The following is a 144,179-nucleotide window of genomic DNA, read 5'->3' as shown; positions in this document are numbered from 1 at the left end:
AATCGAACATTGCTGCTGCCGGGTAGCCGCATGGGTAGCGTGGAGGTAACACAAAATGTGGACGGAACCAGCGTCTTTTCTATATCTCAAATCGGTCGAATGGACAATGGGAAAGTTATCGTGTGTAGTGCGGTCAACAGTGTTGGCAGCGTCAGCACGCGTGTTGTGTTGAGTGTGAATCTTCAAGATGATCGGCCGCCACCCGTTATACTTCAGGGTCCTAGCAATCAAACTTTGCCAATAAAATCGGTAGCAATCCTACCGTGCAGAGCCACCGGGATTCCCAATCCGGTAATATCATGGTACAAGGACGGTATTCCTGTTCTAGCATCGGAAAAAAATAATATTTCGGACACCGGAACATTGACAATAGCGGATTTGAGCAAATCCGATAGCAGCGGGCTGTATACCTGTGTTGCCAGCAGCAAATCTGGTAAAACGACATGGAGCGCGATGCTCAAGGTTGATACACCAACCAACCCAAATATCAAATTCTATCGCGCCCCGGAAGCATCCACTTTTCCAGGTTCCCCTGGCAAGCCCCAGGTATCTGCCATGAATGAAAACTCAGTCGCGCTTTCCTGGGTAAAATGCGGCAAAGTTGGCGCTTCCAGCTTGCTTGGTTATGTGGTAGAAATGTTTGGCCGTAATCAAACAGAAGGATGGCAACAAGTTGCTAGTCGTCTTCCAGACACTTCCTATGTACAAACTGGACTTATTGCAGGAGTGACGTACTATTTTGTAGTGCGTGCGGAGAACTCGCACGGAATATCTCTACCGAGTTCACTGTCGGAGCCTATTTTGCTTGGCATGGTAAGTGTAATCGTTTGGTTTGGGCTTAACACAACGTGTGATGAAAAATGTACAATTTTAGAGTGATATCAGTGGTGCAGGGATCGACATGAGTGAAGCCCGAGCTAGTCTATTGTCCGGAGACGTGGTAGAGCTCGTCAATGCTACTGCAATTGATTCGTCAACAATAAAATTGATGTGGGAGGTAAGAATGCAACGATACCCGACTTCTTTTGGAACAAATCACTAGCGAGATAATGATTATTTTATTTGATTTTTTGCATAGATCATCAATGGCAAGTATGTAGAAGGCTTTTACATTTATTCACGAAATCTAATCAGTGATCGCACGGTTGATGATCAAACGTACAAATTGCTAACCGTGTTGAATGCCGGTGCTTCGTCTTGCTCCGTGGCGGGGCTTGAGAAATATGCAGAGTACGAATTTTTTATTGTTCCGTTCTATAAGTCAGTCGAAGGCAAACCTTCTAACTATCGGGTGGCAAGAACTTTAGAAGACGGTAAGAATACGTTTTCCTTTTGCGAGCATTCCATTTTAGCACAATATTTTTAATATTTTTCTAGCTCCTTCTGAACCGCCATATGGTATGGAAGCGCTACTGCTGAACTCATCTGCGGTGTACTTGAAATGGAAACCACCCGCTACGTCAGCCCAGAACGGTACGAACATATTCGTTGTTTCGTTTACTGACTTTAGAAGGTATACTAACTAGTATTGTGTATCAAAAGGTATCCTACGGAGCTATAACATCATCGTGCGTGGAGTTGATCTACGATCCAATTACTCTAAAGTACTTAGTAATGTTACGATCGAAGCTACCTCATCCACATTGTTGCTGGCAAACTTGACTGAAGGAGTAACATACACTGTCAGCATAGCTGCCGCTACCAGCATTGGAATGGGACCATTCAGCAATCCTGCAACACTCCGACTTGATCCCATTACTAAGCAGCTTGATCAAACATCCCACCGGTATCCTATCAATCATAACAATATGGATGACATCCTCACACAGCCCTGGTTTATCGCGGTGCTAGGAACCATCTTGGTTCTTATGATGCTCTCTTTCGGTGCAATGGTTCTTGTAAAGAGGAAGCACATGGTTATGAAACAAACAGCTGTTGCTGCCATACGAGGTACGCTTATGTTGATTTACATTATATTTTTTAACCTGGCCGTTTGTCTATAGCATAGATTTCCAAATGTTTTGATATGAGAGTTTAATTACTGAAAAACTATCAAATCAACATCTTTTTATTGTAGTAGCACGTGGTGACCATCGGACCCATGATTTGCTATGTGCTTAGGACATAACCACTGGCATTAATTTTACTTTGTGTATATGCTTGAACCAAATAATCTGTTTGTTCGATTTCAATATTTTGCTTAGATTCACGAAACGTAGATTATTATTGGAACAAATTAACCGCGATAGTCGAGGGTTATTTGCAATATTTTTCCGTTCATTATCAACACTTCGCTGCCACATTAGATGACCTTCAAGGCATTATAGACCGCGAGCTAACCGAAGTTTGCTGAGTTCTAGTATACAGTTCTACACAAAAAAAGCACATCATCTACCTGAACGATGCTGTGTTGTTTGTATCGGATGAAGATGATGAAATGAAATGCTGGTTTATCTTCTTTATATAAATACACCACAGTTAAGGCTAAAATTCCATTCATTTTTGTCTCCAACAACTTTTGCTGTAATGATGTGTTGCAGCTCACTCCACCGCAGGTGTTCTTAAGATACAACATAACGATGGTCTTTGGATGGACCCATCAGGCATGATGTGGAGTCATCAGCCGACAGGAATGGAAAGAAACAAAGACCACATACAAGATTATGCACCGGTTGGCATTCTTCCTCAAGAGCAACATCAACTCCAAGCAGCGCAACAACACAATCGAAGCCGGTAAGCATTTGGCAGCTTGATTAACTTGTGTTTCAAAATTACACCTCTGTAAAAACATCTCTATTGATTGCATATTATGAGCTGTCTTTACTTATCGTCGTTCACTTACAGTTATGTAGAGTACATGGACTATCCAAGTGATTACGCCGAGGTATCATCTTTTCATCATCTACCTCACGAGAGGGCAGTATCACAAGCGAGTGGCAGCAAAGCACCAAGTGAATACAGCTCGGGAGGGGCTCGATCGCCAGCACCTTACGCTACCACTACATTGATTGGAAACTCGAGATTTATTACTGCTCCTGGGGGAGTAACGGGAAATGAGAGTCGTCAACAGCGTATGCCAGCAGGTAAAATATATTACAACGCCGAGGCCTATTCGGCCCCTCAAGCCACACAGGCTCCATCAGAGAGTGGCAGTTTGAGCTACGGTCGAAATGTTTGCTCAGAATCATATTTCAACCCAAACGAAAAAATCAATATCACCGAGAATAAGCTGGCGTCTCACACGGTGTCCATACCGGCTTCCGGCATTGTGCCCGTAAGCGCTGGCTACCACCATCTAGTGCAAAGCCAGAATGAAAGTTGGAACGGTCACAGTAGTGCGGCCAGCAGTGCCTGTAGTGCTAGCAGCGGAAGTAGTAATACTAGCAATGGGAACGGTGCAGAACGATCTACTGGTCCTGCATCCGGTTCAACTCAATCAATACCTGTCCCTACGCAAATGGAGACGCTAAGAAGTGCATCCAACAAAACCCGTTTCAAGCTCTCTCGAACACCGATAGGGAACAGTCTGCGGTCCACATCGCAGCAAAACGCTGCTCCTAGCGAGTATGGTAATCAGCTAGCTCATCATCAGCCGCTGCAACGGAAGAAAATGTCCTCTCTCAATAATTTGGGGCAAAAAGAGCAGTTCTATATCAAAGTAGGCGAAACAGGGACTCCAGGTAGCACTAACAGTTGGAAACAGTCCACCGTTAGCGCAATGGCAATGTCCAACTTGTACCAAAATACAAATGACACTTTACCGGTGGCTAGTAACAGCGGGGATTCCAATGTAATCGTCTACCTGCCGGCTGGAAACCGCAGCGTCATTAGCTACCGTGTCGGCTCCGACTACGGGGACGATGTTTGAGGAGACTCCAGCAAGGAGATTCTCAAGTACGGAAATGTTTATTTATAATAATTTATTCTAAGCTGCAGCTATCTGCAAGACCTGAAAAAGCAAGCTGACTGACGATAAATGTAATCTCAGTGCCACCATCTCGATACGTACCGAGCCGTACTGAGGGCGAGCGCCGTTCCTAGTTCCTAGTCTGTAATATGAAGCTGCTTGAGCGTTGTACATATTAGAATAGAGTAAACGAAACGGATTCGGAGATAAGCATGAGTACCAAACAAAATGTGTTTGGGTTCGACACAATTACACATCGTGTTAAATGGCGCTAACACAAATGCATAAACAAAACCAAAACAATGTACGAGCAAGACTGATCCATAAGCTTCCAACCTGACGGAATGTGGGAACTGATGTGTAAAGGGTACAGAATTATGGGATGTTATCAGAAATCAAAACCCTTCATCGCAGCACCTGCAACTACTTCCAATAGCATAAACGGTGTAAATAAATTAAACAGTGACCACCAATAAGCATGCATTCAACCGCATCGGCTCGTGTTCCGGTAGGTTGAATCTGTTACAAATGCAATGTATGGCTTTCTTTGCACGGTAGCTAATGACTAGGGAAACAATTTTATTTATTTTGGAATCGGTTTCTACTGTGGTAGACCTTTTAAGTGAATTACCATGCAGGAAATTTGTATTGTTTCACGAAAACTCTGTTTATTATTGTAGTCTGGAATTGATTTGAAATTGACATTTACCCTGTCCAATAAATTAAGAAAATTTAGAATTTGAACAACGGATCGCAAACACTAATCATTCAATCGTTTATTCAATAGTTTTTTCACGCTTTGGAGCATGCTTTGTGGATATGCATAGTAATATTGCATATCACAAATGTATGACTAACTGTTTTGGCTGTTAACAAGTGTTATAAGTTTATGTGAATCAGAATCATATGCTACGCTACGAAAAATTTAAATCCTAAATGAATATTTTTGAGCTGCCCAAAATTTACAAATCTATCAAAAAGCAACCATTTTAATGTATTGTCAATTCAACTGTATGGAATTAGAAGCCGATTAATAGATAAAGTTAAAAAGTTGAAGGTTAACAAAGTGATCGAAACCCATTTTTCAGAATATGGCAGTTTAAAAGTGTTGTCAACCCATGTATCGTATGAAAAGTGTTTTATTGGAAATCAACTTTCATATTAGGACCTGTACATTTCGTTCATTTTATTTTCTATCACTTCTACGAACATGGCGTAAAGCAGTTTGAAAACATTATATGAAAAACGAAATAAATATGTCATTCAACAAAATACAAGCAATACTATCCTTCCGAGATTTAACACCATGGCGTCAGAATGAAATAAGCTAACAGTTGTTTCAAGTTTTTTTTTAATTGGTATGACCGACAACCAATTATTTGATTTAAAATCTTTGGTAAAAGAGTGCGTCGTACAGTCATCAACTTCGCATGCCCACATATGATTTTTTTGTATGGAAATTGAAACTCATCGAACAATATTGAAGCAATGGTGTACAGAATCATTTATCTTCTAAAAATCCCCTGAGTCGATCGAATCCTATGCAATATTCAACAGGAAAAAAATTGCAACATGGGTAGAGAAATACGATTAGACATAGCTTCAAATTTATGATTTTAAATAATTGTTGAAAATTATGAATGTACGATAGATTGTATATATGCTCCACTTATCGATGTAAATAAAATATTAAACATTTTTTTCTAACATGTTACGCGATCCAATCATATGTCGCTTCTGTATGCAGAAATAAGGCACTGAAAATAGTGTGATGGAATGAAAAACAAAAAATAAAAGATAAAATACATAAAAGATAAAAACAAAATCAAATTGTATAATATATATTGTATTGTATTTTGTTTTGATGACAGTTTTATATTTATTTGGCGTAATATTGTTCATTACTGTTTTAACATTATTAAAAAGAGAAAAAGTAATAATAAAGAAAATCCTCGTTCTTTTCTGTAAGAAACCCCCAAAATTGTATTTTCCTTTTGTACTAAAGTTATTCATATCTTGTTTTTTTTTATGTGATTGAAATAGAAATAAAATGAGTTTTATCTGACTACTGCTCCTATTCTGTATAAATAATTTCCCAACTAAGACTACAAAAATAAACAATAGCATGAATAATTTATCCGCCTGGCAGGTATGCAATTTGTGAAACATTATCGTGCCTTTAGGGGAATATGCCTTTCATAAACATGAAGTTTACTACGTTGCTACCACAAACAAAACCACAATTTTCAGCGTCAAACTATTATCTTTATAATTACACAAAACACGATTTGAATGACCATTGTAGGAATAAAGTAACGATTTCATCTTCATCAGTATCGTTGAGCTACAATGAAACTCAATGATATTGCATTGAATTACTTACTCATCTGGCGCTAAAACTGCTGAAGGGAAAAGAGTCTTGCTTCAGCAATAACTCTCGGGAATGAGCACCGTCGGATGCATCCACGCCATCACTCCACCCGTTTAATGCCACCTTTTTGAACATGCCTCCATGTGGACAGCCTAAAAAGGTCTGTACGGGTTTTGTCGTCCTTTCAGAACGAAATGTCATTCTGATGACATGATCAGTCCACTGGAGCTAAACGAGTCTACTTCGCTTCAAAACAATGAGGCTATCGTATGGTTCTTATATATATATATATTTTCAATACACTTGAGATAGTTTGAATGAGAGCATCTACTGAGGCTGTAAAATGATCAGCAACCTTGCACGTAATTCGACTTCAATACTATTGTTGGTGCTGACTTTTGATCCAAGGTAGGTGAAATTTTGGACGATTTTGAAGGTGCGCTCGTATGCTTTTGTTACATTGGAAAGTTGAAAACCAATTATAAATATTTTATGAGCATATGCCAGGATCTGGATTGATTTGTGGAAGATGGTCTCCGAGCTACTTATCAGCCGCTATAACATCTTAGCGGTCTTATCTCGACTGCTTCTACTCCTTAATCTCGAATTTACCTCTCTACTACTAGGTTAAAAAGCAAACATCCAAGTTCATCCCTCTGGCACAGATCTTTGCTGGTAGCAAAGGATCTTGAAAGTTGTCCATAAATCATCATCTGGTATATGAAAATATTCATGGTCATTTTGACTAGCCTAGTGAGCTAGGCTGGTGTTCTAAAGGAGCTTATTGCGTCGTGAAGTTTTACCTTCGCTTTGCTTTGTCGAATGCCACTTTCTATGTCTATGATAAGTCTATGAAGAGATAAAAGAACAGGCATTGGAGACATTGCTCCGCCGTTTTTTGTAAGATCCGCCAAATGATGATTATCTGATGGATAGATTATTTTGCATTTCGTAACCCATATGATAGTTTTCAACTCACTCTGTTACAAGAGAGACGTGTCTTTTTTTTTTTAAACGATCATATGGGTGATGATCAACAATGTGATACCACTGCAGCCTAAAAACATTCTTGTACGTATGTACATGATACCAAGGTTTTATTCACAAAACATCAATTTGCTATCCTATACCTCAATAATAAATCCTTGAGTCTCTTCTTCTCGTGCACTTCCACCATCAGTTACATTTCCGTCGATCAGGGTGTATTGTTATTCGTCAGTTGATGGATGGAATTTCTCGTTTCATGAATTCTAAGAGGCGGTCGCATTATCTTATAGGATCTGTTAATTAAGCTTCTAGCTGTGCGTTAAATTAATCACTAAGTAACCCTTCAAAGATCTGAGCCCTTCTTATGGGGACCTCTGGTTAGTAGTTGCATAGATTTCTTTCCTAAACAGTAGCTCACATTCCTTGACGGTACCTCACTTCAGGTAAAAATCAGCTTCACAGATATGCCGTAGTTAAAAGCAGTTTATATTTACCACTTGATCGATTTGATTCGAAATAACTTCAACTACAGACATTCGATTGACTTCTGCAAATTCTCGACGCCAAAAATTGGTAGTCCCCATATTCACATTGCTTGCAGTTGCATATAGGACATAATCTATCACACTTATCAACATTGTGGTCATGGCTCATGGCACTGTGCGTTGTCATACAGTGACAAACAAAATTTTGTCCGTAGATTGGTTCCTTATCAATTTTTGCGACTTTTGCTCGTGTATGCAAAGAGATTTCGGAAGCTAACCTGTTAAAACAAGCTTCAATTATAGAAATTCGGAAGTTACACATCGATAGCCCGATATTCCTGCCGCGAATAACTGTCCAATTTTTATCAACCGTAAGGTTATTATGATATAGATACATCGTGGATTTCATTTAACTAAATAAATAGAACATAAAAGCAAAACTAAAAATTCATAGATTCGTAGACAGTGCCAAACCTGATAAATTTGTTCGATAGAAACTAATAGCATCATAAAATGATAAATCAAAAAAGTAAGATTATGTATGATAAATTTCCCAAATCAATCGGAATTTCCCAAATCAATCAACCGGACCGTTGGTTTTGCTCTATGTAACCCATATTGTAAAATATTTAGCTTTTAATAGTATAAGATTTCAATAACTTGTACATATCATATTTACACCTCCATTTAACTGGGACAAAAGTTTAAACGATCCAGCTATCGTCACTTTGTTGGTTTCGAACAATTGAGCGAAAGCCTTGTTGTGTGTAAAATAAATTTACGAGAATTCGGGAAGTAGTACATTGAATGTATGGGTTAGTGTTCAAACGGCCGCTTGAAATTGCATGTAAAATGTAATGGATCACCGTGAAATGTCCCAAGCGATGCCAGAAATAAAAAAAATACCATCGTTACTAAGATTTGAAAATTGAAGCTATTAATTATATAGACTCTCAAATTCAAATACGCGAATTTGAAGAAGTTTTAAAAGATGTAAATTTACAATAAAAAGCTTTTTGATTTATGACAGGAAGTTCCACTACCACAGGTTGCGGAACTACCACGGTCAGCAAATAGATAGAATAGGAAAAATATTAGTTATGATACGTTTCACACAACTTCATAAATACATCAACAAGTTTTATTCCACTCTTTAAAATTTTATTTTTATTCTATTGCAATAATGAATATATCTATATGTCTATATGTCGAGTCAAGAGAACCTTAACAAGGCAGATTAAGACATTAGGCAGACCGATGATGGTTTATGCCATTGAAGTTGAAGAAGTTGTATCTTTTACAGCTATTGAAGAGCCCTAAACAAAATAAGCGCTTAAAGGTTTGAACTCTTATCGTTGAAATATCTTTTCTTTTGTCTCAAACTTACAATAATAATAATCAATTTTTTTAAACCCATTTAAACTCTTATCGGAGTATCTTGCACTCAAACTTACAACAGTAACAATTACAAATATTCGTATGCTATTTAAATTTAATTCGGTGGACAGGTCTATCTTCTGGACATGTAAATGTAATATAAAAATTAGGTTTGTGAAAATCTAAATATGGTCTGGAATTTTATCCAACAGCTGATCGTGCCGAAGAGCGAAGCAGCGAGTAGCAGAGCGCGGCTATAGTATACTATACTATAGTACGCAGTGAATAAATAAGAGTAAAGAAAGAGAGAGAATAAGAGAGAGAGAAATTCATTGCGAGGAGAAAATATCTGCTACTAAGATTAATAGTAAGGTAGCCTGTAATATAGAATATAAAGTAAATTTAAAAAATATATGTCATACAACCGATTATAAAACTTTAGCTAAATAATTTCCTATTTTCCTAAAATCTTTCTTATTCTGAAATCTGAAATCTTATTTTAATGTAATATAGCTTTGTAGTTGATATTGATATTATTATTATATTACTATAGTTATTTTTTTAATTAATTTTTTTATTTAAGTTATTTTTTTTTTCAATTCGTTTTAATATGATCAATCTTTTAAATTGTGATGTAAAAGTATTGCCGTAAAAAAACACCGTTTGAAAAGTTTTACCTATAACAATATATGAAAAATATTCCTATAGCCTACAGCTATGTTCAAAACTATTGTTTAATGGTAAACGGTATAACAACTGCATTGAACAAAATGTACTCTTCATAGTACAAATACGGCTTTCAACGATTATTGCAACAAAACAATCCTAGTACACTTATTCGTGTTATTTGGTTGAAACTGTTCTATGTAGCTATCTTACAGACGGAATTGTACCTACAACGAATGTGTCAGTGCGTGCCTCAAGAAAAGTAATTGAGTCTCTGCTAGTTGTTGGTAGTGCTTACTAGTGAGAAGAAGCATCAGAACACGTCTTTAAGATTTTCAGTTAACGCAATTTTGTAATGCATGTTAACGTTACTGAAATCAGAAGAGCTATCTAAATCATCTGAAGTGCTATCTGAATCAGAAGACATATCTGTATTGTGACAATATATGTATTGTATTGAGTGATTCTTTGTTTATTTTGTTGAAAATAAACAGTAAAAATATCGCCCAGAAAAAATCGCAGTGAAAATAAACGTTCAGCAGAATTACCAATCAAAGTAAAGCTTTGTTTTACTAGTTTGCAAAACAGCCGTCGTGTTGTGGAAAAAATATCAAAAACACGCTTTAAGAAAAGTAAAAATCTACAAAGAAATGGAGCTCAGAATAAGAGGTACACATAATCAATATAAGTGATTAATACAATTTTTAAAAATTTATTATAGTTTTTTATATATTTTATCCTATTTTTTGACATTTTTTTTATAATCTTGGTTGATGTATGTGAAAGTAATACAACCAAGCGCATTGTTCATAAAGAGTTTATTAATTTTTCTTTTTTACTGCCCATGAAATGCCATTTTGATGCCATCGTTTTAAATTCTAGTACAGTACTAAATAAATCGGCGTATAATATATTAACCAATGCAATGTACAATAGTACATATCCAAAATAATCCGCGTTGAACCGCTTGAAACAGGGAAACACACTATCTAGCACATCAAACAAGAATAGCAGGACAGACCGCCTGTTATCGTACTGCAGGTATTTAAATAACCGAGAGTAACTCGTTGCTCGTGTACGACAAGACCGGAGTGTTTGTCATAGATACTGTGCTGATTTATTTAATATTGACTTAGTGATGAAATGTTGCATTGCAATAAGTGTAAAGTCGTAATTTAATTGTGAGAAGATAACGAAAAAATCATCGTGCTTACGAGTGAAACAAGTCCTCGTGATACATTTCCTCAACTATCACGAGATATTTTTCTTCAAGTTCTTTTTATGCTTGAAAGCGTTCATTTAGCTATTTTAGCAGCAAAATTGTAAGAACTGATAAAATGCTATTCCACATCGCTAAATAATTACTTAGGCGAAGATAATTATAAATGGAGTGTCCTAAATGCTATTGATATTTTCGGAGTTGTTAAATACATTTACAAGATGAGCTTACATGTTCATTGTTCTAGATCGCACTTCATTTATTTATTACATTACACAGTACCTGCGTATGAAATGTGTAAACTACCAGTTGTCAGTTCATCATCGTCAGTTGAATTAATTGTTGGTGTCAAATTGTTAAATTGACAGAATGCGTCGTTAAGGTATTTCATTGATACATGTAGTCTAGTTTTCAAATAATAAATTATAACATAAATCAGTGCGATCCACATTGCCATTTATCTATCTGAACTCATATCTGAGAATAATACCAACTTACATAGCGCGGGAGCGATGAGAAAGCAAGGGCCTGTGAGAGAGATGGCGAGAAATTGTCAGAGAGAGAAACATGTGTACGCTGAGAGCATTAACGATACCGGCTTACACCATATTCGATCGTAGTTAAGCCAGTTTGGTATTTCTCTTTCAAACGAACAGATCAGGCATTTAAGACTAACGTAAAGAGCACTGCTGTGTTGTGTTGTATATTATTGGTCGCATTGTAAACAGAAACTGCGTAGCATGGATAATATGAGTGAGTGTTGTGATCGATGTTACACTAAGTACATGACAATGTTATTCAATAATCATTTATCGATCGTTTTTGCTTCCAATCGTTTTGTTCCAATTGAACCTGTAAGATATCAAAGAAATATATATATATATATATATATATATATATATATATATATATATATATATATATATATATATATATATATATATATATATATATATATATATATATATAATATAAAAATAATAAAACGATATTGGATGCTTTACCATTGTGAAGCAGTTAACAGCTGCAGATCGTGATAAATAAGCCATGTAAACAACATACCCACGTTAATAACGAGCATTCGCCAAAAATCCCAACAGGCTGTAGGGTATTGTGCTAACTAGCGGATATTTGCTGATGCAAGCAGTTTGCTGGCATCCGTTATTCTGTTATGGATTTGTTTGAGTGTATTCTAAACATCTGAATTCGTAGAGGTCTATTCGTAGAGATCATATGATGCGATACTTCATTTCGAACGGCTTCGAAACTAACAGGGAATGTAGGATTTGTTTCGACTGATGAAGCGACCGATATGTGTGTCACAATCAAATGAAAATAAATACCGATGAAATGCACCGCATCCTCGGTGAGCGTATTGAACCGGTTTTATATTTTCATCCGTCTGCCCTATACAATCTTGATGCCGGAGGTCACTGTCGTCTTGATTATGTGGTACAATAGAGCGATCCGCTTACGAACAGTGTCCTAGACCTACACCACGCCGTTAATCGAACGTTGATCTTTATTAATAATGAAAGGATGATACTTGGATGATTTCTGTTAGCACAATCGGTCCTTTGATAAGTCACGAAGAACTTGATTCTGAGAGCTGAATTATAATCGGCTTATACATTTTTACGCATCCTTAGTTGCAGGTATCAAATAATTACATGAAATTCATCACACGAAAAAACGACCCGAATAATAAAAATATATTTTTAGTTATTATCTAGGAATCTGCCTGTTAGATATATTATACATATGAATATAAAAAAGGATAGAAAAAAACACATAATTACATGATAATGCGTCAGTAAGAAATTAAATTAGTTTCTTTCGGTTTCACTAAAGAACCGAAAAAGCGTTTACTGTTCACGGAATCGAACGGACCACTTTTTATACAACAGAGTAGTGCTTCCTAAACAACTGTCGGCTGGTGACAAGCGAAACGCTTTTGATCCGGTCTTAGATGCTGGTTCCGCTAAAGTTCACGGTCAACTAAAGTGTACCACATGTGTTAACAAATCGAAACCCTCGCAACGGGTCGTATTGGTACGCAATATTTACCGTACACTAAATCGTGTTTACCTCCAGCCAAACCCAAACATACTAATTACCTATGAGAGCTAATCAACTAACCCTTGAGAACTCGGAGGCATGCTCATTGCAGAGAATTATGAAATGTTGAGCTATTTGTCATCCGAAGCATGTATTACTAAGAAGCGTACTATAAGAAAACAGTTATCGTATTTGTATAGTTTGTTGTATAGTTTGTCTTTGGATTAGTTTGTTTGTTTATATGGCTTTGCTATCGTATGCTATCAAAAAGCCTTATCTATAAACGCAAAACTATCGTTCGCACCATCTTGCTCGTTTTAATTTGTTTTGATAATTTTCGTCATTTACTTTCCATATTTAACGAAAAGCTAAAGTGCATAAAACTTATAAATGGTTGAATGTATGCGAATCGTCGGCCGGCATATTTTTCAGAAAATATCATCGCCCGCGCCTGTACTACCACAGTAGCTATACCTTTTACTACTAGCTTACTAATAGAAGACCGCATAGCAATAGCAGTAATGACCGTTACCATGGCGATGACCACGAATCAACGGACCGGTTTACTGAACAATATAGCTCTTGGCGATGTTTATTCGTTGTATGCAACACTGCAGCCAGTGGTCGGTAAACAAAACGTGTTCGTGTTTGTTTTTTGAATCTACCGACCACTACTACGGGATAAAGACGCGTTTCAAGTTCATACACCAATATAGCTAAGTCGATTGTATGCGAATGTGGTGGTCGCAGAATTCCATGCTCGCAAATAGACAACACTTCACTCCACGCGTGTATGTTACCGGAGCGATCGAATCGCGACAAAGTTTCTTCAATCTCGCGTCGCCTGCGGAGTGCGTATAGCAAACACGCGGGTTTCACATATCAGTTCAACGGTGATCTGTGAACGTGTCAATTGTTTTTTCATGAACAGGACCGATCGATCTTGGATGATGGTGATTTTGGTGCATATTTTGGTTTATTGCTTGCTTTATTTCAAATCATCGAATGTGACGATCAAGCGTTAATCTACCGTTGGTCGGTGTGTCGGTTAAAAACAATCTGCACAAAAACGATAGCTCATAAGCTTTGCTAGAGAAAGAAAAAACTAAGCTCAAACCAAACAAGTGTGAAAGTAAGTGAAGTTAGAATTAGAAGAGAAATTAGTAAAGTGTTACTTTTCGGATTGTTCGAGTGATAAAACGAGATACAAATAGTGTACGAATTTAATCTATAAGAATGTACGATATCATTACGTTAATATCATAGAGTAATCTATGATGTCAGATGATTAATATTCATTTTTATTTCGAACCATGAACAGTCTTCTGTAGCAAGGAAATTATATTTAATGCGTATATTTTCATTCATTTCCGCTTTTCATTGATCTTACGAAGTCAGTATATAGTACATGTAAATCTTTCAGTTACTTGTTAAAAACCTAATCTGGAAAGGAGGAGATTATCTGGAGAGGAGGAGTATCGAGGAATAGATTTTCATGTATTTTCTGCGTCAGAACACGTAAAATGCGTAAAATAGTTTAAAATTATCTCGCAATTGGATAAATGGTAGAAGTTAACAAAAGTAATCTTAAACAAATGCAGATCATTTGAACCATGACGGGGAGTCAGCGCTTTTCTGCTCCAGATGTTCAGAGTACAAAACATAACGGAATTAGCAGAGATTGAACCTGTGAATAATGCATAACAAAAGCTCCCTCGTTTCATGCGATCAACAAACTACCGTCCATGAATCATGAGTCATGAATTAAATTTAAAAATTGTTCAATTTAGGGTACTTTTTACTGGTTCGTCAACAATTGTTTGTCCATGCACGGCTTTGCTCTCCAGGATAAATTAAAATCCTTGTTTCGAACGTACTAGTGTCTTCCGTATGGCTCAGTGCTAGTTAAATTGAATTTTGCAATTATGCAATATAGCAATTCTTGGTTCAAAGTATTGAAAAACGTATTTACATCTCTTAAAAAACGATGTGTTTTATTTTCCAAGTCGCAGAACGAAGGTCTGCTGTAAAATAACATTACGTGACTACATAGAGAACAAATCTATTTCATGTGACGATCTGCGTTCAATTGATTGTTTTAATAGATTGAGTGTGATCGGTTCGTGCGGTTACCCATTGTAGCGATTGTAATGGACGACGACGCTACTGCCTATTATTAATTAATTACGAATTTCTTCAAATTCTGGACAGCTCGGCAGTTTGAAATAACACTAAAAGACTTGTATAAAAATATTTCAAAAACATGTAGTAGAAATTTATGCGTAAAAATATTCATGCGAATCACTTGCGCGGAACAGAAACTTGTCTGAATGCGGAAGCTATCAATGCTCACGAAAAAAAATCATTGGATTAGAGCTGAATTAGCTTTTTCAGTGAAAAATGATTGAAACACATGGAAAAAAAATCCGAAACCGCTCTTCACGTCTAGCCATTGGTGAAGGTCATCATGATCGTCGATGCTAGTTTAGTTTCGGGGTAGTTTTCAACGAGCTCCCACCCTGATTGGTTTCCGTATGGCGAGTGTTTTTAGCTCAGCTTCTAAAATCTGTATTAAACAAGGACGGTGGGTCGAGATTAGCCAAGTGTAGGTTGAAAATCGGTGCAATTTTTTGTTCGCTCTGTTACGTGGCCGGCTGTAGACGGCAGTAGCTATAGCTACAAGACCAGCGATATTGAACTTCAGGCGCCAAGGACAGGTCCGTGTGTTGGGTGCAGTTGATTCTCGAAAGCAAAGAACGCGACACGATGCCTCTGTTTGTAATGTTTGGTACCGTTTTGTTGATGTAGAAACTGGTTTCGGTGCAACTAGATGCACGGGCCATTTACAACGCGTCAGTATCAGATGGGATACGTGACACTCGGTGCAAACCAGTTGGTCATTTAGCTTGCTCCCCCATTATAGTAACTATAGCAACAAGCTTGGTACAGTTATGCCGAATGGCAGGCTGGAACGTTGTTTCTTTACTTCATTGTGCCCTTCTCACGATGGTGTCTTGACGACGGTGGTGCCATTCCCATTTTCACTCTGTACCCGCTGTTAACTACTCCAATCAACATATATACTTCGCTGAACTTATAAATAAGATATAGATCTTACGTTTTTATATTATACAAACAGTTGATAAATCTGATCTCCGACGAGGGCAACCTACGAAAATAAGACTAAATTTTGAAAAAGATAGCGAGCAGCTTGCGTGCAATATTGTCTTTTTGTCCATGAGAGTATCATAAAATTGAAAGTAGAATATACACATTATCATTAGAAATTGCAAATGAACAGTTACAAATATTACAGCGAATTATCAGCTACTGTTAATTTGAGCTGTTGTTATAAAATAGATCGTAGAGTGGTGTACGGCTGTTCCAAATTAAGTATCGGAATTCGAATGATGATACAAAACTGAGTATCAAATTACCATTTTATAATGATCACGTGAAGATCGTCTTACTGTAGATGATATATAGTTTAGTACGTTGTATGAAAGCTGAAACATGAAGTGAAAATCAAAACATATTTTGAGCATATATTTGAGAAGTACTATTAAAAAAAAGGAATTAATACAGGAAGGTTTAGGAAGCTGGACTATTGGACCGTGTTGTAACAAATCTTATCAAAGAACAATTAGAAAAACACAATTTTCTGAGCATATTTACAAGTACCGGTTTTTTATACATTCATTTTTTTATCAAAAAGAATCGAAAAAAAAACAATAAAATTGACCACTTAGCAGTATAAAATACTTAACGTATCTTTGATATTTGCTGTATATAGTAATGTCTCTGGAGGAAACTCGACGCACCCAACGGCCATACCGTTATGGCATGATGTTATTATGTGTTGGTGCTTTAGTCAATTGGCTGGGATTAGCCGAAAACTATTCCGAACCAGTCAGATACGCTGGAGTGGCATGCATTTTGGGTAATTATTTTTGTGTATAGATTTATGCGTATTCGCATAAATATTTTTAAACTTTAATTCAGTCTAACTGATTCGTCATATTGTTTTTTTTTTCAGCGGGAGCCTGTCTAATATGTACTGCCATGTGCTGTTGGCTACACACTCCAGGTCGATCAGGGTCAAATGGTTATGAGGTATGAAGTTGAGCTTACGTTGCACACGGGTCGATTAGCAATTTAATTCCATTCCTATGTTATTCTTACATCTTGCAGAGCGATGATCCAGTACAGGTAATAAGTACAAACGAAGAGCAAAGACGGGAGAAACCACCTGATTATGATACGGTGGCCACAGCACCTCCTAGTTATGATGATGCAATCAAGCTAGATCCTGCCGCTCTGTTACGTTTGTCTATGACATCAAACGTTAGCACTAACAGCAGTACTACTACCCATGATCCCGTAGTACATCCTAGCTCATCTCAGCTTGTACGGAATATACACAATAATGAAAACCACCAGGGCGACGAAATAAGTCAACCAGTCGAATGTTCTGTGGTGGTTATTGATGATAAAATGTGCCCTGACAAACCACCTCCTTATCGAGCGTCAGGGACTGAGACCACTAATATGTTTATTACTGATCGAAATTATCAAATTGACTGAGCTATTGGGAATTTTAAAACATATTCCTGACAAATTGCCGACGAGTGACAATCCGTCATTTCACATAATCTCTTATGATCTAGAAAGCCAATCGAGATTAGAGTAGAGGAATTATGGCTGTGCTCGTTTTTCTTATGCCGTAAAATGTCGTGTAGTCTCATGGGTCTACTATGTCTATAACACATTCGAATTCATAAGCAGAACAACGAAAAGCTAACCGTGGATGAAAAATGCACTCCTCCAGAGTTCTACAGTATTACTGATGCCATATTTAAAGAAGGCAACGACGACGAAGAGGAGCAACATATTTCAGTTAAAATCATAATTATGCCCAGCAAATCGATAACAGTTCAGAATTTCTAGCATTTTTAGTAGTCATTATTGCATTATTGCATTGAGGCATCGCGATACGGTATAGATAGGTATACTAGTAACATAACAGCTCGCAATACATACGAACGTGTGAAAATAAACCAAACAGTGCTAGACGGTGCAGGGCACGTGTGGCCGTGGATTCGGTCGTACCGACTGGTTTTATTTTTGTGATAGTAGTACTATAAGTAAATATAGATTCAATAACTGTAAAGCTACGAACGTGTCTGAAAAATATTTCATGTTTTATTCTATGCGTTGGATAATTCACAGTCACACCAGGTTTAGTTCAAACATCAGCATCTTGATGAGTATTTCTCGTTCTCGTTCGACATCCATTTTATGTTTCCAGTTGATCGTGAACAACATCAGTTGATCCAAGGATTGAGTGTGACCGATGTTTTCTAGAAAAGAGACTTATTTGTTACAAATAGTCACAACAAAAATAGGTGCACTTACCTACAACATATTTCCTAGAAGCTAATTCTTGTCTATAAGACTTGACTATTATTTGAACTACACTTAATATTTGCTTACAATTCCACGTGCAACCGATAATATCACTATCGCAGAAACACTCTTGCAACGATTTCAATTGAGTTGATATAGATTCTGCGTTTGTTAAGATATCGTCCATAATTGAAGTCAAAATATATAGCTGTTTACAGTAGTTGCGTAAATTAGCAGGATAAATATTCACATCGGCGGATTTTTGCAACATGTTTTTTCTAATACTTTTTATAGAATTGCAATACACCATGCCTTTTTCAGCTGCTTGTATCCATTTGGAATGGTTTTCAACAATGCTAGCGATAGCCGTTTTAAATCTCAGCGATGCTATGTTTTCCAACGAATTGGCTGTTCGTGGTGATTTCAGCTTTATGGACGCACAATGGCGATCCGGAGTAGTGGACATTTTATAATATGTTTAGTAATGAGGCAACAACAACAAAACAAAACTTTAATCAACAAAATACATTCTTAGGCAGGCCAGACAATTCAAGCAAGTTTGACAGCAGCCATAGCACATTCTGACAGTAGAGATCAAAATAAATGTGATTATAAATTCGGTCATTGAAATTGAACATTGAAATGGGTGAATATTTAAGGCATATCCTGGAAAAAATCGGAAATACAAATCACACACTCCATGAGAAAGAGAATTTCATTTTTTTTATTAAATTACTTTTTTACGAAAATACGTCAAAAACAAGTAAATATATGTCAGTTTACTGACTAACCTGGTTAATTTTGAACTGCACATGACAAATTTACTTAAAAATGCAATAACATATGCTTTATAAATATAAATCAGTTCACTGATTAACTTGGTTAAGTTTGAGCTGCATACAGTAAATTTACTCAAAAGTTAAAACTATTCCAAAGTTTAAAAAGCCATTAAAATGAAAATATGCAAAACAAAACCAATTGGAAAAAAAATTATTATCATACTTAAAAAGACATATATTCAAAAATGTATTAAATAAGATAAATTAATGATATTTGAACCATCTTAGTTACGTATTTTTTTTATCGAAAATAGATTTTCAAACAAGTAAAAGTACTTTTTGCTAGCTAACGTTATTTTTCTATTCAATTTTGTTTCTTGATTCCAATTTTATTATTTCGTTGAGTATCATCGTAAGTGTTAATAAATGAATAAAAAATCTAATTACTGGTGTGACAAATGTTAGCAACCATCTGCTTATTTTATTCATTAGTTTTTGTTAATGTTTAATTTTAAAAGCAATCAAATATTCTCAAGATCGACAGATATAATTAGTTAGTGGGTTTTAAATTTGAATAAGTTTTTGGACTATTTATTTATTTATTTATAATTCACATTGTAACAGTTTAAGAGTGTAAGAGTGCCTTTCAACTATTCAAATGAATGATTCAATTTTGATGTTTTGCAATCTTAAAATATATCGAGAAAATAAAATTTGTATGTCTACATTTTGTTTGCGGTAGGACTGGTGTTGATTAGATGCTTAAAGAATAATGTTTAATTTTGAATTTACTTTTATAGTTAGCTTTATTTCTAATTGAAATATAATAAGAAAAATGTTTTTTTTTTGCTAAAAATTTAATAGTTTTTAATTTGTTCCTGATTGTTAAATATGCGACTCAAATAACATTGTGTGCCGGATAATCGGGTACAAAATTCGAATCGTTGAACCGTTTTGAAATATTTGTGACAGTTGTGCTGTTTATCACATAGAATGTAACGGTGGTCACAGCTCTACAGAACATATGGATACTTATTGCAGGTTCATATGACGTTGTCAAGGAAGATGACGAAAATAATTCTACACAATGTATATTAGCCTTTCAAGGTAGCATTAGAGAGGACCGTCCGAAGCTCAGGAGTGGAAACCTCGGTTGATCTCTAAGGAGTTTCCAACCTTTCCGCTAGTTGTTCCAGCTACCACATAATTCGTGGAACCTATGCTGCAGAAGGGTGAGATCAGGTGTTGGACAGTTCGGATATGGGCGGAAACCCGGCGTGAGAAACAACCGCGTGCTGTAAGTGAGGAAAGCGTTTCAACAAATGAAGAGTACCTCCTCGTATGAGCTCTTGATTGAATCTGATTTATTTTCCACACATTTGAGCTTATATACCAATGGTCAAGGTATTTCCCATGGATTGTTTGGTTTGGTTTGGTTTGGTCTAAAAAATTTGGCCAGTCAGCAGTTTGAACATCGTCCCAGTGAGCTGCTTCGTCGAATGGTGTCATCGTTTGTAGTGTATTTGCTTAGCTTGCATAGGTGTCAGTTGTTCAGTTGCTTGCTGGTTGCTATTTTTTGTAAACTCGATCCATATTTTTATGGCTAACGCGCTTGTTTTCAGTCTCATGTATCGTGCCCGCTCATGCTTATATGTTTATTTCGGGCAAACGATAACGATCCTTCCACAAGTTACACGTAATGCTTATTAAATTTTCAAACCTACCCGTTGTGTTCGCAATAACAATGTTGCAAAACAGTATTGATCACTGCGGAAAAAATCCGGAAGCCAGCATTTTACTGGAATGATCGTTTATTTTTACCTGTCGATGAAGCCCTACCTGGAAGAAAATAATCAGTAATCAGTTTTGATCAAATGTCTTAATCCATCGTCGAAAGACATTCTTCACCTCAACGGTAACCGACTGCACATAGACTCGTACGCTTGGCTATACTTGAAAATATTTTTGTATAATTTTCATAGTACTAACCACATATCTTTCGATCGTTCGATCGATAATGATCGTGATAGTTGTAAGTAATTTTGTTGAGCGCTTTCACTCTCAATCTCTTTTTCTTTCTCTGTCTCTCTCTCTCTCTCTCTCTCTCTCTCTCTCTCTCTCTATTTCTCTCTCTCTCTCTATTTCTCTCTCTCTCTCTCTTTACCGCAATATCGAAGCTTTATTTTTTCAACAACGAAGCTCAGATAGCTGTACTGCATACCTTTGTCCTGATATAAGCTGATATACTTGCCCTGCACGACGAGGAAGTAATAGAATTGGATTTGCGTAGGAAAGCTTGTGTTACATCCAACAGGTTCCCAATCTTAATCCGGTAACACATATATTCTTTTACATGTATTTATTTAAGACAATTTTTATTTGAAACATACAAAAATCAAACATTTCATACTCATTCGTGAACTTGTTGAATTGTTCGTTTTGTTCTAGGATAGGCGCGTAGCACTGAGGTTGAAGCTAAAGTTTAACTACTTATGTAGTTGTGGTTACCTCTGTGTGCTGTAATCTCTGCAGAGGTCTTACTTGGGTCGTACTGGCGAAAGTTTTATGATTCAGTTAATGATATTGATACTCTACGAATTTACCTAACGTTTAATTAGTATGCCACGGTTGAGGATTTAGTTTGTGGAGTTTCTGAAGGTCAGAGCAATTATTTGTATTTAAGTTTTTTTTTTCAAAGTTTCATGGTCGTATCACTGCGTTTTATAATAATCTCAAATTAATTGATTCTCAAAATGAGCTTAGCAAAATTTGAACAAGAATAAATCTAATCAACCCTACAACATAGGAAAAACTGCTTTCGATTTAACTAAAACTGTTATACTCCAATTGTAATGTTTGAAGCGGGAACAATAATGTTTGTTATATAGTAGTGTAATTAATATATAATATCAATGTCAAGTAACTTAAAAATTTATGGATGTCTAATATGGAACACTTAATAAAAAAATCATTGATGCATTGTAAATCATTTTAGCGAATGTTTTAAAAAAACAAAAGAGGAATAAAATGGAAAAAGTGTGCTCAGATGCATTCCTTATCTTAAAAGGGTTCACTGCTCTTCATATTGTAGAAAGATTCATCTATCGTAATGGCAGTCGATGATAAAACGAATCACCACCATTCTGGAGAAAGCGGCGAAGCGCTAGGTGTTTATTATAAATCGATGTTATGCTTCTTTACTTTTCTATCATTCTTAAAATTCGTGACAGAGTTTGCCTGCTCTTACCAATCTCCAGTAGCCCTATTGCCGTGTCTTTCAAGCTGTTCATCATAACCATGCGACCATGGTGTAAGAAGACTGCCTCGCCTTTTGCTCATTCATTTAAGGCATTAGCGCCGCACGTTGCTATCACAATAATCAGAGGCGACAGCATCGTCAACCGTATCACTTATCAGCTATTTAACATCAGTTCATGAAACGTCGTTCGGCTTCGTTTGCTGTCTTAGCTAACGCTTCGCTTGTTAGGTGATGTTTAGCTTTCGTGCGCGATGAATCGGTTTCGATCGAAGGCCACTGAAAAGATTCCATCCAACGACCAGGGGCTCTTTATTTTTAATCCTTCTCTGTAACCATCCCGTCAGCCATCAGCAGTGACATTGCGCTTCATATCAACCCACTTTGTCGGGGTTTGCATGGTGCGCTTCGACCCTTCGTGTCCCTCTTTTTGCGTTGTGATATGGTAAGCACTACCCCGTCCCATGACTTCGCTGGACCGAGTAAGCATTGCCACGAGGGCAGGCGTACGCCGCCAACTGGTCGTTCACAAGGTGGTTCGGGTTGGCGGCCTGTGTTGTGTGTTTAGCTTGACAGAGTGTAAAATAAATTAAGGCCTCAGGTCTCCCCCGTTCCGGGCGAATCAAACCACCGAAAGGATCAAAGAGCTCAGCATGAAATCGGGAGGTTAAATGGTTACCCTGCGGAAGGTTGTCGTGGAATGTGCCGCTAGCTAGTCACAAGTAGCACCACGGCAATCGGGATTGACGAATTAAGTGCGTGGCAGGCAGGAGTGATATTTTCGGATAAACGACAAAATGGATTCCTTTGATTTAATGTAATTGAACCATGGAAATCGCGATGACCCTTGTAAACTAAAGATACCATAAAAGCCGCCATCAATGCACAGGATAGGATACGGGACAATATGTGCCAATTTGTCGTTATATAACAATACGAGATTTTATAGCTATTGAAAGAGTATTTATTTGTTGCATATTTGACATATTCGATTCAAATGTTTCAGAGAGAGGCAACTTGTTTGCTGATTGATATTTATCAAACTTTAGAGCAATATTTGAACAGCTTGAGCTTAATAATAGATTTCTGCTTCACTATTTTCCATGTCTACTTCCCTAGGTCTGTTCTCGACATTCTCTTCAAAATGGTAGGGTTGTAATGGTACAATAATCATGCAAAATTTAGCATATTCTGTACAGGATTTTTAGTTTTAAAACTGGATTGCATGTTTTAATACTTACATGTTCAGACGGAATCAATTAGTAAACTTATTGGTAAACGTTTGATTCATTCAGCGCTAGATATGTTGTCGTGGCACAAAAGAATTATTTAATGCAGTAGTTGGTAGGCATACAATCTCTTCTAGATCATGTTTGGTTTGTTAACTGCATATTATTATTGGTAATAACCGGTATTTTAAAACGGTATTAACTGTTGTGCTAAGAATCTTAAACATTCTATTGAGATCGATTTTGTGAAGTATAGGACTAAGCTCAATTGAGCGAAGTAACATGATCTTCTACTTCTGAACTGCATCGATTTCTCAGTGCAAGCACGTTCACGAAGGATTGCAGAGGCACAAGTTAAATGGTGTCCCGTCGACGATCCCTAGCTTCAGATACCCTAATGCAAGATAATGGATTTTTACATCTAGACCGAGCCCATCCGATTGATCCTTCCGTTCAATCGATTGCCTAAATATTCTGACCGGAAGTTGTGGGAAGCAAATTAGCTCGTGTATTCGCAGACGGCAGAAGCACGTTGTTTACCGAGGAGTGCTTTCTGCGTATGTTTGAGATACCGTTGGTTCCACGAGAGCTCTGTAGTATCGCCTATGAAAGGAAGATCGATAATTCAATGGAGAGCGTGGCCATGCTGGTGGTGACATGATGAGGTAAAGGTTGCTGTCGAAAAGGAGTACAGTAGCATTTTGTGTGCTTAAATGTGGATCTATATCAAAGTACACGACGCTCCCATCAAATCGTTATCGCAAAAATAAATCGCCAAAGAACCACTGTCAATGCACCGATTGTCGTTGTCGTTCTTTTTTTATCACTGACATGCACATCTGCATCTGCGTACAATAAAGCATTTATTTCCCAAAATGCCTATCGTTAGTAGGTATATGGTTTCGGAATTATAAAATTTTAAACATACGTCCGATTCACCTTCTTCTACACTCCAAATTCATCTACCACCCAGTTGTGAATGTGGAAATATTGTGCAGCAGCTGCAAAAAGAATTATCATCGCGTGAACTCCAAATAATGACAGGATGGCGCATCAACCAAATTGATTCAATTCTTTTCAACCTTCATAGTGCACGCAGCCGCAAGTACTAGCCGTATACATTACCGCTGCTAAATATTTCACGAATAGCAGGAACGAACATTTTGATTTCATCCAAACGCGTATTTAATCCAAATTCAATTGGCAGGCGTCGTGGAAGTTGGTAAGCAAAAAAAGTGATTGCGTCCACAAATAACAATAAAAATGTAAGTCACTTGTATTAATACGTCAAAATAACATGTGAAATAACCTTATTAGAATGATTTTTTTACATTCGTTTCTACGACACGGTTTAAATGAACCTTTGTCAAATCATTTAGATTCACAAGATGTCAACGCGCTAGTAAAATACCGCAAAACATATTGAAAGCGAAATATTGTAATAGTGAGGAGTGTGAAATCAAATGACCAAATAAATGAAAACCTTACTGCCGTTTTAACCTAACCAATGAATGTTTACTGAAAGAAACTAGCCGCAATATTATTATCCCTATTGAAGTCAGGTACAATCTGCTAAGTTAACAATAAGTTACAATGGTAACGATAATAAGATAATTTATGTTCGCTTAATGTCGACAAAATCAAAACATTCTGAAGTCCAGCTAATACTTTTTTACTGTTTACATAGCTCAACTACGGTGACTTGCACATGCCTCGTTTTCTTAGTGTGAGAAAAAAATAACAAAGGGTCCTGATAATTGTCCGCAAACGAGGAACTGACCACTAGTCAAACTTTGGGTACGACGGAAACCGGAAGCTACTGTGCATTGGATTGGGTGTGGTAAGAGGGAACAATTCGAGTTGCCGTCGATTTTTCGAATCATGGCTACCCAAACGTTGACCATCCGGTCGTTTTGGGGTATTTACCAACACCGTCCCATCGCGCATTGTTTTGTTGCGTGTCCGACAACATCATTCAGGTTAGTGACATGAATTGGCTTGTCGGACTATCAAAAACTCGCATGGGTAATGTCGTTGGATGTTTGATATCATACATCGGATTTGACATCGATCGCGTTCTTAGATACGCCAAAGGGTTATTGCACACTATTGGTACTAAATTATCCTGATAGTTTAAACTATTCTATCGCAACTTTCCGAGTGTAACTACAAAAAACCAGCAAAATCGAAACATTCATTATTTTTAACGATGTGATATGAAATTAAAAAGCTGTTCATAGAAACAGCGTATGAGCGTACAGAAACAAAGATAAAACATTAAACGTTCGTCGAATATACAGATGTAAAATATGTCATCGAGTTTTTCAAGTATTCCACACTGAAGGTAAAATATCTTGAACTAGGCCCCACACGTATCACCTATCCGGTTTAAAACGTTTGAGTTTGAAACGAAAAGAAGTATTATATGTAGGTCGAAGGTAGCATAAGTGAACTTTTTAACCTTCATATTGGAGGCACGTTTCGTGAAATCCTTATACGCTAGGATATTGTTTAGAGCTATAAATCAAGGATGAGCCCGGGGATCCCTTTTTGCTCAAGGGAGCAACCACCGGAATCAGCACGATGTGGGAACAGTAGCTGGCTAAATCTATTTTATGGACATTTTGAAGAGGGCAAAAGTTTAGAAATGTTTCATGTCGCACGTCGTTCTACGAGAGCCATTGCACAACGTTCGAAATCAGATCGATGCGAATAGGTTCGACTGCGTGCTTCGAGTCAAGCGTGTCTTCTTTGGCTACCTGCTAGGCGTTGTATCTGGTTTACCTCAATGTTTACCATTATGCAAATTGCCAGAAAACTTATTCCGACCAGCAATCCGCTCTGCATACACTTCCTGGAGCATTCAATAGTAGGAAACATGATTTTGATTTCAGAATCCGAACGATACCTGTCCTTAACGGTGAGTTTGCATGAGAGTACAAGAGAAAATGCAAATGAAAACTATAAATTCAATCCTGGTTAAATAATCATTCATTGTGCAAAAATTTCGTCTCTCAAAATACTTTTTGGGGGCAATTTCACGGTTTGTTAGGAAATAAATTGATATGTTTAAAAAAAACACTGCTTGAGTGCTCGAGTTAAAGAATCAATGGATTGCCAAAACGTTCGAAACACTTATTAGCGACTATTGTAAAGTTTAGAGACAAAAATTATTTCAGGTAAATCAAATAAAGTGTTACTGAACATAGTTCTAATAATTCATGGAAATAATTCGTATACCAGATAACAGCATACAATAAACAAATGATGAAGATTTGTAGACACTGATTTAAGCATATGAACCGAGACATTACACGTCAACCAGAAAACAGAGGGAAACACACGATAAAGTATGCTACCGTATGGTATCCAAAGACAAGGTTTGTTCTGTATCGGGGTGCAATTCTGCTTCACCATATTGAATCAAGAAAACGCGACGAGGGAAACTGCAACCTATCAATTATTCACCGAGATCCGTGGATTCAGGAGCCATGGAGCATTAAAAATGTATTCTTTTCAAGAAGTATGACTGGCAGGTTGGTTGTCATTGTAATAATCCATTCACACATCCAAGCTTTAGTTTTTTCTAAGCTTACTCATGTTAATAAAGCCAAGTTCTACATCCTGGTTCTTCGTTTGGAATCATACCTTTTTCACCTTGAGCAATGGACTTTGGATGAGCTTGAGATATGGATTATCCCCCGCAGGGTTTTAAAAATAAAATTTAGTCAGCGTATGTTAAGGATTATGTTGAGGTGTATGTCGAAGGTATGTTTAAATTCGACATAGATTATACTTTGCTTTTTGCATTTTTTCCAAATATTCCGAGTTTTCAAAGAGCATGTTGAAATTTAAGATACATTACTGTGTATGTATTTGTAGAAAGGATAAAGCAGGAGATGAAAATTTTTGATTCATTTATTTTCAGATTTATTTGATAGAAAAGCAAACGTATTTAAATTTGTTCATTGAATAGTTTTGATAAATCGAAGAACAACTGATGCTTGTTGTTACTCACTGTGTATTAATCATGCTCCAGAAAAGCATAAAATTGTTGTTCAAAAGATCGAAATGTAAGCAGAGCTGCCTGCGAAGGAAAATGTCCGGTCATCTGTTGTTTCGCTTGCATCGAGCCGGACCTTATTGCGCAGAATCGTTCCGAGTCGTGTCAATCCCGGGTTTCGAGAGCGGAGAGTAGGCGGCAATAAAAGAGGCTTTCAAGGAGAGAGCCGTTTATGTCGCTCACGAGAAGAGAAAATATCAAAACAAAAATCCCTCTACATTCGCGCATCAAGGACGCAAATACCTATGGATAGGTAGCTGCTCGCAGTTCCAACTACGACGAATGCATGAAAACAATCCTCAAAACAGGGAGCCTCTCTTTGAATGGAGCTCCAACATTGAGATGAGAAATGGAGCTGAGGCTCGGGCTCGGGGGTCCTTGATAAAAGGATGTTTGCTACGTATCCTGGCAGCCGAGGTTTGTTAGTGCTTCCAGAGGTAGACATTTTCTCGTTCGGTCTCGTACATTAGTCGAGTTGAGTTAGTGGCATTGAGTGCACGAGTAAACGTGTTCTTTCTGCCGTCTGCAGCCAACGGTTATGCGAGTGTACCGGTGTGGATTTTTTTGTTTTGAATAAGTTGAATGACACGTTTTGGTTGGCCATGTAATGTCATATAAAAAGTATCATGGCAAGCAAAAATGTATCGTGATTTAAAGGAAAAGAGAAGTGATTATACAAGTGATTATTACAGCTAACGTAGTTGTTCACTTATGATTGGTTGTTATACACCAACTGTTCGGTGATTCAAGAGTGAGTTGAAGATATTAAAAGAGTGATTTCACAATAGTTGAAATTTGAAGCAAAAATGGAAAGGAGCTTACACAACCTGTGGAAGTGGTAAAAGTAGAGAGAAAAATTTGAGATATATAACCGCTGTTGTAATTGCAAATAGAAAGAGAAGTGTATTCGAAAAATACTCGGCGTAATTGAAGTACCACTTACGTTAAACCTGGCTAAAATTTGTGTAGCTGATCCAACACAAATCAAGCGCAAAAAGTGATCCAAGAAGATAAACGAAATGTGTCTGGGATATAATAAACAGTGTTTCGCTAACGAAAGAAACCAGCACAATAAAACCAGTTTATAAGTGAAAATGGAATACAAACTTTTTTGTTGTTGTAAAGATGGTTGCGTTGGTGCGTTGGTGGGCTCACAGTGTTGGGTGGAAGGAAGGAAAGGAGAGTGAAATTTGATTAATTGTGTGATTTTCTTTCATCGCTCTGTTTCTAATTCTCGTAAGAAGAACACATTTATAAGGTGGCTAAATTTTCTGCTCTTTAGGACGTCTATCCCGCCGATAATTTCGAAAGGTTTGTTTTTCTTTAGAAACAACCATTTGAAAAAGGTGTGATTACGAGTGGATCCGAGTTGAGTGCTACTGTTAAGTGATTTCCCCGTTTTACTGTTGTTCTTTCCAAAAAAAAAGTAAGATGAGTTTGAATCAAGAAAATTGTGAAGCAGGAAATGACTAGCAGTGGTCTAGAGAACCACGCTGGCTGGAACCGTGTTGGAAATGTGGATAAATGTCTTTTGAAACCAGTTCCGTAAAAGAGCTGCAAAATGGCACAGAAGAGTCGTCAATATCAAAGCTGGTGGTTATGGAAAAAAGAAAATTAATGAAATTACCCATCTAAGTGTATTGTTTGTGAACCAAAGAAGGCATGTAAAATTCTGGTTGTGTGCGTGGGGATGAATTTGTGAGGCAACGCGCCATCAGTCAGGTATTTTACGGTTGGTAATCTTCACGTATATTTGATTAGCAGCCCTCGAATGGAGATCGAATTTATTCCTGAAGAAATTCGAAGGTTAACCAATGGAAATTTTCTTCATCTTTCAGCGTCATATTGGGATAATTGTTGAATTGTGCGTGAAAATACCTAGTAAAGGCCCACTAAATGCCTAGCAAAATATCGTTCCCTTTCGCAGGGTGTTCGTTTGATAAGAAACGAGGGAAAAAGGCAAACGTGAAAATCATTCTCTAATTTGTGTGGAAATGCCAAGGGAGAAAATCGAAGCAAAGTGCACGATACAGTGAAACATAGGAAAAAGTGGGCACTGTGTAAAGTTTTTTCCAAGGGTCGACAGAACGGAACCGGGACGAATTAGTTAGCGGTTTAGTTTGGCTGAGTGGTGTTTTGTTCCCTGTTGAAATTTGTGCGTCATCCAGAATTCATGCCCGTCGGAAGTTCAACACGGGCCCCGGGCATCAGGGCGAGGTATTCTTCCATCAGGAAGAGTGTATTATGTGTAGGCCAGGCTCGTATTAATGCAATCGAATAGAGGATACTGTGCTCCGAAAACGATGTGGAAGTTTCGCCATCGATCACTTCACCGGTGGCTAATGGTAATGCGGACTTCGAAATTTGCCGACGGCATCCGTGGATGCACTTTCGGCACGCTTACCATTTTCGTACTTCAGTTATTGCTGGTTCTACAATCAGTTGAAGGTAATTAAATATTGAGCCATGAAATGTTTAGATACCATTCCACAATTTATATTTTTTTGTATTAGGTACGTATCAGATACGCAGCACAAAGTTTGTAAAATCGTTTGAAAACTAATCGCAGCAATACGTTGATGGTTTTAAAATTTGTGTAAAAATGGGAAAAGTCGATAATTTTCAATTTCATCTCAAAATTATTTCTAAAATTGTAACTGAAAAATAAGCAGAATATTGTTTTGTTTATTAGTGATGTTTGTCATTCTTAAAAGGATCATTCAAACTGTATATCATTTTTTTAGGCAAAAAGCGGAAAATTAATACAACGCTTTCAACGATTGATTGACATATACTTCATTGAACTAATTATTTTACATAAATATCTGTGAATCAACGTTATTACATAAAACCTGGCAAGCGACGATATTATAAATATCTTTCATCTTGTGCAGAATCTGTTTGAATTTATCTACATACCTTATCATAGCTAAAACTGAGTCCCTCTTGCAAGGACCTAGTACAATCTTAAATAAAGCCCATAAATAGTTATTTTTTTCAGCCTTCGATTAAGTGTGTAAATAAAGTTAATTGTGTGCGAACCTTTGTACCACAGGGGACAGTTTCTCCCAGTTGACGTTTTACTGCCAATCGACTAAACCTGCCATTTACAAAAATGCTTTGCTTGCTCACTAAAACCATGCCTTGGGTCAGATAGGCTCAACAGGGGGGGGGGGGGGGGAAGGTAAACTGAAACGAGCTAAAATTTTCAGCCTGTCCTTGGTTTGTGTCACGTACCTTCTACGCTCCACTAATTTTAGATGAGGCACGAATGCTGGAAAAGTGGCTTGTAAATAAATTTGTACAGAGAGAAAATTATTTTGCTTGTACCGTTTTGTTTTATGTAAAGCCATCGGTATAGTTACATAGGAACAGGACACCAAAGACCAGGGCCGCTAAAAAGCCCAAAATGGCGAAATAAATCGAGCAAGGGGCTGATAAGCAACAGAGATAGGTGTACAACCAGTAACATAACCTTTTTGTAAAAATTTTCCTTCTACAATGGAACACTGACCATTGGCCCGAGTGAATCTTTACGGAACACTACCAGTTATTTATTTTTACAGGAATAAAGGAATAAAACGAACATGACGCTAAAATCATGTTCTGAAGAAAGGTTACGTGCCTTCATCGTCGAGTAATAATTTTGCTACTACATACAAAACTCGCTTGCCACAGCTCGGCTCCTAACATAAATGGTGTACGGATTGTGTGAGCAGCGGACGAAGCAACCGCGTGTTAGAATTAATTGGGTTGGCCGTCGGTCCACGTTGTACTCAAAAAAAAATCAAACAAACAAACAAACAAGCAAGCAAACAGGACACGAGGGCATACTACGTCGGGGCATGCTTGTCTAAAACCAACGCTCTCAGCGGGAAGGCCCAGCAATGGATCTTTTCGTACTGCTGGTAATACCTATTCAGTTTACTTTTGGCACGTTGCTGTGTTAGGACATATTTTTGACTGTTATGACTGTTTATGTGATAGACTTAATGTTTCCTTCTTCCGGTATGCCAGACAAAGTATGGCGCCAGTAAAGGATACAGACTGGAAATGGGACAACAATATAACATTGTCAAACGATCGCCAAACGGCGTGAGTTGCGAGACTTCGTAGCACTGTATGAGAATACTACAAAAAACCTCACCGGAAATGTTCCAGAATTGGGTGGTGGTCTCTGATACTTGCCGTATTACAATGGACATATCATTAACAAGTCCTTCTAACTCGCTAGACGAAGGTAAAACAAGCCTGCTGCACCGTTATTCATCGCAATGGGACTGATGGCATAAACTCTTGCTGGTCTAATCTAGTTAATTGAAACAGTTCAAATCAACTCGAACGAAGATACTTTTAATCTAAAGCGCAATGTTTGAACACTTCGAATTACCTGCTCGTAGTTTTAAGCAAAACCCTTGATGACATTAAAATGTATTCGTACAGTATTTCGTGTAGTTGAAAGCAGAACATATGAACATATTGTTCTAGTAAATAAATAAATCAGTAACTGCAATGAATGCTATCAAATGAATGGATTTACTTATAAAATAAAAACAAAAAATGAAAACTCAAAATTAATTAATGTGCCATAAATATAACAGCAAAACTCTGTTCTAAAACAAAACATTAAACATTTGTTGATGTTGATTCTAACCCTTCGCTGAATTACGGTTTTTCTGCTTTTTTTGATAAAAAATCTACGATGAAACGTAGATACTTCGTTCATTACCGTCAAACATTTCTCCACATTCGTAAGGAAAAGTCTTCGTTAAGGAGAACTCTGAGATTCCGTCACCATTTTGATTGGTATTTCCACTCTCAGGGTCCCAGCAAAATAGTCAAAAGTAGATGTTTCGATGGTCTATAAACCTGTTTTGCAGGTCTTACACACGATGCGCAAGATAGCTAACAACATAGGAAATGAAGGTGGTCTGGCATTGTAAAAGCAGTAAATGAAGAAAACTTTGTTCATCGTAATGAAGGTAGCTATGAGTTAGACATCAAAACAACTTATCAGACATTGATTGACTCTAACACACGTAGAGAATTGATTCGTGAGTTCATACCGGTATGATAGCGAGCATGTACGTAGCCAAGTAGAATGTGAATGTATTTTTGGGAGGGAGTTCTTGATTATTGTACGGCATGTATTGACGACGAAGCGAAGTAAATACGTCCACTATGAGTACTTTAACATCACAACTATAACTCTGATAGTTACATTAGAGACTAATGTAAAGCAGTTTTGGCTTTTTTATTACACTATTACTAAGACTGTTTTAAATATTGTGTAGCAATTTATAGACTGTACTGCCGTCGATGTTCGTTTAAGTAGGAATTTATATGGAGTAAGTTATTTATTTTACTATTATAAATGAACCTTAGTAACCACAATTAATCTTATGAAATCCATTCCAACGTGGATTAAATCGTCGACGACGTCACAAGTAATTTTTACCGTTGGAAAATTTTGTTGCTGTTAAGGTTAACACTTGCTATTATACTTACGGAAATACAGTTTCAGCGTACTTTATCGTTCACGCCGTTGCGCCTTTGAGTATCTTAATATTCAAGTACTGTGCTTGTGAGAACATCCCTTCTGTTGGAAAAAATGCTTCCCATTTAATGCTGTCCTTACGACTCGCACATCCATGAGGAGTGCAGTTCGACACCACCTGGAACAAATGTTCCTTTTGCTGTGCGTCAAAAACGTGTATTCAAGTGGTTGTAAGTAGAAAAAAGGGGTCTCGTCATTGTACAGTTTAAAAATGCTGCTCTAGCATCATAAGCGGCAGGTGTGCTGATGAATGATGGACGTTTTTTCTTCAAGAGCATGTTGCTTGGAGATGAAAACTTAAACATAAAGAGAAAGGAAATCGCTCGTTGTAATGAAGGAATGCATACGCATTGTTATACTTCAGTCTACTAGAAGTTTTGTTCCTGTATCGGATAGGTTATATTCACTTTTTTGCCAATTAACACTTATTTAAAATAGCATTTTTTCCGTCTTTTTAATCAAAAATTTCCTTTATAAGAGTACTCTTCTTAAATCTTTACTGAGTTTTGAATAATCTGTAATAAATGTCTTGATTTTTACTACGTAATTATTTTTTCGCTACGTGAATTTTTTTACTACGTAATCATTTAAGTATGTAAAATACTGGAGGTTTGTAATGTATATGTTATACAGAGTCGATTCATATAATATTTGAAGTATGTCCATGTAATGCAGCGCCGTATTTGCCTAATTTTGATAATATGTGACCTACCGTATTGATTGAACAACCATTGTATACTTGTTGTTCCACTTATTTTTGTGTTTTTTTATTTTTGTTACAACCATATCCATATACCTTTATGTATTTACAGCACCATTTTTTTGTGATATATAAATTCTTTGTTGTGTATTTCATGGAATGAGAGAGGAAAGCAAAATGAAATAGTCCTTCTGTAAATTATCAAGGACGTTGTGTCTTTGTGTCGTATACATACTACTTGTAATTTGCAAACGTTGCTTTCTCATTCCTGTTAACATAACAAATGCTAAAAGACATAAATCCTGTAGGATGAAAACTCGTTCAAGTGTTGACGAGAAATAATAAAAAAAGATTTTCTGTCTATCAACTTGGTCTTTGATTCACGCTAGCATGGAATGAAATAAAAAAGAAACATTCTTATATAAACAAAAAAAGATAAATAAATGGAGTAAATAAATTGGTATAATATTGCTTTTTCAATATGTCACAAAAACAAAGGATGAATTTAACATTGAATCTTCTTAAAAGGTAGAAAATCTGTTTTTCTAACGAACATAATATTGCTTGCTTCATATCTCTATAGCTTCCGCATGTTTTATTTAAACTTTTCTCATAATATGGGGAAAATGTATGGTATTGCTATAATTCTGTTAAATGTCATTATTAAAGTTGTTATGTTGTTACGGTATTTAATTTTTAAAAGAACTGAAAGAGATCAAAAAATGATCAAATACAATCTTTTTCTAACATCTTTTTTTTTAAATTACTTATTCTTCTTTTTAACGGTTTGTTCATTATTTTGTATTCAAACAAATCATCATTAGGTTAGGCTAGGAATTGAAAAAGAAAGTATATACTAATCGAGGCAAAATAAAAAATGTTTTAAAATAGCATTTGCTATCAAAAGTTCGCGATGCATTCAAGTGAATCTGCAAATCTTGGTGAATGTGTTAGTAGTATTTAACGCTCTTTCTACATTAAAGCGTCATGATATGCACTGAACAGATGGAAAAGGCTCTGAGTATGTAAAACAGTTGATGCTCAAAGGTCACATTTAATTAACTTAAGCTTGCTTTTATCATAGCGTCTCTCCATGGAAAATGGTTGAAAGTATGAAAAGTTGCATGAATGGTTTCGTTGGCAACAGGTTGATGAATCTGACGTAGGGGTTCGTAAAAGTTGACTCAACTTCAAGAAGCATGCCTTGCACATGTACTTTTTTTCTTCTTTCAAATGCTTATAAAGTAGCCCGTTTGCTTAGGTCTTGGGACAAAATGTACCCTCGGTTGATGAAAAGGCGGCACACTACGACAAAATACTGCTGCTGATGAGCGATTGATGTGGTGATAGCAGCGTCGTGGAGCGCCATTTCATACTCCATCCGGTTAAGTGGTTAAAAGCCAGAATCTTTTCAGAATCAGTGTAGTGTGAAGGGAGAACGGTGTCACGTTTTTTAGGAGTTGTGAACTTAAGTTGATTAAATCATTGGACATGATGCTAGAACCGAGCACCTGTGATTCTAACTAGGTACTAGGATTTTTACAGCATGGATGATATTTGAGTATAGCAAGCTTTCATCTACTATGACTATTTAGTTAGTATTTGTAAAGCATACAAAAAAAAATAAAAGGTTCTCTTCACAATTTCATTTTATTTTCATCTAATAAATATGATATTCGTGACTCTTATTTCATGCAATTTTTTTTCTTAATGAAACATTCATCATCAAACATACTTAGTATATTTTTATTGAAAATTGAATTTTTGATAAATTTAATCTACACAGCGTATATTGAAATGCAATGAGTAATATGAATTTACAAAATTAAAGGAATGACACGAATGATTTTTTAGTAGATTCGTAATTATTAGTTTAACTAGCAATCCTACGAAGTTGAATCAATCTTAGTATAGTTATAACCCTACGAAGTTTAATCAATCTTATTATAGTTACATCTTACATTATTGCTTAAACAACAAGCATCTGCTTGATAGAGATACATTTTATCGTAGTTTCATTGTGATCACACATTAATGCACCATTTGTTTTTACATGACTTTTATAGTTATAGTTTTTACATGACAATTTACGTCAATTTCACCTCATGGTGAACCATCTATAACGCAAGCAAGCAAGACAGCTAAACGACGATTGATGAAATTAATAGCTTTTGTCGGCAATACCGACTTCATAATATTGCAAAAATTTCAAAAGATGTTGAAAATGGTTTAGCTAAATATTGAAGAAAATGATAAGCATAAATGATACTAGGAACTGCCAATAAACATTATCTCGATCGGCACTGTCATCCCTAATGGCGTATAGTGCAATGCACATGTCCTTACGCTACCCATAGGGAAAGATATAATGGCTACCGAAAATCAGGCAGCAATAACGCTTACGCGAGGGACGTGAAGACGAAGAAATATTGTCCACTATGTTCAGAAGGGTCACTGATCGGTAGATAAAGGACGCATATTTGACAGTTAAATCGCAGGCTTTATTTTTTGTCGCATTGCTAGATCCACTGCATGTTTTATTTGCAGATTTAACAATAAAAACAAGAACATCTTGGCAATTGAGGTTACAATATTATATTTTTGCAGTCTGCTTTTATTTTATCTAACAGACATGAGTAGAAATTTTAATAAAAAATCATACTTTTCTGAAAATTGGATTTCATTTTCTCCCAACTTTTTTATTTTTTGATTTAATCTATATTTCATGTGATACTTGTATCAAGTTTGTTTTATTTTTGTCGGAGATCTGAATTGAGGCTAAGTCTGCTAATAAGTATATATTTTCTGTCATTTCCCAAACATTAAAGTACCACACTCCTATAATAAACATATGCTATATGTTTACTTATTTCATGAATTCCACCAATGTTAATTCAGGATAAAACTCACAGAGGAGTGAAAATAATGTATTCAAGTAGACTATTCTTCATGCTACCTGTATCTCAAAACAAATTCTCATGGATCTTCATGGCTCAAAATTTGTACAATTGTAACAATTTTGAAAAAAAAACAATTCCGTTGCGAATGAATTGTTGTGTTGCTACCATATTTTGAAAAACGGTGAACTTAGCAGAGATTACTAGCGCTCAATTATGTTCTGAAAACATAATTTAACATCCACCAAAGTAAACGTGTTTCAATATTCTACAGATTTCTGAGCTGCAATTGAAGCCTATGAAGTGAAATTTGTAGTACGCCATGTGTAAAAGGACATACCAAATGAAAATATTGAGGGTTATGTGGAAAAATACAACCGTAACCGTAACCGTAACCAAAAACTATGACAAACTCATTCTTTTTACATGCCATTGGATTTTCAACATACCATCTCACAATAATACATCACTCCCTTCGTCATACATGTTCCTTTCTTGCTACGCACAAGCGCTTTTACCTGCTGGCCTCTGGAGCAGGTTCGTGATACGACTCGACATACAAGGAATACGTGCTCTTCGTTCGTGCTGATATGATGCCTTAAGACATTTGCCGTCGAATGCGAGCAAATTCGTGAGTATGTGTGTAAATAAGCGCATGCGAAGCACTATGTATCTGGGAGCATAAATTGTTAAACACACATAATGTAGGAGATGTGAAGTACCAGGAAACGATAGATAATGAAATATGTGTTGTTTGGCTCGACTTTTGCTGCTAGGAAGGTTGAAGATATAACGTTGATGCTATAGCAGGTGTTGGAAGTCGAAACTCTGGCACAAACTTCTGATGTAATACAACGCATAACATTGAATCGATAGTATTGTTTTACTTTTTTTAGTTGGGACGGCTTTTTCTATAATAAACTATAGTCTATAAATGCCTACTATTGTTATTACTACTATTTTAATTAAGGGGTAGTCATGATAGCTTTACCAGATACACATAGCCCAAATTGGCTTGTTGCTTTAGAGTCAAAATAATTTAGTTATTCAAAATTGAAGTTGGATGAGAAATTCAAAGTGATAGGACGTTGAATGAATATTAGAAACCATAAGAAAGTGTAGGAGTTATACAGGGGAAAAAATCGTTCTTAGTGGAAAACGTCATGAGTCGCTCTGCTCCTTAGCTTTTTATTGTATGCAGGTCAGGAACATTCCTATTGCGTGTATGTAAGTGTATGTATTGTATACGAATGAATTTCTTATTAGTATGCAATGACATGCATTCACTTCAAATCTGAATGTTGAACGAGCCTTTCTGCATCTGAAGAGACAACAGTCGCTCCAAACAATCTCCAGGGACCTGTTCAATTGTGCTCCACTTTAACGGCTAGTTCGTTCTCGTTTGCTAACAACCACAAAGACCTTCCATTCTGATCCGATGGGATGAGAAAGATTGAAACTCAATTTTTGAATACGTTTTGGTAATACTTGTTGGATAGATTTGACGGGAATCACGTTTCGCGGATTATCTGGTCCAGCTAATGCTAGTAACGATTCGATAAACCCGAAGGATCTAAAATATCTTGCTTTGGCATTACTACTTGTTGGTATTGCTACTTGTTTTAATACGACTTATATCATGCTTTTGTTCTGCATTTTTTCGTTCTGGTCCTCGATTATTTCGTTCTGGGTTAGTCGATTATTTTGCTAGTTCTTTCAACAGTTTCGAGAAAGTGAATAACGTGAAAGTGAACGATTGGATTTTATTTCATTCAGTGAGGGTTTTCGTGTGTGACGATACTTAGGCACGTTTAATATTTATTCAACGATTCCCATGCCTTGCAGATGAATTTCCTTTCATCTGGTTTTAATTTCATATGCTATTGCGTTTGGAGCTATTTTAACTAACCCCAGCAATGCAAGCTATCGAAAGATGTTTATGACATTTCAATCATTGATCAGAATACCTAATCCATTGTGAATAAAGTGTGGCCTATTGTTTTTATTCGTCATACCACCAAAGTAACATTATACTGTTTTCCGTGATTAAGAATTGGAATGTATCTTATTCGGCACCATTTTTGGACACGTATAAAATACATGTTTCATTATTCTATTCTTTATTACCCGACTCTTATATTCCTATAAAATTTGTATTCGATTTGAAATGAAACTTCCGATTACCTTCTGATTTGTTCTTTTATAATATTTTGCTTGCCTTTACATATGTTGTTATGTGAATGGAATGAATCTTATTGGAACCAAATTCGATCCAACAAGATCATCGTTGCGAGTACATGCATACATACCGTTATACCGCTTTCTCTGCTTCGTTTACCATGCTATGCCTGTGAATTAAGATACATGGAAGACAAAGATTATATTTCTTCAAAGGATCTCAAATTTTCGAGTTCCAGAAACAGTGTAGAAAAAGTAATGCCAGTACTGCATACATTGCTCAACGACCGCCTATTGTCCAAAGGCCGTACCTACACCGCATAGGCGACAAACCGAAGAAATGTACTTATTGAAGGCAAATCATAACTTTTCGCGTAGTAAAGCAATAACATGTGCTTCATAATGTGCAACGATATTATGAGAAGAAAATCATATGTGATTGCGAGTGTTGTTCTAAAATTCAGTCTTAATATCATCTTCAGAACGAGAATAAATAAAATGAGTTTGGACTATTGCTGCGTGCTTTTAATTTAAATATGTTTAGTTTAATTTAAAAAATGTGGGAACTTTTATAAAATTATCAGTGTTTTTTTAGTGAAGATGATCCATTCTGTTCGATTGACATTAACAAATGAATGGACCATTTTTATCTCTCTTTATACATAGATTTTTATTTTTAAGTGCATTTATTTTTCCAATAAATGGTTGTACATATGCATATGAAACCTTTCTTTGAATAATTATTGAAGACTACATTCTGTGACAAGGTATTTCATTTAGACATTATTTATTGTAAATGTTAAATGTTGATGAAATATGATTTTGATACAGATGTAAGAATAATAAAAGTGTATATTCGTTAGACTATATCTATTTTTGTGAACATAGGGTTATGATAAAACAACATTATAAGAGGCTAAAAATCCCCAATATATACTATACAGTGCATGAACCATTTTCATACTAGATTATTGTGGCATCGAAGACCTATCACCATAGATAGCATGGATAAAACCAGGGAAGGTAACTGGTAATAATTTCCCGTTGTCATAAAACATAAATAGAAGCAAATAGGAACAATAGGACCAAATCACGCAATGAATGTTCAGCGGGGCTGAGTCAAACCGACCGGGTTGTTTATGTGGATCGATAGAAATGCCTCTACGATCGTACTCTTCTTAGCAGAGCGTCGAAGTGAAACTATTCCGGGGGATGTTAACGATTGTTTGGTTGATTGGTTTTCTGTTATTATTATTGTTGTCGTGGAGATCTTACAGGAATACGTAGAGTTCTATCGTAATTTGTTGCCTTAAACGTCAGCGGCAATTTTGCTGGCAGTTTAATAGATGTGGGGATGGAAATTATTGTTTAAGAGACAACCTTTTTGATGATGTAATGGTTATATTGCTGTGTGCACGAATGACATTTTATAGCAAACCTGGTTTATGATTGCCATAAATGGAGTATTTAAGACATTGTTTTCGTGCGAATGAATGAATGGTTAACCTATGTCTGCCTCACGATTGAATTTTAGGATCAGGAGTTTCCAGATTAATTACTTGACTGCCATTTCAAGATAAGCTGAGGCATTTAAACTAATAGACCAAAATATAAATTTCAAAACATGCATTTTTAATATAACAAGACCAAATGATAAAGTAAATAAATAAGAATTCATAACAAAGCTAATAATGTTGCACATAACATTTTTACGAAAAGGCTACACCTAACGAAGTAGACTCTATGACTTTTTCAGCGCTTAAATTTTTAAATGGCTTCAATTTTAGTTCTATGTAAATTATATGCATGTTTATGCAAAGCTATTTAAATTTCAACTTTGATGGACTGCAATTTTGGGATTATCATTGGTTCAGTGAATACATTGAACAAATGAGCAGTTGTTCTTGCATTACACAAAAAATCGCTTCTTCAATTGAGGTCAGTACGAGTGTTGGTTAATTATACAATAACATTATCATATTTGTTTTATCATTGCATTCATACGGATACACAAGTTCATTTGCGTTTATAGTCAATGTGCTGAAAAATGTAAAGCAACATTTATCAATGAATATTCAAAACTGTACATTTTAATGTTATGATTATTTCTTGTATATCCACGTAAAGTCATAGATTTCTCAATGAAGGATTTTGTTTTATTTTCATTGAACTTTTGCATTTGATAACTATCAACAGAAAACATGCTTGAAAACAGCTACTTGAGAATTTTATAGTCGACGTACTGCACAATTGTAGTTGTGTTTTGTATTTTAATTTTTATTTTAAACAAATTTTACAACTGCTTTGTATCCAGTACATTCACGACATCTTTCATAAGTACTGTGCAAGTGTGCTGTTCCCTATGTGGAATATATCGCAACAGAGAAAACCTAGTGCAATCTGGGAAAATGGACACGCATCGCATGTTGTTCTTGCATATTATGTATCCAAAACACAGACTCGGAGGGGATTTTATACGGTACGAGTATGTAATTTACTGAATTCAATTTTATGGTTGTTCTGGGCACTGTTATTTTAGTGGATGTTTTTCTTTTGCCAAGTGTATACAGTACAGATTCCTGGTTAATGGGTATGAAGTAACAAACACGATAAAAGAGATGAACGCTACGTTTGAAAAACAACCATGTCAGTCAGTCTGGTACTCCTGTAAACGATTGTAATGATGATTTTCCCTACAGAAATGGCATACGTTGTTCAGTAACCAGCAGCCGGGAACAAGCTCCAACATGACCGTGTAGAACCAAAAACAAATTTAACATCTGCTGTTTCGTTCGAGTACTCATGTTTAGAACATTTACACCTGCAATGCAGTTAAACGACATAAACTCTAATTCCAAAAAGGTTTCTTGGGTAGATTTAAAATTCTTTTTTTATTTTAATATTTGTAAATCTTCAACATTCAACATTTTAGTATCTTCAATAAATTTTAGTATGCGTTGGTTATAACGTATCTTTAGTGTTGAAGCTGTAATCCATATTCTCTTATCCAAAAAAGAGCGACAAATATAAAGCTGCCTTATTTTAACATATGTTGGTAGCATCAATGCAATGTAACTCGCTAAATGTTTTTATATTTTTATCATTAACCCAAAAAGTTTTAAGATTCGTAGTTATTGTGCTAAAAGTGACTTCCAACAAAAAAAATCAAAAACCAACGTGTACCTCGTGATTGTATGACGAACTTACTGTGAAGTCGAGTTAAAATTTACATTGTTTAAAATGATTTTTTGGAAATTTTTATATTGTTACTTGCAAATAGCACGACTCTTACTGTAGTTTTCTTGTTTTATTAACTGCAACTAACAAGTTTTAAGCCCTAGATTTAAACCAAAAGGTCATTATTAATGCAACTTCTAACCGCTAACATTATTGAAAGAGAACCTATAACAATCAACGATGCAAATTTATATTTGAATGTATTTACTAAATATGTAAGGATTTTATCAATAAAATTTATTTTGTGAAAATATATCGTTTACATGACTATGATTATAATTAGCTAACAACTTTAACAATATATAGGAAAACAAAGATATATCCACACTCTTTGGTATTGTACAATTTATCATTTAGTTTTTTTTAGTTATCTGTTACTTTACTTTTTATTTGTGTTTCACAATTATTTAATATTCCTGTAAGAAAAATTTACTTATCAAGCTGTTTAATTAGCTTGTATTTTAGGAAATGTTGGAAATTAAAAATATCAGCTTTGCATAAACTTCATATATTGTCAATTATGAAAATATCATTCTTACTGGGTTTTCTTTTAACAACTTTATGGTAAATAAACCTTTTATAGAATGATAGAATCTGAAAACAAATAGCACATATACGAAAAGACTCATATACTGAGCATCAGTCAAAAGAAACCCTCTGTAGATGACTGATCAAAAGAAAGCAACGGTTCGTGCTTGGAATTATAATTTCGGTTTTGGTTACAAGCACCACGTAGCCAGTACATTGACATAAATGTTTTCTTCATTTGTGTTGAGGACAGTGTAACGGGTACCAATGACTAATACACCATTGTATGCCCGAGCACAAGGATATCACATTTTCTCCCTTACTGATTGTTTTCGAAACGTTCCAGTTCGAAGTATATGAAATCGTTGTTTTTAGGAAGCGATGGTCGAACATATCTTACAACATGACCACCGCTAAATAAGTTAATTTTATTTGACTAATTAGAACGTGTATAATCTATGTGTTGGACCAAATACACAAAAAACTCTGCTAATGAGTTCGTAGCATCAGTTTACAAGCACAATTAGTAGTTGCATGATTGTTTTTTGTAAAAAGCTAAGACGAAATGAGGATCACCTAATTGAAAATATTCATCATGACTCCACGGGTAGATAATAATGTGATAATATCAAGTTGGTTTACATCCTACGAGCTGTGTATTGATATTTTCATTACCGTATAGTGGTATTTTATTTACGATGAATTATGATACGTTGGTGAACGAAATGGTGCAATCATAAGATGAAGTAGATATAAAACAACACACCAACCATAAAAGATCCAACTAGAAGTAGTGATGTAAAGTACGGTAAATGTATTTAGAAAATAGAAATTTGTTATGATTCAAAAGATAATATGCATAAGTTCCACGATATTTAAAATGACCTTATTGTCATAAGAGGTAAAAATTTCTAAATGTGTTACAGTTGTGTGAATGATTTATGAAAGAGCTCGTTTCTATTTTAACTCAAATTATTAATTTTTTAATTTGGGTATTATTCAAGTATCATTGTTTTATTGTGTGCCAATTTATGACACAATGCAATGCACATTACAATTTACATGGGATGTCGGCAGGTTTATTATGCTTAAAAACAAGTAATGAACAATTCCTAATTTTTTGTTTAGAGAGCAGTAATGATATTAATACCAGGTTTTATATATCTCATACCCGTAATGTTTCGTAAAGTTTCATTTACATCCAAGTGGTCCAGCGCCATATTTTCAATATTTCTTTTGGATTTTCCATATTTCCAATCAACTCATACAAAAGCTATCTAAAATTCCCACGAAGCATACTGCTTGGCGTGCGGTAGCAAATGGCATTCTATCGATGCAAGGGCTAGCTGGTGTAAATATATGCAAATTGTTTCGCATGAAATATTCATAACCCTCTGTGGCTGTGCTGCAAGGTTTCTGACAGAATGTCATAGCTTGGATCGCTAGGATTTCAAGTTTTCGTGGTGAACGTGTTGCATATTTTCCACCAATTTTCCATATTTTACATGCATCAAAATTCTCCTTTCTTAGCGTCTTCTTCGTCGTACAGCTATAGAATGGTTTACCCAGTTCAATCATACACAACATTTGTGCCTAAGCTAAATCGGGTTTGGTGTGAAGCTCTGGCTGGTCTTACACGTTTTGTCAAAAAGTTATTTTTGGTATAAAAAAACAAGCAAAATGTTGTTGTAACAGTTCAATTGCATTTTACCTTCAATGTAAAAATTATATGCAAATACTTGCTTAATTTCATTAGTTCATCGAATACTTATTATCTAACATTGGAAGACACGCAATATTAGCGATGCCATGTATCACAATGATTCCATACATTATAATTACAATAATTTCAATGATTCCAAAAATTAATTATCTGCAATCTTTACTGTACTGGCGCATTTTTCGTATACATAACACACATTCTGTTGTTTTTGTTGAATATTTTTAGCAACATTTAACACCATCCACTGCATATTTTGCACACTAACTCTAACAAAATATTGTTTGCTTCAACATTTTTTTTATTTCATTTACAATCTCCTATTCTTAATCGTTATATTAGTTTTTATTCTTACTAGCTATTATGCTAGGACAAATAGTGTCAATGGCCAAATAGTGATCGGAATCAATAGTGCTTGATATGTAGTTTTGTGCTGAGAACAATGGATTTTTGGGTATAATCGTAACGGCAATAATCTCGTAAAGCTTAATATTCCCTACCACCACATTTTGTAACGCTCAAAGATCTATAACTTATTGGATGGATCGTCATCTAATCGCTTCAAGGCTCAGTTGCAAGTAGAGCTACGATAAAATATGATCTAATCGTCCGATACTAAATATAACAAATCTTCGAGTTTTTTTGACTTTAACATTTTCAGTAACTAGAAAGATGTAGAAAGAATCAATCCTCTATGAAGTATGAATATGGAGAATTACACGAACGAAAGGATTTGAACAACAGCTGAAGCTAGCAATGTATTAAATAAGTTAGATGGAGTAAAATATTTGAAAGGAAAATGGAATTGACTCAACGCAATCTCTTACAGCTAATAATAATGAATTATTTCCATATTTAATTCATAATTCATATTTATTTATGATTATCGCAGGAAGGAAGCTCACTTCTCAACACATTCTATAGAGAAAAAAGTCATTTTATGTAGAAAAATATAAGACAAATATCATTTAAATTGGATTTGTATTTTTGAGCAATTGTTTGGGTCTTCTTTATAAGGGGCTGCACAAGAGACCCTATATAGCTCCTTGCTATGGAAATGGCTAAGCCACTCTTTGTTTTGAGAGAATATGGTTATGCTCTATCTTATGTTATTTTCATTGAAAGCAAACATTTATTTTTAAAATTCGCCTCTTTATAAATAACTTCACCTCCCAGCAAATTAAGGAAGAAAAAAAGCATGTGTGTAAAATTTCATTTCGAGTAGACGTTATTGGTGCTATTGTACAAATGTATGGTAATGGGCTATATTTTTGTATAACAGCCGCCCTTGTGAAAGAACAAAAAAACTCTTTCTTTTAAACTGGAAATAAGTAGGCTAGTTCGAAAAAGAGACAGGATGGTTTGTAAGTTCTAAGCAGCTATTTTTAGTTTCGTAATGTGACTAATATTCTAATATACAGATTATATATATATATGTATATATATATATATATATATATATATATATATATATATATATATATATATATATATATATATATATATATATATTTATATATATATATATATATATATATATATATATATATATATATATACATATATAAATATATATAAATATATACATACATATATATATATATATATATATATATATATATATATATATATATATATATATATATATATATATATATATATATATATATATCTACACATATATATATATATATATATATATATATATATATATATATATATATATATATATATATATATATCTACACACACATATATATATATATATATATATATATATATATATATATATATATATATATATATATATATATATATAATTATAATTATATGTATATCTTGAATTTATTCCCATTTACGATACACATTTTCTTCAAATTTTTGCAAACTAACGTTAAATCTTTCAAATACCTTAACTTAGTTTATTTCTTACAGTACAATTATCCTTATAGTAGAACGGAATCGTTCATTAGAGTTCTGGAATGTTTACCTTGCTAGTCAAGTGTGATGTGTGTTAGGGTTTTGACAAATTGAATTTTAAACAAAAAACGCCATCAGCAAACATACACCCGATCCTTATTACCCCGTTTTAGACGGTTGCTTGTGGTGAGGGGCAGATGACTAATTGTTTACTGGCAGGGCGTTCCTCATATGTCAACGCTATAATGGCACATGCTTTTTTCATAAAAATTGAACATGCAATAGTTTGATTGGTAGTGGTTATGTTTCTTTGAAAACTACAGCAACAATCAACGCATTAATTGCTTCAATTCTGGACACGGAACATGTACAGTTAGGACTACTTAGGTTGTCAGGTTTGAAATAATAAATAATAAGAGGGGTAAGTATAATTATATGTCTATAAGTAGGAGTGGAAGGTATGTATGCATGTGTGGGAACTTTTTTAAATGTGAAAAGGAGTGCTCCGGTTGAAAAACAATGACACGTAAGCATTCCAGGGTAGTAACTTTACAATAAGAAGGGATTTATGAAATTCTGTACGTATTAGCCATGTGAACGTTACTATAGAACACGCACAAATTCTGGTCCTCCAAACACAGGTGCAATCTAGAATAAATGTCAATAAGTGATAATCTTTCTACGACATCATTAGTGTACGATACAATTATTAGGAAACACTTTTTCATCGATGTATGTGATCGATCTTAGTAAGAGTTTTCATAGAATGCCATCTTTTATTAGTCAAGTATGGCTGACACAATATTACTGTTAGGTATTGCTAAATAATTGGAACATTATTGATGATGAAAATAGAGTACATTCTATACTGCGCGAATGTTACAGTTCAATATTTTTCCAGTTACTTAATATATGAACACACTTTCTAATTTGTGTAAAAACAATTTGTGATCGGTCAATGGTACTTTTCTATTTCATTACATATTTTTAGGCAATTAAATGGAATCTAACATGTGTTTCAAATGCTTACAACACAGCAAGCTATCATTCGTAAAATAATTAACAATGGCAGCTCACGCGGCCAACAATAAGTCAATAGCAAGCAGCGTGTAGTAAAGAAACCTAGCAACGCTAGGGATGTTTTTGTTTGTATGTGGAAAGTTGAAAGCCATTTCCATTCTCTCGTTCACAGCGCTTCAGATTCCTCGCATTATAGAGCACCCCATAGACACTACCGTGCCACGGCATGAACCTGCCACACTTAACTGCAAAGCGGAAGGGATACCCCAGCCGTCAATTCAGTGGTACAAGGATGGCGCACCATTGAAGATACTCCAGGGATCCCATCGGATAGCATTGCCTGCTGGTGGTTTATTTTTTCTGAAGGTAAATATCGTTCTTAATCCCTTTTAAAAATGCAAATTTGCCGAAAAACCAACAACCATTTTGTTTCACCAGAAGTACCGCAATGTCCTCTGTACAGCACTGTTACCGCTGCCCAAGCTGCGCATGATGCGAGCACGTTCCCTTTGGAACATTAATTCCCCTAATGAAACACCTTCGTGTTTCAACGAAATGTTCAAATACTGAATGTTTTAGGTCAATTCTGTAAAATCATTGAAGTATATTTTAAGCCCTACTGGTTTACAAAATATAAGTGAACGTGGTTTACTCGTCAGTGTGGAAACCATGCCAGTTTACTCCTTTGATAACTTTTTGGGAATGTGGAGGAACGTTAGCTTAAGAGTGTTGCCGCAAGTCGAAGGGTTCGTTTGGCTTCATTTGCGCAAATATTTATAGGTATTAAAATTGAAATAATTTAATGCAAAATTAAACACACACATCTCAGCCGTATTTAGACGATGACGGGTACGCACAGTGGAAATTTTTATGAAATGGTACGTAGTCCATGCATCCAGGTTTACAAAACGGTTCCATTTTTCTCACATTTTTCCGAGTTTCATAGCTACCTGTTAATAGTGAAAGCCCGGTGCAGATCTGGCAATGTAGAGACAATGTAGCAACCGTTATATCTTTAACCGCGTTTGACAAACGAGCTTTGCTGACAAAAGGATGCCGCAACGAATCCCTAAAATTAGTTAGAACGATAAAAAATGCCTCCTGCTTGCTGGATATGGTATGAACTTTACGATGAATAAATATTTGACGAAACAATCTCCTGGCACAGGAAAAAGCCACAGCTTGCTGATTAGGGATAACTGCTAGTCTCCATGTCCCGTCATAAAATGTGATGAGCTTCTTCCTTTCCGTGCTACAACTTTTTAGAAGAGAATTTTTAGAGCGAATGAAAGAATCAACCAACTGCGGCTAGCCGCAGATGCAAGGCTACTTAAAAATAAGGCTAATTATTGTTTTGCTACTCGGCGTGTTTAAGACTTTTATATTTGATTCATGAATGTCGCCTGCTGATTGAGGTTTGTTTGTGTCTACAACGTGTCCAAGATATTTCGAAATTTTCATTTTTTTTTGCAAACCACGGTTAACTAAAATGTTGACAATGTGGTTTGTAAATATGAATCTATAAAGTAGCTAATGTAATGCAATGCAATCATTTTATTTTATACAGCTTATACAACCAAAGTTACATAATATTTTACAATAAACACTTCTATAAAACTGTGCTAAAACGATTAACGAACATGCTAATGTTATATTTGGGCACCAAACATACTCAGCACTAAAGTGGTTCTGAAAATAACGAATGATTCCTTTCTTAAGTCATTGTGTATCGCCAAGAAAAAGTTTTATGTTAATGCCGATAATGTGGAAGAAAATGGCATTTGAAATGAGCAGATGAGATGGATAACATCAACAAGAGGGCGAAATGGGATAAATGGCTAGAAGTTCCTTAGAAATCTTCTAAAATGCTTTCCCTTAATCCGCTGCTACGTTGAGCATACTAACGGTCCTGCTCGTAATAATTTTAATTTAAAGATATTTATAAGTCCACCGTAAATTACCACTCCCTTGTTTAGGAACGTTCGTTGCACATATTGCTCTACGACACACAAAGCCGTGAAATGAAAAGCCGTGGTGTTACATCTAGCGTCTTTTGCTTGCTGGTAATATTCAGGCAGAATCGCAGTGTTGCTGACTCTTGCCCAACTTTTGCACTTATAAGAGGTTGTTTTGTTAAGCCAGACAAGGCTTCACCATTCCAACATAATTGAACAACCACGATTTCTTTGAGCTAAAAAAATGTGAAGAACGAAAGCTGCAATGCACTTGGGAACCCATGCCAGATTTTGATACTTTTCTCACTGGATTTTCATCCGACATGTCTACGAACTCACAGTTTCCACGCTGTTTGTAAATTGGTTCCGCTATTCAGACCGATCATCTTATTCCTGGCAGCTCTACTACATTTTCAGCAGCAGGATGGAGGTTTTTTGTTAGATGTTTTTTTTTTGTGAAATTGTATTCCTAATGCCACATTTTCTATTTTTATGTGCTCAACTTTTACTGTTCTGCTTTCGTTTAGGTAGTAAACTCGCGCAGGGAGAGCGATGCTGGTGTATATTGGTGCGAAGCTCGGAACGAGAATGGAATCGCTCGGAGTCGGAACGCTACTCTGCAAGTAGCAGGTGAGTTGGTTCATTTTTCCATTTCCTATTTTAAATTGTTTTGCACCTTTTTCTCGAGCCCGTTACGCTTCCTGCTCGTGAATAAGAAGTCGTATTAAGTAAGATGGTTTCTGGGAATGGAGCGGGCTGAGAAGTAGAACATAAATTACTTAAAACGATCTGCTTGTCGAGAACGATCTGTAGGTCGTCCGCAAAGGGAAGAAACAAGGACAGAAAGGAATATTAATTCCCAAGTGAGCAATGACGTTTGCTATTGTATCTTTTACTTTTCCCTCGGATACACAATGCCTCTATTTCTAATATCGTATAGGGCAATTTCAATTTTGCACCTTTCTCTATGTTATCAAAACACACTTTTATATTTTAATTGAGATGCCATTAAATTAATACTGCTTCTAGACATTACAAAAAAGATAATGATATTGGGCGAAAATGCTGGAGAAGAAGTAGAAGAAGAAGGTTCATGAACTATGGTTTCACTATGTATATATATATATATATATATATATATATATATATATATATATATATATATATATATATATATATATATATATATATATATATATATATATATATATATATATATATATTCTATATATTCTAGCTATCGCACAATGGAACATATTCGATAATCCTGTACCAGTACTTGAATGAACACTGGATTGTACGAATTCTGGCTGCTGCATTTCTATTCGAGTCAGGCTCAAGCTCTTGTACTGAAGCCTGTTTGTGATTTTTATTTCTCCCTTCCATTAGCACATTGCACATTCTGGGCATACCTGGCTTGTATCAAAGCACTAACCTCAACTACACCACATATGATAGATGAAGCAGTGGCTTCAGGCTCACATTCGTTTGCTGGAATGTGTATAACCAATAGGAGCAAGTAGTCAGGGTTATGTTAACATATGGCTTATCTAAACGCAAAGATCGGCTTTGATCGGGAACTGATGAACCGGGAAACCACTTCCGCTAAATTATACATTCTCTCCAATGGATGAGGTGATGAAATAAATTTAATTAAAACTAGCAACAAGCTTGTTTCAACTTCTATCGCCGTAAACAAGCCGTTCGTGTTCTATCGCTGGAGGCAAACTAATTTGATAACCTCTCGGCTTGTGAGTCGTCAGGCAAAGATGAAATTCATACCGAAATTTTTACCAGCATGTTAAACGTGTTTGAATTTAGAAGAAAAATCATCACAAAAACCTTTGAAATCTTCAGTTTAGACTTTTTTCGACTGAATCATTTTGAAGTGTACAATTGTTTACGATAAATGGTTTATTGATTGCTGCTATTAATTTAAAAACATTTGAAATTTGAGCAAACAAAAATTTTGAAATAGTTTTAATGATAGTTTTCTACGTTGAAGTATCTTTTGAATACACTATTTTTTATCATAAATTGTAAATATTTTTAGTAAAATGGTTGTATATATTGATAAACATAATATTGTAAAACATAATAAACATAAATTAACATTAATTTAGATGGATCCAGTTTATATTGTTATCCTCTCAATCGAGATAATGGAAAATTTCTCTCTTTCATAGGAAATTGAAACAAAAACTTTAAAAACAACACATAATACAAAACACATGTTAAAAATGTTACATGTTACATGTTGCTGTTTACGCAGTGCTGTAAAATTTCAACTCCCCAAATGAGAGCCAAATGAAAGCTTTTATTCACGTCCCTTTAAATAATACTCAAATAATTTAAAATAATACTCAAAATTTAAATGATACAAGATTTTAAATTTCGCCGCATATGCTTATTTTAATTTTGGCGTTAGAGTTTCATTTTGTAACACAAAATAAAAGCAGTAATACTCTAGGAATAGAAAATTAATTTGTCAAGTCCCTAAAAAGAAGGTTCGGCTTCCTAAAAAGAAGGTAAACTCTGTTTAAAAAAAACATCAGCTGCAAATTAACAAATATATTCGTTCGGGGTGACATTTTGAATATCTTTCTCAGTTATTAGGCAGTCAATAGTAAGTTGTAGAAAAAATAGAAAGTCTAAGAAGCAAAAAACTAGCGAAGCGAATTTGTAAAGAACTCGAATTGCTGGCGAGAGAATTAAAGATTGATAACAAACAGGATAGAGTAAGGTAATATAATAAGCTAAATGTGTTAGTTTTTGAGAGAAAAAAAAAACAAAAATAGAAAAGAGAGCAAGAGAGCGAGAGAGAAACCCACAAAAGGATTTTGTGAAGAAGGGAAGGAATGAAAGTTTAGAAGAATATCTGAAAAATGATAGGAGTGAGAGATAGAATTGAATTTGTCTCAAGAAAACAGCATGTTCGGTTGATAATAGGATTTTTTCGTTGAGGGTTGATCACAGCAAAGTTTGAAAGTAAAATAGCGAAGTATGCGTTAAGTGCTCTGATGATAAGCAGATAGAATCTAAAAATGTTAAAAAAAGGATTATGTAGGGAGGAAAGCGTAAAAACGACTAAACAAAACACCTCGTGTGTCGATTGTAATGTATAAAATTGCGTCAATAAAATTCATAATTTTGTAATGATGCAAATTTAAAAAAAAATACACATGATTCTATTGAGTCTTTTAAAATGCTCACTACTACACTACAAACAACCCTAAACTTTAATGATATGGTATAATTCGTGACAAACGGGTGAAATCAGACAAAATTTTCATACACATTATTCAATTAATAATCTATGAAATCATTACATATTTCAAGTTCATGTCTGTACAATAAATATAATTTCGTTATGAACATTTATGTCTTGTTCCTTCGTACAAGTGAGCACTGAACCATATATTATACAAATTTGGCGAAACATGCGATTAATGACGTAACATACGATTAATTATATCAAATGATTATTAGCATAATCATTTGATTTATCGTCTCTCTTACACGAAAGAAACGGAAAGATTCAAAAACTACATTAAACAATTCTGCGTGACAGGCCTAAGGTAAACAAAACAACGAACTCAAATTGAAAAATAAATGCAATAATGGAAATAAAATTTCTCAGGGTGTTCTTTTCCATTCTTTTCAAGAGGTATACAGCTTCGGAAAAACTATTTTGGATAAAAAAAACCTGACACCAGCCAAAATTAGTATACAAACAGAATAAATAGAATGAAAAGCGGAAAAATACATACACACATAGCATATCGGCCAACAAACCCGGCTCAAAATGCTTCTCACAACAATAAAAATCACTAGATTGAAACAGACAAAAACTCCACAAACGGGCTAGTGGACATAACGAATGGGACCAAAAATGCAAATAAAATTTCCATTTGCATTGCAGACGATCATAAACACCGCTAGGTTGGTCAGATTTCGAATGTTTTGTAGTTGTTTTTGTTTTTTTTTCTGTTTTTGTTCATGAAACGTTTTCCATCCAACGCCTAGGTTTGTTGGTCAGTTTCCCATTATGCTTCACGCCTTTGCGACAGTTTGTTCGGGGCTCGCCTTTTTGTCTGCCCACTCCAGCAATCCGGTTCAGACCGTTGCGCTGTGTAACGCGATGGAGCATTTGGCTTCCCAGCAAGACTGGCGACTAGTCCTTTAACGCAAGTGTACGCTTCCGAATTGGGAAACTGTTACTTTATTTGCTTTTACTCGTACCTCGACGCTTGTCGGGAATAGAAAAATATAGCGATAGTTGATATATGGTGGGGAGAAAGTAGGAACGGAACACAAACATTAATCGTCCCATTTGCCAGTTTATGCCAGACACTTGCAAAGGATGAAATAGTGTAGACAAAAATGCAATTCTCTATAATGCAGGTGCAGTTTTGTATTAGGCGTGTCATTCGTTTATTTATTTGCATTTATTTAAGCCGTTTTGATGGTAAAATTGAAAAATGCACTGGAACAGCAAAATAGTTTTTTAATGCTTGAGATCTCATGCTATGATTACCATTTGTTTGTTTTATAGTACTTCGAGAAGAATTTAGACTCGAGCCACAACATACAAGGGTGGCCCAGGGTGAAACAGTACTTCTGGAGTGTGGCCCTCCAAAGGGTGTTCCAGAGCCGACACTTTCCTGGCGTAAAAATGGACAAAAGCTAGATGTTGAAGCGTCAAAACGCATACGAGTGGTAGACGGTGGTAACTTAGCTATACAAGATGTACGCCAAACAGATGAGGGACAGTACCAGTGCATCGCAAAGAACTTGGTCGGCGTACGAGAATCAGCGACAGCGTTTCTTAAAGTTCACAGTAAGAATATTTATGCATATCTAGAAAAAGTACAACGTAGAATTCTACTACTAATTTGTTAAATCATTGCAGTTAAACCATTTTTGATTCGCGGTCCGCATGACCAAACGGTCGTGGAAGGTGCGTCGGTTACGTTTCAATGCCGCGTCGGAGGTGATCCTATGCCGGATGTGCTATGGCGTCGATCAGCATCGGGAGGTAATATGCCATTAGATAGAGTTCACATTCTCGAAGATAGGAGCCTTCGGTTGGAAAATGTGATCCTAGACGATGAGGGCGAGTACAGCTGCGAAGCGGACAATGCTGTTGGCGCCATATCAGCTACAGGAACACTAACAGTGTACTGTAAGTTTTTAATGTGATCAATCAAGTTTGGTTTTGTTTGTTATCAAAAGAGCTATTTTATGCCTTTTTAAGAGCATTGATGGCTCACATGCTTATCGTTATTTTCTGTGTCTGTGTGTTTTTTTTTTCTTCATAAGCTCCTCCTCACCTTTCCATAAGGCCGGTGCCGCAGGTAGTGGAAATTCCTCACGATGTATCTTTTGAATGTAAATCCGATGGTCGTCCAAAGCCAACCACATTTTGGTCGATCGAAGGAAACCGGACGCTGATTTTTCCTGGAATGTCGTTCGATCGTTTTGAAACGACATACACGCAGGAAAGTCTAACTGTTTTGACAATTCCGCAAACGACAAAAGCTGATAACGATCTCGTGGTTGTTTGCAATGCCGTGAATGCTGTGGGCTCTATAAGCGTTCGTGCCCGACTGATGGTCGCCTCACAGGACGACAGACCACCTCCCATAATTATATTGGGCCCTACGAACCAAACACTTCCTGCCAAGTCGGCAGCAGCCATGCCTTGTAAGGCAGTGGGTAATCCCAATCCAATAATTTCGTGGTACCTCGACGGTAATCCGGTAGTGCCATCGGAACGAATCAATGTTACAGAAAATGGAACGCTACTGTTACGAGAACTTGAGAAGAGCCTCGACCAAGGGCTCTACACCTGTGTGGCTAGTAGCCGTAGTGGAAAATCCACCTGGAGTGCCTATCTACGCGTGGAATCTCCAACGAATCCAAATGTTAACTTTTATCGTGCACCAGAACCCTCCGAATTCCCAAGTGCGCCCGGGAAACCACAAGTATATAGTGTTACCAATAATTCCATCACCATCTCCTGGTTGCCGAGCATCAAGTCTGGTGCTTCTGACATTAACGGCTATTTGATAGAAGTATTCTCGAGCGATATGGCGAAGGGATGGACAACGGTTCCGTTCAAGGTATCGTCCACGAGTTACACTTACGCTCCTGTGTCACCAAACGTAAGCTACATTTTTATCGTTCGGGCCGAAAATGACCAAGGACTCGGCATTCCCAGCCTCATGTCTGATGCCGTGACGATTGGGAGAGAGTTTAATCACGGTGAAAACATCAATCTCAGTGAGGCACAAGCCACTCTTTCTTCGGATCGTGTAGTGAATCTGCTCGAGGCAAACGCCACGAATGCAACCAGCGTACGGCTTGTCTGGGAAATCATTAATGGGCAGTACGTAGAGGGATTCTACATCTACTCGCGTGAAATAAACTCAAACGGCACGTATCGTACTCTAACAGTGCTACACGGTGGTGGTGCTTCTGCTTGCACAATAAACGGGTTAGATAAGTTCACAGAGTACGAGTTCTTCCTTGTGCCCTTCTTCAAATCAATCCAAGGCCGTCCATCGAATTCTAGATCAGCCTGCACCTTGGAAGATGGTAATACAGAAATCAACCCCCGAAGAGACTATCTTCGGTTCTATTAGTTTTTTTACGCTATGAATTGTTGTTTCTTTTTTGCAGTTCCATTGACACCTCCAATAAATCTAGAAGCTGTACTTTTGAACACCTCTGCCGTGTACCTTAAATGGGATCCTCCTCCTAATAGCACAATCAATGGTAACAAAATGCCTACAAATCATTGTGTTACAATTGAGATTAACGTTCGTCGCCTCCGTTTATTTGTATTATTTCTCCATAGGAAAACTGAAAAATTATCACATAATCATTCGAGGCTATGACATGCACAATATTTCGAAGGTTCTCACCAACATGACAGTTGATGGCGAAGCGCCAAAGTTACTGCTCGCGAATCTTTCTGCTGGTGTAACTTATTCTGTCAGCATTGCTGCGTCAACTAGAATCGGTGTAGGTCCTTACAGCATTCCATCGATCTTAAGGCTGGATCCGCACACTAAACGCCTTGATCACGGGTATACTAGGTGAGTCTTGATGTACATTATAGCAGATGTATTCGAAGCTTTTCTTGGTGTGGCCTGTTGGAGGGATATATTGCTTGTGCATCTTTTGTGGATTATTTTGAATCTTAATTAACCTCTCACTATTTTGCTTCACTTTCCATGACAGATATCCAATCAACCATGATTATTCTCATGATATTCTCACGCAAACGTGGTTTATTATCCTCCTCGGATCCATAATTGCTATCATCGTTTTCCTGTTCGGGGCTATTATTATCTTCCGTCGAATACAGTTTATGAAGCACAGTTCATTGAACAATATGCACGGTAAGTGATTCATGGCTGTAGTAGCGGTTCAGTTTTATCAACACTTTCACAGATCTTAAAAATATTTATTGCATTAATTACGAAAACTGATAAATGGGATTGGTTAAGCGTACGAATTTACGGGTGAGGTTTGGTGGTTGGTTAGAATATGAATTAGTAAATTCAAGGGTTTCAAGATCAAAAATCTATTTTTGAAAAGCTTCGTATCGAAAAACTACATCATTATTGCGTTTATTCATGTCAACAAATAAGCGAACAACGCCCTGACGCTGTTTCGCTACGAAGCCGGTAGCATATGTCGACAAGTTGTGCTAGATACTCCTGCCCCATACACGGAAATGAGTTTTTTTGACATGACACTAAGACGCGAGTTATATGCCAAGTCACGAATCCATTTTTAGCGCCATGGCATGTTGCGTTTCGTCCATAGAATCCCTTCGTTGCATGCGCTTGATTGTTTAATCTCGTGGCCTTTGAAAATAAGTTATGAAACTTTTCAAAACGAAACTAACGATTCTGGTGAACTACATGATACCACGGAATGGATAGTTATATACGCGGCAAAGGATGCACGATAAATCATTCACCGTTGCATTATCACTTGTACTAATTATCATACATAACGGAATAGTTGTTAACACATTTACACGATTACAGGTAATCACGCAATCGGAACTGTTCGAAAATTCCCCACACTTCCTTTAAATCCGAATGGCGTTTGGATTGATCCAGGAGGTGGTGTCTGGCGACAAGCCTCTGATGTGACTAAAGAAGCTATCACTGATTATGCACAGGTGACTGCAGCTCCAACGCTTCCTCTACCAGATTACGAAAGGTGAGAACATTAATTTTATTACTTGGATAATTCCAATAGTTTGAAAAGTTTGATTATTATTTGATAAACTGATATTATATTTAATACTTTGATAAACAGTTCTACCTCATGAAATGATTGAACAACTATTCTTGATTTTTTTCAAATTGAGTACTTAAGAATCGCTTTCGTATTCATCATTAGCAGCACTTACAGAAGATCACACACCGGTTGAATAAAATTCCAGGCTATAAAAGAGATCTTTAAAACTTTGTCTTGATTATGTTTAATGTTGTATACATTAATCAAGCATGATTCTTTAACGAAACCGTAGGGAAACATATAGGTTATGGGGAAACTGCTGGTAGGAAGTTTTGAAATAGTTTTCAAACAATCAACAGGACAAAAGAGCAAACAACATACGACACATCCTCAACGGTTTGTTCCTTTTGCCTGTCGTACCTACTAGCACGATAGCCCGCAATGGAAGCAAAGTGAAAACAAATAAAACTTCAGTATCATAAAAGGATCAGATGGGCTCACTAATTTCCTTCCCATCCAGCATCAGCTCTAGGATAATGGGGATCACTTCAAACGTTTGTTCCAGTAATGGAGTTCGTAAATTTTTGGAGGTTTGCGTTTCACACCCAAAGTTGCTGGGACAGCTTTCGAAGAAACTTTTCCCACAAATGAGAGTGTTGGCAAGGGCTACCCTCAACCGACGTTCCGTGGTATCGTCACTGTCGCGGTAAATATGCCTATGTCTTACAATACGTTCCCAAACTCGACACCTAGCACAGATATGTAGAAGTTGAACGTTGCGAATGAAGCACACAAAATTTGTTAACCAGAATCTTCACATAAACAAGCTAGCGAAGAGACTTTTCGTTCATGTGGTTGATGAAATTATTGCTGCTGTCGCAGGTGAAAACTTTTCCTGTGGATTGTTTGAATAGCTCTTTCAGATCTCCAGCAAACTATTTACTATTGGTTAATTAGCTACGTTAAAGCAAATTCTCTGAATCCGACTGGTAATTAATTTAAGATGGTTCAAAATTGGTTTCAAAACTCAGAAGCAAAAATTGATCAAATTAGTTGAACCTAAGTGAATTTCTTAGGACATGTTTTATTCCTAACCGAACAGCATAAGCTTTCCTTTTATAGTTTCGATTGCATTTAGTTCAATGAAAATCGATTCATCTATTCAGTATTTTTTCTATCAACTAAGATAAGTGATAAGTGATGTTAGGGTGAGTTAGTTTTACGTGCTTCTTATTCATGCTGGATAAGAGCTATGATGATCTTCTGCAATGGAAAGTAACTCTACTGTATGATTAATCAATCAAAGACAAGGTTATAGTATTACGCAACGAGTTTCAAAAATAATTGTTAATTGATTTTGACTGCTTGGAAAAGATTGTTGAAATATTTAAAAAAAAATGTTACATTTGTGTATATTCGTTAAATTATGCATCAGAATTCTCGATTGAAACGATTGTTATGCTTCTTTGAAGCATGTATTTACAATACATTTCCTGTTTTATGTGACAATCGAACCTCACTGAATGAGGTAATGTTCATTGGCTAGTTGTACAGCATCCATTCCACAGAAAAATAAACGCTTATCGCGTTTTGTTATGAAACCAACAATCATAGTTGAAGTATGAAAACTTTACTGGCATGGGTCAAATTATGTGAATTTCTCAATTTTGCCATCTGTCTTGCAATATCTACGGCGATATGCTATTAAAAATTATATTTATATATATATATATATATATATATATATATATATTTATTTCCGATACAAACACCGCAGTACACGCGTAATGATCCTATTTATTGGTTATCTCTTTGCTCTTTATGTCTGTTTTTCTGTCTTTCCTTATAATTAATTGCAACTGCACACGCAGGCTGTCCCCGTTGAATATGCCTGACTACGCGGAAGTGGCCGGTTGTTCATCATTCAAAAATGATCTGGGACAAACAGAGCCTTGCTACGACAACTACGGGGCCTACGCGTCGACCACGCTGGTCGGACGGTCTACGCAACTGTTCGCTCAAAATCAATTCGACGGCAAAAATGTCTACTCGGCACCCTCGGCAGCCACAGGCAGTGGATGTCACTACAATAATTTCATAAATCAACAACATCAGCAGCAACTGCAGCCAGCAGCGGGAGTAGCGGCATCGGTATCGGCATCATCCCAGTACGGTCTCCACGGACCACAGCAGCTGCACTCTCAGCACACCCTGTCTCATCCGCATCAGCAGCAAATTGGAGTGCACGACAAGCGCGAGAGAGATGCCAACGGTCGCCCGATCGGTGGCGGAGGAAGCATGAAAAGCCAGAAAATGAACATCATCGAAAATCGGATGGCCGACATGTTGAACAATTTGAATCAATGCTCGCCGTCGGGCCCCGCGGCTAGCTACGGTGGCATGGGATCATCGTACGGTGGCTCTACGGTAAGTAATCTCAACACTGGCAGCCACTGTAGCCTACTTCCGGCGGGCCAACCGATGGCAGCATCATCCACGATGGCGATGGACGTGATGAGCGGTATGCCTGTAGGAAGCAGTGCAATGGGTGGTAGTGGCAGCAGCAGTGTCCCTCATACGCCGCTTTTTGGCACGATTAAACGAACGGCGAAGTACAACAAAATAGGCTACAATAAGGATAATAAACTCAATTTTGGCGATAATGGTCGATCGGTCGACCAGCCGTTGTTCGTCAAGTCCAAGTACGACGGTACCTGGTCGTCCGTGCCAAGCTCTGTCACGACAGCCTCAGTAAGCAGCATCAACATGATTAATAATTCGCCATATCAACAGCTGCATCATCTACTTCCACACCATCCACACGCCAGTGGCGCTCATCAGCAGCCGCCATTGTCGGCCTCACCTTGCCCACCTCCACCGCCGCCACCCCCACCACCAACGCAGCCTTTCGCTGCTACACAAGCGCCTTCAGTAGTTTCGCATTTTCCATCAGGGCACCACCTCCTATCGACGGCAGCATCGTTCCACGGAAAAGAACCTTCCCGATCTCGCAAATCGCCAACGAGACACGGTGCGCTCACAAATAATTTAGATAATCATCCTATACAGGACACTAACGATGCAGTTAACATTGTTACTAATGGCCAAGTTGCCGCTAGCGGCGCGATGCATTCAAAATATTCGACGGGCTATACTAAAACAGAAAATGCATAATTTTCATCCGCTCCCCATGCCTCCTAACCATTCTCACCATCTCGCCTGAACGTCCGTAGCATATTAGAAACTGATATTCCTGTCATGCATTATTTTCGAACGTTTAAATTTTCCTATCCGCTCTTTATACATCTTCAGGCATAGAAAGCAGCTGATAAGTAATCTTTTTTTGTGTTACTTTTTTATGTAATTCAGAAAATCTATATCTAGATATGATGTTTCAAATTTGCAGCAGAAAACACTGCTGGACAATACGCATATGCTTATAGGGTATTTGCTTAGTTTTTTTTCTTCAAATCTTACAGACAAGCCTTGTGCATGTTCCTGGCTGCCCTGTATAGGATTTAATTGCGATAATTCGAATCTCTTCTTGATTTTCGTTCAGGGTATTGCTAGCTAAATAATAACATAACAATAATGTGGAAAAAAAATCGTTGTTTCAAAGATTTTCATCAAAAGTTCGTTCACTTACAATTTTATGACTCGTTTAATATAAAAATTGATTGGTATGAATGGGCTTTTGTCGTGTATCAATTTTGTTCCTTTATTATTTTCTTCATCATTGACGAAAGATTCAGCAAAACAAGGAATGCAAATCCTGGTAATACTTACCCCTAGCAAAAACACGTACCTAGGAAGATTAGCTCCAAATCGTAGGGAGTGCCGAAACACTATAATGTATTGGATAAAAGTGATGCTTTAGTTCTCGTCGTCTGACCTGCACATTTGATGACTGGTCTGCGTGTACATAATCCAACAGTAAAGATAATCTAAGGTATATAATTGTTTCAGAATGGCTGCAACGTATCGTTGATATTTTTTTTAAATTTTCATTCAAGTTTCAAGGATACGATATATAAGAATATATCGAATGATAGATCGATCAGCCCAATAAGCCATTTGTTATCCTTGTGTGCTTGTGTGTCGCACATTGAGCAATAAGGTGTAGTTCGATGAAACTGACATGTAAAAATGAAAACTAACATATCCAAAGCAACGTAACTTGGCTAACTGCTTCTGAACTCACATGTATTTCGGTATCGTTTTATTGGTTCCCTTTCAAGCGTTTTCACCGGCCTATAATACTTTCGTTCAGCTGCTGGTTGATGTACAGGTAGTAACGCGTAGGTACTAAGATAAACAGTGAATGCTTTTAACTGTACAGTCCCATCAGAAGACTTGATATTTTAAACAATTGTTAAAGCGCTTGTTTGAAATTGGCCCAAAATCGTAGGTGAACCAGTAGCGAACATGAGCTACACAAAAAATATTGCTCGATAGTACGTCGCGAAGTGTGGTTTCTTTAACAATTATGTCGTTTAAGTTGCATACGAGCTCGACGACATATTAGACGGCCTCTTTTTCTTATTTCTTTTCTTATTTAATTCTGCTTCAGTATTAGTCATGCCATGGAGTTTTAGAATAATTCCAATTCCATTAAAAGTAAGAACATGAAGTAAAGGTAGATCAAAATAATACACATCATAAATAAATACACAATCGAAGAATCAGAGCATTGGGTAAGTGTATGAACCCAATTGGATACTGATCGGAACTGACTGAGTAATGAAATGGAAAAATGGATAATAGGAAATTAATTATGTCAACAATTATCCTGCCATCACATCATTAGTGCTATTGATAATGCTGACTTCTGTAGGCATACTTCCAAAAGTGATTTTCATTTAAGCAACAAGCAAAATTAGAGTTGTGCAGATTGATAACATGTCCCTTCCACACATATAAAAAAAATATTGGTGGGTAAAGTGAAACAAAACATTAAAAGAGATGGTAACAAAAGAGAGAGAGAGAGAGAGAGAGAGAGAGAGAGAGAGAGAAATGCAATGAGAAAGTGAGCGTGAAAAGGAATCGATGCAAGAAAACAGAAAGTGAGAAATAAAAAGATAATATTTTGAAGAAAATTTTACTGTTTTGTCTATTTATATATATATATTAATTGATGACTTCAGCTTACATAAATGTTTTAATGCTTCTGTCTCCAACAGTATCGGTTTCCAAATTCTTGTTTTCAATGTATGAAAACGGGTTTTAAGTTGTTTCATTTACATTTTAATTTTTCTCAAATTTATGCAAATTACGAGTTTTTCTCCAAATTCATTTGCAGGTCGAATCATTCGAAATATCTCGTGTTATAAAATATCTCAAAACGCAATATTGAACACATAACATAAGGTAGCATTGAATTGGTTTTGTTTTATTTTTATTTTGTTCTTTTATACCTTTGACAAGTACTGATAATATTGAAACCACAACTACTTTGTGTTTCAGCTTCAAAATCTTGCTCTTTGAATAATTAAACACACTTTGTGGTTTCCAACTCATCGTTCAAACATCAGCACTTATCAGACCTTATTCTGTCTCCATAATCCGGTGATTTATTTGACAGAAGAATTTCAGCGTTGACCGAGATTTAGCTCTAGATAATCGACATAGCAAACCCTCATACGAAAGTAAAGTACGGGAAAGAAAAGTACGTCAAATAAACGTGCATCGGAAATAAAGAATTTAAATTTCATTTATCAATTTCTGTTTGATGTTTATTTCTTCATTTCATAGAAAACATTTTTCTTGCTGTGTCAAATATATTCTTGGAAACCACTAGATGGTATCGAAATTAATGTTCTCAGTTCTAACGTAACGTCTTTTTAACTCCACTTAAAATTATTTTGTTTTAGTGATGTTAAAATTAGATCTGTTTTCAATTTTATTTATTAAATTTCAATTTTTTTTTATCACAATCAAAAGCATTTCTTTTCCAACTACTTCATTAATTTGAAGAGATTCGTGAATTCCAACTTCTTCATCATATGAAACACATAAAATAGTTTGTTGCGTAAACCATTTAACCATATATCAACCATTTAACAAATTGCACCCATCAGTTTAGGATTATCAACCCTAAATTTTAAAGCAGAAGCATTTTGTTCAACATCAAAATCAGCGGATAACCTCATGAAAATCAACGGAGAAGAAAAGGAAATCTTGCTCCGCCTGATAAAGAGGATTATTAATGACATCGTCATGACGGTAGTCCGTTCATTCGCATTGCCTGAAACATTTACAATTACCCTTGAGTGTGGTGGAAGGTTTCCCCCACTGGGTCGTATATCTCTAGTTGGCTCTATATTTTACTCATTGCCATAAGCATCCGTTGAAAACAATTCAACGTTGAGATTTATTCAATTCATTCACATTATTCAACAGCCATCATTGGCTAAGAAATGTTTGTTTATATGATAAAAGATATCAGGATAAAAGATACTACGAAAGAAAAATAATAATAATATCAACATTAATAATATATTTCTCAACGTGTATGAATAGTTTTTAAGTAATAATTCTTATACATCGTTAGGCTAAACAACGCATCACCGTCAAAGTAACTTAAGTACTGCATTGAAAAATATCAGCATATAAAAATTTTTGTAACAAACCTGAACCAGTACCAAGAGGTCGTTTTGTCAAAAACTTCTATATTTCTGTATCTTTGTATACTACTCTACCGTATCTGAAAATCGATGCAATACAATCAATGGTCATTGGAAAGAATTAAAACCGTATAAGGCGTACACATAAATCCGTTTATTTAGTTATTTGGTTTCTATCTTATTTCAGTGATTTCTAGCATGTGTGCTCCTTTCTTGGATACTTCCATTTTTGTTTCAATGCGCTTGTACGTCCAAGCAGAAGGTTGATACCAATACTACAATGGCTTCTTATCGTGTCCAATTGGCTGTGTAATAATTGAAATTCTCAGCATTCGTTCGTGACAGAGAGCAAGAATTTCCCCCAAACAGCATGCGACTAGTTGTTTGGGTATTTTGCTGACGACGCCCTATCTATTGAAGCGTACAAACGAGATACACGTTTTAAGAAACCAACAAATTTCTATATTCTATCCCGTCTCCAAACAACGGTGAAGGAATGCACCTTCCACTTTGATCAGTTTCAGTAGTACGGGTAACCGGTCCGAACAGTATTCTAACTAGAAACATTGTGCCGTTGCTTTGTTGCTGCTTCGCATAGAACAAAAATCAACTCCTTTTGTCCACTATAGAATTGTTCATTATGGAAAGAATGAATAACTCTCTGTCATTTTACAATAAATAAAAAAAATTTGCTGCTAAACTGAACCAACCATTGGTAGGAACGACCATCCTGTGCATAAATGAGCGGCTTTTCTTCAGCGAAAAAGCTAGGAAACTTAAGCCTACTATAGTATACTAACTAGCTATAGTAGATTTGGCAACGCTGATGATTTTGCATTTTCTCTAACTCTGATAATTTTGTTGTTGAAAGCAATCCACATATTATATAAGACACAAATATCACGTATTGAATTAAACTGAATCATGCAATCAGTTTTTAGTAAATAACATTTGTTTAGTAAAAACTTGTGTATTGTAATCTTCATGTAAATGTTTATTTTTATTACCTACCGCTCAGCGATAGTGCAGTGATAAATTGCTGTTCATATATGATGAGCGGAATGTACGGAATATTGATTATTAGACGAAAATTTTAAATTGAAGTCAATTTTTTTTGTATTTGTTTTATGTGCTCTTGATATTTTTCAGTGTTGTTTGTACTGAATGAGACTTGGATTAGTTTATTATTTTAGAAATGTTCATATTGAGATCTCATTCGGTTTTAAATCACTTCAGAGTCCAACTGCCAAGAAGACCATGTATGAAATTGTACAAATTTCTTATAAGAATTATAAATGCCTTCAGGAAATTTCATTACGATTGTACTTTTTCTCAACCGTGTATTACACCATCAGATGTCCATCAAAAATTTCCAACCGTTTGACAAGAGAAATTGGTTAATCGTTCCAGTTACTTAAAGAAAGAGAAAGACATTGCTGAAATTTAGTATTGAAATGAATCACAACATGTTTGTTGAACAAATTGATTTGAATACGTCGTCATAACAACACATCGTCAACAGACATTATATTATTTGCTGTATTTGCTATATAACATCACCCAGTTACTCTCAAATCTATCAATCTTCATACCCACTTGTCTTCAGAACGATTTAATATGCTCGAATTGATTGAAAGGTAGCAAATATGGTTTACATTATTTTAATTTCAAACGTGTATCCTGGCAAGAGTGTAATTTTTACATGAGTACTATTATGCAAACTACTCGAATCGATTTTTTTCACTAGAATCTTCACACGTTAACTTGTGTGCAATATTTCAGTAAATGTACTCGAGATAGTGTACCTAGATCGGCGTATCTATGAGATCGATTGTTATCTCTCAATATTGAAAAAAAAACCCTTACATCTCGCCTTCAAGGCTGAAGCAGAATATGCACAGGTGTGTCATGAAACTTACGCTTGTTCCGAGGCTTCTGTGTACCCATGCGTATGCTTACGATTGTACGCGAACACGAAAACACGCCTCTAATGGCCACACCAACCCGAAATCTATGCGAACGGGGTAACACGGGTGGATTTATTTGCCTACCCTGCTTTTACACTGTTGTAAGGAGCGACCCAAAGTGGTACCTTGGAATTGGAAAATTCATCAGAACCAGAGGTGTAGAAATCCGCGTGCCAGGAGTGCGATAAAATAGGCGTAAGCAAATCCGCCAGAATCGGTTTTATTCGTTCAGCCGTAAAACGGCTCATAAAAATATGCCCCGGAACGGTTTATGGCCGCGAAAGAAGTTTTATTACAAAAGATGCAAAAGTTTGTTATATTTTACATCCCGATGCTTTTTATAGACCATGACAGCATGTTGAAGACAACAGCAGCACGGCAAAAGCACAGAGCGATGCACATTGCGGCGTGGGAAGACATATGGTTAAACGTTTTATGCTGTCAAAGGATGTGTTTAATGAATTTATTAACATTAATTTGCTAGCCTGTAGTGGTGCTTGACGTAAACTTATATATGTTTCTATTTTACATTGTATTCTCACTGCACATAAATTATAATATTCCCTGCATTGTTCGGCATAGCAATTAATTGTTACAGTCTTTCTCTCGTATATTATAAAACTTGTTTTAATAATAATACAATCACCGACATATTTTATAGCCACAGAGAATGAATTTAAAAAATGCATACCTAAAAATTCCCGTAGGTTTTCTGCGTTTGATATACGTATATTCTCATAGCGTAGAGTTTCCCTCACAAACTTTCCATAAAATTTTGATTTTGTCATAACAAAAAAACAGGCTTGCGTGTGCTATTCCGTATCATCCCGCAACACTCAACAATTATTTCACACCATGTTTCGACAAACATCTAATCATCATTTATCATAATCATCATCATCTTGGAAGGTATTTTGTGCCATATTTTTCCTATTAACAATTGTTGCGCCCTTCGCGATAAATCGTTTTTTCGCCTGTGGAAGGCAGACGATAGCATGGATCTTCTTCAACATTTCAAGGACTACAGCAACATTTACCATTCATAATCTTTCGCTGAAAGCGAGGAAGCTGAACTGAAAATCCATTCCCATTCGGTTTATTGGGAAAGATGCCGCAGGACATGCTTCTCTTGAAAGAGGCTTTTCGATCTCGTCTTTTAGTGCCCTACCATGACTGGGGAGCTGACGAGTTTTGTAAGGAAGCATTCGCTGCAGCAGATCCGCTAGTAACGCACGCATAAGATATTCCGTGAATTCCATCGTCATCTGTATTCATCATACCGTGTGCCATTATCATTATCGTCGCCATCGCCTCCGTCTGCTCGGATGAAGCTCCCTGCCAGAAAAGTTGGGGATCCACTACTCGCGGCTGTGCCGTTGCGCCATAAACTTTAGCGCAGCTTACCTCAATCCATATCAACCATCGGTATCGCATATTCATGTTCATATGAGATTTACCATGCGTATGTGGGTAGATAAGATTTTGCTTATGCTTATTCGCCTTAAGCGCCTCCCATGCCGTTTTATTTTCTTGATTCCTATTTTACGCCTCGAAAAGGACATCATGGAGCGAAACACATCAATTGTTCGGCATTAAAGAAACACTCCAACGAATGCGAGGACTACCGAGGCACGTCAAAAGAAGACTAACTTTGCGTTCACGGCCGCATTCAACCATCTCGGCACTGTATAACGCCTCTTTGGTTCGAAAATACGCACCATATGCGAGTTGTACGAACAGCAGGATGGTAATATTTTTCTCGGGAAAAATTCCCATACGAGCAGGATTTGTATGATAAATTGTTGGAAGAAACAGCTTTTCACTTGCAGTGCATTGAATAATTCGTGATGGCCAAGCCATGCCTTCCTTCCATTTGTCCGGCTAAAACCAACGCTTCTTAGTACCATGAATGGGATGTAAATCGATTTTTAAACCCTTCGAAGCTTCAATTTTATAACAATACAAAAAGCATCTTGCACATTCCACGACACATTGGACACTTTTTCAATGTATCGCCTTATTTTGCCTGCAATGTGTAAGCTTATTTTCTGCCGTGGGCAAAACATGTTGAGATCTTTAATGCGTCACTTGAACGACAATTCGCACATTTTCGCGTGACATGAAACACAATGTGACATTCTGTTATTCCGTAACACCACGGATGATTTCTTTCGCAGCCGCCAGCATGACGAATCGATCGCCTGAAGAGCGTTTCTTATTTTTTTCCTAATACATTATCTGAGCCTTCTATATGGCTGGATATGGTGTCAAACGAGGCTTGGTTCGTATTTTGGTGTTTCAGTTTCAAAATGACACAGCATCAACCACTAAATGGTTGAGTAATTTACCAATCTCGGGGAAGATTTTGAAAGACGGCATTTTTTGACGAGACATGCTTTTGACGTGAAATTTTCGTAAAATGATCAAAGCATTGATTAGCTTATTTGAAGCATTAAAACCTTTAATAAATAAAATAAAAAAAGGTCATTTCGATAGCTCATCGCTTTAAGGAATACTGCACATTTTCTTTCCCGGCCTGAGAAAGATTTCTTTTGAGCTTGGCTTTTGGATTATTGCAGCTACATTGGAGAGTGGCGGGAAACGTTTTGAAATAATATTTACTTAATATTTTGCACCTCAAATACCACATGAACCAAATGGTTTCTGTTTCTTTTCTATCTCTCTCTCTCTCTCTCTCTCTCTCTCTCTCTCTCTCTCTTCGAGATGATATATACCGAGAAAAACATAGAAACAGTGTCGCTGAATGGTGAATACGTGAGTCACATGTGTTTGATAATAATCCCTATAATAACAGTCGCCGCATGTGCTCTCACTGCTTGAGCTCCACCTAGTGCAGAAGGTTGGGTGAAACGAGTTGGGGAGATTCCAAAAGGATGAAATTCATAACGCACAAAAGCAACATTGCCCCGGGGAGAATGTGCCGGCAATAGAATCATGCTATGACACAACTTTCGAAGGGGACGGATTCGAAGACTTCCGACGATGGATAACGTAGAGTCTCCTAGACTGTGAAAAAATGCCTTCGAGCTGCTATCAGCTGAAAATCAAACACAAAAACGCAGAAGCATAGCTACGCCGGGACAGGCTAAGCGCTTGGTTACTTTGTCATAGAAGCAGAACACTGCTGTTCTACTCGCGATGATGGTAGTTGCAGCGTCGCAAATGTCAACCTGCTTAAAATATATTGCTGTGATACCCCTGTCAGATAAAAACTGTTGGTGCCAAGGAATCTGAAGCATCAGAAATATTTTTTTTTAATATTTCATTACAGTAGAAATACCCCAGCATCTGAGCAGAAAAATATGTGTATATTTTTGCTTCCTCGAACCTCACAAAGATGCTTAAAGAATAGATAGAAAACAAAGTAAAAATGCAAAAGCCACACTACAACTTGTAAAAACGTTTTAAGCCCGCACTACCAAGGATAGTTAAGAGAGTTTTCGATTATACCAGAGGGTGCGAAAATGAAGCGTGTATATATGTTTGATATTTGCTTTCAAAATCAGCTACATTCGATAACGGGCGTGTTCTGGTCGTTAAAATACCCGAGACATTCGCTTGGAAGATTTTCTTGTGCACATCATACATGCGTATCTTTATACAATGTTCTTACATCCGAAAGTTGTTTTACCCTTAGTTATATTCTGAAGAATGATCGCTAGGAGAGATATGATGAGAAGATTCTTTCGATGGTTATAATCCAACGAAAGAGATTAGTCGACTTGTGCAAAAACTTGTTTGCATCATCTATAAGATACTCGCTCCCGAAAGGCATCCAATGAGCCCGTGTTTTTGTAGCATACTCAGCAAGGATGTACGTCGCCTAAAAGGTACGCTTGGCAGTCTCGGTAATACACATAAACCATTCCATCTGTTTTGTGCGCGTGTTTCCCCCTTAGCGTTGGGCGGAAGACCTCGAATTGATGGGATTAGGCCGTTAAAGTGCCTGGGCTATGGTGGCTACAGTACCCTAATTCGTCCCCTGCTGTGCACTGACGCTGCTTCTGACAAAACTTACTGGCAGCAGAATGGAGCTGGAGTACAGCATGAATACCGAGAGCCATAAATATGAGCAACAAAGAAGATTAAAAAGGGAGAATTTACGCATGAAATTTTATTTTCCGCGAACGTTGCTCCATTTCTGAGCGACGGTGGTGTTAAGGTGTGAAATAACTCATTACCTTGATTAAACGAAAATGCTCTTGAATGTGCCTGGAAATCGTTTGAATTACCAGACACTCAAAGCACTCGTACAGGTATTCTAGAATGACAGAATACTCCAGATGTATCTCGAACATGATTAGACAACGGTGTTGTTGTTGTTGTTTCCAGAGAACCTTTAAAATATTGGGTAAAAGATGATTCAGCAAATCCGAAACATTAAAAAGAAACATTACAAATAACTAAGTCATCCATACATAAGTGACACTATTTTTCATATAAAAACTTTCGTCCGCAGTTTTATCGAGCTTGTTACTTTGTAAATAATATTACTAAGAGCTACCTTCCCTTAGAGGATTTTATCATTGCTTTAAAGCCTCACTACAAGCATTAAAATAATCATGCTTATTTCGTTTGTAGGTTTTCGTGCACTGGTGCTTGGCGTTGAACGTTTTAGTTAGATAGATAAGTTATTTTCTTCAAACTGCAAAGCAATAAAAAGAATTGATTGAAGATTACACTTCATATTAAATGTATCATTTGAAAGGAACATATATGCATACTTGTATGATTGTATGTACTATGGTACGGGCATAGGATAAATACATATATTTTTTTCTATCACATTTTTATAATACGATAAGGCAGACATATTTATAACAGGATAAGTCGGACTAACACACAAACCCTTATGCCGTATTTACATCATGCGTTGCATTTATTGTCGTTTTATCCATTTTGTTACCTATATAGTATCTTTTTTTGAAGAAACAAAATATTCAAATACCTCATATAATTACTTTTATTACGACTGCATGCAAAGAGTCAGAGCAGTAATGTGCGGAAAATCTAGCAACATTTCTATCGTTTCTATTGTATTGTATGCAATCAAAAAATAAATTCTACAATGTGGTATAGCAACGCATTTTTTTATGCTCGTTTGAGATTTGTTTTCAGTTTTCAATTTTTCAGGCCAGTTTTTTGTCGAATGATCTGCGTCATGTAAACCGTGATGCTACAGACGGCGTCAAGCCACATTATTTATTATTCACCGCACAACGGTACATGCTTCGACAATCACTTCCTACTTTTTGCGTACCCAAATGAGCGCTAAATTTATTGCTAGAATTAATTTCATTACTTACTCTTCCAGTATTCAAACTGGATGGAAAACAATTGCGTATGATGCACTTTCAAAACAAAAACACACAAAAAAGTGGTTTCCTACCAACTGACCGATGTGGTCATAATTTACCGACACATTTCGACATTCCAACTCTATCCAAAGCGACTGTTGGAACGATACTTTCCCTTTCCTAGAACAAATGTCATGGCATGTAATGAGGTGGCACGGTACAACTCCGCTTCCTTTAACAGCCATTTCACTTTCATTCTACATGCCAACACCGATGATAGAATGATCGCAGAAGGATGGGTGTTTTAAAATTAATGATCTAGTTGAGTTTGATGAATTGCACGTCGCATGTGTTGTCATAAAACAAATTATATCAAACCTTTTGCTTGAATCGTCAGGCAACGTGTAAATTTCCAGCGGGCCCTCATTGACCGCAACCCTCCAGCCTGAGCAGCAATCTGGATCACCGTTTATGCCTGTTGGTACCCATTCAATTTTCAAAGGAGATAAATGAAATAAAATATGAGGCCAAATTAATTTTACCGTGATTTTAATAAAAGAGACGAATGCCATGGCAGTCGTTTAATAGTTTGTATAATTAATGCTTTCCGAGTTGCGGATTATTGGAGGATATCATTGCTATTTTCCAGATCATTGCAACTTAAACAGTGTCTCGTGATCGTAGTAAAATAACAGAGTCTCGTAACTAAACATGTGCAACATGTGAATAACACGTATACTTATGTAAAACTCATAACTTTATCATGCTACTTGTTTATTTAATCCAAATTTTGGAAGCCCTTTGCATACGGTAAAATTGCAGCAGTATAGTCCTAATAGCAATTACCCACTCCTGGTTTTGCCGGTCGTATCGATACGCTTCCGCTTCGCCGCCTGTCGAAAGCGGCTGAAACAGAATTTCCATTTTTTGTGATTACAGTTATTGCTGCAAATCCAAAATCGGCTTTCACTTCTTGAAGCTTGTGACCGCGTAATTCGAGTTCAGTCAAAACGTTTGTATCAAATCCGCGCTCATACTCGATATGCATCGGTGCTAGCTGATGGTGGATTCGTGGTGCATTGATGGCGTCACAAAGACTTTGTCTAAAAATTAAAGTCCGAATAATGAGAAGCGTCGTGGCAGAAGTAATTCGTGATCCTCCTGCACCACCGACAACCATTCGCACAGCCCCTTGGCGATCGACTATGATCGTAGGAGACATCGAAGAGAGAGGCCGTTTCCCAGGAACGATAAAATTGGCAGGTGAGGGTGATAGACCGTATGCATTGATCACGCCTGGTGTAGAAAAATCGTCCATTTCGTCGTTGAGGATGATACCGGTAGATGGTGATAGTACCATTGAACCGAACCTGTAGAAAACAAAAACTAAAGCAATGAATTATCCGTAACATATGATGGTGCGTACTGATACGAACAAATAATTGATTGTGCTTGTAACGGCTACTGCATCTCCGTTACCGGCTAACACCGAAACGTGAGCCGTTCCGTGATCTTCCAACCCAGCAAAATCTGCTCCATAATAATCGTAGCTCTCGAATGTCATATTGTTCACTATCATATCGCGCACGTAGGCAACATAGTTCTTGTTTGTCATCTTCTGCAGAACCGTATTGACATTGGAAACAAAGCGCGAATCGCCAAGTTTCGTACGTAATCCATAACCATGCTTCATGCTCTCGACAATCCGATGCCACGTAAGAGGATCATTCGGCGATAAATCCTTATATCCGTCCAGAATGGATAACATGTAACTAAGAACAGATCCACTTCCCGGCAACGGCATGGAATAAACGTCATAGCTATTTCGCAGCCTCGCTCGCGTTGGTTTCACCCACTCGGGCCTGAAAAGGTACAATTACAATTATAATACAATGTGGTAGCATTATGTATTGAGTGAAATTATTTCACGAACATGTGGTGTTACCTGTAACTATAAAAATCGTTTTCCGTCAAGATGCTACCGATATTCCTCAAGTCGGTCATCAGTTTTGGCAACAAAGATCCACCCTTGCTGTACAAAGCATCTGCACCTTCTACAGCTATCGCTTGTAATGATTCTGCTAGCGCTGGACGCTTAATGCGATCCCCTACCTTCCAAGTATCGTTGGTGTCGGGGTTTATAAATATATTTGCTAGCGAAGGCATCGCCAGCATGGTCTCTTTCTTTGCAGACAAAATTTTCTCTAAATAATCTGTGACGAGGGAGCCCTTTTTGCATAATTCAATTGTTGGATTCACTAGTGTTTTCCACGGAAGTTTGCCATACTTTTGATGCAGCTCCCAGTATCCCTTAACTTCGGCAGGAACAGCGATCGACTTCCCTCCCTCAATGGCGGACTGTGCGCTACCGATAAACATATCTTTGGTGGCGGCTGCAGGTGCAACCTCTCGCGAATCCAACGATTCGACGATACCGGATGCTTTATTGTAGATGGTCAGCACAAACCCACCACCGACACCCATGCTCTGTGGAATCGAAACGCCTTCACAAAATAGAGTGGCAATAGCCGCGTCTGCTGCGGAACCTCCTTGCTCCAGCATGGACATTCCAATTTCGGCACATTCGGCCGCGTTCGAGGTTACAACCGAACGTGAGCCGGGCGATGTCTGCGAACGCACCGTTTGCCACGCCAGGCAAATAACAAAAAACATCCATCGTGTGCTGCAGGAATAAAAATAAATATCAATATGAGTGTGATTCACTTGACCAACTTACAAATGGAATAAAATTTGTACTAGATTTGAAAAAATTACAATAAATAAAACAATTAAATGTACTATATCATTTCGCTGTATCAACTACATCCAGAAGAAGCTTATAATTGAAAAAAAAACTTGTTTGGTAGGGATTGCTATTGCAGCTATATTGGATTTAAAACTGATTGTGATATTCGTATCAATTACACTACTGGTAAACAATATATATTTCAGGGCCTTTTAATTAAAATACGCAATATCAAGTAGCTGTTGATACTGTGGTTCTGCACTGACTAGGAAATACATTTAAATTCCTAACACATTTGACACATATGGTTTAAAACAATTGAAAACGCGTTTTCAACTCACTGTATCATGGTTGCAAGTTTTTGCCACTTTTAAAATTTAAGTTCAATGTGCAATATCACGAAGCTCCACTCCGCACCGATATCAGTCGAGTACTGAGTAGTTTGGCCCGTACACGAATGTTTTATACTATTTGCTAACGACGGATAATCTCATACATATGAATAGTGTACATGCATATTGCTTTCCAGCTGCGAATCGAAATACGATGGCAGTTCGACGAACACCATGATGTCAGTTCAACTCTACTTTTAGTATTTGAAATGTTTCCAAAAAAAGATAATCACTCCTGCTGCCGTTGAATGAACGACCAAGTTCAATGGCTCATAAGTTGCTAGCTACATTAACTGCCAGAAAATGAACGCGTAAAATAGAATACAATGACATTACCGCGAGTGCCGCGTGACAAATCAGCTACATTACATAGTAAAATTGTCTAGATGTGATTAACCACATACGTTCCTCCATAAATAAAAAATATTCTCAATCGTTTCACACGAAGCATGTTGCTTTTGCTCATTTTATAATAAAACTCTGGTTTCGCTGCAATCAGGACAATCAACATTCTCCAGTCTTTAATATACACTGCACTAGCCAGCACTGTAACGGCGCTATTAATTATTGAATAATAATTGGATGTACCTTATAACCATTCCTGTATTTGGTTTTAAAGAAAAAACTTTCCTTTCTTACAAAGAAAAAAACTTTCCTTTTTATTACAAAAGGAATCTTCGACGCGCGTTTATTGACGAATTGCACTTTCACATGAATGTTATTACTGTATGTCTTTCACGGTGCGTACTAGAGATGAGACTAAATGAACCGGACACACGTCGTACGAGGTGTGCCAGTCGGTTTCGAGTTGACCCGATTCTCCTTGATGGTAAGCGCCAAATGTTGCTACGGCTGCCATCGTCAAGGTCTGCTTCATTCAACACGACCCTTTCCACTAAATTTTTGTGAAGGCAAGCCTCCAGAAACTCTAAAGTGGGCCTGCGAAAAAAAAGATTGCTATTCGTCGCCGATCATTGGCAAAAGCCGGTTTATTTCGTTAGCCGGTAGGTTTCGAAGGCTGCATCAAAAATCAATGTAACACTAAACTTACCATCTGTGAGCCTACACAGCTTTCAAGACAAATTAAGTAGAAAATGCATGACAAAAACCATCGTAAAATCATTTGCACAAATCATCAAGTCATATTTTTTATGCATATCTAACATCTTGAATAGGTGCAAATTGGCTTTAAACCTCAGCTAAAATGTGCATTTCATTTAACATTGACAATGCTTTAGGGTAAAAAAAGCATTTCGGCGCAAGCATAGTTACAAGTCACCTGTAAAAATGACTTTGCCATGCTCGTTTTGTATCCATTTGTTTCTTATTTTTATCTCATACTAATTGGAGCTTTAAAAAAGGTCTTTATAAGGATATCATTAAATAAATTGATCCGTTTTGTTAAACTAATAAAATTCCGTAAATAGTTTACTGAACGTTGCTTTTATCGCAAAGAATTTAATCAGCTGTGTTGCTGAGTTGGCTGACTTACACTGGACTGTGCCAAAACAAAGTAAATTAAAGTAGAAGTAAAACAAAAGCGAAGTCGTACTATCATCCTGTTGAGTTGACACCAAAAACCTGTATGCTTAAATATATACGAGCTTGCTTCTCTAATCTACATTTTGGTTTAAGCATTGCGATTATGCGACATACCATTTTAATGTATTCAAATTTAACTTTTAACTCAATTACAAAGAATTATATTTCAGTTTAGTTTCGGAAGTAGGTATTTCTAATTTCTTCAAGTAATTATTCTTAATCGATTAGCATTACTTAAGTTTATGTTTAGAAACAAACCGTGAGAGATCAATAATCGGATACAGATTTGAGAGTGCTTCATGCGACATACCATTATATTTGTTGTTGATTACTATTTTGTTTGAAATGTTGATTCACGTTAAAGATATCACTATTTTCAACAGTTATTGTTTTCTAATCTTTTTACACGTTGAAAATATATTTACTTTAAAATCAATTTTACGTCACATCGTACACCAAAACGAATTCAATGAAACAAGTTTATTGTGCTTTTACACCAAATCTGATGAGCGATACACCATTCATCAGCCCATACTATTTGCCCTTTCTAAGCACAAGTTCTTAGCTCCTGGATTTTGCAACCAACAATATCGGCCCTTCTCACACACTAGGTTCCTCACTACAGGTGAGCCATAAATTTGTATGATTTACGTGGCTGTCGAGCACAATTTTCCATGGTTCGATTGGTGCCAATATTCAACGTTTGCTTTGGTCATTTCTTTTAGCTACGATCCGGTACGAGCTTAGCTTGGTAAGGTTCATATTTCATGCTAACTACTGGAAATGGTTTTTCAGTTAACGATTGATGTAATATCAGTGTGACTTTATCTTTCTTTTTCTGAGCTAAAAAGAGAAAGAGAGAGAGAGAGAGAGAGAGAGAGAGAGAAAGAGGTACAGAGAGATATAAATAGGTAAAAAGATAGCGGGATGACAACTATTTAGTACGCAAAAAATTCAATCTTTTGAAGCAATGGTATAGTTCACGTTAAAGCTGATTGTTTTTTTTAGATTGATTGCTAAAACAGACCATTCGATTCTACTGGCATCAGATGCATTAATTTTCCAATAATAAGATCATATGGATACATGCACAGTATAAACTAAAGGTGTAGGTAAATCCCATGCTATCCTACTCTGAATTAATACTTTAAAAAATTACTGCAATTGGTATTTCCATTCATGGTTGCAAAGTGATTTGGCAGGCCACTAGTTTCGAAACCATTTACTGCGACGTGTAAGAGCCGAGAAATATGGCGCAGTTAGGACCTGTAAAAAGAAATATGCAACATCGTAGTACATTTCGGATAGCTTTCGTCGCATAATATTACGCTAAATTGCACTTTACTTCGGTACTTGTGTTTTCTAGAGATCCATCGTAGATTATTTGCAACAAATATTTCAAAATACTACGCTGAACTACAGCTTAAAGAATTACATAATCCTTAAATAATTTTAGTCCACTAACTAATTCAAATATTTCATTTCTTTTAAGATAGCTTATTTATATAACACATAGCAGTGAAGCTAAGACTCTTTCATATTTGATTTTATACATCACATCTACTATAGAAACATTTTTTATGAAATCCGGACGAATTTAATTCTTTGAACACCAGCAGCGTTATGCAAACCTTTCAGCGCTATCTACTTTTCCCATTTAAAGATGACTAGGGCACCTGAACAGTCAGCTGGGACCTAAATAAAATGCCGCTTCTTTGGTTGCAACATTCTCTCACAGAAGCCACATCATTGCACTTTTCGTGTTATAGGGAGGAAAGGCAAGAACCGATGCGAAGTTTACAACTTCCGCGGAAGAGTCATATAAAAAGAACAAGCTGTTTGCCCACACTTTCTCCCTGGTGTAGAAGCAAGCAAAACTGGGAAAAAGTTGTCATTTTTCTTATAATTTTATGGTTATGGAATTTCCTTCCTCCGTTGCATTTCATGATGGCTACCCTGCTATAGACGTTTTTTTATCTATTCCTTGCTAGAACTCCATGCATAAGTAGCATGCTTGCAAACAAACCACTTAGGATAAAATATGAATTCCAGCAAAGATTATACCTTTTGTCGTTTTTATACAGTCGAGCACATATGCTGAATTTTATCCTTGCAAGTTTGCTTACCAGACTTCGTTTTACCTAATGATTAACTGAAACAATCATCATAAGAAGTAACTTAAAAAATGAAAACCACAACACAACACAGCAAAAAAAAACAATTTTATAAATCAGAGTCATCTTACAAATAATCATATCTGAAACTCTTGATTTTGTTTTTCATTATTACGAGTATAATTAAACCAACGAAAGAATTATTGCCAAACTATAATATTATCGTTAATATGTTTATTTCTAATCAATACCTACCATTTTTGGCTCCAATCTACTATTTCATTCAGGATTTGAACTATGGTTCAAATAAGCCAAAGTGATTTCTTTGGTAGAACAGTACTGCATTTATTTAAAACCTGGATTTTTTATACAACCACTACACTATGCTCTATTTCCTTTAACCAGCAGACAGCATCGGGAAGTTGTCCAGATCAGACGTTGAACGAAAAAATTTACTTTCTACCCCCCACTCCAGGCATAGCATGTAGGCGTAACGATTTTCTACGGTCATTCTTGGCCTTTTTTTCTCAAAAGTTTTCCCTTTTCCGGAACATCCATTGAAAACCCGAATCTTAAAGAGCAAAAAACAGTGATCTTGAAGAAACAGTACTCCCGAAGAAAGCCAAGCCAAACCCTTACAAAAATCCCGTTACGAAGAAAAACGTCAAGGTAGCCATATGGCGGAATGGTTCATATCGGTCGGTAAGTTTGGATGGCATTTACAACAAACGCAGGACGGAAAAGTTATCAAAGTTATCATCAAGCATCCGCCAAACGACTCTAAGGAACGCAAGGGGATGAATATAAAAACTACCCTGAAAAAGGCAAACAGATGCCAAAACGAACGACGAACACTCCCCATGGAATAAATCTAAAGAGCTTTCGGTAGTTTGAAGTTTTTACCTCGCCTGACATTGCATTGAAAATCTTTACGCACGATTGAATACACCAGTTCTAATCTGTCGACCATTTTATGATTCTTCAAAAATAAAGTTTGTTATATGATGGTTGATTTTAGCTGCGTTTCAATGATCACCATGTTTTGGATAGAAAATTGTCTCAATGCAGGAAAAGGAAGAATGTTTGATTATTACATACCTAGTTAACCATTTACTTAGAAGATAGATGTTGTCATATGAAATTTCGTTTAAATAATCCAGATTCAAGTGGCAAAATTTGATTTTTATTACTTTAAATCTATTTTGCGAATTGAATCGAGACCACCTAATCTATATTTATGAACACAACATGGACAAGACTGTAGTTCTGTAATAAAATGTTAATATAATTTATTGAAATCCTGTAAAATTCAAAATGATAGTTATATAAAAATATAAGGTTACAGGAAATTCCAACTTAGCATAGCTTTTCATAGCATTTTTAACTTTCAGTTTACATAACTGAAGCTATAATGCACCGTAAACATATCTTTATGCTACTTTTTACTTCTGGTACTATTAACTTAACTCAGAAATGAGAAATTACTATTTTAAAATATATGTTTTATTGTTTTTTAGAATATTCATCAAAGAAGGTTTATATATTTTACAACAATGATGCTACCATGAATATGCATTAAGCAATGTTAATTACTATCAGACTATTGACTTGTTTTTTTTTTTTATTTTATAGCTTCACTGTGAATCTTAATCTAACATATCTCAATTTTCCATTTTCGGTATTATTTTCCGCATAAATATTTTCTATATAATAGCACCGTAGCGCTTAAGCAACTGAAGCAATAAGTACCCATTAATTACAACATTACCAAAACTACTGTTGCAGAACGTGGACTATTCACAGATGGCTAACTCTCGCTGATCATGTTCCCATTTTGGAGAAAACTATGAAAACATTGAACCAGTGGCCATCTAATGGCTGCCGAGAGCCCCTACGAATTTTCTTACGTTGCTCAAAACAAGACTTAGATCTATTGTTTTTTCTTTATTATTACTCAGCCTGAGCGTTTCATCAGCGTTGCATTGGCGAGAATCACTGAACGGGAAAGTTGTAACCTTTAGAACACCCTCGGTATTTGTGCTTAGCACAACTGTGATCAAAAAATACCACATGTTGTTAAAGGGGAAGGATGTGATTCGCAAAAACATCCCTCTCTTCGTAGCCGCCACTGATTCGCACTAGGGTGTACTTGAATAGCCTATTTACAACCTCTCAGAGGTGCCCAAATGGCACACCTTTTTCGACCCCGACAAAAATGAGAGATTCCGTAAAAGCATAAATTTTCTTACGAACGGATATGCAAGCCCAGTGCCATGAATCGATTGGAAAAACGGTCCTTGCCCCGCTGAAGATGGCCGTGCTGAAGTGGGCTTGCAAAAACCAACGAGTAAAGTCCAATACGATTTGCTATTTTCGGACAATGATTTACGGTTATGAGCTTAAGGCTTGGCACTGCCTTCATAAATGCCGCTGAATCGTTTCAACCATTTGAGCTGGCCCATGAATCTGAACCATAGCATTTTGCTACCCTGGTGGCACACGGAAACGTGAAAACGTAACAAAAGCGCTAGCAAATTCCTTAAGTTGTAAGTAGCTCTCGTAATTGCATTGGTCGATGATAGTGCTATTGCTCCAAAGGACCCACCTTGAGAAACAGGCACAAAGAATCAGGTACACAAGGTGTAAAACGAAGGAAGGAACGGTAGTAATCACATGTAGTAGCGGTGTGAATTATACCTAGATGGCCTCTTCAACACCCTGGATGGCCTTAGTCTCTATGATCAATCTTCTTCCTAGTTAATGGAACTCAATGTGACACACAAATATTTGATATATATATATATATATATATATATATATATATATATATAAATATATATACAAATATATATATACACATATATATATATATATATATATATATATATATATATATATATATATATATATATATATATATATATATATATATATATATATATATATATATATATATATATATATATATATATATATATCTATAAATATATATATATATATGTATGTATATATATATATATATATATATATATATATATATATATATATATATATATATATATATATGTATATAAATATATATATATATATATATATATATATATATATATATATATATATATATATATATATATATATATATATATACAAATATATATATATATATATATATATATATATATATATATATATATACATATATATATATATATATATATATATATATATATATATATATATATATATATATATATATATATATATTTATATATATATATATATATTTATATATATGTATATTTATATATATATGTATATATATATATATATATATATATATATATATATATATATATATATATATATATATATATATATATATATATATTCTAACATTTGAAAACAATACTCATGTTATTATTTTTGTTCAAATTTTGATCAACAGAGGTCAACAACATTGGAATGTCCCTCGGAGATATCAGGGTAAATATGAGTTTTTACCTTAAATAAGTGATCTGGTTTTTCCCTGACTGTTTTATATGCCTTTAACCAATCATTCTTTTTAATAAAAAACTTTCAACAAATTAACAGAGCTATGTACAAAATAAAAATAATAGTGTGAGTTTCAGTGTTACCATATTCAATAGAATAGAAAGCAAATTTTTCATTGCTTGCACACCTAAACAATGCAAAACCACAATAGCTTGAAAACAACTGTTGCTAATGGCTTTGGCTAAATTTCCATTCATGGAATTAAATTACACTATAGCCTCGTAACAGTTCGGACATCTGTTTAAAGCTAATAAAATCATTTCTTGGCTAGCATCTGATACCCATTAAAAATGACTTGTAATATGATCATTATTAAGCACAAATCGTTTCTTGACAACAAATGGTTTTGTGGGTTTGTTTTTAGTCAATTCGAAAACATGTTGTCTGGTCCATGAAGTCTCCTAAAATTTCTGTTCGATAACTTTAGACGTTATGCAAGGATTAATTAATTGAACAAAGCGGACATGCTGTAAAAGAAATTAAATAAAATGTTCCAATTTCAAGCATCCCTTCTTTTACTAAGACATAAACGTCGGATACACCATTTTGTGTAATCGCAAATGGCCCTTTTAGAAAATTTCTTTTCGTTTCCATCATCACACTTAGGTTAGCCGGAAAATGAACCATCCTAGCTTTCAAGATGCTGTCCGAAGAAAATACCATCATGGTTCCGTTGTACAAAACCACGCTTCAACCAACATTTTTCATGCACTCCTTCCTCGTTATTCTGCTGCTAACCGAAATGCCTTACTGTTATCTACTCGAACCGACGCATCAAACACTGAATTTCTCGGGAAAAGAACGCTCGAACCAGAAACGAAAAACATTAAAAACATCTGCTCTTTATTATTTTTAAATTTTCCTTCGAGAGAACGAGATGTGTTCTTAACAACGGTACGTCTCAAATAGGAACGGTAGAAAGGGATTTGTCTAGCCAAACCTTTTTTCCGCCCGCGTTCGATGGAATTTACAACCTAACAAGATGCTCCTTTCAGACGGAAAATGTGTAAGTAAAGAAGACGCACGATGCTAATACTAAACGAGAAATGGTCTCAAAGCTACGGCAAAAGTTTAAAAAACATACTACGTGGGTGCCCAATGTAACATTCCAACACTGTCAATTTTAAAAATCAACACATATTCTGCACAATCTCATATTAAGATGTGCTAATTCCTTATCTTATCACATACTTCATTTCTATTATGATATTATATTTTACAAATGATATACGACAATGCTTTTGCATATACATTTCTAATGTATAACAATTATATCCTCAAAGCTATTTTTGTTTGTAGATTTAAGTAAAGTATAACAATATTTATTAAGAACTTGAATGTTTTTTTATTTACAAACTTTGAACACTAGCTCTGGCCCTAAACAATCGTAAACATTTTTTTATTCTCCTAAGCAATAAATCTCGAGTCTACTAAAAAACTTTGGACAATTTTATACAAATGGCAGCTTAAACTTTTATAATTATGTCCGATAACCTCGTATTTCATGGAAAAAGAAGTTGTATTTATTGTATGTGTATTATTTAACATAAAGAGTACTGTTTTTTTATAAAACTACATCCGGAAAAAAGATTATCGTTGAAGGCACGGTTTTGAACACTTTGCGATACTATTGCAAATCGTAATCCACGCATCTTTTTCAACGAGCTTCACAACCATAGCAAGAATGATTTAATTAAAATTTTCCACCATGTATAACCGAGTGGAAAATTTAATAATTTCCTACAATCAAGAAACTATTATGACATTAACGCTTAGCTCGAGCAGCGCTTCAACTAGCACAATTCTTCTAGCACAGCTGGTTGGTTGTTCGCTGTCATCAGTTGAGTAACTTTTATCATATAAAAACGAATAGCATCTCCGCGTGTACGTATCCCGTACCTCGAAAGACGGAAATACTCAAGCTAGAGAGCAGCATAGGTCTTTAATCTTGAAACCACGATAAATCAGCAGTTCACGTAGAATCGTCGAAACGATAAAAAACTTTTTCGTCTGAGCTGTGACTTCTGAGAAAACAGTGATAATCGCCTTAAAGTTTCTATTGAAATCTTGTTAAATATCTTTTGCATTAGATCATTGATAGAAAAGCAGTAATTGCAACTGCATTTCTTCATCATATTGTGTTGGTTGTCCTTTTTAAGACACTTCCGCTTTTTCTTACACATATTTCGGCATTCATTACGTAGTGTAATTTATCATATTTATCGAAGAATTTTTTTTCCAAAAACACATATTTCTGTATTAATTAGTTATCGTCGCATATTATTTATATATATACTACATACTCGATATATTTTACTCTGTATTCATAGTGTGGTGTAACACTGCCCCTACTATGTCGAGTAGAAGATTATATTTGCTATTGCAGTGTATGTAAATTTTGTTAATCATCTCTTATGCACGTGTATAAGGGTTCTAATTGTTTATACTTCCATCCAAGCAGCTTTTGCCAAGTAAGTAAGAAGCATCCCAGCATTCTCCGCAGTGTGGTTGATGTGGTAAAGTTTCAGCCTGACATGCATAACGAAATCCTCTCGATACTAGACCACCCTTCACTGGCATGCACTGGAATTTTAGGCCTTAGCTCAAGCTACACCGGAGTGGAGCATTTGCCAAGCTTCAGTTCCAGATTATCTGCGTCGTGCGCACACCGACATTTGATGTTCATCGAGTACCGTAAGCCTCGCCCTGTCCTGCATATTTCAGTCCTGGAATCATCCTTTTATGCGACCAGGGCCCAACACAATGGGTTCACTAATTAAAGCTGACTTTGTTTATTGTTGGTCTAATGTTGGGTATTCGCTTACCCCTGCTTGTGCGGGATCGGCTGAACATGGGCAAACATGCGTCAGAAATGAAATCACTCGGTCTTGTCTTCCATCGGTTCCATCCCAGCGTGATGTGGTTTTGACATTCGCTTGGCGTTAAATCCTTCACCATTGGCGCAGGCACACATACAGCAAAAGGACCAAGTGTTCAGGGTGTCAATAAATTGTCTGTATACAGCATCATATCAAAAATAGGTGCCGCAGGAATGGAAGCAAAAATTGATTAATGGCTCCCATCATCCCATCGAGTAAAAGTTGAAATCAAGTGGAACTGTAGTCTCTCATAGGCCAACATTTGCAAACATGCTCTTATTGTTCAGTTCATTTTGTTCTCGTTTTACTTCTTCGTGTCTAGATATGACTCAAAATTGATGATGGTGGTGAATTCTCCAGAATCGTTTCGATGAGAGCATGCGAATGGAGTTTTTGGATAGGTGGTGAATTTTTAATTAGGTTAGTTGATAAAAAATCAACCTAACAGCACTTGCATTCCGTTCGTGTGATTTGTGGTTGTAACTTCAAAATGTTTGATGTTGAACACTACGATTATTGTACATAAAATAAAATATGAAAAATTTCACACCATATAAAAATTTTCACGAATAAATTTGGAAGAACTACAAGCTTTATTATTTTGTTTTTAAAACCGCAGGAGCATATAAAATACATTCGATAGAATATGCAGAATTTCATCTTTTCTATTTACTGCATTTTTCTAACAATGTTTGGCATACTTTGTACAAAAGCTTACACTTTGTACGGTGATATTGATTAAAATAATCAAATCCAATTTCTTCTCTCAAATAGAAAATGTGTCCACAAACGTTGCGTATGCCTTCTGCTTGTCGAAAACATTGAATAATCCAAAACTTGATTACTTAAGCAGAGTTGTCTAGCAACTTTAATAACTATTTTGCAGTAGAAATCGAAAGTTCCCTCTCTGCAGAGAAACTTCCACTATTATAAAAACTGTACTGCTAACTACCCCGCATTCCATTGGATGAAACTGGACATCAACGCTACTTCAAAATTAACTTATTACCAAAATCTCATTAAAAGCAACCACAACCTAGAAGTTGGTGAACAACCCACGCGCTCCAGAAATTTCTTCATTTCGTAGGATAGAGGTTTTCTTCGGCGAAAAGTCGTTTTTAATTTCATGCTTCAAATCAAATCATTTCGTTTACGTACACTATGGTACTTGCTTGACGCGCTGAGATGTTTCCGTTAGTGGGAATGGTGCACGTTTGTTTTGCTCGGAAGGATCCTAAGATACATAATATCTCTCTGTGTTCGCTTATTGTTGTTATTATTGTAGCAAAGGTCCTTCTGCAAAAGTAGAATGGTTCATTTTCTATTTCTTGCGAATACTGTACCAGCCGATGTTAAGGTGAACCAAAATCATTAGAGTTAATGGGTAATAACTACAAAAGCACGATATGATCGTGAAATAAACGCAATACGATAGGAAATGCCGGAAAGCAAATTGTATTAGATGCACTCAATAAACTCCACACCAGTATTCAAAATCTGACATCCATGTTATCTGAAAGAATTGATTTCATATCTTGAATTATAATTTGATTTACCATTGAATTTTATCTCAATTTTTCAAAGAGAAGCTTGCAATCGGAATTTACATTCATAAATCTTAGAAAATTTTAGAAATTTGCTTACAAGTTACTGGTTAAGCTGTCGAAAATTGTCATTGTTTGAAAACATCCATGTATTGTCAATCCTAATTCCATTGCGAAAAAACTTATGAGCTCAGAAGTATACAAAATTTATCATAAAATATTTTTATTTCAAATATTTCGACATCATCCACCATGAAGTATTGTCAGCATCACATTTACCTAAATAAATCTAAATTTTGCGATTGTTATTTGGCCACTCAACAAACAATAAAAACGAAGACAAAGAATGGATGATTTGGCATAGTAAAAATATTTTGAATTATTTTTTATAAAACTACATTTGCAACAGAATTAAAAAAAAGACAAGTGCAACAGAATTAAAAAAAAAACATATATGCAACAGATGAAAGTAAAGTTTTATTTTGAAGAGTACAATCATAAAATTGATTACAGTATCCGCAAATCAAATTTTATACAAAACTCAAACAAATTTATTTTACACTTTATGAAATTTCGCGCAACTATTTCAATACAAACCAATACTTGTTTTTATACTATCCCACGAGTTTTCCTGGTAATGCCGTACCCTACGATTAACAACAACGTCCGATGTACTTTATATATGTGGGATCAAGAACACCCGTTTCAAACAAAACAATCTCCAGCCGCCTGCGTTTATGCTACAACGGTTTTCAACCCCTCTGCAAAACCATCTCTTCCATGTTGTTTACGCACCAAGGCGGCCCAATGAAGCTCATCTGCATATTTTACCTATCTTCAGCATAACCAAACAGGCAAGTAAAAGCTAGCTAGAATCAGTAACAATGCAGCGAGCCGGTAGATTGCGTGGGTATGTGAGAACACTAACGAAAAGAGGAGAATAAACCGTCCCGAAAATAAGTAATGCAAACTGCGAACGGCATATGCGGATTGGCAAGGATGAGTTGAATAAAAAGGAATTTAAACACAACTGCCCGTTTACCGAGCTGCAAGGCTAGCATTGCTGGCTACGGCCAAAACGATTGAGTGGAATTTTCAGTAATCAAAATAATCGTGAAAAACATATGCTAAAACTCTGCCTTGATTAGATCTTTATTGATTCTGCGTTTCATGAAACATGAATAAATGATTGTATTAGCCATTATCAGCTCATCGTTCTTTCGTGAAAGGGATTAGGTTTTCGAAAATGGGTGCAGTAACAGAAGTTGATGCGACTTGTGCGTTTTTGTACATATTTTATCTGTTCAAAAATTCATAAGAAGAGATGAGATGTTACTGTACTGAGCATTGATGCCATCTAATTAGTTGTTGAAGAGCTTCCCCTCTCATGTGAATGGTTATGTGAATGCTCAATCAAAAAGTTTGTCGCTATTTTATAACCGTTTATTTATCGTTTTAATAGACAGTCAATCCACTTTAATAATAAAACATAGTACCCAATAGGTCAAACAAAGTTTTGATAAAATTGGTGATGAATATTTGGCTTAATGTAAAAATATATCTGTTATCATGGTTACACAATTTAGTGACATGACGTATGTTAAAATTTTTGTAAAGTCACATAAAATCTGCATGTCTGGCAGGAATTCCAACCAAAAACGATTCTGAAAACATCAAAAGTGTCATTAAGAAAAACGTGCTAGAAGAACCTAAATTCGAACAGTTATCCCATGCTGCTCAATCCCTCCTATTTATAGGTCTCCACGAAAGGTAACGTCAGCAGCAAACAGCAATGTTATCATTAACATAAGCCTAATTACTAACACCGGTTGTATATGTATGTTTGGGAAAACCGTTTTAAAATACAATCAAATTTGAATAAATTCTCCATCAATTTTAATTCCAGCCGAGCGTGACATGAATGCTCCTTCGTTAAACATCCGTTAAATTTTAAACGATAAAGGCCATAAGTTAAAAAAATGAAGCTGAAAGCTTGTTTGAAAATCAAGTACAACCTACTTTAATTTTTATCCGAATAACTAGAAATTGGCAGTGAATACATTTGAATCAATACTTTTCTTCAAACCATTTCATTTGCCGTGTTTGGAAAAGTAGACATGATTGTTATGTAGTACATGAGTACACGAAATATAGTATAACAAGTTCAATGCGAAGTAATCGATTCACGTATATTGCATTTTTGTTCAATAATATTTTATAAGTAATCCATTTTTTACATTTTGTCTTCTATATGACGAAAAATATGTCCACACGCAAACGTCTTCCAATGTTTAGCAAGTACTGCTTCAATTCCATACCAAACGCAAGCTATGTTTATATAGAACGAAACAGGGACAATATGACAATCTATTACCATGATAGCCACATTCGTGTTCAAGCGGTAAATTAATTGTTAAATGGTCGACCGTAAATGGTTCAACATGTAAACGAATTCAATTGTGCATGTACACACTGTAAGCAATGCTTTCTTCGTGTGGAAAGCAACTGGAACTATCTTCATGTCATTGGGCTAAAACTTGGTCCGACATGCTTGTGTTTATCAAAATACATTAAATACAATTTTAATGATTTCCAGTCCAAACCTAATTTGCTCCTACAGTACTAGTAAACAAGCAGCTTGTAGGATTTACTGCTGCTGCTGCACCGTCTAGAAGCACATCCTGGTTTCAATTTCACAGTTTGTGCTTAAAATTTATGCAAGCATCGTTATTTCAAATCTATTACATTAAATAGCATTCTAAAACGCTTCGTAATAAGCAATGTAAGCTTAGATATAAATTGAAGGTATGTTCTTGACAACCATGTTTTAGGCTGCAACTCACAATTCCATGTTTTAAAATCACTTGTAATTGTCCTACATCCTTGACAGTAGCATTCATGAATTCAGATATGTATGCACTATTTACTTATCAAAAACAAAATCAAATGTGGCAATAATCAAAAAAATATTAATTTTGTTTTAAAACTTATTGCAATATTACGTTCCTTTCCAAACAATTGATACCTTAGTTCAACAACATTAGGGATTGCTCAATTGCGGGCTTAAGATGAATAGGAGTGGCTTAAGGTGAAAGATACTTGTTGCTTGAAGCCGCCCATTCCAGCTAATAGAACTAGCATTCGCTTAAGAACATTGCAACTATTAAGAGGGACAATAAAAAGGATGCTGGAGAATTACGAGGAACGACAAAGCAACTTCAAACTTAAAAAATGCTCGTATTAGAAAAATAAATAAAATATAGAAAAAACTTAAAACCACAACTCCTGTCTGATAAATTGTTCTTAGGCTCTCAAAACAAAAACATCTGTATTCATTACATCGTATTTTACATTTTTATAATACTTACTAACATTTACAATATAATTCACACCATATTTTAAAAATATCAGCTATAAGAAAAAATTATATTTTATATAGATTCATATCAATGACCTTTTCATTTCTCTCTGATATTTTGTTTGCTATGTTATACTACATATGATATACATGTCATACTGCATATTTTAAAGTACTATCTATATAACTATTTGTTCGTTCATTCACGTACCACAGCAATATTCCATCTAATATTTACCGAATCTTTTCATATTTCCAGTAAAATTGACGACTTCTACACATTTTAACACCCGTTCTGGGTGAATGCACGATAGCTTGATGTCCAGATATGCTCATCTATGAGAAAAGCAAGATGCCTCGTTGATCCTAAGTTTTCTAAAAATCTGCAGCCATTTGCATTCACTCACGTTTGGGCCATAAGTTTTATCGTTCTGTCGTGTTTTCTTCCCTGTCTTTGGCAACCTCTTGCAGCATATTATTACCATCGTCATCAGACCTCCAACCATATTTCCACCAGACAGTGTAGTAGCTTTCGCCGTAGGACTGAGGCTCTAAAGACGTTTAGCTTTCCTTCCTTCGCCACACAAATCGGCAGTCGAGAAAGGGCCAAACATTATCCTGGCGCTTAGCGTCTGATCGAATTCATATACTTTTTCTGGTAGTAAGCCTTCTCCATCTTCCCTACTTCTAACGGCGGCATAGCCATTTTTATTACACTGTTAGCGGTGGGATAGCAGCATGTTCGCATATTCTTTCGCTCCCGGATCCTAGCAAACAAGATTCTAACAAGGCACCGTTCGCGCGGCACTTGGTGAATTTTAAGTATCGCGCAAGATGTGGTTCGAAATCAAAATCGAATGTACTTTTGCATCGGATACGATATCAATGATTCCTTCCTGTCGAGATTGTATTCATGATTTTCCGCTAAAATTTCTGCAAAAGTTGATTTTATCGATTCCCACAACAATCCACTTTTTGATATTTTAGGCCACGCTCATCAAGGATAATAGTAAATCGGAATTAAGTATGTAGTATAATTATATATTTAATAAACTTATTTACTTATTTAATCTTTACCTCGTTCATATTTAACAACTTTAAATAGTGTGCTTTAAACCTTTTTTTCTATAACGCCGAGAAACGTGATAAAAACATATAACTTATGTTTTTCAACCTCATAATAAACGCATCAAACATGTTTAAGACCTTACACATTCTGAATAATTAGTGTATTGTCAGGCATTAAACTGAGCACTTTTTGAAACATCTATAAAGACATAACAAGTGACTTGTTCATCGGTTCTCACTCATACGCAGCTTCTATTATAATTTCACATTACAATTCGTACATGCTACAACGCTGTCCTTGAAAGCGATAGCGTTATTCATTATTGGCTGAGCGGAAAACTGTTTTCCCCTTACATATTTTATTCAACATCGCTTTTTTGAAGATTCTATCTTCCCGCCGTAAAATAGGACCTAGTGCGAAGGAACGGCCAAATTGTCATTCAAATTAATGTGTAATGAATATATATCGCAAGCCACTTATCAAATCAAAAGTAAGCAAACCGAGACCTGTTCGAACGAATAATAGCAACGAACCGGGCGGAGGTAATTGAATAAGCATAAATACATCACTAGCGTTTCACTCACACAAACATTCGCAATATGGTTCTGTATTAAGAATCGCTTGGACCTTGAAATTTAGGGCTAGTAAACGGTCGCATCTTTCATGGGACGAAGCCATAGATTATTAAGGAAAACTTGTAGGGAGTATATCTTTAGCACGCACAGTGGGAACGCTTTCTAGGCAGTAATAAAAGTACATAATTTCTCTTGAATAATCGGTATTATCATAAGAGCCGTTCGTTTACTGACTCTATGAACCATAAAACTTAAAAAAAAACATTAATATATGTTTACTCTTTAGCGCGATTGCATTTGGTTTTTCTTTCAAATAATTTTGTACGCAAACTGTGCAATAAAGTATTCCTTCTGCAAAAATGAAGAATAGGTACATTACTTTCGTAACGGGCAAATCACAAGCACTAGGGTGCATCATACATAGCTTTCAGGCTCAAACTCTCTTTGGTCGCGGATCGACACCAAAATTCAATAAAAATCCCGTCACCAACTCAATATTTCCCCCATTCTATCTTCCACTTTTACAAATTAATGCATAATACATGAGAGCTACGACTTGAAGAAGAATTCGTCTCTGCACTCTTCATACTATGCAAGAACGATTCCCTCCTCCACACTTAACGAACAAGTTGATCTGAACGCCCACGCTTTCTCCCCAATGTCTATTTTATTCCAGCAATCTCGAGACTGCATACACAGAGCAACAGAATAAAAAAAGGGCGAACGATCCTTATATTCTTACGATATCTCCGGATTTACCCCTGCCAAAGGTTTCTTTGGTTTTTGCGTTACATTGGGGCAGAAACCTTGGAGAGATTATTTCGGAAAAAAGCATGGGAATGGCATAAATTATACATTTTTCAATGTTCTACCTCCATAGCACACGAAGAGGCTGGATCAGGAATCGCGATCCAACATCACATTGGGCAGATTTTGTTTTTGGGGGAAGGTGAAAAACTGCAAAGGAAAAATCAATAATAGCCCAATACGGAGCTGAAGGGAGTTCAACGATGCCGAAGAAACATCCAACGAGGCAGAGCAGGGTCAATAAGGTCAATGCTCCGAAGAAGTACAGTTGAACAGAATACTTATAGAAAAATATTCTGATATATATATATATATATATATATATATATATATATATATATATATATATATATATATATATATATATATGTCTATATATATATATATATATATATATATATATATATATATATATATATATGTCTATATATATATATATATATATATATATATATATATATATATATATATATACATATAATTTGAGCCAGTAGGCTAAAAAAGGTTTTTTCAATTTTTTTTTCCATTTAAATATTATTCATTACATCATACATGCGTAGAAAAAACCCTAGTTTCATTTTACAATTCATCAAACCGTGGTTAGTGTCAAACAAGGGCTTGTCGAATTTTAAACTAAAAATTCAAAATTAATATCAACTCAACATTAAAAATAAAATTTGAAAATTCAAATGGCTATCCGTCTACCTACAATTTTGCACATATCCTTTTTATTCATTTGAGTAAGTAGTAATGCTTTCGATACTTTAGTATGAAGGCTTCGGATGAACACGTGTAACAAGAAACCCATAAGCTTATTGCACATGTAAGACAGGGAACCGGTATCAAATCGTTTACCATAAATGCTATCTTTTGAATGAGCTAATTGACCGTCAAAATCCGGCATTGCTTATCCTCTAAATCCATACAAGAATTGCTATGGAACAGAAACACGGTGCGCACTGAATAAATGCTCAAAACTCAACCAAAAAGGTGGCACGATAATCGTAAATCTTAGTGTGTGGCACAAACACCCTAATGGTGTTGGATTCGAATCTCGGCTGAGCCTTCCCCATACACAGGACTGACTATCCAGCTACGTAAAAATTCTAATCATAGAAAGCTTAAGCCATACACTGATTATTGAGCTATTTAGGAAGAACTGTTCAATATTTTAAAAACATACTTTTTTAAACTGCTTCTATCGAAAAGGGAAAGTTTGGTATGGGTTAAAAGGAAAAGAGAAAATATGGAAGTAAGCATCAAAATTTGATGTATATGGTAAAAAAGAGAAAGGTGAATCAGAGAGAAGAAGTGAGAGAGGGAGCTTATTTGCATAACGTAGTCGAAATGATATTAAGAAGCGACAGAGATTGATAGATAATAGTTTTTTTTTTTCAAACAATGAGTAAAATTCGTTAAAAGTACAGTTCTATATGCAATAGCAAAACTGAAATTGGTTCTGCTATTGGGTACAGTGCTGTTGCGAATAATGAGTAAAGCGTGAAGTTTGCTATTATTTACCTTTGCCTGTACCTTAACCTTTTTCCTCTGACGCATGCCTTCTCGGCTTCCATGTTACGATTAAAAGGTTACCAAAAACTGTAAGCCGGTGATAGACTGTAATCTACGTTATGCCCCCGGATCTGTGTTTTTCCGCGGTTGATGACTTTATAGACCGCTTGACTAGACATCCTCTGATAAGCACACATATCACAGCCATACACACCTAGCCTGGAATGAGAAATCATCGGTTCGATTGTAAACCACTCTTAACATCTGCATGGTCATTCAAGTTACGTTAAGCGTACTAGCTTAATATCTTATCATACAAACAAAACGTTATAGCTTCGTAGCGATATCAAATTGATATCTGACGCAGTTTATTATCGTTACGTTGTTTAATCAATTGCTACACTTTAAAACAACTGGTGCTTATATAAAGCGGTTCAGTAGCACAAGTCCTTAGCTACCCTTACACTTAGAGTGGTCTGTATCAATCATGAAACTGTTCGCAGTCGTCGTTTTGGCTTGCTTGGCCGCGGCTCAGGTATGTGATTTACCAGCACGTCATCTTATTTCTCAAGTGCGATCAATTTTTAAATATTGTTATCTTACCATTGAAAATTACATTTCCTAGGCACGGGAGATCAGCTATCAGTCGATTGTTCCGCTGCGTGAAGCTCCCCGCAGCTCGCGTATCGTCAACGGATTTCCTGCTACCCCCGGTCAATTCCCCTATCAGGTGTTCCTGTTAGGCGCAACCGGTGGTGGAAACCTTGCCTGTGGTGGTTCCCTGATTTCGGCCGAATGGGTCCTGACCGCTGCTCACTGTCAAGTAGGAGTATCTCAGTTCACGGTTCGTGCTGGAACTAACAACATCAATGAAGGAACTGTTCGTACCTCGAACCTGATCATCATCCATCCCGCCTACAATCCGAGCAACCTGAACAATGACATCGGTCTGATTCGTTTGAGCGAGCCAGTTCCGCTGGGAGGAAACATTCAGGCTGTTGCTCTCCCGGAATCCGATTTGGCTGAAACTTTCCTCAACCGTGAGGCTACTGTCTCTGGATTTGGACGTACTAGTGACGCTATTGCGGGCATTTCTACTACTCTCAACTTTGTCCACCTGAACATTATCTCCAACATCCAGTGCATGGGAACATACGGTGCTGCCACCATCATCGATTCCACTGTTTGTGCCGTCGGTCGCGATGCTGCCAACCAGGGTACTTGCAACGGTGACTCCGGTGGCCCGCTTACTGTCACTGAAAATGGCCAGTCGCTCCAGATCGGTGTCGTGTCGTTCGTCGCTGCCATCGGCTGTGAAGCAGGTCTACCATCTGGATATGTGCGTACCACTCACTTCCGCAACTGGATTCGGGAGCAGTCCGGAGTCTAAATTCAAGATCCGGCTAACAAACAACACTGATGAGAGTTTAGCAATCATGCCTGGACGTGTACCATCAACAACAACATGCACGAAAAGGTTTTTCCAATAAAAAAAACATTTTTTTCACAAGCTGTACACATTTGTTTTGCCCATTAAATTTAGTATACGGCAGTACTGTCGATCCTAACAAAGTTAAATTCGACCTGGTAATATCGCTTGCACCACAAATAAAAGCATACGAGCAAGGCATATGATTCCTTAGCGAATCACATTTCATACGTATCTTAGTTTATAAGTGTTTCAAACGAATATGTTCTTCGAGGAAGCTTGATATTTTTGAAAATTTTCTACCACTTATATCTACCATTTATCTAGATCAGATATCGTTATCAGACGTAACCCTCTAAATTTTTATCAATATGCCACAAATAAAGTTATACATGTCATAAACCGCTATTTAATCTATTTCTTCCTCTTGAGAGGCGCAACAACTTAATTTCACGTAACCGAACAGTTGTTGCGTAGCTCAAGGGCTCAGTCTAGAGTTCAGCCCTTAATTCAATCATTGTTCTAAAGCTAATCGTAGCACATATTTATCATTTTTATCGCTTGAAGATTATTATTACTCAAATTGAGGGATAGTGTCATGGCTGCACGACATATGCTACCATTATCAAAAATGTTAGATGTATTGATCTATATGATTATTAATTAAATTATTTCGAAAAGGCACAATTTGACCATACTAAAATCTTGACAGCTACACACTTTTGAGATTAGAAACGAATTAACTGAAACTGGTCACTTACTTGGGCTTGGGCACTCTTGATCTTTAAAATTCTAATCACGCATCTTGTATTTTATATCTTAACAGACAATTTAGCTCTTTTGCCTGAATAATTCTTCTTTTTTAGTGATAAGGCTTGCTATGATTACACATTTCTCTGAATAATTACTTTTCTTAATATTACTTATTTTCATTCTTACCTATCAAGCGCTAAATCTAGTATTGACTCTGGTAACTGGTATTGGCTAAACTGGTATTAATTCAAAAATCACCAGAAACGTTCGCGTACCGCGCCGTCGATTGTCAATTATTACTCACGGCCTTTTTAACGGCCGCATCTACGCCATCTTCTCATCTCATTTTGGGTTTACAGCGCGTCTTCTTTCCATGTTGGCAACCTACCAGACCTCTATGGCCCGTTGCCATTCCAACGACATGATCATCTAGCAATGATCGGTGGCTAGCGAGGCTAATCCGCAGGAAGACGGTGAGGCTATCGTACAGTTCATGCAACTCGTCATTATAGGGGCTCCTCCATTGTCCTTCCACGCTGACTTAACTAAAAACCATTCTTAACATCGTTCTCTCTAATGCAGCTAAGAGGTTTTTCACCAGTTTTCCACAGAGTCCATATCTCAGAGGAGTAAGGAATGAAAAACACGGATTCTATAAATGGCCTGAATAGCTCCAACTCAAACCGTCAAGGAAGGTAGTTTGAATAGAAAAGTCTCCTCTTGCTGTAGTATTTTGTCTGTAACTTAGTCTTGGTATACGTGCTAATTTTTATACCAAATCGTATCGGTATCGTGCGTCTGTAACTAATCTGTATTGGTATACGTGCTGAAATAGAGCTATGCATTTGACAAATACACAATTTTATCCGTCACCCCTCCTTCAGAGTCTTCTCGTTTTTGAATCAGCTCCTCCTTTCCCAATTCTTTCTACTTTTGTTTCTAAAATTTCTAAACTTCTAAAATTTTGAAACACAGCTAATCTTCGATGTTTTCTTTTAGTGGCTACGCAGTGCTAAAACGGAATAGGACCGAAGGATACAAGAACAGTAGATGTCAGGATACTAGATAGAGAAGTTACGAAAGCTAAGAGTTGCATAACTAGGTAAAATGACCTTATCGTACTATTAATAATCAAAAGATGTAAAAATCTAAACAGTGTAAACTCAAAAAACGCCGAATTAAACTTATAATTGTTTGCATTGCAACAACCAAGTATTTGTTACATTGCAACATTACAATGTGATGACTGAAAATAAAATCCTGAAAGAACAATAATCAAAATAAAATCATACGATTTGTATATTTAATCACACAATAGTCTCACGATAGTTCAATAGTTCTTCGGATGTCTTGTTTCAAAATCTGTATGATATCATAGCTTACATTTCCAAATATATATTTTTTAATTTGATGGCGCGAGTTTTTATTCAATTATTAGTTTTCTTCGAGAAATTGATCATATTTCAGATTATGTTTCATTAGTCATAGCATAATTATGCCTTTTCAGATTTGATGCCTCTGAAATTTTAAGAAACTGCTCTCTGCTTAGGAATCTGCCTTATTCAATACACAGTCATATTCATTGCGGCGTATTATAAAGAATAATTTAATAAAAAATAACTGAAAGGCTCGTTACGCATATTTTAAGAATTTTTTTTATTAAATACGCTGAAAGCTTAATGAAAGAAATGATTAGAAACGATACGGCCTACAGCCGTATTATTTGAGTTAAAAAAACCCTCATAATCTGACTGATCAGCTATTCAAATTAATGGATTGAAATCAGTAATCAAACTCAGGATGTACCGTTTGATTTTATGTTGACTATACTCCGAAATCATTGCATGCTAAATTTGCTCTTCAAAGGATCCAACAGAAAATAGCAGGTCACATACAATGGCTCTATATACAAATGGTATTTTCATTGAATGATTTGCTTTAATTATAGAACATGACTACGATCCTGCTGGCGTCACTATATCCATTTTTATGTGATGAAATTAGTCTATATAAGCAGAAAAAGTAATTCAAGTACATGTATTCATACAGAAATCATTCTTCAAAGTTAGTAATCTCTTCACTAACTACGAGTTGGGAAGCATATTGTTCAACATTTCTTTTTCCGATGGACTAAGCTTGTCGGGAAATTTTATATCGAAAGCTACAAGAAGATCGCCTTTTCGTGATGGTTCTTTCGGAAAAGGAAGTCCATAACCTTGAATACGCTTAATCGTATTGGGCTTGATGATTTCTTGTTTTGTACTAATACGTAGTTTTTCACCTGTCATCGTTGGCACTTCAAAAATTACCCCACAGAGAGCCTAAAACAAGATGATATGATGAGAGTTATATTTAGATATTCGTTGCTGTTTTTTTGATAGTTTATGAAGATTTAAAAATTAGACTGCTAGCCTGCACAAAATGTGACGTACATAAAGCAATACTAAAATGAACATACCTGTTTCAATGTTAATCGAGCCGTGTATCGAAGATCGCTTCCTTCTCGTCGGAACCAGACATGTGGTTTGTCACGTATAATAAACACAATGTCAGCAGGTATTTTGCCCTTCGTTTGATCCCCCTCTTTTTGGAAGGTCACCTTTGTACCTGACTTCCACCCAGGTTTAATGGATATGTTCACACATTTATCTTCCTTTTTTGAAGAACCGTCTGGCTGCAGAACACGACGGGAGATCTTCATCTTCTTCACACAGCCATGATAAATCTCGTCTAAGGTAACGTACAAATCATGTTCGATTGGTGGATCTTGGACTTTCTCTTTCTTAAGCGGTGAGTGGACGTTGAACGAATGTGACCTATATGAAAAAAATAACCCAAAATAATATGCAATTCAATATTCATAATCATTTTGAAAATGAGGTTGAAATAAAACCTCAACCTTATTAATTCATACCTAAAGGCTCCACCTAAACCGTGCCTGTTGCCTAAACCACTTAAGGGTGTGAAGAAGTCATCGTCATTAAAAATACTGCTGTTAAATAAGCTGTCATTGTGCATGTCGAAAAAAGAACCAAATGGATTGTTTGAACCGAAAAATTGTGCAAAAGTAGCTCTAGGATCGCCATGGAATTCATAAGAGAAGTTTTGTGACGAATTTGACGTGCCGTTGGATGCTCCTGAAAGTAAACCCAATCCAGACCATTCAAATAAAACACCAATCGAATAAACGTCTTAAATTTGCAGCTTGACCAACTACTCACTTCCTTTCAGTCCATCTTCACCAAACTTGTCATACATTTCACGTTTCTTTTTATCCGAAAGCACTTCGTACGCTTCAGCAACTTCCTTGAACTTTTCTTCAGCTCCAGGAGATTTGTTTTTATCCGGATGATATTTTAGTGCCAGTTTTCGGTAAGCCTTTTTAATATCTTCATCCGTGGAACCCTTCGGAATACCGAGGGTTTTGTAGTAATCTTTCCCCATGGCACCTATTTTGATAGTCTGTGATCGTGTATATATCAAAATCTATGATACAACAATTTTCCTCAAAATTAGCCTTTTGCAAGAAATGCTGCAACGAGAAAAAATAATAATAGTATCAATTGAATCAGAGTTCAATATTATAAACAACAGTTAAGACGAGCTCTGCAACAATATAGGTAACATATCCCAATGCTGATACACAAACTTGAAAACATATCTACTCAACACTTTATCAAACAGTGCCATATCTGACAACATATGGTATGTGATGTTTATTCACCTCAATAAAAATGCTGCTATTATGAAAACAAAATATGACTGACAATTGAAAGGGTAAAAAAAAGTCAAATAAACTGCCCTAGCCTGTTTAAAAAACGACTAAATCAGTTACGAATTATAAACACTCGCATTTTTGCATTCACTCGCATAAACACAAATTTGCACATTATTGCAATTCGCATTCACAAATTCGTTTTGATTGTTGACATTTGTGCAATTCGTTATACCGGTCAAAATTCTAGTCTTCTCTCTATTTTACGATCAGCAACACATGATTGTTTTGACTTGAAGCTAAACGAAAGTTTAAGATACGCTGTGGTATGTCGTCTATTTGAGACCAATTTACCATATGCCAATCTTGTAAGGCAAACACACAGGCTTACTCGGTAAAACGCAGTAAACGCGAAACAAAAGCTTTGGTATCCTTGGCATAAACAAATGCTTTCATTCTTTCTCGCTTCGTTTTCTTTTTTTTACATCAACAACAGTTGGCTCGATCAAAAACCACATCGAATACAAGCTGCCTTGGATCTCGGTATGAGTTCTTTCATTCATTTAAATCTTAAACCTTTCTTTGCAGCTGTAAATTGTGCGGGAGAAACATCAATACATTTCAACGACCACAACATTTCTCACTAAAACTGTGAAAAACATCAAGTTCTGCTACCATTCTCCACGCGATCGCAGACATTTAATGTCACAATCCTCCAAATTGGTCATCCAACTTACGACAAACGTATTCGCACCTCTGCCGATCGGTGGTTCAGGGCAACATGAACAAAATGAGCCTTGACCGTATTTTGTCCACTGGGTCAAGAAGAAGAAAGGCTAACTGATTCTCCTTCATTGGTCCATCCAGCACAACATCACGGCTCAGGTTGTGCATCAGGTTCAAGAACAGAATGAATCGTTTATCTCTAGAAGGTGAAAAGCGCCTTTGTTGCCATCATCCAAATGTCGCGTTTTATTTTTAATCGCAGACTTTCAATCTTCTTTAAGGTTGTTTCCATTTCCATTCATAAATAAAAAACCACGTCAAGTCATCACTTAAAGAGAACGGAATCATTAGAACGTTACAGATGCATTCATAAAATTACTTCAATGCTCCTTGTAATACAACTTCAAATGAGTTTCTGCTATACTGGGTAAATATGAAAACTGAATGCCAATGCCATAACTGCAAGTAGTACAAGATAGTCACAATAAATAGCCAATGATTAATGCTACGAATATCAATGCCAATAATCAGAAGGATAATATACTTCAAAAAAATGATAATTAGTCATGTTTTACGGATATGATTGATGATTTTGATTGTAACATAATAAGAAGTAGTAAAGAATAGCTAAACTAAAATAAAGTTTTAACTAAATTCTACAAGATTTGAATGCTATAGGTTTGAGCTATAAGTTTATAATCATATGGTTATCTAGCATTTGTAAGGCATTGTATTTATTTGCTTATCCTATTGGTCTAAATTGGTAAGACAAATTATACCAGAATTTAGCTTTTTTATTCATTTATTTGTTTTAGAAGAAGCACAAGACAAGATGAATATTCCATTTATTTCGATTAGCAAAGTTGAACAACCAAACTTGTTCAATTTTAACTAAATTTCAACTGGGATATTTTAGATCCCAGTATTACTGATTGAATAAATTTATCATATTGGGATGAAATTGGCATACAATTCATAACATTTTGTTTGCACTTCTTTAAATCACATATTTCACGTTTGCAATTATCTATATGGATTACCTATATTGCAATTATAACTCATTATTATCTCCTTACGTTGTATTACATTATAAAACATATGCATTACATTGATCACCTACACAGTAAAGAACACTAAACAATTTACGGTGTCACTTCTCACCATGATTGATAATAGGTGGCAGAAAAAATCTAAATTTGATAACACGTCATCATTTATTTCTTCTATACCATTCGTAGAAACTGAATCAGCAGTTAAAACAAAACATATATCTTCCCGTTCGAACAACCGAACAGTGTCCGAAACTGTTTGCCCGGTAATATGTCATATGTTATTGCCATATGGCACTCACCTTACCGAGCAGTGACGAGTAGTTTTTACCATATCAGTAACTCGACATGAATGATAATCCAACTCGTTCCCCATATAAGCATATGTTCCAAATCCGGTTGATCGTGTGTTCGCTAAGTCTATTTTGCTAAATTTTTGTTTTTTCATCTCTGGATTTACAACGTTCGAAAAACGTGTCCGCAGTCATGGTAAATTTACAGAGACGTGTTTCAAATGGATACCTAGATAGCAATCCAGAAAAGGACCACTAAGCAATCGGAAAGAGAATTTTGATTGCTTTAAGAAGTGAGGACAAGCTACACGGGCAAGCCCTAACATGTAACTTGTTAATTAAACCAAGGCATCCAACTTGTCTTTGCTCAATTTGAAGAATGGGAATACACCTGTTGAAAAGAAAAAATATTCCTCGGCAACCTCATTCTCACGATTTCTCATGCAAAATCGTTCGTTTGTTCCTATATCTAATATTGATACAGCAAACACCCTTATTTTGCATTCACAATCATCTGTACATCAAGCATCTACAAAACTATATAACTTTATATCTTTATAAAAAAAATGCAACATACAATAAAGACTTTTGATTTTTTTTAATTTCATTTTTTTATATATAATTATCAAATTTTATAGCTTTGTTAAAAATGAACTATGGTTTTATGTTCCATTTTTCCTTTGCAGTACAACAAAAAAACTTCCTGGAATTGTATGCACAGCATTGCTTTCAACAAACTTGTATGTAATTTTTAAACATTTATTTTGGATTGTTATAAATCATAAATAAAGCAAAATATATTAAGGAAGCACCAGACCAAGTCAACACTCGGGCAATACAGCTCCAGGTTTTTGAGCCTCTGTGTATAGCAAGCTAACTTGAAAATATATTTATTAATAAGCTAAGCAATGTTTCGTCACCAGATTCGACCCATTAGCTAGATGTACGTATTAGTACTCGAGCACGACAATAATTGAAGATCACCTCCTAAAACGGGCCATGAAAAAACATTCATGACTATCTTGCGCTAAATAGACTGCCATTTCGCTGCCGCTGAAAACATAGGGACCAACTATCACAAACTTCGTGAAACATGAAACCAAAACTCATTGTCGGCATGCAGGGTGGACTTCTCTCAGTTTGAATTTTCCCAAAAAAGGAAACCAATCACACCTCCCCAAAAAGAAGCGTACTCTAGAAACCTAAAGTTCCCGACGCTGCCTTTAAGATCATGATATGCCTGGCCATGCAGGAACTGGAACGCGATGGAACAACGCACAGCAGATCGGGTCGATCGAGCATACAGCATGACTGCATGTCTCACCATTTCGAGGAGACTCGTTTTTTTCTCGTTCCTGTCCTACGTACAACCACCGACATGCTAGTGTAAAAAGATGATAGGCCAGGCACACCGTTCACGGATTTGAACACTTTGGTTGGCGCATAACCCTCACGCACGCAAAAGTGTGGAACGTATCTACATGCAATTATCATGTATTTGTGCATGTCTGTATGCGAAATGCGCTGTTTGACACAAAATCGATTGTGAAGATGTTGACCATAAATGGAAGCGGAATTTTTAGTATTGCATTGCGTTACCCTGGCCTGCACAACCTCGAAACGTATGCGGCCACGACGTGCGGCCACGATTACATACGCCAAAAACTCGTTCACCGCCCAGACTCGTCACATGGAGTCACTCTCTATGGTTCGCACAGGGCGCAATCTGAGTTACAGGTTGCAAATTCACCATATCATTCCACCGGAGCCGCAAACGAATAATCAAACGAGGTAACGGCCACACGAAGAAATGTTCATGCATGCGATCGCAATCGCCTGACTACTACAAGTGAGAATACATATCAATTAGCTAAAAGGCAGCAATCACTGCATACCAACGCTCCTTTTTGGATCCAACGTCTGAAGACTTTTTCGGAGTTCAAGCCTTACACACCTCTGCTGCATCAGTCTAGAAATGCTGTCGTCAATGACCAACTACATGCTGCACTAAACAAGCATATCTCTTTGCTTTCATGCGCTCTCCTCTTTTTCATCTAACAGTTATTCAAACAAATCGGATCAACGAACAATTTGTAGCCGTGGTGTTATGGGCAAATCACAAGCATTGCATTTGAAGCAGTGAGAGTCGACAGGTAAACGCAAAAAATCGCTGTATAGAAATTTATATTTATATTTCCAAGTATATATATTTAGAGAAACTTTTCGTTTATAGCAATTACTAGAAAGTCGACGCTGTACTCTTAACGTGAGAATTAGCAGGAAAATGGAAGTATGTATGCTAGGAATTGTTTCATCGTTGATACTTCTTTGTCAAGAAACTTTTCCAACACCGAACTACAGCAATCAGAGTATTTCATTAATTAATGTGTTAAATACAAAAGCTGACCGACTGTTTCTTACGCAAACAGCGTAATTCCAATTAGTCGATCGCGCCATTAATCATAGCTCCGTACGAATCCTCACCATTAACGAATAGGTAGCGAACGGAATGAAGAAGAATCATTAGTTTCAATTAATGTCTTATGATTTATCTATCTCACAAGTTCAATGCATTTTCATTCGAACTGTTACCAATCGATGCCAATTCATTTGAAGATGCTTTTTTATTTCTATTCTAATGGATGTCGACCGTTTTGTCAGCATTTAAAGATGTTTTTTTTTCTTTTCTAAATAAAAAGATTTCAATTAAATCGCGCAAATCTTTTTCCAAACAAACAATTGCTCCATTGTGTTGTGTTTTTCATATTCTTGATGAAATGGCTTCCATCAATTTGGAATAAGAATATTTTATGCAATTTTATTGATAAGTTTTACCAATTTTGATCATTTACGTTCTTCATCACACTTTCTTTGCAAGTTAAGTTCTACAGCACATCAAATTCTTTGACAGCTTTCATGCGTCGGTATCGATGGAGGATCGTTTAAAACTTATGTAGAACCAGTTTTCAGTCAATTTCATCCTGAGGCAAAGAAACAATAAAACATGACTCAGAATAACTTGAATGTAGCAGACGATGGATTTCAAACTTTTCTATTTTTTGAAAATATACCGAGCACACAGAGAGAATGTGATGCACTGTGCTTTTTGAGCGATTTATACACAAAAAGCACAGTACATCACATTCACACCGTTTCCACTTTTATGAAAGGTTAATCCATCCGTGATGTTACGGTACGAAGAACATCGTATTACTTCAGACTCGTTCTTTTAAACGAGTATAAAAACAGTGCTACACTATAGAATGTCTATGTATTATGCTTTTTTTTACATTGAGCTTAATGACGATTTCGCTCAAATATCTTCCATTATAAACAATTCTTTTTTACTGCATGGAATTTTTACAACTGCATGCATTTGTCCAAGATGAATTGCTCAAATTAAAAAGAGGTTAATCAAAATACGAATGAATTACAAAAATATAGCAACATCAGGTAATCATTGCGAAACAATAATACAGCTGGAATATATTAATTAATTGATGACATTTAAAATGAACACAAACCAATACATTCACAATCATTCTTATGTTAAATTTGAAAGCCAAGAAATGTAAAATAAATTTAATTGCTTGTGTTGTTATATTGGCTGAAAAGAAAAAGAATTATTACGTGGTTACTTTAAATTGTAAAGAAAATGCATATGTGTTATAAATTTAATATTAATTCAAAAAAACATATGATTAATATTTAAGCAACCATCAACAAAAGAGAAGCAGGTATACAAGAAATTGTATATCGTATGTCTTAAATTGAGCTTGGCACGAGAAGAAGGAAAGCCCATTCAGGTCAAGGTCGTCCAGAATGCATATATTACTGTCTGCTTGTAAAATTCAGTGTGGTCTGTACAGAGAGCAAGCGATGCGTATTTCTCGATCGCGTATCTAGCCAAACTTAACAAAAAACCTATTTAATATGTTTATGTCTCTAAAGTAATTATATCAATCATGGATACTTTGTTTTACTGTAGATTATTAAAACTTAAAAAATCACTCGGAGCAAACATCACAAATGCTACTTGAAGAAATCGTGTGGTTTTTCCAATTCCAATTCAATTTCATATAAACAAATTACTTTGAGGGTAGTACGTTATTTATTATGTGAAGCTCAAATTATTTTATTATTTAGCCACACAATCAAGATTTTATCTGATTTCTTTTCCAGCTGCGATGCATTTGTTCAAATACCAGCGATACAATTACCTAACGATAGTAGCAAAATTGCGATACATATGAGTACAGCTCTATGATTCTGCTGTAACTACACCCATACATAACACAATGTACCCTTAGTTAAACACCTTCACTACGACAGCCGGTCACAGACAAAAGCATATTACAATTTTTGGATGTGTGGTTTCCAAAATTGTTCCAAAAGAATGAACTGAAAAATGTGTTTAACATATTTTTTTTTTAAATTGACATGCAGTCAATCTTCAAATTTTGGCTTATTTTTATGCCATTTTGCTTAGGTCAAAATATAATGATGTTAAACAAATCAAAGATTATTCTTAAAAACTATTAAAAAATACATTTCCACCGCATCAATAGTTTGTCACGGGCAATAAATGGGAGACAAGAACAGCCAAACGCAATTGAAAATGTTAACATACGTCTGAAACATATGTTAACATCATCTGATTTTATTGATGATTAATGCTAACCCAGCTAATCCTAAACTCATTATAATAACATATGGTTTTTTACATTATTACTTTTTTGAATAATTCTAATTGCTTGGGTGCTAAACATGTATATTGAGATAACAACACATATTTGATCTTTCAGATGCATGCTAAATTGGTGTAGATATTCTTTTTTTTAACTATAAGTTAGAACAATTATCAATCTAGTTTACAGTTAGAAGCCTGACCAAGATATATTTCGTTGAAATAAGGTTTTTCTCTTTAGTACATTCCATGATACATTTTTCAGTTGCGTATTACTACCAGAAACTTAACGAAGACTGTTTTACCATGCAGCCAGTTCTAGCTCTTAATAGTCAAATTTGTTACACAAATACTACTGCAGGTCATTTGCCAGCGTACATAGCTGTGAGAGTAAAAAGAACGATTTCCAAAAATAAAACTCGGCCCAAATCGTTGTAAGGTTACCTTTGGTGCGGTCATAATTTTTAAGGTTTTTGTATTTTTCACATCTTGTCTTTGGTGCTACGAATATTGCTTGGAAATAGTCCGTGGCCGTAAATACCACCATACAGCATCCCGAGAAGCTGCGTTACGACAGAATGAGTGGGAGAGCGCAATCACACAACTCCAAACACCGAAAGACGAAGACGATTTGGATTTGCCAACTTGTTTAGCATTCAGCCAGACAACCAGAATGCCAAACAACTAATATTCCAACAAGCAGTTGGTATTGGTTGCTTCTACGCACGCCCGACTAATTTCGACTTAAATTCTGAGTGTACGAGCCGACGTCTGTCCATGAATCGGTACAATACAAAGAAAGCATTGCTCTCAATAAGGAATGATTATCCCGAAGAGAAAATCTGGATGCGAGAAACCTTAGCCAAACGTGTACATTTCGATTAAAACAATCCATTCGGCTTCGACTGCGCAGCATCAATGAGAATAGCGATCACTATGAAAGCCATCATATTGCGAATACCATTTCGTTTCAATGGAGGTTATTTGCAGCTAGACAGGCGTTTCCCGATGGTTGAAATGATAAAGATGGGACTTGAGCTAAATTTAGTTGAGCCTCGCCGTTTCGCGGTAGCTAAAAATAAATCTATACCCATGTTTAACGTGAATCATATCGATTAGGGTCAACTCGCCATGACCTGAGAATGCCCCTGAAAAATATTCTCATTTGTAACTGCAGTCCATGAAAGTTGGAATGCAAATGTGTTCCAGAAATATTAGTAATGATTTTTTTAAATTGATTTTATATTTCATTGATCGTTCTGTTATTTTCTCTTGTGTATGCCATCACCCACGAACAATACTATTGACGAAGTTTTTTTACTTAGTTGCCGTGTTTTATGGGTATCGTATGCAAAATAAATAGCTTCATTATTCAACTAATTCTTGCATCTTCTTAATTCATGTCTTATTTTTGAATCTTTCGTGGATATAAAAAAAAACAAGTCTGATTAACTTACTTGTTTTATCGAATTATTTTCAATGCTTTACTGATATCTTCTCTCAAATCGAATTTTCAAAAACATCTCAACAAAACTAATGAAGCAAAATGATAAAGAAAAACAACAAGTATTCAACTTAAGAACCAAAATGTACTTAATATTCACCAATTAAGTAGGCTCAAAGTCATTAAATTGAGCAGGCAGCTCATATTTGCTTATAACGAAGAAAAAGGATTACATCCTCTCGGGAGCCTAATAAATCCTATGGAGAGCCTGGGAGTCATATTTCTGGAAGATACAGCCAATAATTGTAAAAAAAAACAAAATGTTCTTGGCCACAATCAATACTCGGTGAGACAAACTTGGATGGTAACACGATTTGTACGGGCGTAGTTTGTTACCTTTTTTGAAGCTGAAAGTGACGTAGGCCTTTTCACTCGCGTCACGGCAGACCGTGCTGTTTGTGTCGTTGCCGTGTTGTTGCGGGTTTGGGTATTCAGGTTTTGGCAAGGCCAAATGATCACGTCACACTCTGTTCCGGGCGGTCTGATCCATAACGCCTTCTTGGTTATGATGTTGGTATAAGCTACACAAAATAGCCTGGACTTTGAAACACGACAAGGCAAACAGACAGGCGAATGCTGCGGAAAAGATTCCGAATTATTCCTTATCCTGTTGCTTCTAACGTTTGTCAACGATGCAATGCATTACATATCGTTGACACACCCTTAAAAAACCACTTAAGTCGGTAGCGTAAAACTGGCAAACACAACACACACCTGTTTCGTCAACGTGCTACAAGTATGAAATCAAAAAACAATGCACCTTAACTGCAATGTGCAGTAACCACACCTGATCGTATCATAGTTATCAACACCAGTACAGTAGCACCAATTGAATGTTCTTTCAGTACGGGTCCAGTTATCGACAAATGTAATGCACTCCCATTAACATCCCGCGATCGATCCTCGTTTCTTCCATTGACTTCTACCGCCACACAATCAATAAGTACCATACATGTGTGCTTGTAGGCGTAAAGGATTTTCTTATAGCAATCGGTTCTTCGCACAATTGGAAAGAAATTTTCAAACAACACCATCAACAATGCATCAAACCACTGGTACAGATATCATTGAAATACAATGTAAACAAAACAAACCCACCGATCAACCGACAACTCTCCCCGTGCTGCGGAAAGGGCACTATGCAATACTGATTATCGCCACCAATGATGATCGAGATGAAACATTCGCAATCCTCCGAACACAACCGCACACGAAGAGAGTGAGTGAAACACTACATACTCGCGCACTTCGACTAAGCCACCTTCTCGAGCATCACCAGACTCCAACCAATCCCCTACTTGAACGTTGGCAATATGATATAATGTCGCTACTATGCGGTGCATGTGTGTGTTGGGTAGTAAGATAGCATGAAGAAAACCAAGCTAAACGGAAAAGGAGAGTAACTTCGTCGAGCGTATCGTAAACATATTAGTCATACATCGTCGCGTGAGAATGAAAACAAGAGAATGAGTGGGTGAATATTTTCTAGACGAACATGGAGACAAAGCAGATAACGAGACAGAACAGTGAATAAAAAATAGTTAGAGAAAGAGCGAGGACCTCTTCAACGAACTCGTTTGATCGAATATCAGCGTTTACATACTGTTATTGCATTACGATGCGCCGTAATAACAAATCGACGATCGAGAATCGGCATAACTTGAGAAAAATTTGTAATGATTTCTTCTCTGCAACATTTGACAAACGTATTGCGCACGGTGCTTTCAAGTGGCTGGTCTAGGAAAAGAGAAAGAGAAGTTTTACGCGTGCAGTACTCACAATAGCATTTGAGTATGCTAGTACACACAGATATCCTCGTATATGCAAACAGAAGATCAAGAATTACTTAAAATAAGAAAAAAATATAAATGTACCGCGATGCAGGCGTTACCCAAAAATACTAAATATGACGTATTGTTCAATATGTGCTATTTTTGGAAACATTTCACCTTTACATTTCCAGTGGGTTGTACTTTATTATCAATCCTGAAACAGCATGACTTTAAATGTAAAGACATCTTACTAAAGTTCAAACAACTTCGAGCTTGCCTTATCCCATTTCTGATTATTTAAAATACTGAATTATCAAACAGTCCAAGAAGATTACACATAAACAACACGATAATTGAACTATGTTTTAAAAACAAACGAATACTAAAAATACTAACGCACCATCCAAATGTTTTGCAAATGTTAAGCAACAATTTCATGGTTTAAAATGAGTTTAACATAAAATTCCAACAAGTTCCATTAGAATTCTAAAGTAAGTTTACGATTTAAGATAACAATTTTACAAAAAAATTATTTTTGTTGTTTTTGTAATGGTAAATCAAGAAACAGCAAAATATCATTAATAATAATACAAAAGTAATTGATTTAATTTATGGTTATATATCTTGAAATAAAAAGTACAATAATACAGCAAGATGCAACTTTGCTCCACAATTTGTTTGTATTAATTATTCAATCTGAAAAATCTGAAGTTTTAGAAACAGTATACGCGACTTATGCGGCAGATATACTTTTTAGCACATCGATCTTGTTGTTTTTTTTAGAAAAATATGTGCTTCACGTATGAAATTGCTCTCTTCAGTGTTGCTAATTTAACTATACTTCATCACAAAAAGTTACAAAAATGGAAAAATTACAAAAAAATTAATATCAGAGTAGTGGATATTTAGAAACCTTTAGTAAGCAATCTACACAAACTACTTTCTACATACTTTCTAGAAAAACTATTTAACACAGGAAAAGCCAATCCCTAGAAAGAAAGGTATACTTGGTAAAACCGATTGAAAGATAATTAGCTCTTCGTGCATGTGGCAATCATTATCAATGAGAAACAAATTACCCATTTTTCATCTAAACAAACAAATACTAGGAAAAATGTGTGGGATGCTAGCATGGTAACAAATAATATAAGACGAGGAAAAGGAGAAGTCATAGTATTTGCAAATATATTGCATTTCATTCATTGACTGGTTTTGAATTAAACTAAAAATAAAGTAATGGGATCTAAATGCTATACAGAAAGACTGAAAAGAAAATGAATATGATTCGTTTTTTTATGGTTTATTTCTTAAGAAGCCATCTATTGAATTGGACATAAAATTTCAATTTAACGATTATGCTAAAAGTTTGAGAAAGTCCCACACCTATGTAAATTTACTTGACTTTTATCTAAAAGTAATTTTATTCCAATTACATGATTTAGAATTGTTACAGCTGATATTGAATTATTGTAGTACAAACCTTGTTGACTATCGCTTGAAATGAGAATTCAAAATTTGATTATTAAAATTATCTTTTTCTACTAAAACATATCAACTCTTGAAAAAAGTAATATAAACAGAGATCAACTGACAGCAGCTAACCGTTACAATATAATGTCAAAACTTTTTAAAGAATCAATGGATTGGAAGGATAAACAACATAATATTTTATTTTGTGCGCCTCTGTATTTTGTGTATAGCAAGTTTCTCACATTTTGTTGACTGATTCCTCGATCGATTCATTTCCACATGGCTGAAAATAAAAACAAAGAAATGCTTGCCAGCTTAAAAGAGCAAAGAGGAAATATGAAAGTTTTCTACAGTCGTAAGAAATCCATAGGTACGTAAATTAAGGATAGTTTGCTGTAACACTTTTGTTTTCTACAGATATGTTCGACGAGAAATCTTATGCTCATACTTCATTGATCTGGGATAATATATATGGAAGCTTGAGTGCATTATTGGAACAAATTAAGATACATAACCTGAAAGCACAGCGGATCCACTCCATCGAATTGTGCTGCGAAAAAGACATAGTAAATTTGATTAAATCTCTCGAGTTAATGTATGCCTGCATAAAAGATTGCAGTAACAACAATTTCTACGTTGAAAACCACAACGATTCAAAAGTATTAGTTGGCAAAAACCCACCTATAGCAGAACAAATGATTACACTAAAGCAGCAATTTGATCTTCTTTCCTTCGAAACGTCAAAATTGAAAATGGTAAAAGAAGTTCTCGACAATATCTTTTCATGTTACATAGCAGAATTTTCAACTGTCCCAAATGACCAGGAAAACGAAGAAGGGCGCGATGGAGAAAACGTTATTTCTTTTACATAATTGGCTTAATTAGACGTTCAAACGCAAAGTGATTCTAATACAGTATTAAATATTGATATTTCAAACAAAAGAGATATTGTGATCTCTGAGTGTAAAAATTAACGCAAAACCATATCATTTGCGACGGATCAGAAAAGCGATGGGGCAGGTTTTATCGCAAATTTTTCGAGCCAGTTTTCTCTGAAGCCCTGCAGAAAATGTTGTAAATACTTCTATGCCGTTTAAGTAATGGTGACGTTGATTTTCTATATATATATTACTATCCATTGTATGTTTTTGTCATCTTTACATAGAGATTTGCAATCAATAAAGTGCTCGATAAAACGATTCCGAAACTGAATTAATCAAAGCATTTTAGTATTCAAGATAATAAATACCTTTGTGATTAATTTTTCGATATACGATGGTTGATTATACATTTATCCGTTTACAGTTTGAATTAGCAAAAGTGCGGATTGTATTTAAAAGTTGAGAAGAAGAAATATTTATTGAAACTCTTAAAAGAGATTTTTTCCATTTGTGAATTGACCAGGATGTTGAAAAATAAACTTTTTACGATAAAGGTCGCTACAGATTTTGCTCAAAATTCGTGTACATAACATTCATGCCTTAAAACAACTATGCTTTTTCCATTTTCTTACTATCTCTCTTTCTCCATCTCTTATTATGTATCTCTCATTCGATAGCTGTTTTCTGAAGTTAAGCATTTCGTGCGATAGAAACATATCATGTGGGAGGTTTTGTTTTTGTTTTCTCAATCGGAAAAATTTCAGATCATGCGCACGTGCTATGGTGTTGAGATTCACAACCGGAATGCCGTAATGATGATAACTACTTTTAGCTCCTACATTCACAGTCTCCAAAACATCCGTGAGGTAACTGCTGATTCAATTATGCATTCATACATCTCCGAATGCTCTTTATTATTTAATTTCGTGTCAAATGTTTCATTGTGAAACGATTAAGTACAGTGTCTTACATCTTTCATCTGCCACCATCTGCTGAGCAGTTGTTTTATATTAGTGTGAATAAAATACGTTTTGTGGCTTGTGCAGTACAGAGGATGAGTCTAATTATCGCCAAATGATTTATGTTTAATAAAAAAATGACTCTTCTTCTCATGTAATGTGGAAGTTTAAAGTATGATGAACTTTCTAACAAATATTGCGGTGAAATGTACTCAGCTTAACCATTGAATTATACGGGGCTTTTTTAATATAAAAATAGTATGCATATTTTGTTAAAAATTATTTCAAAAACTTCAATGTAAATAGTACATGCTTTATCTCCTCAAAAGCCTATAACATGAATTGTAATCTACGACACACCGGTAATCTACAAACAAATGCGACGATAAATATGAGAGTTGGTAGTATGCGCCTACTTGAATGAATCTTCTCTCAGCCGGTCTCTCAGGTGTTGAATGTCTCTCCCGGTCATTGTGCTCGAACAACCCCGTACGATGAGAATCACATCGCAAACACTGTAAGCATCATAGCTTGCAATTTGCACTCTCATAGTTTCATGGTAATCAAAACACTCCGGCTTCGGTTGCATCTTGCCTAACGCTATACACAGGCCCAAAAACTAAAGTGTTATGAAATATGGCAAAATCTTGATTCAATTTTGTCTCGAGCCAAACGGAAAATAGACCTGATAGTGTAAATGCAACTAAATTATTACGGTTTACTACCAAACGTTGCAGTTAAAGAGCAATTTGTGCGACAGAAAAATATACATGTTTATCGTGTTAGTGGTGTAAACTAGTGACAAGCTACTATGTGCATTTCTGTGCCATAGCTAATTGTAAAATTTTTCGTACTAAAGAACGGTCCTTTTTAAATAGATCCGGTTCCTAGGGTTTTCAACGGAATCCGGCGCAGCTCAATGTTAGATCATCATCATCATTATCATCACCTTCCCATTTTCATCTCATCATTATTGTCTATGGAGTAGTTGCTGTGACGTTCATTCATTAGGTCTAGGAGCTACAATGCATTAAAGGCAAAGAGTGTACACTACGAATGATCAGTTCCAAGTATAATTCATAATCACGGATCTACTGCAACAATACTCATTTCAAACGATAAATGTCTCAATAAATAATCATTCACTTTCATTTATTCGTAAACAGGTATCAAAAGTACTTACGTAAAACAAATTTTGAAAAAGTTTTAGAAATTTGAATTTTGAGAAATTTTGAAATACTCACCAAATGAAAACACTAATTTTACTTTACTTTTTACAAAATCCAGAGTGAATAGATCAACGATAATAAGTGGCGATAAAAGAAATGCTCGAATATGATTTAAATCAATTTACGTTATATATATTTGAAAGAACAGATAAATTCATTGGGAATGAAAAAAACCAAGACAGCAGTAGTCGCAGTGCCACAATCTCTCAGTGCATAACATGTGTTTGCGTGATCAATCACATGCGTATGTGGAAGCCATTGAAACTTTCTAATAGCTTTTTCTAATTACATTTTTTTCTATTGATTTTAAATCAATGGGAATGGTTTGATCAATCAGAGCTTGTTGTTTCTAGGTTCCTTTCATGTTCTATCTGGATGGCTATCAGAAGTGCAGATCAATTATTAGAGCGAGTTAATATTGCTCAAACATTCCAGGATTAGGGAATTTTGTATTTAATTATAATAAGAATTCATCCAGAGAACTCTTACTTCCGCTTTTTCTAATATGCAGATTTTTATTATTATTTATAGAAATAATTTGTAGTTCAATATTTTTTAATTATTACTAGTACTACCAGAAAAAGCCTGGCCGATCTTACAATTCCAAATCAACAATAAAATGCAGACATTCTTTCACAAAAATATTACAAACCAAGCAACAATTACAAATTTTGGCCAATATTAGCCACGTTTTCAAACGTTGTGCCATATGCTGTATCCGTGACGACACGCTTTGATATATTTTGCTGTATACCAGTCCGCGCGCGAGAATTTACGCTCTCGGTATAAAATCCCGCACTCGTTTGCAACGACTTTTCAGTCCGGTTATGAACGAGATCTACATGAAGCACTGAACGTATTTTGCTCCTCGATAAGTGTTGATCAAGTGTCGGAAGGTTCAATATAAAGTAAGATATGTGCAGATAATGTTAATTAGTCGGTATTTAATTTGAACAAATATGTTTGCTTATATTTCGGTGAAATAGTGTAAAATGTTTTGGTCCTAAAAAGTGCGTAATGGGTGACATACACCCCTAATAACTGTTACAAAAAAGACATATTTCTTGCCACTCAATCAAGAACGTGATCAACGTTTTGCTACCAATCCTCTTGGGGCATGAATATGCAGTTTAACATGATGTTGTAACCTTCATTACTATTAGAAGGACAATTACCTACGAGTAGTGAATATATTGAATTGAAATTTACAACAGTTGTATATAATGTAAGGCAGGCTTTAGTGGTTGTATCTGCTACTGTAAGCTCTTAGTGCTAGATAATGTGTAATAGATTCCATTGAAGGTAAACAGGGTAACTAAACGAGAGCATTTGAACATTAGAACGGCTACGACCTGAATACCTCAACGCCTACGACACAAGCCGTATGAAATTTGTTTTTCAACCAATTAATATTTTTGCAAACACTAAAGGAATAAATTCCTCTATGTTCCTCTATGCTTCACCGGTAGTCACTAAAAATCGACCAGGCAGTAAATGAATGCAATGGAGCCTACATACCTCGTACGTTGTGCCTTAACCGGTCGCTCATCGTTCGCTATTATTCAATTGACGTTCATAATCAAATCCATGATCACCGAAGCACTGTGTCCATCGACGATCGTTGAAAGTCGCAACAGACGCGATAGCGTCTTCAAGCACATAGCAGCACCTTTAAAAAGAACATAACCAATTCCGCCATACGTTTCGCCATTCTTCTTGGAGGCAGGGGCTACGAATAGTTGCATCACCACTATACTATGATTAGTAGCAATATGTATAATGTCTTATATTAGTGGTTAATGTGTATAAAGTTTGATGAGGTTATAAAAATGCATTGAAATGCTTGACTCATATGCCGTTCGATGCAGCGTATATAAAAGTTTTATCAAAACAATAGTTATAGGCTGCCTATCCTAAACCAAAAATACTTAAATTTAGGCAATGGTATGCACACTTACATTACTTAACAATTATATAATTTAATTACGTGTTTAAAATGTATTAAAGTAAGAATCAACTAATAATTTTCAACTCCCTTTGCAGAAAAAGGGTTGTTTTTTTTGTTGCAGTGAATGTCAAGTGCCAAGCAAAAAAATAACTTTTAACTAAGTAACAATCTTGGAACAGTGTTAAATTTGAAACCACTGAGAGTGCCATAACCGTTTATTCTATCACATTCTTCATACAAACACGTAAAAGATATGGCTAGCAGTACCAGACGAAAAGTCGCCGTTAAGTTGCGTATTTCCGTGGCATTTGTGATGATATTTGGAGCTCAATTGAAAGGAAGTGTCAGGGCTAGTGAAGACGAATCACCGAGCATCAGTTACATCAATCGCGAAGCTTTGGGAAAGAAAATACTGCCCAACTTTGCATCAGTTCACCTCGGCGAAAGCGTACCCGAACAGTATCGCGCAGCTGCAAATGGATTCGATCGGCTTTGGAAGGAGCATGTGACTGGAATCAAGGAATACGACATCGTCAAAGGTGTGTACACAGAATTGTTTAATAAAATAATTCTTCATATCGTACTATTCATTACTAAAAGAAAACAGAATTCTTACAATAATCTGATTAGTTGTATTAAGCTTTTCTAAATTAATGTTCAAGGTAATTTAAAAACTAGCATGAACGGTAACATTAGACTTAGTGCAACAATTTATGGTAACCGCTTTGTGTTCTATACGAGATTTTCGAGGACGTTCTATGAGAGGTTTAATAATAAATAAATACGAGAGGTTAAATAATAAATTTTCATTATTGTTCTTTTGCTCTACTCGTTTGAATGAACGAAGTTCTAAAGTATAAAAACACTTTTGTATCTTCAAAAGCAATGATTTAAGCTTCATCAATATTCCTATTAACACTCTTTATTATTTAAAAAATGAACTAAACGATGCTAAAAATAGTATGTTTACCACTAGACTAGGCGTAACCCAATCTGCCATCTGAATTTAAAGGGAATGTTTGGAGACTACCAATAAACCAACACATTCCTTTGTTCTTGATTATACATTCCGTTCATGTTTCGGAGCCCCCGTGCTGTCGTCAAACATGCTAAACTACATTGTATGGAAGGTACTTCGTCAAATTCGTCAACATTACAGTCGTACTGTGGGTAATATGAGTTGCCTTCATCTACAGATAACGTGACCACACATTAATGTAGGGCAGTAGTGCAGTAACTTGACTAGTACTGGTTGTCATTGCTTATTGAGAAGAATTTCCCTTAATTGTTGCAATAATGTCAATGTCATATCTTATGCCCAGTTTACTACTCTAAATCAATTCGGCAATAGTTTAGTTAAAACTTCACTTTACTTTATACTCTAATTTATACCATTAACCATTGACAATCTCTCTGTCTAAACAAGGAAATCTAGTCTTGGAAAGGATAACGACTAACACGTTATTCGCTTAAATATTGCATACAATGATTAGGATGCAACGGGATGCAGCTTGTTTATCTCTGACGAACTATTACAAATTGCCACAATATTGTGTGAAGGTTAAACTTTAATAGAAATAACACAGTACAAATTAATATCTAGTACCAATACTAGCATATGTTGTTACATCTTAAACTTATCTTCTAATGACCGAATCGTTATTTTTTTTCTAACAGACGTCCCATTTACATTGATAGTACCAGATAAAATAGACGAAACGGTTTTCGAGAGCAATGAGCCTAAAATACGCGAGTTTCTTCTTGAACACGTGGTACCAGGTGCACTGGTGGAGGTGAAAGATCAAAACACCTATATTAACCTTAATCAGCGTCCTGTCCATGTGAACTTATCTTGCTTTGATATGCTGATGGCATACGAAATCAACCAAAGCGCTAAAGTACTCACCAAACGCAATATTACAGAAAATCTTAGTCTTGTGTTCATCATTGGAAATCTCACTGAGTCGGACAACCAAAGTTCGTCGGCGAATAAGTTCAATAAACGAAATATTCAAGAAAACAATCGGTAAATAGTTTGACATTGAAACACATTCATGAACTTTGTTAATGTCTACAGTGTTTCATTCGTATAGTTACAATGAGCCTCAACGATTGGAAATGAAAAACACCACCAAAGAACTTGCTGCCAATAAAGAGAATCGGATTGGACAACATTTGATGAACTTCCTGACCGGCATGAAATCGGGCACCAAAGTCTTCCAACATTTCCTTTCCAACTCTAACTTGAGCCAGTTGATGGACGATAGCTCGTACATGGTGTTTATACCGTCGGACACCGCTTTTCAACGGTGGCATCCTATCGACTGGGGATTTTATCCCTTTAGCGTGCAGGAGTTTACTGAAACAGTTCTGCGTAATCATTTTGTGCGTGCTAAGCAACCTCTACGTATGGCCGAGCTGCGTGCAACCCATACAGAGCAACGATTTAAAACGCTTGGTGGAGAGTATATCGTGCTTACGAATAAACGTAAGCAAACCATATGCATATTTTGATTACACCTGCTTGTCAACTAATCACTATATTTACGTTTTTATTTTAGCTTCGCCTAATGTGAACAATGTGAGCATTCTTTCCGATTACACACTTTCCAATGGCATCGAGGTATTTATTCTATCGGAAGTTCTATTCGTTTCGGAAGCAGTTGTATCTCGTTTGCACCAGGTGCGGCAGATCCACAAGAGTTATTAATAGCCATTACAATAAAATTTGTCCTTTCAATTTCTTTTAGATGCATAAGGATAAGGAAACACCTCCTTTGCTGGCTTTTCCATGGTTTGGCGCCCAATTTTTATCGCATTCATTTTTGGCTCTTGAACGAGATACACGGTTTACGCAAATTACTCGTTTTCTCAACACCGCAGAAATTGCACAATTCATCTCCGGATCAAATTACACTTTCTTTGTTCCCACCGATGATGCATTCGAACGATACAGCTTTGATTTGCTTCCAGACAACGTGCTCGCTTCCGAGAAGGGAATAAAAATGTTGCTGAACCATTTCATCCGTGGAAGACTGTACGATCGTGATCTAAAGGATGGGGAGCTAATCGACACGATCGGTGGAATGCCGGTAAAGATTCAACGATCGTTCGAAAACAACGTTCTCGTCAATAGTGCTCGTATTGTGGAGTCGGAAGTATTTGTCTATAACCTTGGAACTATGTTCTACGTTGACGATGTACTTTACCCAGATTTGCTAAAAGATGAAGTAAAAACGATCATGGACATGAAAAACGTGGACAGAAACGTGCCCGACAGTATCAGTGGCAACGATGCTTACACCACCGAACAAACCCCGCCAATAACGGATCGATCCTCTTCCACCACATTCCGGTCATTGTACGGTTTGCTTACCACGAATGCTGATGTTGAGCTCGTGCCGTTGGAAGTTACTGAAACTAGTAAACCAAATAGTAACGAAGATAGCTCTCAGCTCCAGGACGACGAAATTATCACTCCTAAGGCGCTTCCACTAAAATTTTTCTACGATCCGAAGAAGTAGATGCATATAGCACAACTTTTTCCTACAAAAAAAACATTATTTCCTTCGCCGTCACCAAGAATAGTGTTTCGATAGAAACATCGTTTATCATTTACGCAACATACAACCAGTTTCCAGCCACTTTAAAGCACTCAAATTATGGCTAGCCATGGAATAGTTTTAACACATCGGTGCGAATTGAATACTTTTTCAAGGTATGATTATTTTTTGTTATAAAGTGAACCAAAATCATATCACTTTATACAGCAATCTTCCTGAATATTTGTTTTATTTCTAAATCTTTTTTCAAAATTTTTCTAACAAGTAAAATGTAATTTCATTTGCATAGTTTTTAAGCTAACAACTGAAAAGTAAAGTATTTAAAAACATAGCAACCATCTATAAAACATGTTTAAAAAGCGTTAATAATACTTGAGTAAACAAATACGCTAAAAATAGAAATCTATATAAAGATCTTCAAATTACTAAAGTGGATGAAAATTCGAAAGTAAACATTGCGGAACAACAATGTGCTGTCTATTGAAACCTGTTTAATCGTAGTAAACATGCAGTTAGCTTCTACTATTAGTGTTGAAATTTAATAGTAATCTAACAGCTTTTATCCAACTCAACTGTTTCTTTCCCGATTATACAGGGTCTAGTAACACTTCGACTAAAGACATTCAACAGAAGGTTTTATAATCATTGTTAGTTTTACCCTGAATCTACAAGAAACGAAATTATGTGAAATCCACAATCCTAGGTACTAAGTACAGGAATCTCATTAAGTTAAGTGTAGCTATACTGCGTAGTTATGAGACTACGCATTCTATTTATTCTCTTGATTCAAACTGTACCCCCTTTTCTCTTTGTATCTATTTTTGGTCACATGTCACTAAACTTTTTTTAACATGACTATGCTATTTTTAATCTTTAAAAGGAAAACGACATATCAAAACTGAATTGATGGTTGATCAAATCTAATTAGGACATATCCATTTGGTTTGATGTAAATGGTTATATGTTTTTTTTTGGAAGTGCTTCATTTATTATTGCTTCTCTGAAGTTAGCTCTTTTTTATGTGGTCAAAAATTGGAAAATATGAAACTAATAAACAATTATGAAAAAAAAACTCGTGTATATTTCCACGAACATCCAAAGTTTAGATTTTAACCTTCCCCAAAAATCGATTTGATTAAATCAAATACAATTCAATGTATCTCTTCGTCTGCATGCATTTTATCCAGCCATTCATTTCTGATACCTCTTAGTTGCTAGTTACGCATCGCTGTTCAAATAAATTGTCTTCTTCTTCTTCTTTGCGAAATGGGATGTAGCCTTCTATATTTGAACACTCCAAAGAGTCACTTCAGAGGTCAGAGGAATGACGGTGTTGAATACCGCCTATAAGATCTTCACCTTAGTCTTGCAAGAGAGACTTGTCCCATTCGTAGAAGAAATAGTTCGAAACTATCAGAGAGGATTCCGAAAAGGAATATCACCCGCTGACCATATCTTCACCATGCGGCAGATCTTGGAGAAGATGACGGAGCAACAGTTCTAATCTTTCCATCTCTTCATAGATTTCAAAGCCGCATACGACAGCATAGCCAGGGTAAAACTTTACAACGCAATGAGCTCTTTTGGAATCCCGGCCAAGCTTACCAGGCTTGTTAAAATGACCATGACCAACGTCACATGCCAGGTGATGGTGGATGGAAAACTCTCAACACACTTTGCTACCATCAAGGGTCTGCGCGAGGGCGATGGGCTTGCCTGTCTCCTCTTCAACCTGGCGCTAGAGAGGGCCATCCGAGACTCAGGAGTGGAAACCTCGGGGACCATCTTCTACAAGTCAATCCAGATTCTGGCATACGCTGATGACATAGACATCATTAGTTTGCGACTCTCCTATGTAGCAGAAGCTTACAAACGGATTGAGCAGGCGGCTGAGAGGCTCGGGTTGGAGATTAACGAGGCAAAATCCAAAATGATGGTGGCACCGTCAGCGGCCCTACTAACAAACACTAATGCGAGTCTACGCAGGGGTGATGTACAGATAGGTGTGCGAACCTTTAAAGTCGTCCAAAACTTCATCTATCTTGGGTCAAAAGTCAGCACCAACAGTAGCATAGAAGTTGAATTACGCGCAAGGGTGCTGGCAGCCAACCGGTCATACTACAGCCTGAGGAAACTTCTCCACTCAAAATATCTGTCGCGACGGCTGAAGCTGGAACTAAATAAAACATTCATTCCAGTACTCACATACTCCTCTGAGACATGGACCTTGTCCAAAGCTGACGAAACCATCTTAGCCGCGTTCGAGAGGAAGATGCTCAGAAGGATCTTTGGCCCCGTATGTGTGGAAGGACAATGGAGGAGCCGAGACAACGACGAGTTCATCGAACTGTACGATAGCTTAACTGCGAATTAGACTCGCCAGGCTCTGGTGGGCCGGTCATGTCATTAGATTGGCACCGGACAACCCAGCCCGTAAAGTACTTTGAGGCTGCCGACATGGACAGAGGAGGCGTGGTAGGCCTAAACTGAGATGGAGTGATGGCGTGGATGCGTCCGCCAAAAAGGTCAGGATTAACGATTGACAGACGACGGCGCTCGACCGTGAGCGATTCCGGTTTCTCCTGGAGCAGGCCAAGACCGCCAAGCCGTTAGAGCGCCTGATAAGTAAGTAAGTATAGAGTCACTTCTAATCTATTCAAAGGTTTACCACTTCTTTATAGGCTCGACTATCTAGAGTCATATGCCTTACAGTGAAATACTCTGAATAAAACCGTCCACTTCGAGCAGCAACGATCGTATGTGGAATCTTTCAACAGTTGGTTGTTTGAATGTTAATTTTTATGTTGTTGCACATGAGCTCAGGAGAAATCGACAATTGGTACATGACATCATGTTGTCCTCAACCATAAATATTTAAGCTTGCGTAGAATATTTTATAAAACATAATTTTATTTTAATTATAATAGAATGATAATTTCACTTTATTTGAGCGACCTTCATAGAGACAACATATATGGCATATGCACCTATAATCCATTGTAAATGTTACATTAATCCATAGTCCATATTTGGGTCTTGTAAAAATGGTTTTATCCACAAATTGAATACATTTTTGAGTGATTTTGTGATAATACGCGAGAAGTAAAAGTGACACATTAAGGGCGTATTTTTCAGTTGAAATTTACATTTTGCATTATTTTATTTTTAATTTGTTTAGTAATAATTCGGTACAAACGTTTTTTTTTCCTCAGACGCTCCACTGCCTCATTGAATTTGGTGGTTAACCGAATCAAACAAATTGTGTTTGTGGTCCGCTACGTTAGGTCGTGCTTCATATGCACATATTGTCACGCCGTGATGGTGCGATTCACTAAATTCTCCCTTTAACCCTATATAGTAAACCGTCGTCGTGTCGGCCCCATAACTGCAAGGTATGTGGATTGAAAGATGATGCACATTGGCAAAGGTCACAACCCTATCGAAGAAGACACAATTACAATCCATTCTTGATCTTTATTTACAATTACGTTGATGCTAACTTACTTGGTAGAGTATTCAATCACGCCGTTTGAATCTTTTTCTAATGCAAACTCTTGATCAGCTACTGCAGACGCATCATCGAAAGTCATCTTTGGTCGATTTTTAAACAAACGCATTCTCCTCGGATGCGTCTCATCGTCAGCGCCCAAAATGATGATTCCTTTCAGTTTTATGTTCCCTGTGAATGGTATATTGAAAAGTAGCTCCTCATCGGCATCACTGGTTACGAACTACAATTGGGTAAACACAGCAAAATATTATAAAAATGTCTATTGAATGAAACTAAAACTACCTTGTCATGATTTAAACGATCATTGTATGGCTTGAATACGGTCTTTCCTGATCCTTCTACTTCCTCGTTCAAACATTCGACATTATGCATGTCTATTTTTTCAAATAAACTGTAATGAATTCCAATTTCGAGCTCATTTTCGATTCCTATAGCTTCGTGTTCACAACCCCCGCCATGCGAATGTCCGTGAGGCATTATGCAGGGTAAATATTTGAGTACAATTTTAATCACACAGTTCGTAGCTTGATTTTTCCAGAAACGTAACCAATATCTTCTTATTCGAATAAGTCATGACAGTTCAACACATAGCGATGTTTTGCTCCATGTTTATATTCTTATAGCGCGAATTCGCTGTCAATTTAATGTCTCGGTCCCGTTTACATTACCACTGATTCAGGAGTTCAAATAAACAGAGAGGGGCTTTCCTTTTTTTATACATTCGATTTATATTTTGAGATAAGTCAAACTGATTTCATGTCTAAATTCTTTCATGTCCTCGTTTCTAACACATTAATGAAGAAGTGTTTTAATATCCTCATTAGATTTAACTCGTTGTTGTTTTGTTAACCTGCCGAGCAGGAAAAATAGTCTATTATACTGTGTACTATATTGCTGGTCTACTAATACCAATTGATAATTGATTCATTTGTACACATGATCTGGTGTATTTTAAATTGAATTATGCATTATTAACTGATTATTTATTGGTAAAGTGCTTAAATATTAAATGACATAGTATTGATTCGTTTCACTGTCCATTGCCAACTGGATGTCATTTCCTAAATCCTTCTTAAAACAAAATTGGTACATACAGCACGCAGCGCATATTTTGGAGATACTTTAACAATCATTTCTTCAATTCATTACAATCAAGAATCATTTCTCTCAACGTAAGTCGAGCATAACTTTTAATAATAGTGTATTTTGTATCTACAAAAAATCAGTGTAAAAAGTATGGTGTCAAATTAAACATTGATAATTCAACGGGGAAATTCGAATCTCAACGACCTATGCCAAAGAAAATAATGCACGTATATATTGTACAATTGACTTTTATATTTGTATCGTAGATCGAAGATAAGAATACTTGACGCTATTTCTTGCAATAAAACGGAAGATGAAAGATACATTTTATTCCTCGAACAGGCGTCATAAAGAAGAGCTCCATGAACGGGTAAAAACTATGATATTACCATGGGTCTCTACTGCTGTATTCCTAGATTCTCGATCAGCTCGCTTGACTAAAAATTCATCTCAATATGCTTATGTGGCCATTCGTGTCGAGCATATTAGCGGAACGAAAGGAAAACAGGGCCCATGACTCAAAATCAAATATTCCTCAGAGCCATACGCTTATGCAACGGCCGTGACAAATAACGATGGCTGCATTACTACTTCATGTACGCTTCCGCTTTTTCCTGCTTTGGTGCTCATAACCAAGGAAACAACACCTCTCCTGTGTGTGCTCGTTTAGTACCGAATTCATGCCACTCGTTTAAATACACCATATGAGCCCGAAAGCGTTGCTGCCTGGTCTGCCCCGTTTCTGATGCAAGTATCACTACCGCAAGGTTTTTAAATTCATACACTGGGTCAATAGAGTCGATAAAACCGTATCGGTTTAACTACCTGGTTTTGGTAATTTATAAATATTAGACCTTTTTATGATTATTAGTAATAATTCTAGTACTCACATATTCCTGTGAGACATGGACTTTGTCCTATGCTGACGAAACGCTGTTAGCCTCGCTCGAAAGAAAAATGCGCGTTTTGGATCTGTATGTGTGGAAAGATTATGAAGAACCCTCTATAAAAGACATGTTAACGTACAGGGCCGGATCTGGCACGTGAAGCACCAACGTAAACATCGATTATTATGTTTTGTATAGATTGTTGTGTAGTTTGCAAAAAAATATGAGCAATTTGTATTTGTTTTGTGTGTGCATTTTTTACTACTTAAGTTTAAACACCATGTTAAACCCCCTAGAAGTCGGAACAACTGCTGAGTATTATTTGCTTATAGCATTATATGCATTATTAGCAAAAATAAGAATCACGAACCTAAACAATTTTTTTTTCAAATTTGTATGCTATTGTTTGAATATAATGCACATTATTATACATTTTTTATGTATATCGAAATATAACCGGGAATGAACTACGCCTCGTATAACTATTAATTTAAATCATGAAGAACGGCCAGGCAGGATTCAGGTATAGTAAGATAGGATTTACAACACAGAAGTAATTTTTGTTAATTGTTCCCCCGCAAGATCCTTTTTGTTTGCAAACCGGCCCCCAAAGCAAAATGAATTCAAGATCACTGCTCTTTTATTTAAATTTTAATGATAGATTTCACAGAATGCTTGGGCCCCTTCCTGCTTCTGAGTTCGCTGGCTTGGAACAAAGAGGAAGTACCGCTCCCGCGTGCTTATATGAAACCGGACCTACTAGTCGTCACTTCATGATAGTTTGATGAAAGCTTCAATAAGTCGAATATACCAGACCAGAATGCTCGAACAGCAGTGCTTACTTAAAATATGCACTTCAATATAGATGGATAAGGCCTTTTTAATAAATTTTTCATTGAGTATATGGGTGACATCCAACAAACGTAAAGAGTAGAATGAAAACGTTTGAGTCTTAGAATAAGATGAAAGTTGCCGATTCGAAAAATAAATGATTCATAAAATTATGCACAGGAAGAACGTTGAGATTTGGATTGAAGTAAAATGGGTGTGACGATTAGCAAAAAAAGAAGATATTTTGAGTAAAAGATTACAAAAATCATTTAAAAAATAGCAAAGAACGTATTCTACGCTGAGAGGTAATATTTGTGATGAATGAGGGAGCGTGGCGGAAACGTAATGAAATAATAAAGAAATAGGGTTATTCGAAAAGAGAAGAGAAAATATGAAGATGATAGATGATTTTGTGATTTTCCGGAATCCGTCACAGTTTGGTTCCACGCGTTCCTTTTTATGGCAATGCAGCGGGAGCGTGTTGGCTATGATTAAGAGATCCAGGGGCGTATTTATAGGGTGAATGGGAAATAAAACAGAGAATTAAGGTTTCATGTTTTTATATGGTGAGGTAAAGAGACAAAAATGATATTTCTAGGAAAAGGTATTGTTTGGAAATGTAATTATGGGTTTAACAGTGTGGAAATGGATTAAATGAATAAAATCAACAATATAAGGCTAATAACCAACAATCGCAATGCAAGCAATAATTTATTTCAAAAGGTGTACACCGGGAGGTATTCCGAATAGATACCTTCGAAACGAAACAAACAATTGGGAGAGATATAACGGTTATCTTTAGGTTTTTGTGTCGTTTTCAACTATCCTTGAAATCGATCTACTAATCACAACGATGTCAAAGAAAGCCAAATAGACAAATAATCATCACTTTAAATTTTAAAAACACCTTTTATTGATTGGCTTCTAGCCAACTAATAACTCTAAATTTTAGAGAATTTGCACGAAATCCATATTGTTGCCACGTTGGAGTAACACTGAATTTGGTTAGTTCGACGATAAATGAGGACAGATGACCGGACAAGAAAAAAGCTACGTATACCGAGCAAAGCATAAGCGACACAGAATATAGACTATGCGAATACTAAAACACGATTACTACATGGCTCACGTTAACATTTCGGATATTTCGGGTATATTTGTGTAACACGATGAATGTTTTTGCCTTATTTTTTCATATTATTATTTAATATTATTCCATGCATTTTAACTTAAATATATTGCGTTCAGTAAGGTAAAGCTTTCACATAAATAATATTCTTTAACAAGCGTAACAGTTTAAATCGTAATATAATAACCATACGTTAGAAATAATTACACTCAACTATGACAATCTGATTCTGATGTTCATAGTATATGTATATCATCACAATGCTCTTTTGCTTCACTAAATCTATCAACCCATATTCATTAGTTGAATGTGTTCGATGAAATCAAGCGATGAATGTATGCAAATTACATTCAAAGGAAATAACAATGATACTCAAACATAGCTCGAAATTTTATCAGAATTATAATTGCATTTGTTACATTTAACGATTTCAAGGATCGCAAGTATCCCCTTTGTTATTGTTTGCTGTGCTCTCGTTTGATATCATACATCTTTTGAAAATTCAAATAATTATACTGAACTGGTATGTCAAACAAGCACATACTTTCTTATTTCCATATGCTAACAGAACAGTACATGATTTCCGTTCCCTAAAACTAATATCTGTTGCAATGCAAATCTGACAACATTGAAAAATATTTACGTTCAAATATTTCTTTTTTACAAAGAGAATTGCAATGGCGTGAATATATTGCTAAATACATACAGCTAGCCACACACATTAATATTTCAATGAATATTTGTTTCATCTGCAGAAAGATGAAAAGGAATCACGAATTATGCACGGATACATTCATATATGGCTGAACGTTATCAAAGAACTTAGCAAAACATAGTTTTTGTTATGTTATATATTGATAAGATCTCACAATTTGACTGATTAAGGCATGCGAGAGCTAAGCATGTGATTGAGACAGAAAAATTCATATCAATTATTCGGCTTCATGTCCTTTTCATTCTGTCATTGTTCATCTTTAATAGGCTTTATTATATGATGATCATATTATATCATATTTATATGATAGAACAACATGCTGATAATGCTGAATGATCAAAATAACGAAGCGATCAGTAGTAACGTAATTACTCCATTCCTCCAGCCTAACGAACTGCACACGTATCATTGAAGGAAAAACGTAAACAGCTTAGTGACATCAATACAATGATGTTTAGATACAATGTTGTTTCAATCTTTATAATTGTTCAAAATTTGGGTTTGCCAATACGACTAACGTTTTACCATGGAGTATTATGCTAAAAAAATAAATTATTCTTACAATGACTTTCCATTTCAATTTAACATATAAAAAATTTATCGAAATGTTATAGGTTATTTTAATTTATTATTAACGTAATAATTTCACCCAAACGCCATATCAACAATCTAGCACTATTTTCTTTTGATTTTTTATTTTGCTAATTCAATTAGCTTAAAGAGGAACAATCTAAAATTTGATACTTGTGTTATTACCAAATCGTTTCGAGAGAAAAAAACAAAAATATATGAAATATGATTCTATAGAACTTATTCAGATTGGGTGATCGATAATAAAATTTGCACGGATGTATTGTTTTAATGAAATGGAAAAATGGGACCGATTGGAATGTAATTCCTTTCTTTTTTCATACACATACTGACCGCTTTTGCGAATTATGTCAAAGTTGCCTCTTGCTGTTGACAATAATGCTTTGTATATGTTCGATAGATAGCATGACAAATTACGTATGATTAACAGTGCTACTTAAACTGGGACATACAATTGCTTACGCTACTTTTCGTTATGTTTTTCTTATAATCGTTTTCGTTACTTCGTTGTGTTATGTAATGTTGTTTGAGTGTTACTTTTCATCCATATTGTAGACTATATTCCGATCAAATAAAATCATTCATCAACCTTGAACAATAATGATTATTAAGATATCAATTACAACAAAACATTAGCTATGAATCATGAAGTTTTTGTTTAAATTGGACTCAATAGACCCCATAAAATAAGACCTATAAAAGTTTAGCGCTAAACGAAAGGGTACGTTGAACGAGGTAACTCAACATGTAAATCATTTTAACTTTGAGAAATACAGTTAGAAAATCTACTCTGGGATTGTTGGAACAAAAAAATTAGCGATGAAATAGACATCTATGCAATACGTTGTTTGAGTATGGCTTTTTCAATTGAACACATATACACAATTGGGAATTCCAAAATTGGCGTGTAATACTCAAAACGCAATAATAGAAGCAACATTAAGCGGGGTCAAACTGTAATGTTTTAATTCATTTCCACTTAAATTTATAAGGTTTAATGTGGTTTATTTAGGGGGTGCTCGATAGCCGAAGCGTTTGCGTGCGGCTCAAACACGATAGTATCGATATCGAATCTCGTCTGAGCCTCCCCCGTACGCAGGACTGACAATCCAGCTACGAGTAATTAAAAGTCATGAAAACCTTGGCTAAGGATAGCAAGGTAGGCCCATGTCGTTACGACGTGCTCAATTTAGAGCGAGCCAGTAAAGCAGAATGTGGTTTGTGTTAAAAAAAGAGAAAAAAACAAAAATCTAAACAAAATTAAGTTGAAAACTGAAATTGCACATGCGTTATAAGTTCTTCTAAATAAATGGTAATGTATTTTAACAGCTCGATACCATTTATTAAGAGCCACGCATATGTTGTTTGTCAACAAAATAAAACTATCTTCTCTTTATATTGATGTTCTTATTATAGCCGGTCAATTGAAACAAATAACAGTTAAAAATAATCCACAGCTCCACACACAATGCAAAACAGTGCCGCTATCACTATTGAAAGAAAATAAACAACTCATATGGCTTGCAGCTCTCGAGAGTATTATATAATAATGGCAAAATTGTTCGAACGTCAACGGTCTTCTAACGTGTGGTCTTTTCATCGGCTATTAGAGGATTTAACGATTAACTGATTTTGAACTTTTTTTAATTTATCTATATATTTTGCAGCCTTTTTTTGAGTGCCAAAAAATTATGAGACGAAATCAACGAGATCTACGAGGAAATCGAGTTTGGTTTCAGCTTCGAAATAGGCTAGTTTAATACTCGAATGATCGAATGTAACTGATACGTACGCCTCATTAACCCAAAAAAAATATTTTATGCTCCTACAAATCCATACACTTCTAGAACTCGTATCTCAAAGTCACCAGAAGCGCAGAGCGGTGGATTGTTAAACGTTTGGCAACGATCGGTCTTACCAAACCTTATATTTTCATCCATCCAAATAGCTTGCCCTTCTCTGGAACAAAACAATGAATACATTCATGATCCAAATTAAACCGTATTTACTTGTTTCAAATTTCTTTAGTAGGCTCATACTCACCCGCCGCCTATAGTTATCATCTTTGAATCTGCTGCCATAAACAGTTCAGAAGCATGACCCAGCCCAGTGTCACCTTCAATGCCAACCCATGGATATTTGGCCCGTTCGGGATAAAGCGAAAAAAGAAAAGTTTCTCCCGTGCCAAAATATGCTTGCCTTTGTCCACGGTCGTCTTTTAAATTACGTTCAAACCATCTAGATGAACAATATGCTCCAAACACCTGAAATAAAAGATTGAAGTATTAAAAAAAACATAAACGATCTACTCAATTGACGTTAGAAAATATCAGCTTACTTCGTTGTTGCAGGTTTTAATCATTAACAGTGTCGGCTCATGTTGTTCTACCCGAACGTAAAACGTTGTCAAGGAACATCCGTGCTCTTCCGTAGTATACAATAGCACGGGTTGATACATTGTTATTCTTACAGGTAACCAGGACCATAATGTAAACAGCTGCAGAAAATTGATTCAATATGTTATTATATGCTATATTATGTTTTTGTGCATAACACATGTTTAAACCTAGCTATGGTAACATTTTCTCAAAAAAATAGAGCACATACGAATAAAATATAAAATTAGTAATAAGTATATGACATCCCGTATTAATGATGTTGTAACCAACAATTAAAAAAAATTTAATATTATTTAGCAACAATTAATGTTAAATGGGTAACGACTTCATACATAGAAAAAGAAAACAACAAAACATATGGAAATGCAAAGTTAATCCTTCATTCAAGAAGTTAAATAGACGAAATGCTTAAGAAAAAATAATAAATTCGAAGCCATTTCAACGAAAAAGGAAAAACACTAAAAGAATTTAATTTGAATGAATTAATGACTTCATTTATTATATTACATCTCAGAGATGGCATTCCAGTCGAATGTTCTCAATTATAATATGGTATTCTCACAGCAAAATATATTCACTTACGGTATCCTGATCACAAATTTTGCTTTTTATTGCTTGGGTTGGAAATACTCCCATGGACAACACTCGCACATCAGGAGAATGCGCTCCCTTTACATTTCAAATTATATCAAATTGACATGATTCATACAGAATTGGCCCCCGAAAACCCCAAACCAATAACAAAAAACGATTCATGCATTATTTGTGAATAAATTAGTGTTTTGCAGTACATAGATGATGTTTAACAGGGTATTCCAATATTAAATTAGATTGATATGTCCATTTGATCCATTGATGCAGCATGTGTAGAAGAAATAAGCATGCATGTTAATAACAGGTTCGATTGGAAGTACATTGAACATTAAAATGTTGGATAATCTTAAATTTTTAATACAATCATGAATAAAAAAAATGAAACCTCACAACTACCTAATATTTATTCTATTCTGTTTTATTGTTTCTGCATTTTTATCATATTTTCATTTGCTTTATTCTACTTTGGTCAAATTTCGCTTTTTTAATATTATTCTTCATGCTTATAAGGCTTTTGGTAAAAATTTTACGTCCTTGGGTTAGCAATGAGCAAGCTGTAATAATGGTAATACTGAATGTACGATGTGAATCCTGAATAACACATGGTTTATAAATAATACATTTAATGGTAGGACGATAATCACACGAGATGTATAATATATCCACATATTGTCCATCCACATATTGTACAACAGTCATCAACGAGGCTTAAGAAAAATATGTAAAACTCATTGAGTTCATACCATTGCACGACAGGTATCTAAACCTTCTCGATACTTCTGTGCTTTTCGATTAGTTCCAGATCGAAGTCGGCATGAGACGAAACAAATCAAATCACAATGCGCCGTCCCAAGACGCCAACAAAGCATATGTGTTGTTTGAAAACAAAGAAAAAAAATCAATCCCTCATACACTATGCCAAATATTAAAACTTTTAAAATATAGTAATTTAATGAAATCAATAGTTCTGTTATAATAATGCTAATTAGTTTGACATATCAATTGCACCGAATCATCAACGAAAATTATTTTAATTGCATTACATTAGAAAGGAATACTGTTCTGAGTATTTGGCTATTTTTAGATATAGTTTTTGTTGGCATTGGCAAAATGGAATCTTCACTATTCTTTTTTCTCCATTGTTATACAAATCCAGTTTATATTTGCTAATTATTTTACTTACCTCACGAATCGTTAAGGTGTGAGACATCATTTGTACGTTGATTTGGGATTGACTTGTCGGTAAATTATCGCTAGAACGTGATCTTACCATCTGCTTAGGTCCACTTAGAACTGACTTACTTTTTAGTAGCATTTCAGTCTTCAAAAAAACTCTAGATATGTACGTAGAACTGAAAAGGGAATTGAATTATAGCATTCAATATTACGTTCTGAAAACAATCGGTGGAAATGTTACCTAAGCGCTCTTATACTAAAAGCTGTTCTTAGCAGCTTCGCCGGCGAGACTGGTATGTTTTTACAGAACTTTGGAAGAGCATTATCGATGTCATTTTTAATAGCATCCGTGTCCCAATCAGAGTTACTGGAGGAGGTGACGTGCTTATGAAAAAGTATCAATATAGCTAAAGATACACGGTAGAATATCTTTATTCCTTCATGGAAAAAGCAATCCATCACCCGTACAAGATGCGGAAATGGCAATCCGCCTAGTATCCACCAGCACCAATCCATGAAGATTGATTCCGGTTTCTGTCCGTTACACATAGTAGCTAAATAGCTAACAGCAGATTTCTGCAAGGCCAAAATAAAAATGTAGTTGAATATGAACTTATTTTATTTTTTCGTTAGCTTGCTTACCGCATGTTTTTTGGCAATTTGCATCACAGTCTTCCAGGTGACTTCATACAATAACTTAGTTTGAGTAATAAAAACTTTCTCCTTTGGAGTCACAAGGCTAGCCATGCAATGGTAGCATTCTTCCTCTGAAAAATTAAAAATATTATCAGTTATTTTGAGATTCCAATACTTGATACATATAATATTCAAAACATATAAAAAAAAGTTCTTCCACAAATTTTTAAAACAACTGATTTAGCATTACGCAATTTCATATCATATCGTAAGTAGATAGTTCTGCTTTCTCTATTGAAAACAATATTTCACACGTCAACTATTCTCTAACTATTTATCCTTTATCCTTAAGACTTTAATCTCCTGTATTACACAAGATACCTAAAATGGTTGCAAAAAAACTTTTAATCCAAGCAAATACACACATACTACTAATGTTGCAAATGGATGTTTACATTTAGATTTTAATTATCAACAACTACAAGGACAATTGCGTTTGTTACATATTGCCAGTCATTAAACGCTCCGAGCAAATCATACTCAAACAGCAGTCACAACTTACCAATGATGGTAAGTGCAAGTACGCATAAATAGGTCGTTTGTATGCATACTATATTTTTGAATAAGAAACTTTGCATAATCTGAACAGTCAGGCTATTTGCAATTGTTGAGCATGATCCGTAAGAATATAATTTACTATACATAGTTTCGTGATTAATCGAAATTTGTATTAATTAGTACGTTTGCAGTTATTGATCCTAATCTCAGTCATACAGATCCCTCACGTATTAAGGTACCAAATATTTTGAATCTGTTGAAAACCAATTTATATACATGTAAGATCTAACCTTGTATCGAACGAAAAAGATGGTGTTAACGTGCTCCCACTTGGCATCCTACGAACCGTGATGTGAGATAATTGGCCACTCACGACAGTCGTCAAACGACATGACTGAGTAAATACACGATTTACGTGTGATAGAAGGACCGATATGAACATTAATAACTTGCTCATGCTATTTTTGTTTAACTTGAGTCATAATATTGGTTGCAAATTATTACTTCAACAAAAATAACATCTGCTAACAACAATATTACTTTTACTACAGCTTCTGTAATACTATTGATGCAGCTGCTGCTGCAATTCAGTTATCCATAGTTCTGATAGTAAACTAACTATACATGCGTTAAGTTGAGTAACAAATTATACGAGAAGAGTTATGGCAAGATAATAGTCATTAATTCTACTTTTGTTCCTAATACTGCAAGTTTTTCCACGCGGATTTTGCTCAAAATAGACAGAATGTTTAAACTACACAGAAATGGGCCACGTTAGTGAAAGATGGAAGCATTTTGCGGAAAACATTACGCCTAATCATCCAAAATAAAACAGAAATTTGAAAAACAACGCCATATACATACCGGACATGAAGTGTAACAGAATGGAGGTAATTGGGTATAACGTAGGGCTGTAAGTGATATCCGGGCAGGCATAACCAAGGACACTAACTACTCTATCAGCCACCGCACGTCCTTTTCGCGTAAGATGATAGGGTAGGCAGTGCGTTGAATCGACAAATGGTGGTAGCATTATAGGTTTCTCGGGCAACTCGGTTGTACCAAAAACCTTTTTTAGAAGATAAACATAATAATGTTAGCTTATCAGAATTAAATATCAACAAGCGAATCGTCCTAACGTCAATAGCCGCAGGATTTACTTCAATAGTTACCTGATTCACCATATCCCAATAAAACCCGTCCAGCATCGTTTTGCCGACATGATGTTGAGCGCACAACGCTGGCCACAACTGTGAACGAATCGGTGAATTGGTGGGCCATGAGTTTTCTCTTAACACTATCTTTGCTTCTCGTTTTTTTCCTTGTTGTATCAGGGATTCAACATCTTGAAACGATTTCAAATTTGGTTTTTTTCCTACAAAAAATTGAAAAAAATTGATGATGCATGTCAATTATGTTAAAATTTCATGAATTATATTTTTAACGTATCTGTATATATCTTTTATAAACTTCATTTATATATTTCTAGTCTGTTGAATGTACTTGGGCGACGATGCCATATTCACCCATATTGATCTTATATCCATTTAACTAATAAATATCCAATTATTAGGGACCATAGTATAATACCGACTTTATTCTACCAACACAACTGGCGAATGATCATTTCTTCTCATAAGCCGTAGTGTGCTCAGCAATAAACATGATATTCACATCAATCAATTTAGTTTCTGTACATTAATAGTTAATGTACTCTTGAAATATAGCAACAAAAGCTTTATTATTATGAAATGCTAGTAAATCATTCGTAACTTTATTCGAATACGAATTGGAAAAATTTTTAAATGTGATAGAAGCTTACCATATTTTATCTTACTTCATGAATAATATGAGAAAAATATAGCCAGTCAAAACATTAATTACAATAAAACTTGTACATATTCTGTATATGACAGACGTGAAAAAATGGATCAGTGATTAAACAATATGATATATGTTACATGGTTATCAAAGTTGAAAATGATTTTTTTATAGTATATATTGTTCATTCAATCTCTGCGAATGGTAATTACTATTTATATTATCATAAATGACATTCCGAAGGAAAATCGTGAAGCTTAATGATATATTATACTGCATAACGAATTGTTAACTCGTTTAAATATTTTCACGCCCATCGATAATTGAATATTTCCATACATGAAAACACGAATATCATACCTTTCGATGCTAACAGTTGTATATCAAAACAGGTGCATTTGGTAAGCTTAGATGAGTGTAAATATTGAAGTTCCAGATACAAATCACATTCCGGATCAATATACACAGAAGCACGTTTACTTAAATTTTCTAAAGACATGCCATCTGGTGTGTTGGCAACCATCTTTATTCTGGTCAATTATTATACTGACAGATGTAACTATATTTTTTCCTTCAAAAAGCTGATAATTGCACAACTACTCGCAATGTAACAAAATTCATGATTATTATCTACAAATCACTGCACACATGTTAATTATTCATTTGCACTACCTTATTTGATAAAATGTCTTCACTTCTTATGATAACACCATTCCCGCGATCCAGTACACTAGATTACAATCATCTGGCAGTTTTGTACAAAGAGTTCATCACAAATCGATAATAATCCACACTTAACACTCAAATCTGAATCCATTAGATATTTTCTATTTTAAAACACCATACGCATACAGTCTACATTTGTTGCGCATCACAAAAATACTTTAAAGTAATGGAATTTTTTTTGTGACTGATCCATTCTGAATTACCACGGGTGATGAATTTTCCATCAAATGTCAAACTTTTCAAAAGGCAGCTGCAAGCATCACAAAACAACTTTTTTAATATAACTGCATTGCGGAAAACTATTGGTATGGCTCTGCGCAGATTCAACGATCTCATCTGTACCGATGACAACGATCGAATGATGAGAAGATCGTGTTGGTGTTTGCTACAAAAGTATATACTCAACAAGCACTCAAGTCACATTGGTTTGCTTATTGACTTTGCAAAGCCGCGTGTATTCTGATTGATAAGGACCATCGGCGATAGTCGTGAGTAGAATATGAAAGGTAGTATTTGAGCGTATTGAAAGGTAGTGGTGCTATACATATACCCATTTCGTGTAAATACGAAATATTTCCAGATTATACAATCACAATTTCGAAAAAATCCAAAATCTTTTCATAATAGGAGAATAACAATATATGTTTTCTGATAGCGTCAAACTAAAAAAACCTACTTTATTTTTATTTGAGCCAATTTTTTAGAACCCTTATTTTGGGTTCTGCGTAATCGATATCAACAAATCAATCTCACGTGCGAACTTGTGACGAGATGCTTGTGGTATGAGCCATTGGAAGAATGAGACATTGGTCAAACATAGCACTATAAGTGGCTTTGTTTGAAGATGCTAGCAATCTAACTTTCTCTTTAAGGAGAAATTTACTAGCTTACAAGTACAAACTATTAAAGGAAAAAAAGGGTATGTTAGTTTGTATATTGATGTGAAGATATGTATAAATATTATACACAACTACAACTGCATTCAATTACAATAGTATTAAAACTCAATCCGACCTTGTTGCGAATCAAATATTAACCTGGTCACAGTCGTTATGGTAATGATTCATTATGATTCAGTCATAATGATTCTCCACTATCACAAAAATGGAATAATTATCTAATAAGGCATATAATGCATGTTATCGTATAAGACGAATTCATTTTACAGTTTACAATAACCTTTTATGAATTTTTACGCCTCGTCACACAACTATAAACAAATTATATGAGTTTAAAGAATCTTCTATTTTAAACTTTCCATCCAATCCTTAAACTAGCTATCAAACCTGAAACAAGGCACAGTTATTTGCACATCACTGAAACAATTCTGCATCTTCTTTCTGCTTCATGAATTTTAATTTGTCTTTGCTTTACTTGTTATCATTCACATTTCAAACTTCCATAGTTATGACAGATAAGGCAATAAGCAGTCGATTTAAAACGCCAGTTTTTGTTTCAGTTAGCAAAAATGCTTCATCGCATGCTCCGTTATGGGTTGATTTATTTTGAATGCGGCGCAAAATGTGTGACTTTGCAACACGGGCCACACGTGTGGCGCTTCCCCGATCAATGCATTGAATGTAACATGATATATCATCGTATCGACAAATACTTGAGTTTTGGAGGTTTTCTTATTATGTCTTATAATGCAGCAGCTTACTTGCATTTCATTTTTCATTTCCCACGGAGACAAAAAATTTCAATTTCACATTCAATAATATGGTTGACTACATATTGCTCTCACATATCTATTTTTTTCTCTTGGAGTTTACATATTACTAATACAGTTTAAAAAGATCGAAAATCTATTATTCACAACAGATGAGCCTATTCTTAAAAAAAACACTGCCCTACATAGATTACTATATCATTACTTTTTATATGAATAACGACCCTGGTACTTGTCATTTATACCGCAAATTACAAATCATCATAATAATAAGTTGATCATACTATTCTGAAATGCACTTAAATTTTCACTTCCGATATGCACTTACAATTAAATATACACCTGCAATTCATTCCGCTCAAATGCTATGAAGTATCATTTTATCTCTCCTTTTCCTTTTTTTCCTTCCAAATAATATAAACGAAAAATATGTACTAAAAATAATACCGGAATAATATTCCTGATAATTTACTTTCTTATTACTCTTGCATTGTTGTCACTAAATAAATCACGCTTCACCACGCTGCATTTAATAACAGAAACAGAACAGCCTCATACATGAGAACGATGAGAGCGCGAAATGTGGTGACGGCGGACAAGATTAATCAGTGCTATAAATAAATTCGTTCAATCGGTCTTTGCGAGCGCACGATTTCACAGAGGATCACCCTTATGTCGTACGATAAGACGTTGTATAACTCAAACTGTAATGCACCACATATTTATAAGCTAGTAGCTTCCATGAAACAAATACAGGAAAATAAATACAGAGATTGCAATTCTTTTTTTGCTTGGGATAATTTAAACTTCATTGTCTACTTATTAATAACTCACAAATCGTACGAATACTACACTACCAATAATTTGCTGATTATCAACGTTTGTAGAAGAAAATATCTTAACGCGTAAACAACGACACAAATTACAATTTCACAATAGATATCGTTACAATTCAATATTTCCGCTGAGATTTCCACCGATCAAACCTAACTCCCGATATCTTGAGACAACTGCAGTCTAACACCACCGCGCAAACTGTGAACCGTTCGGAGAGTTATTCAGAGAGCATTTCAAAGAGCACCTTCTATCTGTTTTGCATTGAATGAATGACACTATTCTCTAATACTACCACAAAACTCATGTATCAGGCATACACAGCACAATAGGGTTCTTCAACTGAGATTATTTTTGTATTAGCTGTTTCATACATTTACGTCTCCAAGTTGGCTCTCAACTCACTCTTAATACAACCACTATCGAAAACATTTGTCGTTACACATCTTATATTTTCTATCTTATACAAACAAAATATCACACAAGCATTTTTGATCAGGAAAATGGGTTGAAAAAAGTGAGTGAGTGATGTTCTGAATTAACTTTTTGTTACTCGTAGCATTATTATAATCATTAGTATTATTATCATCAGTATTAATATTGTTATTGTTACTACTGTTATTATTATGGCAGATCATTAGCAGCAAGAGCTGCACTAAATCATCAATACCTCAAAAAGCTGTTAATTTACCAGTCAATTTATCCGACCTGTTAATTAATCAATCCAAGTAAAACTTAAAAAATGTCAAAAAGTAGCTATGTAACAACATTTTTATTACAACATTAAAAAAACGTTACAAATTGCCATATGTTAAAATATAATAAACATAGAAGTGCTTTATAGCATTTAAAACACTTCTCAACATTGATGAAGCTTGAGCTTAATCATTTCAGAAAAACAACTATCGTCGCCGCATTCACGCGTGAACACACACTCTATTCGAATGCCGGCTGCTTGTAAACAGATGCTATGTAATCGTACAGCCTTTAGTCGATTTTATGACCTTAAGATATCTGAATTATCTTTCACAAACGCATGAAAGCCTGCCTTCGCGTTATATAATACGCTGCAATAAAATTATCTAGAGCAGTCATTCACCGAACTGCATTACTGTTACTGTGGACTAGAACATATACCCAACGATTATAAGATTAAACAAAATAAATTGATTTATTAAAACTGTTAACTCTTTTTTCAATTTTGAGTAGAGCCTTATATTTGCTCGTGTTTTTATGCAAGATACAATGCTGTACTTTTTCTTTGTTTACACAGTTCAACTGAAAACATTATAATGGTGTTTTACATCTACTTTATCTTATTCTCAACCATCTATGCTGTAAATAGATTACTACCAAATAAATTTGCGGGAAATGTGAGGTAATTGTTTACGTTTTTTATCGAATTATAGTACCGTTTTATAAAACTTACGAACAACTCCTAATACTATCTTATCTATCAAACAGACCAACACCACTTGTCTTTGCCAACGATTTTAAGTCTTCTCACACATTCAAGGAATCCAATGAAGCATACCGGTTTTTCAAATTCAACCACATACTGCTGCAAATTGACACTCATTTCATACATTGAATTTTCTATAGCAAAATACGGATTCAACAATGTTCGTACCAACCGAACAAACTGATTGAGATTCTATACGCTTAAAACTGTCAATAAACACAACACAAGCCACAGTCCTGTACATCTTCTTGAACGTCCCATCACTAATACTACATTAAAACACCCACGGCATGTGTGCCAGTCACGTGGTTGTAATCAGCTGATACCATCAACAACACTCCCCATACAACGCTCCAGACTTCAAGTTCACATTCCTATTTAGAGACGCTCCGCCATTCTAACTTCTATCTAAACTACAGGCGTACTAAAGTTCTTATACCACACTAGCCCTGCAATCCCTACACCTTGGCAGGACGTGTTCGTGTTGTTGCAGTTTCTTTGGTATATTTTATTACAAAAAATGAGTACTACAGCATTACATTATATTAAAAAAAACGATCTTCCCATTGCATTGCAGAGCCATCTGTCTGTGAAAACATGCGCAGCATGATAGATATCAGGGCACTGCAGTTCATCTCTGCTTAAAGAATCACACCTCTGCTTAATGGATATTTCAATTCTGTCATTCAAAAAAGAATTTTTGTCTTATCTTGCGTGAAGATCTGAAGCAAGAAATGTTTATACAAAAAAATACACCTCTACGTAATGACGAGCAAAAAAAAATTTTTGCATTATGTAATTAGCTTATAACACATGACATCGAGATGTTATTTAGTTATCCTTTCTCGTACGATGCACGCAATCTTATACATGTTTGAGTCCATGATTAAACTAATTTCGATCATACTCACCAGGAGGAGTATCGGTTAATACCGAAATATTAGTAGTATCGACATGTGGTGCAAATGCTTCATAGATGTCAGATTCTTCTTCGATTCCGCTCAACTGTTCGGCTCCAATAGCATTCACTGGCATGGTGAAGGGTTAATGAGACGAAAATCACTGAATTTCCTTAAAAACTAATCACTCCGTCAACACTCTTCACTACACGATGACTCGCTTAACTAACACACGTATACAGTCTTTTATTACAGACACATGAAATCATTTACTACACGATAATAACAATAGCCAGCTTTCAATGTGCTTTCCTAGCAACAAGCCCTCGGGACGCAGGGTGCACACTACATGAATGCACTAAATTATTATTGTTGGAGTTCTGTTGTCTAAAGTTGGCTCACTTATGGCGACGACCTACGAATGAGTTCGTGCCTTTACAGGTGACAATCTGCCTGGCTAGCTATCTGCACTGTATCGATACTGTCGTAGTTCATTGATAATACAGAACGGCTCTACGCATTCACAGCTTTTACGATAAGGGTTTATTTGGCGTACCAATACACTATCACTGACTGATTGTTAGAGTTAACTTTGAGATGTTCTTGGTTCAACTCGAATTTGTGCACATTTTATAACGAGTCCTTTTGTGTGATCGTAAAAGAACGCAGGAAATATGTTTTATATTTGGTTGCTACGATCACTAATGCAAAACCTGTGACTCCTTTCCATATATCCAGGTATTAATTACCAATTACTGAATGATGAGGTACTGGTTTGTAACGTGCGATAATTTCAATAATTTTGTATGGTCAAGTTAAGCCTTTGGATGCTACAACATTGGTTTAAGGAGGATCCAGCATGACTAGAATACAATATGACACGCTTAAAAATTGTTGCACATCTCTAATTGCCGCTGACCACGCTTTTTTCTAATCGGTACTCATGCATAACGCAGAGATTCCGCAGTAGTAAAACTTTTATTTGAACCACTAACACGACACTTTACATACACATAGGCCGGATAAAGATATTTGTCATTAGCAGTTGTGATCCTTATGACATAACTCATCAAGGGGACACCAGCACCCCAGGTCGAATGCGAAATGAATGCATTTCGTAGAAAGGTTATGGAAAGTCTATGTAAGATCTTCCAAGAACATGATGAAACCTGAAAAAGAGAAAACACAAAACCATATTACATAATATATATATATATATATATATATATATATATATATATATATATATATATATATATATATATATATATATATATATATATATATATATATATATATATATATATATATATATATATATACTATACATCATAAATATAAATTCTAACTCTCACAGTAACGCAAAAGCATTAAATTAGCTCAAGTTACCAAACATGGTTAAGCTGGCACTGACATTTCTATGATTTGCTCACCAACAGTCTTCCATAAATCTCCTTGCGATCAGCACTTCAAACACAACCAGTCACCATATATTACCCCAATAGGTAAAAAGATCCTCATTTGATGGTTCTATCTCGATACCATATCGTACATAGATTTGATTTTTGATTGAGCAATAAAAAATCAATCACAAATCAATATCACACCGATATACGCCAGCTATAAAAGGTAGCATCTCCAAGCACGGCACATATCGACTGCACGTGCTGCATCGTGGATGCGAATTGAAAAATCCAGGCTAATTACACTAGTTGTTGCTTTCGATATGGAATATGCAACCTAAAATGACTAAAACTGCGCGCAAAATGATACTTATTCCGCATCAGTGACCAACTATACTGGTCACTGGTGTCAAACTATTTAGATCCAAAAAATGATATTAGTAGCTCGTTTATCGAGTTTTATAAATTGATCTAAAATTAATTTTTAATTAATAATTTATTGTAGTATTAGCCATAAACTGCAATGTTAAATGAAGTGAAACTGTATCATTCTAGTCAAATGTTTATTTTCATAATATTCAAATTCAAATTCATTTCAAAATCATGTTTATAATATTCATATTTGCAATCTAATATTGCGATATACACATGCGAAAAAGACCTCGACGTATGCGCATCAAAATAAATCAAATTTATTCTAAGCAAACTAAATTTAAAACAAACTTATACATGTTGCGTATGGAAGTATTTCTTTACTTATTTTTTCTTTGAAATTTGAACGCGTTCTTTTGTTTGGTCAACAATTTAGATTTTGGACATAGATGACACTATAAAAAAGGTGTTAATTTTATAAAATAAAGTTGTATTCACTTTCAATTATAAAGAAAGAGGAAGGGAAGAGGGTAAAAAACAGAACCAAGGTAATGCATCCTTCATATTTCCAAAGAGAACCTAATCAAAGTTTCGAATTATTGTTGAAACCATAAGGCGAATAATTAAGAGAAAAATAAGCACCATAAATGGTCTAAAATTAGAAATTGTTTATCCCCTAGAGAAAAACAACAATGCATTCGATACAAATAATTCAAATTCAAACCGTGTACATTCATGAAGATCGTAAACATCAAGTAATCAAAAATCTGATTTGCTCTTTGCCTCTTGAGGGCGTGACAAATAACATGATAAATAAACACTGTTTGAAAACTCATTTTGTATCGCTTCCTTATCACTGGTTAAAGCTCGGCAATACAGATCTTACATTCGCCATACTAGGGTACGCCCTGGGCCTTCCTTCCATTAAAAATTATCAAACATTTCAACAATTTTTTTAATTACCTTTGAAATTTATATATATATATATATATATATATATATATATATATATATATATATATATATATATATATATATATATATTTTAATATATCTCTATATTTTTAGACTGATGGTTTCAGTAAATAATAATCAATAATTAAAACATATTCAGATCTAATAGA

The 144,179-nt window shown here is 35.7% G+C and overlaps 10 protein-coding genes across 11 annotated transcripts in view; 5 read left to right on the top strand and 5 right to left on the bottom strand.

The window, feature by feature from the left end:
- LOC128724180 (roundabout homolog 2-like) overlaps positions 1 to 3,868 on the top strand; it is a gene marked incomplete at its 5' end in the record, with an annotated part of 9,573 nt that extends 5,705 nt beyond the window's left edge. Inside the window, 7 exons of the mRNA XM_053817944.1 lie at positions 1 to 813; positions 875 to 997; positions 1,079 to 1,313; positions 1,378 to 1,473; positions 1,543 to 1,950; positions 2,541 to 2,733; positions 2,845 to 3,868. The exon at positions 1 to 813 is cut by the window's left edge and continues 119 nt beyond it. Of these exons, the coding sequence (XP_053673919.1) occupies positions 1 to 813; positions 875 to 997; positions 1,079 to 1,313; positions 1,378 to 1,473; positions 1,543 to 1,950; positions 2,541 to 2,733; positions 2,845 to 3,868 (2,892 nt within the window). The remainder of the gene's footprint in view (positions 814 to 874; positions 998 to 1,078; positions 1,314 to 1,377; positions 1,474 to 1,542; positions 1,951 to 2,540; positions 2,734 to 2,844) is intronic.
- Positions 3,869 to 10,336: 6,468 nt separating this feature from the next.
- LOC128724179 (uncharacterized) lies at positions 10,337 to 17,654 on the top strand. The gene is made up of 4 exons (XM_053817943.1): positions 10,337 to 10,462; positions 16,864 to 17,010; positions 17,107 to 17,183; positions 17,262 to 17,654. Exons 1-4 carry the CDS (start codon positions 10,444 to 10,446, stop codon positions 17,652 to 17,654), a joined length of 636 nt encoding a protein of 211 aa, XP_053673918.1. The 5' UTR covers positions 10,337 to 10,443.
- A 302-nt stretch (positions 17,655 to 17,956) lies between these two features.
- LOC128726411 (uncharacterized) lies at positions 17,957 to 18,942 on the bottom strand. Its single transcript, XM_053820219.1, has 2 exons — positions 18,486 to 18,942; positions 17,957 to 18,430 (listed from the first exon to the last, which is right to left on the bottom strand). The coding sequence occupies exons 1-2, from the start codon at positions 18,940 to 18,942 to the stop codon at positions 18,300 to 18,302; spliced, it is 588 nt and encodes a 195-aa protein (XP_053676194.1). The 3' UTR covers positions 17,957 to 18,299.
- An 11,209-nt stretch (positions 18,943 to 30,151) lies between these two features.
- On the top strand, positions 30,152 to 60,954 carry LOC128724178 (protein sax-3). The gene is made up of 11 exons (XM_053817942.1): positions 30,152 to 30,251; positions 47,733 to 47,926; positions 50,043 to 50,145; positions 54,071 to 54,355; positions 54,428 to 54,700; positions 54,838 to 56,115; positions 56,200 to 56,295; positions 56,378 to 56,618; positions 56,764 to 56,924; positions 57,582 to 57,759; positions 59,652 to 60,954. The coding sequence occupies exons 1-11, from the start codon at positions 30,152 to 30,154 to the stop codon at positions 60,952 to 60,954; spliced, it is 4,212 nt and encodes a 1,403-aa protein (XP_053673917.1).
- An 11,535-nt stretch (positions 60,955 to 72,489) lies between these two features.
- On the bottom strand, positions 72,490 to 74,361 carry LOC128724176 (scoloptoxin SSD14-like). Its single transcript, XM_053817941.1, has 3 exons — positions 73,634 to 74,361; positions 73,125 to 73,550; positions 72,490 to 73,058 (listed from the first exon to the last, which is right to left on the bottom strand). Exons 1-3 carry the CDS (start codon positions 74,359 to 74,361, stop codon positions 72,521 to 72,523), a joined length of 1,692 nt encoding a protein of 563 aa, XP_053673916.1. The 3' UTR covers positions 72,490 to 72,520.
- Positions 74,362 to 94,249: 19,888 nt separating this feature from the next.
- LOC128725492 (brachyurin-like) lies at positions 94,250 to 95,383 on the top strand. Its single transcript, XM_053819244.1, has 2 exons — positions 94,250 to 94,313; positions 94,404 to 95,383. The coding sequence occupies exons 1-2, from the start codon at positions 94,266 to 94,268 to the stop codon at positions 95,166 to 95,168; spliced, it is 813 nt and encodes a 270-aa protein (XP_053675219.1). The 5' UTR covers positions 94,250 to 94,265; the 3' UTR covers positions 95,169 to 95,383.
- A 1,981-nt stretch (positions 95,384 to 97,364) lies between these two features.
- On the bottom strand, positions 97,365 to 109,116 carry LOC128727133 (dnaJ protein homolog 1). Of its 2 annotated transcripts, none has more exons than XM_053821002.1 (5): positions 109,033 to 109,116; positions 99,182 to 99,492; positions 98,875 to 99,097; positions 98,419 to 98,776; positions 97,365 to 98,281 (listed from the first exon to the last, which is right to left on the bottom strand). In XM_053821002.1, exons 2-5 carry the CDS (start codon positions 99,402 to 99,404, stop codon positions 98,045 to 98,047), a joined length of 1,041 nt encoding a protein of 346 aa, XP_053676977.1. In that variant the 5' UTR covers positions 99,405 to 99,492; positions 109,033 to 109,116; the 3' UTR covers positions 97,365 to 98,044. The 2 variants fall into 2 exon arrangements, with proteins under 2 accessions (XP_053676977.1, XP_053676978.1); XM_053821003.1 differs by having other exon boundaries at positions 98,875 to 99,094.
- A 5,954-nt stretch (positions 109,117 to 115,070) lies between these two features.
- Positions 115,071 to 120,658, top strand: LOC128723361 (uncharacterized). Its single transcript, XM_053817091.1, has 6 exons — positions 115,071 to 115,153; positions 116,289 to 116,732; positions 117,871 to 118,219; positions 118,287 to 118,681; positions 118,755 to 118,876; positions 118,944 to 120,658. Exons 2-6 carry the CDS (start codon positions 116,447 to 116,449, stop codon positions 119,715 to 119,717), a joined length of 1,926 nt encoding a protein of 641 aa, XP_053673066.1. The 5' UTR covers positions 115,071 to 115,153; positions 116,289 to 116,446; the 3' UTR covers positions 119,718 to 120,658.
- A 2,323-nt stretch (positions 120,659 to 122,981) lies between these two features.
- Positions 122,982 to 123,744, bottom strand: LOC128725646 (PITH domain-containing protein GA19395). The gene is made up of 3 exons (XM_053819406.1): positions 123,550 to 123,744; positions 123,261 to 123,487; positions 122,982 to 123,192 (listed from the first exon to the last, which is right to left on the bottom strand). The coding sequence occupies exons 1-3, from the start codon at positions 123,742 to 123,744 to the stop codon at positions 122,982 to 122,984; spliced, it is 633 nt and encodes a 210-aa protein (XP_053675381.1).
- A 6,579-nt stretch (positions 123,745 to 130,323) lies between these two features.
- LOC128722448 (GTPase-activating protein skywalker) lies at positions 130,324 to 136,213 on the bottom strand. The gene is made up of 10 exons (XM_053816111.1): positions 136,051 to 136,213; positions 135,042 to 135,244; positions 134,734 to 134,938; positions 133,318 to 133,442; positions 132,917 to 133,251; positions 132,683 to 132,851; positions 131,488 to 131,574; positions 130,845 to 131,003; positions 130,550 to 130,770; positions 130,324 to 130,465 (listed from the first exon to the last, which is right to left on the bottom strand). Exons 1-10 carry the CDS (start codon positions 136,211 to 136,213, stop codon positions 130,324 to 130,326), a joined length of 1,809 nt encoding a protein of 602 aa, XP_053672086.1.
- Between the last annotated feature and the right edge of the window lie 7,966 nt (positions 136,214 to 144,179).

Source organism: Anopheles nili, chromosome 3, assembly GCF_943737925.1.
Source record: "Anopheles nili chromosome 3, idAnoNiliSN_F5_01, whole genome shotgun sequence".
Classification (NCBI taxonomy): domain Eukaryota; kingdom Metazoa; phylum Arthropoda; class Insecta; order Diptera; family Culicidae; genus Anopheles; species Anopheles nili.
The sequence above is the reverse complement of the archived record's forward strand: the minus strand, read 5'-3'. Positions and strand labels throughout refer to the sequence as shown.

Bases quoted from the DNA above. Each gene is read 5' to 3' on its own strand.
- LOC128724179 (XM_053817943.1), top strand. The intron at 17,011-17,106 runs GTAATTATTTTT...TTTTTTTTTCAG, and splicing joins TGGAGTGGCATGCATTTTGG to CGGGAGCCTGTCTAATATGT. The intron at 17,184-17,261 runs GTATGAAGTTGA...TACATCTTGCAG, and splicing joins CAGGGTCAAATGGTTATGAG to AGCGATGATCCAGTACAGGT.
- LOC128726411 (XM_053820219.1), bottom strand. From the start codon at position 18,942: ATGTCCACTACTCCGGATCGCCATTGTGCGTCCATAAAGCTGAAATCA. The intron at 18,431-18,485 runs GTAAGTGCACCT...TCTCTTTTCTAG, and splicing joins TTCTAGGAAATATGTTGTAG to AAAACATCGGTCACACTCAA.
- LOC128724178 (XM_053817942.1), top strand. From the start codon at position 30,152: ATGCGGACTTCGAAATTTGCCGACGGCATCCGTGGATGCACTTTCGGC. The intron at 30,252-47,732 runs GTAATTAAATAT...TCTCGTTCACAG, and splicing joins GGTTCTACAATCAGTTGAAG to CGCTTCAGATTCCTCGCATT. The intron at 56,619-56,763 runs GTGAGTCTTGAT...TTTCCATGACAG, and splicing joins CTTGATCACGGGTATACTAG to ATATCCAATCAACCATGATT.
- LOC128724176 (XM_053817941.1), bottom strand. From the start codon at position 74,361: ATGTTTTTTGTTATTTGCCTGGCGTGGCAAACGGTGCGTTCGCAGACA. The intron at 73,551-73,633 runs GTAACACCACAT...GTACCTTTTCAG, and splicing joins AACGATTTTTATAGTTACAG to GCCCGAGTGGGTGAAACCAA. The intron at 73,059-73,124 runs GTTCGTATCAGT...TGTTTTCTACAG, and splicing joins ACAAGCACAATCAATTATTT to GTTCGGTTCAATGGTACTAT.
- LOC128725492 (XM_053819244.1), top strand. From the start codon at position 94,266: ATGAAACTGTTCGCAGTCGTCGTTTTGGCTTGCTTGGCCGCGGCTCAG. The intron at 94,314-94,403 runs GTATGTGATTTA...TACATTTCCTAG, and splicing joins CTTGCTTGGCCGCGGCTCAG to GCACGGGAGATCAGCTATCA.
- LOC128727133 (XM_053821002.1), bottom strand. From the start codon at position 99,404: ATGGGGAAAGATTACTACAAAACCCTCGGTATTCCGAAGGGTTCCACG. The intron at 99,098-99,181 runs GTGAGTAGTTGG...GTTTACTTTCAG, and splicing joins TGAAGATGGACTGAAAGGAA to GAGCATCCAACGGCACGTCA. The intron at 98,777-98,874 runs GTATGAATTAAT...TTTTTCATATAG, and splicing joins GGTTTAGGTGGAGCCTTTAG to GTCACATTCGTTCAACGTCC.
- LOC128723361 (XM_053817091.1), top strand. From the start codon at position 116,447: ATGGCTAGCAGTACCAGACGAAAAGTCGCCGTTAAGTTGCGTATTTCC. The intron at 118,220-118,286 runs GTAAATAGTTTG...TCATTCGTATAG, and splicing joins AATATTCAAGAAAACAATCG to TTACAATGAGCCTCAACGAT. The intron at 118,877-118,943 runs GTGCGGCAGATC...AATTTCTTTTAG, and splicing joins TTGTATCTCGTTTGCACCAG to ATGCATAAGGATAAGGAAAC.
- LOC128725646 (XM_053819406.1), bottom strand. From the start codon at position 123,744: ATGCCTCACGGACATTCGCATGGCGGGGGTTGTGAACACGAAGCTATA. The intron at 123,488-123,549 runs GTAGTTTTAGTT...ACCCAATTGTAG, and splicing joins ATCGTTTAAATCATGACAAG to TTCGTAACCAGTGATGCCGA. The intron at 123,193-123,260 runs GTAAGTTAGCAT...CTTCTTCGATAG, and splicing joins GTGATTGAATACTCTACCAA to GGTTGTGACCTTTGCCAATG.
- LOC128722448 (XM_053816111.1), bottom strand. From the start codon at position 136,213: ATGGTTGCCAACACACCAGATGGCATGTCTTTAGAAAATTTAAGTAAA. The intron at 133,252-133,317 runs GTAAGCAAGCTA...TTGGCCTTGCAG, and splicing joins AAATTGCCAAAAAACATGCG to AAATCTGCTGTTAGCTATTT. The intron at 132,852-132,916 runs GTAACATTTCCA...TTCCCTTTTCAG, and splicing joins TTTAGTATAAGAGCGCTTAG to TTCTACGTACATATCTAGAG.